The following is a 109,740-nucleotide window of genomic DNA, read 5'->3' on the forward strand; positions in this document are numbered from 1 at the left end:
ATACAGACGAACGGATCCGGGAATTTAATGTACCGCTAAATGGCGCTAATGCGAGGCATAGCTCCCTGGGATTGAAGAGTTTTTATTGCGAATAATGAGCGCGACCACACGTAACAGGAACTTGATTCACCCTAGCAATTATTGTTCAAATAATTTCCTGAAAATATGCTATGTAGGCCTACCTTAAATTGCCAGAATTTTGTAGGGGGGCTGAAGAAATTATTGAAAGTTCCAGGGGGGGCTGAATTTGCTTTAGGGGGGGGATGCAGCCCCTTGAGCACCCCTACTTCCCGCGCCCCTGTTGATAACCATTTTTTGCAGTGGTAAAGCAAGTGGTTTTTGAAGACAACGCATAGGCTACAAATTATAAACCTGTAGCTTAATCTTTTAAGCAGTGTTTATTTTTTCTCTTCAATCCAATCAGTGTAAATAAATTTTGTTTCTAGTTTTCTGATCTGTGAAGTGTTCAACCTTGCAGCAGATATTGCTACATTTGGATCTAGCACTGCCGTTTGTGAGTGTGGATTCTTAGTGTTAACAAGAGTTGACGCTCCCACTAGACGGAGCATGTTACAACCAAGACAGGCAAACTTGGTGCTTATATGGCCTTTGAACATTCTGTATCGAAATCTATCGATTTAGACTTGTTCGTGAGACGGTTTGCATCCAAACATCCGCGACTACAATTGCAATAGACTAGCTCACGGGTGTAGGCGGAATGTAATCATATATATCAAAATCCTCGGCACTGGCTTCTTCGAGCCAGTTAAAGATTTTGCTTGTAACAAGTACCGCTATTTATACAACAAGTCAACAATTGCTGTGTTATGTTGGTCATTGTCAGGGTTGGAAGTCGTTAGTCAAAAAGCAATGACTATTTCATTATTCGATAGTGCTAAAAAAAGCAATGACTTTCCGCTAGCGATACTTAAAAAAGCAATGAATAGTAATTACTAGAAATATTGTATTTTATTGTATTTGCGTATTTAACGAGTTAACGACTCTCAGTCTCACTGGCATGGTTTTTTTGAACTGTATTGCCGCAAAATTTTCCTTAATCCTTTAAAGTTCAAAAACCGGAGGGGACTAGGTCGGATAGTAATCCGAAAACTAAATCTCGTAAATTCGTTTTGACGACAAAGTAAGTGAACAACAAAAAATGATTCAGCAGTTCTTCTAAATAGGTCGATTAGTGAAAAACGAATAACGATTTCGTTGCTTGCATAAAAAAGCAGTGAATAACGCGCATTCGATATTTATTTTTAAAAGGAATGAGTATAAGCATATTTAAGAGGTTAAAATGCCAAAATTATTTAAATTTTTTCGGCCCCTCCTAACAAAAAGTTGGCCCCCCCTTGCTCTGCGGTCTGACTACGGCCCTGATTTTGCGGTTGCAACCCTTTAAGTTAATGCGGTGGTTTGAAGATTTGTTTCTACAATAAATACATTAGGCTACATCATGTAATCAAGAAGTCCAGATAATATTCGCTGGTCATTCCAGCCGCACTACCGCGCTCGGAATGTTGCTGTAGGCTAAATAATAGGCTACTCACAGCTAGGTTTGAGTGGATAGTCTGCACTATAGGCTACGACATCCGCTACAGACAAAACTATATGGGACTTTTTTGATTTTTGACTACAGTAACATGCAAAGTTATATTACTTGTATATTAATTACAAACAGGCCCGGATATAGGGGGGGGGGCAGAGGGGGCAGTTGCCCCGAGCCCCCCGACTTTTGAAGGGCCCCCCTATGCGGAAAAAAATGTGATTTTGTGTTATTTTTTCCCTTTTGGCCTTTAAAGTTTCTGCAAAATGGTGTGCAGTACTGGACTGATGCTACTGTAGACGTAGAGATGGTTTTTCGCGCCGTAGGCGCAAAAATTTTTTTTGCACGGGGGCCCCCCGATCTAAAAGTGCCCCAGGCCCCCATCAGCTAAATCCGGCCCTGATTAAAAAGCATACGGTATTACTTGCATATTTCCAACATGTTGGCTACTATGTTCCTGTTGCTGACAAATAAACCATTGATTGATTAAAAGTTGTTTAAGGTTTAACTAAACTCTGAATCCACTCCACTCCGAAACTTTTGTGAAAAATGAAACTCCGAATCCACTCTATTTTCTGAAAATCTTACAAACTCCGACCCATTTCACGTAATGTTGCCTTCACAGTCCACACTAGCCACAAGACTTTTCCAAAAACACGTGTTTCTTGGCAGTTGTGTGTGTGTAGCTAGAATTGACAGCGATAGACACGTGTTTCGCCAATTGGTGTAAGCTTGGGTTGTTAAAAAAAAAACTTTTAACAAATTCCAGTTTAGAATATCTTTGCTATGATATCTTTCATGCAAAATTCATGCGAAAGGTTCGATCTCTTATAAAGTAGGCTACAGCCTGAAGAACAGCAACAGTTGGCTGGAAATCAGAGATTTTTTATAAACGCTATTTTGCACCCAACTGGTACAAGATTGATTGATTGATTGAATCTTTATCCTCGGACTGGGAAAGCTTCTTGCAGAGCTTAATCCTGGCAGTTTCGCATACTTGTAGAGGCTTTGAATCACTGACGCAGGCCCGGTCACCGAGATTGACAGAGTGAAGTTTCCGATTGTTGAAGTCTTGTTGCCGGGGAGCTATTCCATTCATTAGATGCCGCTGAATGGAGAGCAGTCCTTAACGTGCGTTGCTCAAGCGCACACCCCGAGAGTCGAACCAGCGCCGCTTGATCTTGAAGCTTCTTCGTTCCAGAAGTGACGCGCTAACCAATTGAGCTATATTATTTTTATCCTATCTTGAGCTTAAAATCCACGTTAAAATAATTTATGAATTTGTTTTCTGTAGCTCATTACATTTTTAGTGAAATGATCGTGGTATTGTTTTTGTTTTGTTTTGTTTTATTATCTTTATCCTGCATTGCGGGAAAGCGGACTTGAGCGCTATGCATCGGTGTACGCCTTTCGACGTACACCTGACCCACGCTGCAGCCGACTGCAAGGTCTGTTTCCGGTTGTCTACTCTACTTATGCTAATGTCGATGCACTGCCAGTTTCTTCAGTGACGCTGTTAGATTCGTTCCTTGCATTAACCTACTAGTTTCCTAAATTAAATTTTCTTGCAGTGTCTCTCGTAAACTTACACTTTCATCTTGTTCTGAAATTATTCTATGTGACATTGCTACACGAGATGCGTTTCTCTGCGTTTGTGAATTGTATGTTATTGTGATGTAAACCTGGTCTGATCGGTCAGCAAAGTTACTTCTCTCAAACATTTCCCTTTTCAAGTATTTTCTTCCTTTTCAAGGTAAATAGATTTGCACGATTCGTTATGAAAAATGAAAACCCAAAGTTATAAACAAAAACAACTGAGAGCATACGGTAGCTTATGCCAAGCAATCAAACATGCCTCATAGCAATCAAGCATGCCTCATAGCAATCAAGCATGCCTCATAGGCTAAAAGAGGCAAAGATCAAAGAGCAGGGAATGGGATAGAAGATGTCAAGGATGAAAATGAAAGGAAAATTTGCATGATGGGATGGAAGACAGTCTTCCAATTCCATGAACGGGAAGCAGCTGACTCGATGACTATTATAGTCTTTCGCTGCTTCCTGTCTGTTGTAGATTCTAGTTATGGTGCTATTTTATTTGCATTGTCTATATTTTGTACCGTATACTTTTCTCGCAACAGACAAAATAAAAGGTTTCTCTCTCTCTCTCTCATGAACTTTTTAACACTGTTTCACAATATTAAAAAATTGTAGGATACCGGTATTTTTTTTATAATGTTGGCGTTTTGAAGCTTGCTTGTGTGTGCGGACGGAATTCAATTGACCGAATTGTTTTGTTTTCAGTAGCTCAAAGTAAGGTGGCTTTCTCTGATGTTGATAGTGATTGATAGATTGTAATTTTTTTTGTAGCCTACTTGAAATAACTTAACAAAACATTGTGTCGTGAATTCCTGAACCAGAACTTGTAAAGTTGCTGTAATGCGGCAGTTGTTTGGTATGGTCTCAAGAGAGGTTGATTAAAAGTGCCTGATAAAAAAAATCTTTCAGCAGAGTGAGAAACCATTTATTTTGTCTGTTGCGAGAATAGTACCGGTATACGGTACAAACATAAACAATGCAAATAAAAAAGTAACAGTCCATACCGGTAACCATCTAGATTCCACTCCAACATGCACAAGTGAGGTCTGGCTCCCTCATCGGCCTGTGAATGCGGCGCGGAGGAACAAACTGCTGACCATGTCGTTCTCGAATGTCCCATCTACAAGGCACCAAATGGAACGCATGGTATACGTAGCAACGCTGGATGAAGCTACACTCCCTTGGCTCTCCACCACCTGCCCTAAAATTTGATCTAGTCTCAAATGAAAGAAGAAGAACCATCTAGATTCCACTACAAATATGAAGTGCTCAGCAAAAGACTATATTAGTCATTGAGTCAGCTGCTTTCCGTGTTTTTAATGTGACAAATGTTAAGCATCAGCATTAGATAGTTATTAGGGAGCAAGTTTTTTAGGCGCTGACAAATAGGCGCTGGTCTAATAGGCGCACACTGTGGCGTCTGGATATTTAGGTGCGGAGCACTGTGGCGTCTGGATATTTAGGTGCGGAGCACTGTGGCGCCCGGTCATTTAGGTGCTATTCCTAGTAAAGTATGTAGATTGTAGGCAGTGGCTATTTGACCGGCTCCGGTCTTTGAATCTGAAACACTATTTGACCGGTCATGACGTCACTTCATAAGCACTTTTTTCTTTTTCTCTTTCAAAGCAAAAGACGATAAGCGGCTTAAGTTTTAAATTCAACACGTTTTTTACAACTGAATCCGTGGCGCATACGTAACGTCTCGGGGTGCCATTCTAGAGGGAATGAGTTCGATTCTATTCGGAAGCGTTTTTTTTTTTTTTAACTAAATTTTTAAAAGTGGAAAGTTGTCTTGAAGGGTTGGTTGAGATGATGATTTGAAACTTGACTGATTGTTGTGCGACAATGAGACTGGATTTAATTTTTAACTTCGGACTTCAGCGAAACGTAATCTTACAGCCTATTAGAAGGTGTGATTTTTTCAGAGAATTTGTGCTAAGAAATGAAAGGAATTTGTTAAAAATAAAAACTAGAAAAAACTTTTTTAATTTGTTTTGAAGCTTTTTTATTCACTTGTTGATTCATTCATATCAGTTTGTATTTTTTTGTAGTTAAAAAAAAAGAAAAGAAAAAAGAACGCTTCCGGATAGTATCGAACTCATTCCCTCTAAAATGGCAGCCCGAGACGTTACGTGTGCGCCACGGACTCAGTTGAAGAAAACGTGTTGAATTTAAAACTTAACGCGCTTATCGTCTTTTGCTTTCAAAGACAAAAGTACTTATGTAGTGACGTCATGACCGGTCAAATAGTGTTTCAGATTCAAAGACCGGAGCCGGTCAAATAGCCACTGCCTAGATTGTAACAGCTTGGCAGCTTGCCAGAAAATTATATCATGGCTTCCGTGAGTGAAGCTGCTTAAACCGGCAATGCTTTTCACATAAAATGTTATATTGAACAGAAAAATATATTGTTGTTTTATTGATTTATTATTGTTTTATTTGTTGTTAGTCCAGGTTTGCGTTGGTGAAAGCTTGATCAATAAATTATTCAAGCTTCCGAACATTATTGGAAGTAATCCTACGGAAGTATCCCTACGTCGTAAATCATGGCAGATCCATAGTCTTTGCTTGTCCTTTTTTGGCTACGGTAATAATATAATATTTTGTGTGAAAATCATTGCCGGTTCAAGCAGCTTCACCCATATATTTTTCTGTTTAATATAATATTTTGTGTGAAAAAGCATTGCCGGTTTAAGCAGCTTCACTCACGGAAGCCATGACATATTTTTCTATTCAATTTAACATTTTGTGTGAAAAAGCATTGCCGGTTTAAGCAACTTCACTCACTGAAGCCATGACCAACAACGCACACGCATTAACAAAACAACATATTTTTCTGTTCAATATAATATTTTGTGTGAAAAGCATTGCCCTACGCCCCTACCTGCCAAGCTGATACAATCTGCAGACTTTACTGGGAATAGCACCTAAATGACCGGGCGCCACAGTGCTCCGCACCTAAATATCCAGACGCCACAGTGTGCGCGCCTATTAGACCAGTGCCTAACTATCAGCGCCTAATAGACGTGGACCCAGTTATTATGCTCAATCAATCAATCATTTTATTTTTCATCATTAACACGTCCGGGACTAAAAAGATACTAACTAACAGAAATCGATATAGACCTACCAGCACGTTAATAAACCCGAAAAGGTGGCAAAACCTTGAAAGGTTTAAAACATGCCTTAACGGAAAATCATATAGTACGGTAGGCTATATATCAGTAATCAGTATGGTAGTTAGCACGGCCACAAAACCCAACAACAAATAGCAAAAAAATAAAACAAAAACAGAGAGAAGCACACATGTAGTAATGAATGACAGCCTAATGAAAAGGGTTGTGGATTGAATTTACCAGTTCCAATATTGATGTGGATGAGCAGTCATAATAATAATAATAGGATGGAGAAAGAAAACTGGACATATTAAAAGAAACCCATCCTCAAGCAAAAGCCCGTTTCAATGTGGCCCAGGAGACCAGGTGTTGAGCTCTTTCTATGGTCAGACTGCACATCACACAATAGCCTGAATCTTTCTCTTACAAGCGACCAACTTGAGGAGACACTGAAAACATTAATTGTTTCTTCATCATTTCAAACTCTGAGCCAAATTATATGACTGCTTATTTGTTGGATCGCACCTTGTCAACCAGACCTTCAACAATAAGGATACCAACACCACCAAACCCATCATCACCCCTTCAAAAGCACTTATACTTGCTGTTCTTCCCCCTTACCATTCTCTCACATTCATCTTTCCATGAGGTTTCTTGTGCGCAGCATATGTCAATGTTAACATTTCCACAACTTCACCAGCTCTTCCCTCAAAGTGCCCACATTAACCAGTCTGAGTCAGTTATTGTGCTATCTGCATTGTGACGTACCAACGGCTATTTTTGGAAATTTTTTTGTCAGCTTTTTGGCCTTGCTATGGGCTTGTAAACCCACATGAAACTACTTCAAATAGCAGATCTTTTACAACAGTAAATCAGCCTCATTTACATGGATTCAACATATTCAGGCCTTCAATCAATGTGAAAAGACTCATCGAATAGCCAGTTTGAACAGACTTTTCTCAAAACTGCTTGTAAACATGTGGACTTACTGGAACAACTTTTTTTAAAACTAGTTGTATGGTAAAAAACAAGTTTTTGCTCTCTTTTAAGTTTTAAGACTCCTTCAAGGCATGTGAACTGATGTGAAATGAATTCAGCTCGGCAATTCATCCGGCATCAGTAACCAGCTTAACTTTTACATGGATTCAACGTGTCCAAGCCTTGAATCAATGTGAAAAGACTCATCGAATAGCCAGTTTGAGCAGACTTCTCAAAACTGCTTGTAAACAGACCTATTTTTCGCTAAGAAAGCAGCACCATAAGGATGATTTATTGAAGCCAAACTATTTCTGATAGATAACAGAAGCTTAAGGGAAATCACCCAAGCAATACAAGCTGAATGCGATCATAAATGCTGTTCCGACATCAAGCAACAAAAAGTTGCGTCTATTCACGCTGGGCACGCAAACACGCAGCGTCCATCAAACTCTTGCCGTAGCAAATTGGTTAATAGTGGCAAGTTTGGTTGTCTTCCTATCCACTGTTTTTCCTCTGATCACTCTTCGCATTCCAGTCTGAGACTGCTGGGATGAACCCCTGATCGTCCCTGTCATGTCAGTCCGGGACTTCTGATATGCCCCCTTAATCATCAGGCAAGGGTCCAGAAGTAGCCCCCTCTGATTTTTTATTTCCATATTTGTCATTCACTATCGTAGATTTGAAGTGGTTTTTCACAGCTGGATGTCTTTCCTAACGCCAACTCTAACCTTTTACAGCTGTAAGATAGTTGCTGGATTTTATGAGTTTTCCTTCATCATTTCATGATCTTAAGCCTTCCACTACCGATAAGCTTTAACTAATGTGGACCAACAGATGTGTTCAGATGGCATTTCCTTCATCGGGGCAGTAAGCCTGTACTCGGGACTTATGCTCTCGAAGTCGGTTGCACTTTATGAGATATTGGTTATACCCAGAGATGGGCAAGATCACCAGTATTGGTGATCTTGAAGAATTAAGCCCCCCTCAGTCATTGTTTATATTTAAAAGTATCGTACCATAGTATTACAGGGTCATCAATAATTAACATTACAAGAGATCCAATTCAAAAACTGGAAAAGGAGGCGAACATGGCCTATGGAACCATGTTCACAGTTCTCAAGAAGGATTTGAAGATGAGCCCATTCAAACATATGAATAAACAGTTGCTAAGTGCGAATACCATTGAGAAACATCTCTCCAGAGCCAGAATTCTGCTCTCACGCATTGAAGGAGGAGGCACGCAGCCAAACCTTGTGTTCAGTGATGAGAAGAAATTTGATGTCCAGCATCAGTTTAACCGGAATGGCCCGATTCGGTGAGTCTGATTCGGTGAGTCCGATTCGGTGAGAGCCTTTTTCGGTGAGAGCCCTATTTGGTGATTTTTTTTTTTAAATTATTGCGCGCCGTAGCCTAATTATCATTGCCGTTATAAAGTTAAGGGATAGTGGTTAGAGGGTTGGGGGTTTTTGGGGTTAGGGGGTAATGCGGTTTTTGGGGTTTGGGGGTTTTTGGGGTTGGGGGTTTATTTGGGTTTTTTGGGGGTTTGGGGTTTTTTTGGGGGTTGGGTTTTTTTGGGGGTTTGGGGTTTTTTGGGGGTTTGGGGCTTTTTGGGGGGTTGGGGTTTTGGGGGGTTTGGGGTTTTTTGGGGGTTTGGGGTTAAGGGTTTTAATTAGTCTACGGTATCCGATAATTTAAAAAAAAAAATTCAAAAAAATCACCGAATAGGGCTCTCACCGAAAAAGGCTCTCACCGAATCGGACTCACCGAATAGTAGCAGACCCCAGTTTAACAATCAGAATGATTGTGTTTGTTCAAGAGATAGTGACGTGAAACCCCGGGTAGTCACTCGGAGACAAGGGGCGGCATCAGTGATGGTGCGGGCCGCAGTTAATGAATCAGGAAGGAGTTCATTGAATTTTGTAGATCAAGGAGTGAAATTGAACCAAGAAAACTACTGAAATGATATTCTTGAGGGTTCATTGTTTTGGGAACAATGAACATTTTCAAAAATTGTAAGAAACATTTCAAAAAATGTAAAGAAACATTTCAAAAATTGTAATTGGTCATTCCAAGAAGATTGTACCCCTTCACATGGAGCTAAGAGAACACAAAACTGGCCTTCAGTCAATGTGCCGTTCTTCATTTCCAAGGAAGAATGGCGTCCTTCATTCCCAGATCTGAACCCCCTAGACTTTGGCATCTGGTCTTACCTGGAAAGCAAGGTTTCGACTAAATATCACCAAAGTTTGGAAGTGCTGATGGCTAATCTGAAAAAAGAATGGACCAAAATACCTCAAAAGTTTCAAAGCTTCTCCGACTTGTTATCGACGTAAATGGCGGACACATTGAGTAAAACTTGTTTTTCTTAAATATTTATGTATTTGACTATAATATTTTATGTATGTTTTTAATATTTATTATATACTCAAAAATTGTCTACCATTTGTTAAATACAGTTGTTTTCAACCTTGTGTTCAGCGATGAGAAGAAATTTGATGTCCAGCATCATTGTAACAGTCAGAATGATGTTTGTTCAAGAGATGGTAATGTGAAACCCCGGGTAGTCACTTGGAGACAAGGGGCGGTATCAGAGATGGTGTGGGTCGCTATCAATGAATCAGGAAGGAGTCCATTGATTTTTGTAGATCAAGCTTAGTTGTTTTGATGACCCTGTATTTAAGTTTTCGATATTAATACATCGCTATTGGATAGAAATTTACCAATCATTACAATTAATGTCTGTCCACAACTAATTATACAATTAATACTAATCATTAGTTCTAACCCTAACTTTCTCTTAGTTTCTGATGCTGGTGTGTCAAATTATTCAGTATAGTTTAATTTCGTCATTTTATATTTTTCAGTTTGAAATAGCTTAACAATAACACGATGGTGTATACAGTTCATAATTTAACATTTAACCAAGACAAATCTTGTTTTGCTTGTGCAATGGATGAAGGTGCTCGTTTGTACAATGCAGAACCATTGGCAGAAAAATGTCGTCTGGAAGCGGATAGTGTCGGAACTGTTACTAAAGTCTTTATGCACAACAGGACAAATTTGGTGGCAATGGTTGGGGGTGGCTTACGCTCTACATTTCCTGCCAATGTAGTGAAAATTTGGGATAATGTATTAAAGCAATTTCATATGCAATATAGATTTGGTGATGATGTTCTCAATGTATTGACAACAAATAATAAGATCATATTTGTTTTGAAAACACAAACGTATGTTTTCAGTTTTCCAAGTGATTCAAAAAAGTTACTTGAAGTTGAAACAAAGTGCAATCCTTTTGGTTTGGCACAAGTCAGCCAATCGCTGGATCGTCAGTTGCTTGCAACGCTCGGTCACAATACTGGAAGTCTTCAACTTATTGATTTAACCAGAGCTGGTCAAAAAGACTCTTACAGTCCTATAACTATTAACGCTCACCAGTCAGATATTGCTTGCTTAGCAATGAATCACCAAGGTACTATAGTTGCAACTGCTTCAGAAAAAGGAACATTAATTCGCCTTTTTGACACACAAAGCCGTCAAAAGTTAGTTGAGCTTCGTAGAGGAAGTGACCATGCTGTGCTGCACTGTATCAATTTTAGCAGAGATTCCTCATATCTTTGTGCTGCCAGCGATAAAGGCACAGTGCATATATTTGCTTTAAAAGACACAGATCTAAATCGACGTTCTGCATTTGCAAAAGCTGGCAAGGTCAGTCCTTTTCAAGACTACACCAGCTCACAATGGAGTTTTTGCTGCTTCACAGTGCCACCAGAATGCCCATGTGCATGTGTGTTTGGATCCGGAAACTCTGTAATAGCGGTGTGTGTTGATGGAACTTACCATAAATATTCTTTCAACATTGAAGGCAATTGTAATCGAGAAGCGTACAATGTCTACCTAGATTTAGAAGATGAAACAGATTTTTAAACAATTTTAGTCTAGTACATTCAACATACAAAGCATTTATATGCGTGGGTTATGCAATTACTCGTGTTTTAACTTGCCACATTATTTGCATTTGGTTTGGTTGGTTGTACTGTACAATGTACATTGTACAATGTTCAATTGTTCATGCTGAACCAGTGGTTCCCAACTGCCGGTGTCGGTCCTCCAAATTTACTGTCAGTCCGCAAAGTCTCTTTTTTTCTGCCAAACTTATTTTAATGCATGTGCACATTGCAAAGTTTTTATTCCCCAGCTGTGAAGCTCCTTTTCGACTCAATTCACAAACTGACATATCTCCTTTGTTAATGCTGTTTGACGATAAAGGTGTACCTTCTAATGATATAGGTTTTGTGCATCATTAATTGCATTTAGCTTTCAAAAAGTTTTGTAATACAATGTTGCCAGATGGGGAGTATTGTTCTCAAATCAGGAAAATTTTAAATTTGTTACGAAACCTAGAAAACTGGAAACCTGCTAGAATCGGGATTTGAGAGAGTGAAAATCTTTCCTTTATTTGACCTTTTTTTTAAAAATATTTTTACCAATCTTCCTATGTTTAAAGGGGTTGGGAACCCCTGTGCTGAACAACTGACAATGTAATTATCAATTATTATCAAGTATAAAAATTGCTGAATTTAATTTTTTTTTATTAAGTTATTGATACTCTCTTGTGTATACTGTATTTGTTTTTCTGTCTAATAATTCGCTTTATGATAGCACCCTTAAACACAATTTCAAGTTCAATAAGGAATATATGGGTGCATAACATCATTACACAGCTAACTTGACATGTAACTATTGGTTGCGTGTCTGATGTACCAAAGACTTTTTGGTGCAAAATTTACTTTGAGCACATCTTGTCTTAGTTTTATCAAAATTTATTTTCCTTGTACTATGATTATTGCAGTTTACAAAACATTTGCTTCAACACAGTCTTCTTTCGTATGAGAGTTTGGTTTTTTTTTGGACTACATTTCATTGGGGTCAAATGTCCGGGCATTCTTCGAGCAGCCACTTGATTGTAGAGTCCTCCAGTGTTGACAGGCCAACTGCCCTTGGAGGAGTAAACGTCGGCAGTGATAGAGGATGTGATCTGCTGTCTGTTCCTCTGCACCACAGTTGAATGCCGCAGATGTTGATAGGCCCCATTTGTGCATCAAGGAAGCAAAGCGCCCAACACCTGTGCGGAGGCGATTCAACCGTACCCAGGCAGGTCGTCTAAGCTCATTTCCATGGGTCCAGCGGTGGAGACAAAGGTGTGGAGTCTGGAGGTGTTGTCTGTCCACTCCTCTTGCCAGGTATTGGCAATCCAGGATGAGGCACTGGTGTTGTGCTCCAGCAAGGATTGTGCTTGAGCGACAAAGGGGCTTCTCGATTTGAGGCGTTTCTTTATTACCGATCTGGTGATGTAGCTGTGGAGCGCGTGGTGTGGCTCCAGTGAGCCAGGGAGAGTGTGGCAGCTTTGCGGCAAAGCTCAGCAGGGGCGATGCCTGAAAGAACTGGTAAAAACTCAGTAGGTGTAGGTTTCAGGTATCCCGATACAATACGCAAGGCGTCGTTGAGCAGGAAGAGAGGAAACCGTGCAGCCAAGATTTTAGTGCTTTGCTGGCGTGGATGATGAACTCTGGGCATATATGGTCTGGGCCCGGTGCTTTACCTGGCTTTAGGAGGTTTAAAGCATGCTGGAATTCTTCGAGGGTGAAGTCTCAAGATCAACACAGTTATAGGGTAGAACCCGCTAGACACACAATGCTGAAGTAACATAATATTAATAACAAAAAACTATACAAAATTCAAGTTATTCCACAAATACAATTGACGGTAATTGATTTTTCTGCAATGTTGTATTGCAACAACCTGTGCAAAACATTACTTAAAGATTGCCTGAAAGTAATCTATTGAAGTACTGTACAGAACAAAAAGGTATGATATCGATTAGATTAATTTTGTTTCAACTATAATTTACATTTGTTTGATTTTGTTTTCTACATTTAAGCAATTTTGTACTGTGGGTTAAAAATGCACAAGAATCTAAGAACTTAGAAATTGCATTAAAATTCAAACTGCATTGCCAGCCGCACATTCTTCAAAAGTTTTCAAAATACATGTCTTCAAAAAAAATGATTTCAATTAGGAAGAATAAAATAAGATATTGCTTGATAATCTTACTTTGGCCAATCATATCAGGTTGTCTCTTAATGACCTAAGGCTATGGTCGAGTTCATGACCTTGGGTAAATGTAATCTTTTGTATCATTGTGGTTTGATAGTAATGCAAGAGTGCACACGTTGCCTCTAACATTGGTCTTAAATGTATATGTGAGGTTGAAAATGAGGGATAAAATTAGTTACTGCTTGGTAAGAGTGGTGTACCAACATCTGTTTGGTTGCAACCTTGATTTTATGAAGTAGATATTACCAAGGGCCGGAAGCTTCATCCTCCAGTTGGAATTGCAATTCACCAGCTGAAACATTCTGCTTCCAGTCAAGATGTTGCTTTCAATGCAGCGTTAAAGATGACATTGTTGCTTGTCGCATGTAATAAAGAACTAAGACAAATGAAAGAGAAATTGAAAGCAAGAAGTAGAACCAAACATACGATCTAAAATACAAACTTTTTATTAAACCAGTCTTTTACCACCAAAATCGACAGACAGGCTGGCCACACCCTTATCATGAGAAGTAACTTGTGACCTGGATAACCAAATTTGGTTGACGATGATGATGAAAATCATCTCAGCTGTCGCTGAAATCACTCAAAAACTTAGCTTCTTGATAACATCATAGTCGTCACGTCAATGTTGTTAAACAAACAATATCTCCTCAAGACTAATGTGCTCATTCTTCTTCATCGTGTGTCACACGACCGTAGCCCAGAGCATCACGCAGGCTCTTGCTCTGTCGTTGAACTCGGCCAAATCCTGTGCAGAGCACCTTGCTTTTAGGTCAGGGCATTCGAGTAGATGTTGCATCGTTTGCTCCTGTCCGCATTTGCAACTTGTGCTCCCCATGGAATACCCCCAGTGTCTCATCAAGGATTTACACCTAATGCATATCTTGCTCATCATAGATGTACCCTGCGTCGAGTTGTCCTTCAGGCAAATCAGTCGTGGACTCGTGATCAATATTTTTTTTCCAAGTTTGTCATATCAAATTATCTTAATTGCAGTGCATGATGATCTTTTTTTATTGCTGGTGAGCAGAGAAAATAGTGTTATGTTTCTTGTTAGTTTTTACCATTGTTTTGGTGATTTTCCTGTCTTTGTTTATTAATAAGCAAGGGCTTATAGTGAATGCATTCTAGTAGGAATGCAGTTTACAGATTTTTTTGTTGTGTGATATGGTGGTATAATACTTTTTTATTTGTTTTTGTGATTAATAATTAGGTAGCCATTGTAAATGGAAAGTATATATATCCATGAAACTGAAGAGACTTTAGACATATGCTAGTATGCTACTATTGTTACTTTTTTGCTGTTTACAATATAAGTGCTCTGTACACATTATTCAAACTGCAAGCATTCCTGCATTTAAAGAAAATTGCTGTTTTGAAATAAGCTGTATCTTCCGAACAAATGCTCCATGTAATTTTCAGCATTGCTATGTTTGCACCACACGTTTTATTGCTATGCAGAGTTGGGTTGAATTTGTTTTGCCATCAGTGGTCTCAAAGAAATGAAAGTTTGTTTTTGGTTTAAATACAACAACCCTTGATGTTCGTTTTGCAGTTTTCCTCCATGTTCAACTTTTTGCATTGCATTGACCATTTCATGAGTTTGTTTATTCCAGCTAATGTAAGTTTTTTTTACTCTGTAGTATGATAATTTTTGAAATCTCAAAAAATGTCAAGATCATAAAGCTTTGTTAGAGAGTTCGCTTTGTTTTACCACAGATATACAAAACAAGGTAACTTCAATAGGTTTAACATATTTTATTACATGAAGAAATATAACTAGGCTACTCATATTAAAATAAACTCAAACGTTTTCGACACATGCTTTGTGTCCTCATCAGGAATTACTTTATATCTGCAATTTACATTAATGAGAATTATAAGAAAGAAGATAAATCTGACTATAACTATAAACGGCACTCTGAACTGTGGCTTGTCCTTGCTTTTGTGTGTGTTCTAATTGGTGTTACATTATTACATGATTGTAATGATTTGTTTATTGCTAGTAATCATTCTTGTATCACTTGTTCAGTTTGGAGTGTCGTTTGTTATAGTGCATAGTCAGATTTATCTTTAATCTTATAGTTTTCATTTTTATGTATATTGCAGATGTAAAGTAATTCCTGATGAGGACACAAGTATGTATGTGTCAAAAATGTTTGAGTTTATTGTATTTTAATTATGTTGCATTTCGTTTTGTAATAAAATATGTTAAACCCCTTGAAATAACTTTGTTTTGTATGTCTGTTGTAAATCAGTGCAGTTTCAGTTTGTTTATATTTCTGACCATCACAACGAAAAAACAATATATGCCAAACAAAGCAGAGGTCTAAAAAATTAAGATTGAAAGTACTTTGTTTTGCATGTCTGATTGTAAATCAAGATAAGAACTGCACAAAATTAAACACGTATCGCAGTGCTCTTCAACCTTTTTTGGTTTGGTGAACCCTTAAAGTTGTTGTGACGAACTCATGCACCCTGTTTACTTAAAAGGTAAACTGAGGTAAAAGCGATATAAAAAATCATTATTTAATGACTGTTTTGTTGTTGCACATTATTAACTAACAACTCAAACCGAGGTATGATATCTTTTTCAATTGCTCCCCTCATCAATGGATCGATGTGTGTGATTGAATTTCTCTTTCGAGATTTGGTTTCACACAAACAAGAAAAGCCGCTTTTGCATAAATACGTTGTTGGCATTTGAATAAGTACGGAAAGTGCCCTTTTTGCTATGCTTCTGTATTCTGGCACATTTAACAGGTGCACCCAAACGTCAGTGTATGGTGTCTCTTTAAATAATATTTTCATACCAAAATCCGATTGGAGATCAATCAAATCTTCAATTTCTGTAGTAGGCCCGTCATAAATGAAAGGTTGTAATATCCAAGAACTGGCATTAAGTGTGGCATTCTGTTCAGCATTGAAATATTTCTCAAAGTTTTCTTGCAACAAATTAAGATGGGCATGAATAAGTGGCAACAGTTGCTCTTGACAATTGCTTCCATGTTCTTCCATGAAGTCGTGGAAAAGCGGAAAATCAGAGAAATTGTATGATGCAACTCGGTTCTGCCACAGTGGTAGTTTCTTCTTTATAGCATTGACTTTGGACATGCTTTTAAAAATATCCCCTTTCTTCCCCTGCAAATTCAGATTAAGTTTATTGAGGTGTTCAAAAATGGAAGCCATATACGCAACTTTTGCCAACCAAAAATTGTCACGAAATTTGCTAGCTTGTTGGTTATGTTCCTCTGTTAAAAAAAACTCCCAATTCTTCTCTAAGCAGAAAGATACGGCTAAGAACTTTGCCTCTGGAGAGTCACCGTACCTCCGTATGCAAGAGCAATTCTGTGAATGACGCGTCCATTTGTGCACACAACTTAGTGAACATCCTGCGTTTTTTTGCGCGGCTTCGAATATAGTTAACAATACCAACAACTTCCTGAATTACCTCTGCAAAAGTGGTATCGGCATCATTTTCGCCAATATTCTTTTCTTTACCTCCTCTTTTCATTTTCTTTGCGACAAGAGCTTCACGATGTAAGATGCAATGAACACCGACGCATTCAGGAGAAAGTTCTTTTATTTTTGCTACGACACCGTTGATGGATCCTGTCATTGCAGCTGCACCATCAGTGGTAACTGATTTACATTTTTCCCAACTGAGTCCTTTCTCCTTCATATAATCATCCAATTTCTCAAAAATAAAATTGGCGGTTGCATTCACTCCCAACGGTTTACAGAATAAGTAATGCTTTGTAATTGTTTTATGTAAAATATCAGCAAATCTACAAAACACAATGAGTTGAGCTTCTGAAGATATATCAGTTGTTTCGTCTACCTGGATGGCAAACGAAGGCGGTTCCTTCAACTTTTGTATCAACTGATCCTCCAAGTCTGTTGATATACTTTGACATCGGCGATAAACTGTGGTATCAGACAGAGAAATTTTTGAAACTCTATCAACTGCTTCTTTACCACCATGAATCAAATCTGCTGCTACTTTAAGACATGGTAATACCACTGATTCTAGCTCTGTATAAGGACGTTTGCTTTTAAGAACAACATGAGCCATCTTGAACGAAGCTAACACAATGTCTTCACTCTGTTTGCCTATCATTTACAATTCAAAGGATCTTTGTTGCTTACGAATTGATGATAACTGTGACTCAAAAAACTCCTTGTACTGGTGTTCAGGATGTTGTTTTTGAAGATGCAGCTCGAGTTTGGAAGGAACAAGATTGCATTTGGCATACTTGACTGCACAAAACAGACAACTAGTCGATGGATACTGATTGTGTTTATCATCTGTTGAAAGATGGAAACCGTACTTCACATAATCCTCATTCCATCTTCTTCGTTTTGGCGTGGACACTGTTTGACTTTTGCGTTTCACATTTCTCCCGCCTTTGCAAGCAATAGACGTCAGAGGAATTTCAGTTTCCGTTGCACAGCTTTGGCTATCTTCATGCCTTGCACTGTCTTCGTTTTGCTGAAAGACACTACCCTCGCTCGTTGATACAGAAGTTGAAGTTTTCGTAAAATATTTGAATAGAGACATCACAGACAAAATAGTTAACTAAATAATAATATTATACCTAAAAAACAAAAATCAAATTAGACATCAACATTTAAAAAAATACAGAGGATTGTAGTAGCATTGCGGTCTATAATACACAGTCAATACTCAATATAGTCCTTCAGTTGCTGCAAAATGACTTGAAACCTACATCTTTTTTCTAATATCCTGAAAGTCAAATATTAATGGTTCATTTTTGCTCACAGAAAGTTTTTGTAAAAAGTATCTGTTTAATGTGACAAGTTTGTGATGCACCCGTGTATACCTTTTCGTACTGGTGCACCCCATGCATATTTTGGTACACCCTAGGGTGCACCGTGCACACCGGTTGAAGAGCACTGACGTATCGTATTTACCGTATTTCACGAACCATAAGGCGCACTTTAAATTCTTTTTTTCCTCATAAATTGATCGTGCGCCTTATGTATGGATCAAGTGCGGTAGTGCTTTATTGCCTACACTCAAAACCAGTACCGATATACTATTATATATGGTCCGGTGCGCCTTATGGTCCGGTGCGCCTTATAGTCCGGTGCGCCTTATGTATGAACAAAAAACTAATCAAAGCAATTTATTGACAGTGCGCCTTATAGTCCGGTGCGCCTTATGGTCCGTAAAATACGGTAGATCATTCTTTTAACAGTGATTTGCAATTGCATTGTAATATGGTGGCTTGGCGTGGTCATTCACTGGCTACCAAAGTGATTGGTTTTTTACTCATACAATGCATGTTATTTCAGACTGTATCATGTCTAGTTTCTAAAGTATGTTTTACATTAATGACTTGTAATTGTGTAAAGTGTGTATTGACATATTACACTTTCATTAAACAACTAAGACAACATTGTTTAATTGTTTCCGGCCATGTCAGATTTAGCAGAGTGTTTGCAAATTCTCCACCACAACTTAAAGCTTCAAGATGAGTCAGCAGTATTCAAGTGCGAACACCAGATAAAGTCCATCGAACAGCTATGCTCAAGGAGTCTTTTTAAAAAGGAATTAGGTCAATAAATTTAACTTACATAATTACTATTTCACTAAATAGCTCAGTTGGTTAGCATGTGGCTTTATGAACGAAGAAGCTTCAAGATCAAGCGTCGCTGGTTCGACTCTTGGGGTGTGCGCTTGAGCAACATATTCTTAGGACTGCTCTCCATTCAGCAGCATGTAATGGATGGAATAATTTTCTGACAACAACACTTCAACGATCGCAAACTTCACTCTGTCAATCTTGCTAACTGGCCCTGCGTCGAAAGCTTCTACAAATTTTCTTTTTTACATGTGCTAGCTGAAGATGCTATTACTATAGCGAAATCGATTCTTAACTTAATAAATTACACTAAGAGGTTAGATTGTTGTGCAAATGCCAGCATTTGATGAATGCAAAATAGCAGTATGCAAAGCTACCAGGAATAACCTAGCAAGGCTTTGTCAGTTCTAGGATGAAAGATTCTAAACCAAACCAACCAGTTGCATCGCTAACTCTGACTTTTGAATGCACCACACCATGCCTTTTTATTGATTTTCTTACATCTACTGTGCAGTACTAAATATTGTATGAACACTGTTCTAATTCTAAGACAATCTGGACTAAGCTGGATGCACCAGTGGCAGATTTTTTTAGCGATCTATTACACTGGTCAACACAATTTTTTTGGCAGACAAAGTTAGAGTGTTTTTGGGGGTTTTGAAGGGCGCTAATTGTGAATATGGCCTTAGTTTTCCCGAATTGGCTCTAGTTTTGGAGATATTGCATAGGGTCATTTTGGCCAAAATCCTATATTTGAGCCTTATGTGCTAGATCAACAAAGCAGTTTAACCATATTAGATATTTCTGAAATGCAATTTAATGGTCAATTGTGAACAATAAAGACAGTTTTAAGTTCTAATACAGCAACATCATGAAATTTTTAGAGTTATTAGATTTGTCATACGTACCTCAAAACTTGATGTTACCGATGTCATATACACAAAATAGGCTACACAATCATATACAGTAGTGTAAGTACATAAAACACTAAAAAATGTTGCATTAAATCAGTCAATCAACCTTGTATTATAAAATTCAGATAAAAGGAATCACATTATCTTTTTCATTGTAAATTGAAAACAATGGTATAAAATAGAATAAGATTAAAACTATTAACTAATTTGCGCCGAAAAAATGTCTCTTGTAAAATTTCGGAACTTTTGGGCAGGTTCCAGCAATAGTCTGCCATCATGTGCTCATTCCATCTGTCCTGATATCTTCCATTGTCTTGGTGGAACTTTCCCCCTTGCTCCTCACTGTAATCACCAAGATTGTGAGGAAATCTGTCAAGGTGGCTGAATAGGAAGTGAACTTTAATGCTCATGTTAACTCCAAGTTTTCCAAATGCAGATGACATCTTCCGAACTAATTCTCTGTAATTAAGTGCTTTGTGATTTCCCAAGAAGTTTTGTACTACCGTACATCCTTGAAGGAGTTCCACTCAGTGAGTTCATTGCTGTTCATGTGACTAGTGAAATCCGAATCTTTCATCAACGTTCTAATCTGAGGTCCATCAAAGACACCAGCTTTAAGCTTTTCATCGGAGAGTCCTGGAAATTGACTGCAAATGTACTTGAAGCAATTCCCCTCTTTGTTTAATGCTTTGACAAACTGCTTCATTAACCCTAATTTGATATGCAGAGGAGGAAATACAATTCTATCCCTGGGAACTAAAGGTTCATGGATTACATTGGCTGTCCCAACCTGAAGACTGGTGCGTTCTCTAGCCAGTTTTTCTTGCACCAGTGCTGGGCTCTCGCCCTGCTGTCCCACAAACACAGAAAGCAAGGATACTTGGCAATTGGCATATCCACTTTGTTGACCAATTAGAAAATTGACCATTTTTATGTCAACACAGATGAGCCGCTTATGGGTATTGTAGTCAAGCTTTTCAAGGACAAGTTTGATGGCATCATACTCCTCTTTCATCTTGGGAAAATGTCCAATTGGTACTGCAGCAAAATGTAGGACGGAATGTAGGACTTTACAATAATTTTTAAAATAGCTTTCGTTACTAATTATTATGTTATATCAAACAAAATTGATAAGATTTACGTCCTTCTTAGTGAGATGTTTAGGGGGTAACTACACTAATTTGGGCTAATCTAGGAGTATAAGTATCTTCTAAACTAGAGCCAATCTGGCAAAACCAATGTCATATTCGTAATCAGCGACCTTGAAAACCCCAGAAAACACTCTTACATGTCCTGCTAAAACAATTTTTTCTCATTTTGTTGACCAGTGTTATATAATATTATAAAGTAACCTAGTAACAAATTCAATTTGTTTAATCAAATAACTAATGTTCCAAATACAATAGTTTTCAGTTATATAACTCCTATTGCCACAATTTAAACACCACAGCTTGATATTAATTCAGCATATGTAAAGCATTTCAATAACGCCGTAACAAGAACACTACACAAGCAGCTACAGAATAAATTTACTCGCAAAGGAACATTCAGTTATTGTCTGTTTGATATTTTTGGGCATCTTTCCAACAAAAATGTTTGCTTGGCAGTGTGATGTTGTTACACAAAAGTACAGTAGAGATATATTATACAAACTATACTATATAGTTCTGTTAATGGATTGCATGACAAAATTTAATAAATGAATAGATTAATCTTATGCTATTAACTGATTAATTTGATTAATTGTTCTGTGATTAAGTTGTGTTTTTGTTTACTTTTAAATGCTTTAAGTTTGCGATTTAAGAAGTTTTATAAATTAGTTGGTTTAATTTTTGAATCTTTATTTTCAAACTGACAAAGCCTTTGACAAGTTATTTCTGGCAGTTTTGCATACTTGTAGAGGCTTTGAACGACTGACGCATGGCTGGTTGCTGAGCTTGACAGAGTAAAGGCTTCATTGTTGAAGTGTTGTTGCCGGGAAATTTTATCATCCAGTAAGTGCGCTGAATGAAGAGCCGTCCTGAAATGTGTTGCTCAAGCACACACCCCGACCGGAATGGCCCGTTTCGGCTAGTCCGATTCGGCTAGTCCAATTCGGCTAGTCCGATTCGGCTAGTTCCCTATTCGGCTACAGTCCGATTCGGCTAGTTCCTTATTCAGCTACAGTTTTGAATTGTATTTTATTCCACAATATCGTTTCTTTTGCATTTCGTCATAGAAAAACAAATTGAAATGAAATTTAGCGCAAAATGTTTGAACTATTAAATTGAAATGTTTGCTCACATAAAATCGACATGTATCCTACGTCACCGTCTGTATGCAAACCAAAACTAAAATCGGAAATTTCAACAGCACAGTTTGAATTTTTACATTAAAAATGATAACAGAGAGATGTATGTCCGATTCTTCTGTTTATAGAAAATTTTGTATTTTATTCCACAATATCGTTTCTTTTGCCTTCTTGCATTTTATTCAGTGTTTACCTTTGAATGCCTTCCCAGACGACAAAATCAGTCATTTTTACATTGATTCAACGTCTGCAGACGTTGAATCAATGTAAAAATGACGAATTTTGTTGTCTGGGTTCGTTCGAAATAAGTGTTTTACATCAAAATAACATTTTTCATGATTAACAATAGGGTTTAATGCGATAAAGTCTCAGCGAAAACGTGTCAACGAAAAAAAGACAGTTGCCAAATAGCGTTTGACATAAAAGATGAAGTTAAAACCTAAGTGGCAGAATAAACCTGGGTTTCGGAGTTACATGACCTGGAATTTTAGTTTTGGTCTCAATCACATCATCATGATTCAGAGTACGATCTTAGTTAGATGATTCACAAGGCTGATTGTTCTGTGGAGTGAACATTCTGTTGCTACGGATTTATTTGGTAAAGTTATGAATATGGAACGTACCATATCACTAGGGATGTTTTCGGTGTCATAAATATGATTTAAGATTTCAGTGGTTAGGTCTAAACCCCACTCATCTAAAGCTTCGATAATTTCACCTATAAAAGAAACGATATTGTGGAATAAAATACAAAATACAATTCAAAACTGTAGCCGAATGGGGTACTAACCGAATCGGACTGGCCGAATCGGACTGTAGCCGAATAGGGAACTAGCCGAATTGGACTAGCCGAATTGGACTTGCCGAATTGGACTAGCCGAATAGTAGCAGACCCCACCCCGACAGCCAAACCAGCACTGCTTGATCTTGAGACAACCACTGAGCTAACCGAGTGGACAAATTAAACTGGTTCATGTATGCCACTGCTGCTATGCCATCAGTTCATATCATTTATAATCATAAAAACTTATTCGTATTAAAAATCAAAGTATTTTAAAACCGAACTGTTTTGTCTTGTTAATTTTTAATAAAGTTTGTTCAGGGATATCTTGACACTACATCTTGACAGCAGGCCTCGAAATTCACGGCGGACATGTTCGCCGTCACAGCATGTGATGTCCGCGGGAAGCACCATCTAGATCGGTCATATTTGTCCGCCGAGAAATAACGCAGGAACTAGCAATACAAATCGTCATTGCATAGTACTAACAATTGTTGCAAGAATATAATTTGCGCTGGGAATGCGAAATTATCGCATTTCCATAGCGCGCATCATTTCCATTTCCATCATTTCCATAGCTACCAAGCTTGTGTGGCTGAGTGGACTGTTACATGACATAGTTGAGTTTCCAAAAGTGAATTTAGGCAAGTATCCCCCCAGTAAAAATACCCCCGAAAAATAAGGAATAAAATTAAAAAGCATGTTTGAATCCTGTTTATAACAAACAGTAACTTCTATGTGAAAAATTTGGTGGCAAATAATTCTGTGTAACGAGTGTTCAAAACTGTAGAAATCTTGTTGAATAAAGTTCAATACAATAAAAGTAATTTGCGTTCTTCTGGTGACTATTTACTAGGTTACCTCCTGATGTTAAAGATGATAACTAGCTTTTTTATTTCCGACGTTTCGTCAGTCAGCACGACTGACTTTATCAAGGTGGCTAAAACAGGTTAACACAACCTGTTCAGCAACGATGGCACAACACAAAAACGTACTGATAAAATGAATAAAGTAAGCAGCAAGAATCAGAATTAAAACACGCAACAAGATACCTAGAGGTTAAACTGAATGCAGTGAATGCCTAAAACCAGTAGGCTGCTTTCCAACAGCGTAAATTTATCTATCTATTGGGCCACCGTCAAGAAACATTGAAAAGTCATCAGACAGGCAGAAACCAAGGGAATTGGCAATAACAATGATAGAGAAGACGCACTGAGAATGGAAAAGGTGAAGTTAAAGTTAAAGTAATTTTTTGTACACAGAGGGAAAGTTCTGACCATCTTTCTGGTTGAGAGCATGTTGTGCTTTCTGGTTTATGTACCACTTTTCTGTAAATAATCTTTTTGTGTAATCCTTTTCAGTTTTAAGAATGGTAGCGTTGGTCCAAGTAATTTTATGGTCTGAATTTATAGAATGTTTGCAAAGAGCGGAATGCTCCGGACGTTGAAATTTAATAGCTCTTTGGTGCTCGTTGATTCTAGATTTAAGGTCACGTTTTGTCTGTCCAATGTAGATTAAATCACAGTCATGACACGGAACTTGGTAGATCAATCCAGAAACTTCACCTTCTTTCATGGGGTCTTTAGCCGAGGGAAGGTATTTACCTATTGTCAGATAGGGTTTCATCGCAACTTTGATTCCTATGCCATAAAGGATACGCTGAATTTTGTCGGTTACCCCCCTTATGTAAGGAAGACAAGTAAAAGATTTATAAGGAGGAAGCGAAGGTTTCGGTTTGGGTCGCTGTATGCAAGCAAGTTTTCGTGGAAATCCGTTGAGCATTAAAGTATTGTGAATGTTTTTCTTGTGGTGTGAACGTTCAGAATCATCCGTTATGTGAGTGTCCAGTCTGTTGTACAATGTTTTGGCCACTGTGAGTTTTTGATGCTTGGGGCGATGTGAGTTGAACTGCAGGTATCTGTCTGTATGTGTTGGTAAAGTTCAATACGTTACATTACCAACCAACTTTTCTTTTCATTGCAAACACATGAAGTTTGTGTGAATAATCATGGACATTACTGTGACGAAACAGCTCATGCTCTTAAGAAAAACTTTCTTTTTAGGTCTCTATTGCTCATTACTATTGCAAGGCAGTGAGGGAATACTTCCAGTGTTGACAAAATCAAATTTTTTTACTCAGGTAAGCTGTAATCACTGAAATTTAATCGTTGTGGTATTGCAATTTTTACCTTTTCGTTTTGTTGTACTTACTACTGTACACCAAACGATGATTTATGCTTTCTTGGTTTAAGCTAAATTTCCTCACCAGCATGTAGGACTGTTCGCAAAAATTTCACAAGAGAATATCAAAACCTTTCATGAAAAATATCTTTTATAATACACAATTACACATGGTATTTTTGTCTGATAATATGTGTGTTTTATGTAATGCTGTATCCATCATAGATGATGATGGTTCATGTGCTTGATCTGATGCAGACATTGGTGATGATGGTCTTCCAAACTTGTCTGTGATTTGACATACGTATAAAATCGGTAGTTTTGATGTGCGTTTGTGGCCCAGTGGTTCAAGCTGTTTAAATAAGTCAATCCTTGTCGACCTCTGCTTCTTTTTCCTTGTATCATGCCCACTAATGCTAATTTAGATATGTGTTTCAATCAATGCTTTGCAAAACGGGTGATTTGAGCACAATCATAAAATAAAGATGCAGCTAAGTGTATTGCTACCTTAAATAAATTCCCTTAATTCTGAGTGCTAACCAAGATTGAGATTCAATGTCATGTTTATAAGATCTTCAGTATGACCAAACACAAGAAAATTCAGTGCTTTGAAGTGATGTGGTTTTGGTGTACGGTACATCGTACTAACGACTTGTTCTTTTTATTTTAGCACAAGTCGTTACGTGATCAATGCTTAACATTTCTTTCAAATTTCATTTCACGATTTGAAAATTATGTTCATCCTTACACAAAAGAAATTAGGAAGGCCTGTCTTGATGTGTTTCGCCGTGATAAATATTCAAAGAATCGAGAAAAAGCATTGCAAGTTGTTATTCAGGTTAGTTTTGCTTTAATTTATTTATTGATCAATTTTCATATTCGCACAATGTAAGTGTCATGGAATTATATAGTCTATTTATTGTTTGTTTCCATTACCGTACCTAACAATAAAATATGAGTCGCTTTGCTTGTTACAAGAAACTATTTGCCTTGTGAAGGCCGATAAAAACGTAATAGCTTTTAGAATATACCTTGTAAGTATAGATGCAACGTTATCAAAATCACAATATGTTTTCAACATTTTTTTTTTCAATAGTTTTGCCTCTGCTATTTGACTGTTCAGCATGTAACGCGCATTGTAGATAGCAGGGATGGAAAATGAAGAAGACGATTTTCACTGGGTTGATCAGTCTGTGAAATTCTTGTTTGAAGAATTGGGAAAGGCTCCGTCGAAAACTACTTCAACAGGTAAAAGATTAAAAGCAGAAAAGGCACTGTCCCACATTTTGGTGTTTTCAGAATAAAACATTGTAAATATTGTGCCAAGATTCTCATTGTTGTTGCCACTTGCTATCTCAGTGAATTGGTCCTGCGAGGTATGGAAGACTTTCAACTGCCTTTATGGACGCACTTTCGCACCTTGTTTGGACAAACACCATAGTGACACATTAACACAACTGCTCTGTAATGGACGATACAAACAACTCGTTGTAATGTTTTTGATACGTCTTGTTCTTTCAAGGTCATGAAGTGGCGTAATGCAAGGAAACTCATGAAAAGCAGGAAGTCTTAAAAACGTGATGTCTTCTGAGTTCACCTCCACAAACGTCGCGGAATGGCGAGCCATGCTATATGCAGCCTGCTGTCAGCAACAAAATTACACAAGTAGGCTACGGTATCACGGAAAGCTTTAGTGGTGGTTGTTACTTTTGAAGATACTTTTGAACATCGAGAAAAAGCTGGCTTATTACTGGTTGATCTAACTACAGCCTACATTGCTTTAGAAACGGCATTGTAGACTGACTTTCAAGCTTTTTCGGTTAATTCTTAGTCGCCACACAGATCTTGGAACTGATCTCTATTAGGTGTTTCACACTTTACACCAATGATGGACAGAGTTGTCAACATCCGGAATGGCCCGTTTCGGTGAGTCCGATTCGGTGAGTCCGATCCCTTAACAGGGGATTTTTTCAATTTTTTTTTTAATGGGTACCGTAGCCTAATTATCATTGCCGTTTTAGGGTTAAAGGTTTGGGGTTAGGGTTAGGGGTTAGAGGTTAGGAACTCACCGAATCGGACTCACCGAATCGGGCTCACCGAATCGAACTCACCGAATCGGACTCACCGAATAGTAGCAGACCCGTCAACATCGCCCCTTGAAAAATTGAGTCCCTCAAGGATCAACCCTGGCATCGCTACCGTTCAATCAAGATCTACTGTTTCGCCAAGTCAGAGCAATATGGTCATGTCGACGATTTTGCCTTACTAGCGACTAACAGAATCTGATCCATGCGGATCACTCTCTGGGGTACATGAAAACAATCTCGAGAGGCTCAATAATTTAGAGACTCACCGCTACAAAGGTCACTTTAGTGCCTTTCACCTCAACAAAGTCTTCCATACCTCAGCACCTCAACAATCCGAAGAGAAGAGAGAAATCGCTAGAAAAAAGAACAAATAAAACAGATATTCGAGCAACGCCACCCTCGCTGTGAATGCAAACCTACTAAGACGAGGCTCAGTCACGCAAGAGCTTTGTCAAAGTTAGCCCATTGGAACACACAAACGCGGTAACTGTTCGATTAAAACAATGATCATCCGAGTTTGATGACACACAACATCCTGTTATCCTAGGTCTTTCGAAAGCCTCCAACAAGTTCCCACCCTTGAAAGAAGAAAGTGGCGTTGCTTGAATAGAGTCCGCTGCAGAGTCGGGAGAAATAAAATCAATCTTTTTCGATTGAGGATGACTCCCGACCCAATGTGGCTTTGACAATCAGACGATGAAACACATCCTCACCAATTGCACTATAGACAATGATCTAAAAAACATTACAGACAATGCTCTTATCTGGCTTCGACACTGGCGTGACAAGCTATGAATGAGTGAACCTCAACCATCACCAAGTAGACAGGCAATTGCAGGTCAAGTCAGTTGCCTTGACTTGACAATTAAGAGTCAACCAACTTACCTATAAGTGAAGCTGGATAGATGTCTGACGTAAAAGCAGCACATCCGCCTGTCAAAGTAAAAGCGCCACATCCGCCATTCAAAACTATCTGCACAGCATAGACTTTTGCAGCTCCTTTGGCGGAACTATCTAGGAGGCAAAACCATCTTCCCTTCTGTGGCCTGGTACTCCCATACAGTGCCGCGGAATACGTAGCTCTGACGCAGTGTCGCAGTAAACATACAAAGACATTTGTATTTTAAAGCAGAAAGCTTATGTGTAACATAGATAGCTTTTTCAATAGTTTTCATTTCAACAAAAAAGCAAATTGCTCACCAGAAATATTTTAATAACTGAGAAAATTTTTTCTATATAGATGGTCTTCTATTGATTGACTGCACTCTCTACTAGTTTTGTTTAAAACTTATGATGAAGATGATGTGATTTTTAAAGGTTTTTGTATGTTACAGTTCGAGGCCGTTGTTTACATGCATTGGGTGCACTGGCTCGATATCATTCCGACATGATGGCGCAGTATTCAAACCGTCTGTATGACATATATCTCCGGGGATTGAAGAAGGAGGTATGAAGTGGATGGTTAATGACTCTTTCTATTCATTATTCAACTTTTTGTGCTGATATTTTGCAGTTAAATTAACACAAAAATCTCCATAAGAATTACCGTTGTTTATAAACGATTGTCAGTATATATATGTGTTTTGTCAATACGAGTTATTACCCAAACAATGTTAACAAGCGGCTTTGACTACAACTTACTTAAGTCTGAAATTATATTTTTGTGTTTTTATTTCTTTCACTTATGATCATAACGTGTAAGAATCACTGGAAGAGTTCATACCACTGGTCAAAACTGAGAAACAAAAGAAATGGATGACATCTGAAATTGTTGACCTCATGGAAGAAATGGCAAATGTCAAAACCATAGGTAGTAAATATATACACAAGCAGATGAAAGAGGTAACAGGGAAGAAGAGGTATTGCTCACAAGCATGCTGCATCATGGCAAATGATGAAACAATTTTGTTTGACCAAAAAGACAGTTTACAACATTGGTGTGAATACATTGAAGAACTGTTTTTCGAGGACAGCAGAAACAAACCAGGCATCTCCAAGCCCATGGAAGACCCGGCTAGTCAATCATCAATAAAGGAGACAGAATCGCTATAAACAAAACATGGGGGGCAGTTGGACTAGAACTAGACAATATTTCAGTCGAAATTATCTAAGCATTTGATGAATGGGGTTTAGACCTAACCATTTAGATCTTAAATCATATCTTGAGCCGGAAACATTCCTGGTGATATGGTACGTTCCATATTCATAGCCATACCAAAGAAAATTGGAGCCACAAAATGCTCACTCCACAGAACAATTAGCCTAATGAGTTATCTAACAGAGATCTTACTCTAAATAGTAATGATGTTAATTAAAACCAGAAATATCAACAGCACAGTTTCGATTTGTTGCAGACAAAGGGACCGGAAATGGAATTTTCACATCAAAACTGATAAAAGAGAGATGTGTAGAAAAGAACAAGGATCTGTACGTGTTTTATAGACTTTTCTAAAGCTTTTGACAAGGTTCAACATGCTAAATTATTCCAAATATTGCATTCTTTTGGTAATGATGGAAAAGACCTCAGAATATTATTATACAAAACCTCTACTGGGAACAAGCAGCTGCAATGCGTATAAATAGCGATCTTAGGGAATTCAAACCGATACGACGGAGCATCAACATCTACAGTGAGACAATTTTGAGAGACATCAAGGATATGAATGGAATAAATAAATGAATGGATATAAAGATTGAGGGACAAAACATAACAAAGTTAAGATACGCTGCTGATACAGTTTTGATAGCAGAATCTGCAAGCGATCTACAGAACTTACTAAATTCTGTCATCAATCAAAGTAAAGCAATGGGCTTAGAGTTGAATTTAAGAAAAACAGAATGCATGACATCGACTGTATCAAAAAAGAAAAATTATCCAAAATGCAACCTGACACTCAAGTCAATGCTGTTACACTGAAACTAGTTGACAAATTTAACTATCTTGGGCACATTATAACTTCTGATGGCAAAAGTGACTCTGAAATTAAATAGAGAACCGCTATAGCAAAAGATGCTTTTAGTAAAATGAGCACAGTTTTTAAAAACCGCAACATAACGATAAAAATTCAAATTAATTAAAGTTTTAAAATCATATTTAGAATCAAGTTTAACCTACGGATGCGAATGCGACGACGATAAGTAATGAAATGAAGAAAAGATTAGAGGCTGCTGAGATGTGGTTTCTCAGAAGAATGTTCAATTCAAGATCTCTTAGACTGAAAAGAAAAGTAATTACAAAGTTCTGGAATTGGCAAAAATAGAATGCAGATTAATAACAACAGTTAGAAGGCGCCAGATGCAATTTGTAGGTCATATTCACAGACATGGAGATGTGGAAAAATTAGCACTATTGAACATGATACAAGGAAAGAGAAGCAGAGGTCGATAAGGATTACGTAACTTATTTAAACAGCTTGAACCACTGGGCCACAAACGCACATTAAAACTACCGATTTTATATGGATGTCAAATGACAGAGAAGTTTGGAAGACCCTCATCACTAACGTCTGCATCAGATCAAGCACATAATCATCATCTTTCTGATTACAGTATTATGCACTACGCCTGAAAAATGCTTCAGAAGCATCGATAACTTAAAATACTAGTTGAATAGTGTTGTGTATTTTGTTTTGTTGAAACAATGTACCTTGCTTTCGTTCCCCTTAGGTCTTCTCTTTTGTGTTTTTGTTGATCATCGCTTCTCGTTTTGTTTCACATTATATTTTGGTTTCACGCCTTTTTGAAAGTATAGTTTCATTCTTACGATTTTGAATGCAAGTAGAAAACTTTTGTATGACTCTTGTTGAATGAGTTAAACACAACAAACAGCAATTTAAAATAGTCCTCTTATTTTTTATTGTTTTGTTTTGTTTGTAGGGTTGTGGCTAGTTCTCCTCCACTGTTCACGATCCTCTGGACCTCTCCACCACTCCATCACACACATTTCTCTTACTGCATTTCACCAACTCAATCTCAGTTTTCCTCTATCACTGTTTACTTCATATCACATGGCGATTGTGACGTCATGATTTGGTTACCTCATTCTTCTCGACGCATTCGAAACGTACTCGACATCAAGTGGCAGTTGATATCTTCTCTAGTGATGCATTCATTTGAATCCTCTTCCTCTTCTTCCATATCTTAATCCGAATTACATTGTTATTGTTTTAATATTAAATATTTGGTCACAGTCGCAGAAACATTTAATGAAATATATGTCAGATGATCACCTCGACTGGCAACGGTGACATGAAAATCATAGAAGGATCACTGGACGGTCTCAGGGCGCTCATGTTCACCTTCACTGCACTGCTGGACCAAAGCCCTGAGCGTTGTCGGGAAATTTATAAGTTTTCAAGGATGGCCATTGCCCCACAAGAAGAACTGAGCAGATTTGGAGTTCCTTTGGGTAAACTTTATCTTCAGTCGTTGTTTGTGATTTTCCAGAAACTTTTAAGTTTGGACTGGAAACTTAGATCTGTAATTAAGTGTTGGTGGTACGTAGCTTCTGTTAACGTTTCCTCTCAATAATGTTTTGTAGCTGCCATGAAACTGATGAGCGACCACTCTGAGCAATTCGGTGATTTATTACTCGAAGATTACAAGGGACACTACAATGCTTTAGAGGCGTGGTTTTATCATAAGAATCCAAATACAAAGCACGCGGCACATATCGCTATCCAAGCCTTTCTAAGACAGGTGACTAATAGTAAGATGAAGCAAAGGTGATAGGTCACTTAAATTGTATTTCCCATGTTCATTGCTATTTTCAGACGTAACATGCTTCCACTTGGGTTTGCGGTACAACCTAGAATGGTAGAAATTCCTGGCGCACCAAATCAAAAACAAACGGTTTTTCTGACCTGGTTCTGGCAGAAAGTAAATTTCCATATGAAAAAGTGCCTGTGTTGCAAGATGGTAAATTTGAGGGGCTCAAATACAGATTTAAAAATTCACAGAAGGGACAGGGGCTGAACAAATCACACCAAAATATGATTTGTACAACATTTAGTTGTTTGACCAAGTGCCGATGTATAGTATGGTTTGGTTTTGAATCTTTATCCTTGGACTGACAAAGCCTTTGATGACTTATTCCTGGTAGTTTCGCAGCTTCATTCTATCATTTCAATGGCAGCCTACATACTTGTACTCCTTGTACGCCCCAATATCTATTGTGGTTAAGCGCCCGACTTTATGAAAAAATAAACGACAAGCTCAAGCGGCCCTGGTTCGGTTCTCGTGGTTTGCACTTGAGCAATGCATTTCAAAGAATAGCTCTTCATTCAGCAGCACCTAATGGATAAGTTAATTTACAGATATCAACCACGATTGGAAACTTCACTCTGTCAAACTCGGTAATCGAGTGGCAGCCGAACTCTATTGGTGGTGGATAAGTTTGAACGTATTTGTATGTCGAGATTATGCAGCTATAATGATCAACCAATTCAATTATTTGCGAGCTCGAATAGCGATTTATTGAGCAAACTAATTCCAAAGAGAAACGTCTCTGCCTGTGTAGAACCGATTTTGAGGGGAAAAATTCTTGGTCTCTTTACACATTTGTTATTATACGTCATTTGTGACGATTTTTTTGTTCCAGGTCGTGAAGAACATATCAGGAAATAGTTCTGTGCAAAAGTCAAGGGATCTCTTCTTGGTAAAGTTAATAAACAGCAATTTTTGTTGGTTTGTAGTAAAGTTTCTTACCAAATGTGACTAAGCTTCTCATGAAACCCACTTTCGAACGAACATGATTTCTTTTCATTCACTCACTTCAAAATAGATTGACCTCTTAACCCTTGCTATCTTTTTGTAGCACATCCCGTATACTCTCAACCGACCTTTCCTCAGCGCTTTTGTAATACGCTGAATATCAATCGGCTTCTTTCTCTTCGTTGCTTGCATGTTGCATCATATCCATGATCATACCTATTGTAGCTCTATAGTAATTAGTGTGTGTTGCCATGGCAATCACTCTTGACTTGATATTTCATGTAGCTCCCAGCCAGGAGCTATTTTTTATTGTAAACATCCTGCAACTCGAACTTGAAGCTTTTCTTAGAGCTTCAACATTCTCTTGGGAAGTGCGCTGCCTTGATCTCTAATAGGAGAAAATTGATTGCATCCTAGTTCTTGCTTTGTTTAGCTGAGTGATGTTCGAAGAGAATAAGTTATTTGGATTTACTGCAGCAGCAATATCATCATTAAAAAAACTCCGAAAAATGACCCGAAAAAACTTTTTATTCGTTGAGCACGACCTTGCAATCGAAGAAAAATGACCGAGTTTGAACTTGCAAATGCTTTTACAATTTGAATATATACAGTATGTTTGTAGTTCTGATTGAAAGCTTTGAACTTTTGAAATTGTATTAGGCCGCCTGTCGTGTTATCGTGCATGTTACTTGCAAAGCATTAATTTTCCTTTAATCTTTGAAAGTTTGTTTAGTTTTTCATCAAGAAATTTGAATCAATGATAAAATCAGATGATACGAACAGTAAAGCGATGTCGCTTGCGGTGCAAGGATATGGAATGCTGGCTGCACCATGCAGACGATACCTTTCTCACAAGGACGTGTCTTACATGTTTTCTCAAATGCTTGTCCGTTGTGAGCAAATGTACTTAAGGTGAGTTTCAATGCCACGATTCCAAAGCCTCAGTTGTGTCACCTTGAAGGGTTGACCGGTTGTCATCAGAATTTCTTGTGCGATTTGTTCTTCAATTTAATCTGGTATTGGATTGAGGTCAATTCAGGTGCTTGAGAATTGAGATCTTTCCTGTTACTGTTGAAATTATAACAAAACGAATTTCAGTGCTACTTTGTACTTTTTGCTTCCCGTGGTAACAATATATCTTTGCATGCGAATGAATAGTGTCAAGACTGAAGCTGAATCATGTACTATTGTGGGTTGTTGTGTAAGGTATTTCTCTTTTCCTTAACGAAGATTCTTTTGAATTCGGACAGTTCCGATGACCACAGCGACAACAAGATCCATCAACTCCCCACCTTCGTATCCTCCCTCTCAAACATAGCAAGCCAACTTCTTGTGGACGGATCGTCTGACGCGGATCAAGGTGCGGCTCACTTCATGTTGTTTATTTAATGTAAATTGAAGGCCACAGTGCTGAGATACAAAGTAAGTTTGTTGATATTTTGTTTCATTTTTATCCACATCATTAAAAGTTGGAAATATCTGAACGAAACCAGCAAAATGTTGCGAACTCTCAACAGGCAGGGTCATCAATATAATTAATGTTACAACTTCGGAAATTAAACTTGTTAGTTAAAAACATGGTACGGGTACATGTTACATACTTACAGTTTGGAAAAAAAATTTGCGTGAAAATTGCAATTTAGTAAAAGTGGAAAAGTTTCAAATAAAATGTGTTTTTGTCTCGTGTCGTTTGGTTGTTTTTTGCATCGCACCTGTATGTTCTTGCATATCACTTTCGTGTGTATTTATAAATGTTGTCTACAAAAACAAACCTTTGTTTTGAGGTCTGTGAAGTTATGCGTCGTTGCTATCGTTAGGTTTTCTTGATTCATCAGTTATATTTTGTACTTGATGATATTTTATTGTTACTGCTTAATTGCTCTTGTGAGCTTTCATTACGGTATTTTAGTCATTTGTTTAAATTCGTTATCTTGCAATAGACACACCAACCAATCCTACCACGACTGTCAACATGATATTTAAGATTTTTTAAATTCACTCTTGCATTGACAAATGGATGACAAACCGTCTTTCTCTTCTCCAGGATCAAGCAGTGGAGTTCCGGAGGTGTTTGTGAGGTCACTGGAGCGATTGTGCGTTCTTCTAATAGAGAATTATCCGAGGTTACACCGGAAGTTTTCAGTTTACTGTCACAAGGCTTTGGTGTCCTGTGTGGAAGCATTCAGTGGAAGGCCAGAAATGATGAAGAAATTTGTAGATTGCATTGGTTTGTCTTTTTTTGTTCTATCGTGCCGTCGACTGTATGAAAAAGCACATATTTCGGGTTTCAATAACAATACACTGTGCCAGGCCTTCGCAATAGAGGCTGCTATGTCTAACTATGCATGGGCTCCATGAGCGAATTTCGAGATACTTTTTGTAGTGAACACTTGACTGAAAAATCATATGTTTTTTCTTGTTAAATTGCAACTTGGTCAGATATTTAGTCTTTCTTTTTCACTCAGTTGTTCTAAAGCTTAGTCTTGAGGTAGATTTAGGAAAGTTATCTTCCATTTGACCAGCATATCTCCTCATGATACTTGTATTATCCTTGTCACAGTCTTCCAAGGGCTAATTCGTTCTTGTTCCTTGGATGTTGTACTCGGAGACGCAAGAGAAGAGCGGGATGACACTGACCACCAGATGATGGCTTCAAACAGTGACGACATCAACCTCGACGTGATGAGAGATAGTCGTACGGTGTCGTACAAGAACTACATCCCACTATGGGTGGCACTGATAAGCGGGAAAGCCAAGGTAGCATTGCTTGTTGTGACTAGTAGACTATTGGCATCGATTCTTGTTGTAAGTTTGATAATAATGGTGTTTAGATTTCAATCCAGTTGGTTAATTTAAGCGATGACAGTTAGGTGTGAAGGTTCGACAGCAAGTTGCAGGAACCAATTTGACAAATATTTGAACTGATTTGCGATAATATGAATTAAACGCTTTGTGGGGTCCATGACTGAAAGTCTGAGCACAACATGGCCTCCGCATCCAGTGCTGTCGAACACATGATCTCCCGAGCGGAATGGCCGGATTCGGAGACACTCTTTTTCGGAGAAAACCGGTTCGAAAAATTTTCGAAAATTTGTAGGGATTATTTAGGTGGCGGTTTTTGTGTTTACCTACTCACCTAACAGATGCCGCTGTGGAATTTTAAAATTCTCTGATAAAGGCTTTCTCCGAACTGGGATTTCTCCGAATCGGATTCTCCGAATAGTAGCAGACCGTCTCCCGAGCAGCTACTTCGATGCAATGCGAACATACAATTAGCTGTTGCAATCATTCTCAGATGTTAGCCTCAGTCACAGTACAATGTGACCGCATACAAATTTTAATTTCAGTGAATTGATATATTGTGCACACAGTTTGAGAATAACTACACAAATACTGGCTGATATATCTCATGTCTTGAATTTATGTCTAATTGGGCGACCAAGCTTCTAAATAAACATGAACTAAATGGATATCCCGAGCAATCGAAAGCTTCAATACATGACTGATCTTGTGTTGGTGATTAGGTACCCTCTGCATCAAGCAATCCTAGTCTTCTATCTCACTCTTTCCTCGCATCATTCATCCGCGCGATCACGGAGGTTACTGGAAGACTCAACCTTGAAGCTTCCTCCAGCCAGAACACAAACGTGACTACAATATATTCTCCTACGTTTCGATTTGCGGCTTAATTGTTTCGTTTTACGTCATGAGTCTTTTAAGATTTCATTCCGTCAAATACTTTGAAGCTTGACATCATCGAGCAGCGCAAGTGTGATGTAACCTCGGAAAAGAATTTCTTTGTTGTCCATTGTCAAGCCGACAGAATCTTTTGTATTGGTCCCTCGATAGCTCAGTAGATAAACACCAAACTATGTAAACCACGAATTCGCCAAGATTAACCGATAATAGTTTAACTTTGTGCTGATCCAGCTGAGTTTTACAAGACACTTTTCCAATCCGTAAATATTCTCACATCATCATCCCATATAATATTTTATGGGTGATTTTTTTTAAGTTTGCTCTTCAAAACCGATCGCATTGATGACTTTGTAATTCTTGAGGTTTTGTCCATTAGTTTGATTCGGATGGTTATTTGTCTGAATTCTACATAGGAGAACGAACTGGAGAGACCGGGTTCAGCTCCAATCCACGTCGACACTCTACAAGCCAACAACCCGGCCGACTTCAAGATATTCGTCAACCTCTGTGATTTGTGTGCTGATGTGTTTCCTCTCATAGCAATGAGCACCCCGATGGAGATGCACATTCACCGGCTTGTCCTGAATTTTGTAGCTCTCTCCACGCGGTGAGCCATGCAACCACCTAATGCTTTTCGTGTCGATTCTGCAACAATGGTAGTAAATATTTTTACAACTTCATTTTATAAATGTGTGGTGGGATGCTGTGAAGTTGGAACCGAAACAACATAGATTCAGTGTCTTGATGACTTTGTGTAAACACTTTAAATTTCCGGCTTCCCGAATGATACAACACTGGGTTTAGTTTGTTATGTTTTCTAATCTACAGTAACTACTCAACAAAATGTTTGGTTTGAAGCCTCAAATCGTTCCATAGTTTCTTGGAAACTGGTCTAAAGATTATTTTCATTTCGTTGCCTAGAGATGACGATATCTGATGACGTAACTTGCTTTGCTGTTTCTGTTCGTGCAGTTTTCCCTTGGCAAGTGGCTTTTACAAGCTCCTGTCATCTACCATGAGAACATCGGTCATAATCGGGTACTTCTCCTCTAAAAGTGATCCTTATCATATGGATGTTGATGGAAATGCTCCCCCCAGTCAAAGCAACGAGAATACACAGTGCTGCATCTTCCTGCAGAGATTTGCTGTTGAGGTGCTGCTAGATTGTTGTTTCAGGACTACTTTATTTTTTATTAGAAGACTTTAGAAACATGGTTCCAGACAGCAGGTCATACTTCCTTCGCTAACTTTGTGCCGAGGAAAAAAATGTTTCGGTTTCAATTTCGTGTTTCCTTTGCAACCACCGATCAATTTGCTGAATGTTACATTGTTTGTTGACGTATCTTACTATTCTGCTGAAAGAAAGGGACCATTCATGCATTATTGGAGCACCTTTTCCAGCGTCGGTTTATCTTTTAGCCTCAGGACTACGTATCTGGGCACGGTACGCAGTGGCCTAATGAAGTATTTTTTCATTTAAATCTTGTAATTTGTTCAAACCATTTGTTGTTAAATGATCAGGTTGCTGGTCGTTCCAAGCAATACAAAGACGAACTTCAAGCTGCGTGCTTGTTCTTCATTTTAAACCTTCCGTTGGAAGTCGCTCATGATATCTTACCTGAGCTGCTGCCTCCATTGCAGGTGATTGGCACTGTGTATGTTTTCGTTGTTGGTCAGCGCCTTGTTTCAATGATCTTCTTGTAACTTGATTACTTGTTTGCGTTTGACAAAATTAACAGATTTTGTTTTGTCTCATTGTTTTCACCGTCAAATGATCAGTCTCTTTGCTGAGAATACTGTGTAGTTTATTGTCAAAGCATCTACTGTGTTCCCCAGTAGTGACACCACCCTAGTAGCGACACCACCCCAGTAGCGACATCATCCCAGTAGCGACATCATCCCAGTAGCGACATCATCCCAGTAGCGACATCATCCCAGTAGCGGCGCCCTCCAGTAGCGACACCACCCAAGTAGCGACACCACCCCAGCAGCGACACCACCCCAGTAGCAAACCTACAATTAAAAAAATATATATAGGAGGGTCACGTGACTAAGCTGGATCCGCTACTACACCACCCGTGATTGTTTATCGCGTGATTTACTCCACGCTTGTCGCTTATTTTCCAAACTTGTCTGCGGCATAGCTGTAAAGTTCAAGCCTATAATCTGTAGTTGGACATGAGTGACATTGTATATGAGACACTTTGCGAAATAATGGCACGCATAGACAGCAAGTTTATCATGTTTTTATCGAATGTAATTCAATATTAGACTTCACATTAAAAATCTTCCTTGTGCACTGACAGAGAGCTTGTTTGATCGGTTTGGGGTATTTCCCTCTAGCCGAGGCAGTACTGGGGGCTATCGAGAGATGGAAGCTTTCCACGTCTGGGAATGAGAAAGTTTTATCTGAGGTTGTTCCATGTCTAGAACCTTTCCTGCATTCTAACAAAGGTGAGGTTTGGTATAGTCAAGTAATTCTGCCGAAAAAATACTGAAAAGATGCCACCACTTCACATGTTGCTATTGCTACAACCAACCTTGCGTTGTTTATAATTGACAATAAGATAATATTCTAATATTCTCCTTTTGTAAATGTGATTGTGTTGGTATTACAGAGGTTGTGGTTCAAAGGACCATGACACCTCAAAGGACCATCGTCAAGAAACGATCTATTTTGAAACGAGGGATATTACCAAAAGAATCTGATGATCCATCCAGAAAGAAGGTAGTGCATTGGTGGTGTCAAGCGCTGGAACATTGCAGTGACCACTTTGAATTGGTTGATTGATTGTAGGAATCTTTTGTATGCACCACAAAGTCTCTGGAAGCTTCATCTTGGGTGTATTGCATACTTGTAGAGGCTTTGAACCATTGAGGCATGCCCACTTGCCGAGATCACAGAGTGAAGTTCCAACTTGTTATTGAAGTGCTGTATCGGATTTTACTGCTTCAAACCGATTATAGTTTCCATTTGGCTTGATATCGCATGGTTGTCTTTCAACTTTTGCACATTTATTTATTTTATTATTACGTTGTAGTTTTTATTATTTTGATAACAATATCCGATGTTCAACTCACTGTGGAATTATATGATTAAAGTGTAGAATGATGTGTTGAGGTTCCTTCGTCGCATTGCTACATCAACAATGTGTTCACAAAGCATTGTTTCAGGTTCGATCTCAAGTGATAAAGTTCTTCGGGGATTTAGGAGGGAATGTTTTTGATTGGCTGAAACAGAGCAAAGAGTCAAAAGATGATTGGTGCGTTGCGCCATGGAGTCCTGACGTATGCCTGAAATATCCAATTACGTTTCGGGACATGAAACCTGATATAAGGCTTGGTGAGTGCAAGGCGAGAGAATATGGCGCTTATGTAAAATCGAGCTTAAGACAGCAACATATTCAGTGAAGTCTGTCCGCAAATTCATTGCCAGGGCTTCCCCATGCTATTTCAAACTTCAACCACCGTCCAAGCGATTGATTCTTTCTTCAGACATCCTCCTGCACAGAGTGATGCAGATATGTGAGCAATCCAGCGACCGCAAAGCTAAGATCTCCTCTTGCGAACTCCTCCACTCCATCACCATCTTCATCATAGGAGAGGAGGCGCAGTTGGGAGCCAAGCATGAAGTGACCTCCTTATACAAGCACCTTCTGCCGCTCCTCTTCAGACTGGCTTGTGACCCAGACCAGGTGAGAAGATCTTGCATCTTAAACATCATCATCTTTCCAATTTGGTTTGCGGACTCCATCATAAGTTGGAAAGAAACTTTACTTACAATTCAACTCGGCTCATGAGACAGATGACCAACTATACGCAGCATTGTAGGATCGCCTTTAGAGTATTATTTCAGTTCTACAGGGAAAACACCCAACTGCTGTTATTAGGTTTCATGACCCAGCTATATTTTCACCCACTCCTTTCGAGGGTTTTTCTGGGGGCTGAACTTTCTATAGATCGTTTTTGCTCTAATCACTTTCCACCACCATTTTGTCTGGTAGGTGGGCTGCTAGGTACGAATCAGGATTTGTTGGTTTACGTTGTTTTCAGGTATGCAAGCAGTTGTTTGGTCCGCTGGTTGATCAGATCATTCATTGGTTTACGAACAACAGGAAGTACGAGAGCCCGAACACCACCGCTCTCCTGAACACTATAATGGCAAGTATTCACCGTGTTTTGCCTTCCTACTGTGTTCACTTTACGTCAAGTTGATGTGAAAAGTATCTTACAGTTGGTCCAAACCGATCAGCTTTTGTGCATCCTCAAGTGCAGTGGTTTCATCAGTTGTCGGGCTTCAAATTCAAAAGTGCAACGTTCGATTATCCACCGGACCGCTTGATCGAGCTATTGCTTACAAGTGTGGGCTCTGAGCTGTTGTCAAACAAACAGGACTAACAGACCGATATGAAAGCAATTCAACACCGAGTAGGCCATACCGAGTTTAGTTCTACCCGTTCTATCGAATTACGAGTCTAATAAATTCTTAGGATGGACTCATTGATGACGACAACTCATCGTTACGTCATTTATGCGCCACGTCATTGCATGAGTTCATGTCGTGGTCAATCAAGCAGAATACTGCACTGTCGAAAGCCCAGCACAATAGCAAGTCGATATTTAAGCGAATATACAGCCTTGCGCTCCATCCTGCCCCCATGCGGAGGTTTGGAGCGACCTTGGCGTTCAATTCGATTTATAGAATATTTCGGTAAGTTTTGTTTATTTTACACAGAAGCATGTGCGATTTGTATTGACGGTTCTGATTTGTAAACTCGAAGTGGTATAAAAAGTATTTGCGGTAGAATATGCTTGTAAAATTTGTAGCATGTGCGGCCTAGGGTGTTTCAAAATTTCACCACTTTTAAATTTCAAAACGAGTACCTTTTTTTCTGATGGAGTTTTGGCCGCTGATTACGAATCTGGCATTATTTTTTCATTATGACGTCATCTTGAGGGTGCCCCACGCGATTTTTCGCGTTTTTTCAATATCTCGAAAACTACTTGGGCTATACGTATGGAATTTGTATCAAATGATGCAGAATATACAATTTCCTATCTCTACTTAAGAGTGTTTAAAGTCGTATCTGCTTCAGAAAAAAAGTTATTTGAGAAAAACACTTTTTTATTGTTTTTACATCCATTCCATATCTATAATCTTCGAGCTATATGACAATACATTGTGACGTCAATTCGGTAATTGGTAATAACAATGGTAATTGTTTGTAAATCAACGATGATAATTGTTTGTTGACAATACGGGTCTTAAGGGATAAAAACAATTTCCAATTTGAATTTAGTTGGTCAGTTTTAAATGCAGTATAAGCAGGGATATGGCATGGTTGAGATCTGTTGAGGTTAAGTCTCTGATAGTCTCGAAAAAGTTACTTGGAAATACATTACCAACGTGTGGAGAAGTTATAGAGCACTATCATTATATTCAGCAGCTTTTAATGGATACAGACACTAAATTTTTGAAGAAAACTCCAGGATTCAATGATATCAAAGATGTAGTTATGAATGACAGTTCAACTGTGGGGAAGAGCCAGCTTGCCTGCTATCGAGTTGAGAAGTATCCATACAAAACTGAAGCAACTTATTCACAAGCTTGCTGTGGCAAGAAAACGTGCCAAGAAATTGAAACTTATTTCAATCAGCGATGGCTGGCTCGACCAGCTCTTTGATATAACCAAGTGCCGGTGTGAAATACCAGATATATTTCAAACGTATGAAGGTAAGCTGATTTGTAGTTGCAGTTTTGACCACAGAGTTCCAGAAAAAGAAATTATGTTTCTGAAAGATCAAAGATCCGTTAGAAGAATGATTTTATCTTCATCCAAAGATGCACTGTTTAATATACACAAGCTGCAGAGTGTAATCAAGCTCAAGCGACGCACCACGGCGGAAGATGATATTGAGAACCCCACATCCAGTAAATTAAGAGCTACAATAAACGGAGGCCTATCCAATTCTAAAGTTTTGTTCAATTCGTTGAGACCGCGCCAGTTCGATTTAAATATAAATTCTAATGAGAGCAATGATGATGTTTTGGAAGCAGAGACGAGTGATAATGTTAGGGACACGTCAACCTATTTCGACCTGGATTACCAACCTGCTCCCAAGCATCTTGCAGGAGGAAAAGCTTACCTTAAAAAACGTTCATTTTCGATCAGTACCAGTGACTGTGTTAAAGCAGACCGTCGTTTAGTGTCGATTCGCCAACAATCCGATCTGCAGCGATCAACTGTTGGAGAAAAAAATATTTCTGCTTCGCCAACAACTGTACTTCGAAAGCGCGAGCAGTGTCGACTTGAAGCTTTAAATCAATGTGAGTAAGAGCTGAAACATGCTAAAGCAATTCAATTATGCTATGATGGAATAATCATAAACAAAATGGACAGGTACATCTTTTTGGGACAATTTGTGGATACAGGAGTCAAGTGTGAAAAAGTTATAGCTGTGAAAACTTTTTTGGAAGGAATTTCGGTAACTTTTCAGACCATTTTTAACTGTGTTACCGAGCAAATTTGTGAGGATACTTTAAGTAAAATATATTCAGTTATGTCAGATACTACTGCATTAAACACAGGGAAAAAATCTGGTATAAATAAGTGCCTGGCCGATTTCTTCATGGAACGGCATGGTCGAGGCATCCACACATTGGAATGCTTATTTCATGTTAATGAAATATATTTCACTCATGTCGTCTAAAAAATCGAAAATCAAAATTGTAATTGTCATATAGCTCGAAGATTATCGATATGGATATAAAAACAATAAAAAGGTGTTTTTCTCAAATTACTTTTTTTCTGAAGCAGATACGACTTTAAACTCTCGTAAGTATAGATAGGAAATCGTATATTCTGCATCATTTGATACAAATTCCATACGTCTAGCCCAAGTAGTTTTCGAGATATTGAAAAAACGCGAAAAATCGTGAAAAATCGCGTGGGGCACCCTCAAGATGACGTCATAATGAAAAAATAATGCCAGATTCGTAATCAGCGGCCAAAACTCCATCAGAAAAAAAGGTACTCGTTTTGAAATTTAAAAGTGGTGAAATTTTGAAACACCCTATTGTGCGCTCTCTTATGATTCCAGCAAACTAGTCAAAGAGCTAATAGAGTTAAAAGTCAAAACTTGCTGAAGTGTAAGTTTTGACTTTTAGAACGATTTAAACATCGCCGGCAACCGATATAAGTTTGCCATCTGTCTTCCAGCGAACAAGAGCAGCTGGTCGATGAGTTCGTTCTAGAAATCCTCGTCACATTCGTCAATTGTTTGGCTTTGTCTCACAACGATGATGCTTCCTTTGGCACAGTCGACTCATCAGTCCAGGTATCTCGTCGCCATAGCTTTCCATATGCTCCATCCTTTCCATTATCCTGTGCCCTGAGAATTTCAAACTATCATACTGCTACAAACAATGAATGAATAGTTTATTTTATCAAAATCAATACAATTATGAAGCAAAACAGATTTGCTTTTCATAAGAAAATGTGAATTGTGAAGCAAAGCAAAGCCGTTGAGAGGATAATTTGGACCCGGTAGCAATGAGATCCTCGGGCCCAAAATCAAGACACGTGTAAGAAAAAGTGCTAAATCCAAAGTATACGCGGTGTGGCGTCTTTAGGTTCTTCACTTTGTGCCTACAAATTCTGATCTATCCCAGGCTTTGGATCATTTGGAACGAATCATAAAAGCGAAGGCGTCATCGTTGTGCAAGGAATCCAATACGAGGAGAGTACCGAAAGGGATCAGTCCCGATTGTCCCGTAACATTGGCCACTATTGTGACTTGGCTGTTTGAACAAACTGGCAGACCTCAAACAGGTTCGTGATGTCTACCGACGTCATCAGTTCAACTCTTGAGCATACGATGAAGTTGTATTCGCATTGTATGCGGATTACGGAAGTGGTGTTTGAACAGTGATTTGTTTAACATTTCAGTAGTTCTACGATTATTTCATGTGGTCAATTTGACAAATGTACATTGTGCAATTTTCTAAGCCAAGCAAGTTCACAGCATGCTCTGGTTATATTTGGCCGGTCATGAACCAACGCAACTAAACCTTCAAAAGAATTTTGATCGTTTCAGATTTTTTAGAAACTACCGGTGTTCAATGTTTTTAATAATAATCTCCTCCATTGTTAGCTCTTGCAATCATGACCTCCAGTGTTGCGCTGACGTATCACTTAATTCTAGAATGTCGTCATCAGTGCATGCGTCTCTTCATCGCTTTCATCAAGTTGCTTCCGAATCAAAATAAATCGCCATCCTATTGGATCCACTATCAGATAAAGGGTGGAGGAGAGCACGGTGCTATTTCAAGGTGGATGTTTTCATCAAAATATTTGCTTTCATCTGTTTTGTAATAGATTCTTAAAATCAGCTAATTTCGTGTTCTGCATCAATTTCAACAGATTTGAAGGCGGTTGCGATGGCGTTGGCATAGCAACATGTTCGGTTATGACGTCAATGGGTGACAAGTTCAATATAAAGAATGCGATTAACTGGTTTGAACTGGTTCTAGCCGCCTTAGAAGCTTATATGCGAGCGTTTCAAGAGAAAATGTTGGCACCAGCGGTTCTTTGCAGCGGTGAGCTTCATCTCTTACGTGTAGATTTGTTAACTTCTTTTGAAAGCCTCCATGCCTTGGCAGGTTATTAAGTTCCTTTGAGGAAATTGATAACCTGCATCGCTGGTTTGGTATCCCTCCGCCGCACACATCGCTGTGTTTTAGAACAAACTGTCTATTAGTCTGATAAAACAGAGTGATCAACTCGGTCTTTGCAAAGTTCTGGCAGTACACGACCTTAATGTATGACAATGGACATTGTCGATGGTTAGGGACATACATATGTAATATGTCCATTGTCATGAATGAAACCGAACAAACGTTGTGATTGCTTCGATGTATTGCAAAGGAACGATGGCGACAAATCTCTCTTGGAATGAGGAAGGCAAGCGGCCTAGATCATATCACGAAATTAGACCCTCTCTGTGGGATGCGCTTAATTCGTTCCCCGTGCCAGTTGAGGCCAGGCACCAATAGACACAGTAGCATTGTGCCAGTATATGTCGGGAACCATGCATCGGTACAAGTCGGCATCGGCAAATATCTAGTCGAAAGTAGTTTCTTTTCATATGCAGCATTATTTACAATTAGATAATTTTTTTTATCAAACGACGTTTCTTTCAACAGTGTAGTCATGGAATCCAATATCTTCTATGTTTTGCAGATAAATCGAATTTGTACAAAAGCGTGGACTACTTCATCCGCAACATTTCTCAAAAATCTCTTGATGACATAGCTGTGTCACCACTAGGAGGCGACAAATCAGGCACGTGCTGGCTGCGTGGGTAGGCACGTTATCATAGGGCAATTTCTATTGCAAATCAGCTGATTGCAGTCATGTTACTCAGCACGTGATATTGTGAGCGTTCTTTTCGAAACATTTTTGATAAAAAGTGACTTAAGTGAACGATTCGCCGTCGGCAGCGTGGCTTAGCGGTTTGATGGTTAAGGCTCGAGAAGTAATCACTTCTTCGACGTGGGTTAGATTCCTACCCCTGTCGTTACTCTTTTTTCTTCTGTAATTACCAAAGTTTAAATCAAGGATCAACTGAACTGAGCGCAAGAAAGATCTCAATGACTGCAATCAGATGGGTTCATAAGGAAAAGTTCAATTTTCCTACCTTTTTTAACTGGTGCGCCAGCTGGATCGCGCGGAAAACTATCGTATGTTAAAGTGTCTTCCGGCTGCGTGGATCACCGAAGACCAACCGACGGCACCAAGCCCGAGTCCCACTCAGCAGGGAAGGAAGGTTTTGTAGTTGAACCATTTTGTGATTGCCCGAAATTTTTGGTCGCTTCTTCCCCACAACATTTTCATTCCCTGGACTTGAGGAGATGTTGGTTCAACACTCATTCAGAGCACTCGGCATATCTTTGATGAGACAACATCATGGCATGCTTGAAAATGGGCACGAACATCGACTTCCTTGCCTGCCCGTTCGCACGAGTCAAATCCACAGCCACCGATAAACCTGGCCAAGTTTGATATCCGATCTCACCCGACCAGACTGGGTGAAATTGCCATTCGTTATTGTTGCAATAAACGTTCAAACAACTGTAATACGCTGATATTAGTCTTAACCCACTTGATTGCACATTTCTTCTATACATTATTGGTGAAAATTCTCCCTACTAGTCTGGATAGTACACCGATATGGTTGGCGAAACACAAATACTACAAAGTACTAGTGGATGTTCAATTGTGCAGCCTTCCTATGTCATTGATATCGCTGGTTTACTTGTTCTTTTGAATGAAGGTGTTTGCTTCCACGGAAGATGTCATGGCTGCCATGAGCACGTCACTGACGTCATCACATCGTCATATGCACGACATTTCACAGTGTATCTTGCATTGTAGCTTTCACCTGCACACCTCAAGAAAGGTACCGATACAACACAGCAAAGTGCACTCTCATCAGTAGGATATTGCAATACTTCGTCTTGTTGTTCAAGTTGGAAGGCGACAACGTGACTAAGAGAACGGTGAGATGTGAACTACACTTTTCGTGTGTAATCGTTTACGTCACGAGATTCTGACATATCGTAGCTTCACTAATCTCGAGATGGAAATGTTGATGTCATGGCAACACAGTCATGTAGCTGCAGTGCCTGGATGGGATATCGTGACTGGCTTGAATGGAATAATCACTCTCTATGCAAGGAGTGCATCCTATGATGTCCATCAACATCTCGACATTTTGTTTATCAGTTGATTCCATCTGGACTTGAGCAATCGTTGCTTGGTCTCGTCTCCTCCGTTCTTGTCCATCCATCGGCACTGGGATTTGATACTTTCAATGATCCGGTGGTTGCGGAGGAACTCTCCAAGTTGTCATCCGAGATCCTTCAGCTCCTCTTCAAGTATCTTCCCAACACATCACTGGACGATGACATGAAGGGAAATCTGCAATCGATGGTGAAACAAAAGATTTTGGAACATGGGTATGCAAGCATGCAGTTGCTTCAATATAAGCCTCCGTTTGAAAATATTTGTTTAATAACCAATTGGACCGCAAAAAATCCACAGCGGCAGAAGGTTGTTTTTTAGTTTCTGTTAGAACAAAGGGTGGCACTTGTCATCCACATTGCTTAAAGGCTTGCAGATTGGTAAGCTGATGAAAAGAATTTGTTTTCAAAAAAGAAACAGACTATTTTCAAAAACTTACTTCAGGCGCCTGCTTGACTTACTACCGCCTCCTTTCGGCTCACGATGCTTCGATTCCACCTTGAACGTACAAGACTTACTCGAAGCTTACAGAGTTTTGTTCAATTGTGGCCTTCTTGGAAGCATCCTCTCCGAAGCATATGCGGTAGGTTCTATGGGTTGTGTGCAGGTTTGTCAGTTTCATCAGTCATTAGTTTGGAAAGATATTTTTTAAACTAGATCACTCACCATCAAGATTAGCTTACTCATATTATCCCGAATCACAATTTGATGTTTTGAAAATGAAAACCGTAAGAAAATTGTAGTGAACATGAAGATGAACGTGATCAAGTTGAAACACTTGAAATTTGGTCTTCATGGTCCACGAAGTTGTCAACGTGAACGATCGGTTGATAAATTTAGATTCCCGTGGTTGAGAGAATTAAATTCTCTCTTCAATTGTTATTGTATTAAAGCATGGCATACTGTGTTGTAGCGTGGCAACGCAGACTTGAACGAATTTTCTCAAAGTCTCTTTCAAGTCGTATATTCTTCATGTGTTCGTGCCGATGGGGGAGATTGCACTGCACCCTCACCACTCTCTCCCGAGTCCTTGCATTTTGGAGGAAAGTTGTTGGATCTGGTCTTCGTCATCGGTGGGTATTAAGAACTGGAAAAAATCTTTAAATTTTTAGTTTAGAAATTTACAAAGTGGTACACCGTTTCGGTCTTACAGTCTCATTTGAACTTTTATTTGCATAAGTAGCGATAAAACGCGTAAGTAACCACTGACGCAAAATAAAATGACGCGATCGTGAAGACCTTGAATAACCGGCCTACCGCGCCAAGCATATGTGGGGCGCGGCGTAAGGGGACGGGCGGCTTTGCGCCTGGGAGCGTTTGGTCCACCAGCTAAGGGACGGACCAGAGAGACGGGTACGAACCGCCCTTTTTTAATGGGGGCTCATCTTCCGGCAGGCTTGAGTCTGCCGAGGAGAATGGCTTACACCCGCGGGGAAGATAGCCCACGGAGCGCGTTTTCTCGCGTCTCTCGCTCTCATCCTACAGACACTCACCTGAGTTTTGATTCCTGGGAGCTAAAACCTGGTCTCCTGCAAAACGGACGATTGATTTGATTGAAAATATCAGGCGTTCTTTCAGTGCAATAGGTACACTGGGTATGGCTACGGAGCAATATACCACGCATGGCGAGTTACCAATTTGTGGTCCCTAGAGGCCACAAAATTGGTACTTTTGCCAACGTTGCAAAAGTGCTTAACCTGCAAGCAGTGAGATATGCGCAATGCACCGTTTCGACCTTACAGCCTCATCAGTGCAGTGTACTTCTGCTTTGTATCATGCCTGCAGAGCAATCCGACGAACCAGCTAGAATAATTCTATTATGCCTGCAAGCATATTAACTAACACATTTTCACATATGAAAAGTACATAATACTTGCTAAAGTGTGAAGCGTTATGACGTTTGTAAACTCTTTATGTCCAAACATTTGATTCAACTAAACTTATACTAAATGTTATGTTTACTTGTACAGTTTGGGCAATCACTTCTATGGAAATCTTTATTTTCCGTGTAATAAATTGTGAAAATGAATTCCGATCAGCAACGTTTGGTTGTATTGAGCAAGAAAATTGCTCAAACTCTTATATATCTTTTGTGAAAGCGACCGCAAATAAAGTGTTGCTGTATAAGTTTGTAGTTTTTCATTGCTTTCTTTAACTTCGACCATTCACTGAAACTTAGGTCGTGTCGCTGAGCGTGTGTGATATCTTTAAGGTAATTGTGCCACTTCTGTCGGTTATGTTCATTTCGTTATTTTTGCTTTTTGTGTAGGGATTTCCCCGGAATACTTGATTGACAGTTTAATGAAGAGCAGCACGATGGCGTCATCAGAAGGATTGGTACCATCTTCTGCCCATGGTTGCTTGTTCCTCTCTCAACACTCAGAACAGGTCAAGCTTGTTTCTTTAAATAATAATCTTTCCAATAACTAACTGACACAAATTGTTATCTGATGAGGCAAAGGTGTGGTTGTTTGTAATTCGTAATGTATGGTTCGCATTGGGATGCCACTTCGGAGGTTAACCCTGGTAGGTTGGTATGCTTGTAGAGGCTTTGAACCACTGACGCAGGACCGGTCACCGAGGCTGACAGAGTGAAGTTTCCGATAGCTGTTGAAGTGTTGTTTCATCAACGTATTTTATTCAGATATACAAAGAACTGTCATCGAAGCCAGCCACATACATACCCACCATATGCCAACATGCCTCATGTAATCCACACACCTGCGCATTCATATTGAGCGGGGTATTAGAGCATATCGCTTCAAACAGGTTTGCTTTTGCTGCATTTGCCGGTATTAATTAGTTCAAGATCATGCTTATGACGTTATCAAATAATTTGTTGTCACACAAACTTGATTACCTTGGAAGTTCACAGACGCTGAGGAAGCATGACGTTTCTGGAGCGTTAACATGCTGCATTACGTCACTTATCATTTTAGGAAATTATTTTTCTCACCAGTTTCAAGAAAATGTTTTATATTGCTTATGTGTACACTTTTAGAATTCGCTTTCCAAGCTTATCTTCTTCAGATCAGTAAGGAAGAATTTTTCCAAGAGCATGTGTTCTGCCATTCTCGACCAATGGGAGACTAGCTTGAAACCTTGGTGGCATTATGACGCAAGTAACAAACCGAGCGATGACGTCATCAACAATGCAATCGTTGTGTTGAAGAAAGTGATCAGCCTGGATGCCACTGTGAGATACTGTGACATATACCCCTTGTATGTTAAACGTTGTGTTCATATCGTGTGGCAAAGAACTTGCTTGTAAAACAGAATGCTTCTTATAAAGCAACAAAACTTTTAGTATCTTGTAAAACATTTTCAGTATTTGTTGAACATTTCAAGCAACACACTCAACTCACTAAGTTCTTCGATATGCAAAGTTCTTGCCTGCAAAGCAACAACAGGGCTGCCATACTTTTTCTGCAAACAATCGTAATTCTCATATGCATTTCCTTGTACAGGCTTGTCGTGACCCCAAGAGCAAGTACCACTCGATGCTTGTAGGAATGTATACGAGTTTTCTGGAAGAGAGCCAGCTATCTCTTACCTTTAAATCCAAGGTATGCACGATATGGTATTGAATAGGGTGTGGAGCTGGATGGGTTCCAGCTTCCCGAAGTTGGTAAAAACTTCCAGTTTGACCACTGTAGGTTATGAGGTTGATTTAGTGTGGATTCGTTATCTTCGGACTGAGAAAGCTTAATCCTAGCATAGCTTTGCTTCATGTTAAACTTTTCTCTGTGATGCGAAAACTAATTAGTTGAAAATCACTGTCATGAACGTTTTGAAACGCTCTGGCAAGACTTTACTGGGAAATTTCAAGTGTCAATGCTCTGTTGTAATGCAGCTGCTCGACTTGCTCGGTTTTTTCTCACTATCAACACATGACGACTCTGCACTGAAGCAAGCACTCGGTGGCATGGTGGCTCGGCACTTCCCGTTGTCATCCAGAGAGTTCAACCCAGGATCTACTTCGTATAACGAGTATACGCAAGCCATAGAGAAGCTGCTGGTGTGTCTGCAGGATACCGGGAACATCACGGTAGGCTTCATGTTGGGTTGCTCAGTGAAGTGTGGTATAATCAGTCATGCGCATCACAAGGTTTTAGTCGTTTTGCTTATTGAAGTCGTTGCGTTTTAAGACAATTCAGCATTTGAGGCTCCAAAATATTTGAAAAGTTTGAACTTAGTTAACTAATGATTGCATGCTTTCAAATCTATTATTGAAACTAAGATATAAGATTTCAAGATTATCAGTTTCATCCAGCGACAGGCTTGTCGATGATGCGAGATGTTGAAGCGATTTGGTTATGATGTCATCAATCGTGGAGGTTGTTATCCTCAAAACGCTCAGCTCAAACCAGTGTCTCTACAACTCTTCTCATTTCCATCTTATGTGCAACTCTTATATCTGTAATGTATGCTTCGATGACGCCGTTCACTTGATAATAATTATTCATTCATCCAACTGAATTTTGAATATGTTTGGGCGTTTTTAAAAGGTACATAATTTCTAATATACTAAGGCTCTTTTTTCATTATTGTTACTCTAAATAGGTCTTGGAAGTGGTAATTAACATCTTTTGCCGTGAAGAAGATCATGTGATGTCAGAGCGTATCCAATCAGCTTTTGAGAACACAGTAAAAAGGTTATTATATATTTACTTTAGTCAGTTATATCTTTATTCAAATTTCTTTGTATATCTCCATCACTCCAGAAGCAGGAATCTCATTCCTCCTGGCGGCACGACTGCGTTGCATTGTTGACGATGTTAAAGAAGTGGTCCGGTTGCGTCTGGTATGAACGCCCGATGCCGATAACGCTTTTCTGTCATGTGTTTTCTCAGATACTCATGACGTATGTTTTCACATGTAGCTCAGTCTAAAACCTTCTCAATTGTTTATGATGATTCCAGCATCCCAGCGGCCAACCAACACCAAGCATTGTCCCTCCCCTACTGCTTGTACGTCGGTGCGTCATCTCATAACGCCACGTTTCGACGTCACTGCGTCAACGATGTGCTGGCGCCGATCATGAGGCACTGTGACGTCACCGCCGTGATCGAGTTCTACAGCCGCCACATTGTTGAGATAATGAACGTCATCAAGGAAGACGACATTCAGGTCAGGTTGTCGTGGAACATTGCTACTTGTGACAATGACAATCTTTTTGTGATATTCACGATCTTTGTACCGAACCGAGCTTGGTTATCAGCAGACGTGTGGTGCGCGCGTGCAGAGGCGCAACATATTGCAGCGTGTTCCCGATATCTAATTAGTTCTCAGCTGGATTCTCATCACGAGTTATTCCACTAAACTTTTAGGATAATTTGATTAAGTATTAAAACCATATTTGTTGAACTTGAGATGTTTCAATATTTTTGCACTTTTCTTTCGGACAAACTGAGAAGTTGAACTAAATTATCCAACTCTGAATGTCAAGTCGGACTTGGGAAACACCAAAATCCTCCAACTCCCGACCCCCACAGCCTTGATTTGTAGCCATTGGGATCAAGCAGCTGTAGTACAACTGTTAATTTTAGTCATACTGCTCTTGAAATGCGTGTCAGCAATTCTGCATCACCAATAACCTCGACCAAGCCTCGAAATCTGTCTTGATTCCTTGCTGGATGTGTGGATTTCTAATCTGTTTGTCTCCTACAGAGTTCTGGAAGGCAGGCGATGGAGAGGCTTTGCATGAAGACTTTGGCCTATCGCATCATGGAGCTGATGTTCACTTCGCTATCAGAGGAACATGTAAGTACCTTTGATAACTGTATCGAACGGTTTCAGTAACTTCAATGCTGGGATGTGAAAGGGACTCGGGGGCAAAGCTGCATGGCTGTGTTTTTGATTCACCTCGTCCAGGACCTCACGTTCTCACACCTACCTGCTGCAAGTGGTGGCTCAATGTAGTCACGTGCCAGTGCACGTGCGATACCGGCAACCATGTGGAAGTGATCGTTGGCGGTAAACAGATAAGCAATTTGCGGAGGGTTAGAATCTATTGGATTTCTGTTGGTTCTGGTGGATTCTATCCGCTTATTGCTTATTGCAGTAAACAGAGAAGCAATTTGGCGGTAAACGTATTTTAGCTCGTCCTTGAAGTTTAGATGCATGAAGTTGGATGGCTAAACTTTTATTTTGTTCATGCTTTTATCAATTCATTTGTGAAAAGATAAATACGAACAGAAATGATGCTTGAATTACGGAATTTATTTTTGTGTTTTTGTAAAGATTTGGACTGGGTTGGACCGGCTTTTGTGGTAGTCGAATGTCATGTTTATATATGTACGTCACAATAAGAAGCACATTGCAGATTGCCCGGTCATCGCCAGTCGGTCATGCACTTGCGCATGCTACATCACCACCCAGCAAGGACACGTTGTTGAAAACCTTCATGAAATGTGCCAACAGGTACAGTGGTACACGTATTCAATTTGTGGCATGGAAAATTTGCATCGAGGCTGATGGTGTGGGTACATTCAGTTGGTTGAAGAAAACTAGCAATATCTTCTGATTGGTCCCAAGCGACCTAAGATGAATGCAGACAACTTCATGACAATGTCAGTTGCACTTTAATATGAATAGTTTGAAAACCAAAAGCTCAGAAATAATGGCGTCTTTTGTCAAGTGACAGCCAGAAAGTTAGCGAGGCATAGTGTTATCTCTGTAGCCTTGTTTCTCGCTGGAACAGCAGCTGCCTGGTCGAGTGATGCAAGCGAATGATTGACAAAAGTTACCTTATCTTCAAAGATTCCAAGTGATTGGATATACTGTAAAGATTTACACACTTTTTAAATTTCTTTCTACATGTTCGTAGGTTGTAGTGTGGAGCTCATTTACTAACTCACAGTTTTCTCCTCTTCAGAGACCGGACCAGGAGAGTTCCCGACAATGAAGACTCGCGGGAGGATTGGAGGAGATTCCATTGCTCCCTTTACAACGCCATGATGGCGGCGGTAGTTTCCACCAAGCCCAACGTTGCGTGGTAGCGTTTGTACTGCGCTGTTTTAGATGTTGCTTTGTCTATAACAGTTCATCTCAGGGGGTTGAACAGTGATGCGGTATATCTGTTTCACTCAAGTAAACTCACCATTCACCAAGTTACGTTAAAGTTTCAAAATGGTCCAAGTAAACATCAACTTCTTTTCGATTTTATGTTCGTGCTTGATTGGAAATCTGATCAATTGCCGGTCAGTTGTTCAATAATATCTTATGCTTCACAAGTCCTGTGTGTAACTATATAACAAAGTTTGGATTCATTCTTAACGTTGCAGGTACAAAGCGTTCTTGTTTAATGACAACCCGAGCAAAAGCGAATACTTTCTCGATAATGTGGTTGACTTAAAACGAGAGTACAAATTTGAAATGGAAACCCAGGAGCCTCTCAAGAAGCGAAAGAGATTTGTGGCCATCAGAAAGCAACGACAAAGTGAAGAGGTAGGACCTTTTGAATTGTTGGTCTGGATTAATGATTTTTGGGCAGCTGTGTTTGGTTGTTTTTGTTGCAGTACAAACTGCACGTGGTTGACCAAGGGAAATCTATCTCACAGCTGAACCTTTTTTACGTGAACTAAGTGAATATGAAATCGACTACCAAACGTGGATATTGTAATTCTCATATACACAGACCTAGCCTTTCACTTGGATATTTACGAGTGGCATTGCAGGCTCACTTGATGACGGGATGGGTCCCAGGGTGGCAACCATCGTGCATTGAAAGTGCGAATTCAATATATACGCAGAAATACCAAGAGACCATGATTAACGTCTTAACTCGTTACCAACAGGGAATGAGTAAAATAATCATCAGCGCCATTGTTTCAGTCTCAACCTCTTACGCCAATACAACACGATCCTTTTGCATTAATACAACGTAGGCTGACATTGGATCAATGTAATCTCAGCATTGTGAGAACCTCAGCTCATCTTGAGGCAGGTGGACCGTAAAACCTTCAACAAAATATTTGTTAACCTCTAAATGTGTTTGAGATCAAGTTTCATCTTTCAGGGAGCGGTAGAGAATGACGTCACATACATGTCATCGATCCACGTCAGCAGCCTGAGCGAGGATGTCAGTATCTTTGATGCCAATTCATCCAGAACGTTATCACGTCATTTGGCAGCTCTAGGTAACGATGCGTAGCATTCCTACCACCACGGTAATGAGGTTTAATTCGTAACTATCGTGGTTGTGACGACACAGACCTTGACACAGGAACATCCTCATATGATGCACAATGTACGAAGAATGAGCTCACATCACGTCATCTTTATTAGAACTGTGACAGAAGTGTTCTGAGGTTGAGGGAGGTCTTTCTCTCATCGCCTTTTTTCTTCTACCATGGTGTCTCACGGTGGCTGCTTAAGTTCGTGAAACCCAAACCAACATGCTCCAATCTATCTTATATCTTGCCATGCATCGAGAAAGTTTGAAAGTTTGCTAACTGTAATGTCGATGTGATTACCAGATGTGTCAACGTCCGACGTCAGCTCCAAGACCGGCGATAGTTCAAAGATCAAGAATGATAATTTTGTTGAACTGGACTCTGATGAACTGAACGGCCACGAATGCATGGCGAACATGGTAGCATTGATAGAACACATGCATGACAATGCAATCGGTAGGTTGGGTTTGCGTATGTTGTCGTTTATATCTTTTTAATTACGAATTTAAACAAGATTGTCTAACAAGAAAACAGTCCCTGAGCCTCCTCGTTGGCCGTGGCGAACCTGTTGTGGCTAGTCTGAGCGGATCTAGAGGCGCGAAAGTCGATAAAAACACGTAGGCGTTCCAAGCAGTCTTTACCCCGAGGAGTGTCTCCCATTTCTATTTGCATGCTTGGTTGGCGCCAGGAAGAGCATCCGGCCCTAAAACCTATATACAGTAGCTGGTCGACCCTGATGTTTCGGGATGAATTCATCGAAGCAAAATGTAGAGGGAGAGAAACTTGAACAAAACGTCAAGCGCGCATCAATCAGTGACGCTTTGAGTTTTCAATACTTGCCGCGTTGTTGGTTGGATTGCTTTCAACATGGTTTGACAATGGATCGAATCTTTTTCAGATACTTTTTATTTACCTCATTTTTTTACATTTATTTCACCAGCTTTGACTAAAAGAACAAGAGAATAATTTATTTTGATTTAAACATGAAGAAATTCTTACAAGTTTTAAGGAAATATGTAATGATGTGTTGAATAGAAGAAGCGACCACTTCAGGAGTTGTAGCTTTGTTTCGTTGCACAGAGAACTATACAAACGCGTAGAATAGATGCGTAATACAAGGCGCTGTATGGAATAATACTCACAATCACGTGGTAGATTAAATGAAGGTAGATTCTGTGCACATAATTTTTTTCATAAAGAAAGTTGGCCTCATAAATATCCCAATTTGCAGTACCTATCTACAGTAGTATCTACTAATACTTGCGTATGCCTGTTGCAGTGCCTATCAAGTAAATACTTCTTATTGACTCTGCTGTTTCCAGAAAAATTGCAACTTCTTATTTGCAGGTTTTCCTCCTGAAGATGCTGATGACACTTCCCCACCATCTTGGATGTTGACTATTATCCGCAAGCTTTCCTCTTCATCATCCGTCTTGAAAAACGTCCGAATCTTTATCGCAAGACTCATCATCAACTGCGAGTCACACTTTAGGTTCATTTGTAACAAACTGTTGCTCAACGTTTTGTAATCATTGATCTACTCATAAGTTGCTAACCTTTGTTCTGGTTATAATTCATGGTCTTCCAACCTCGGGCTGTGGCGGTGTGCAATTACAGTAGTAGATGACGACCGTGATGGAGTGCTATTTTCAGGCTTGGTTTAATTTAGTGTCGTCTTATCCTTTACAATGCAAACATGCTTCAGACGATTTGCCGCCCATTTGATAACTCCACTTCTGCAATGCTTCCTCCGCGGTGAGTTCGGATCGAACGGGATCACTTCTATGGTGTGTGACGTATTGGCCACCACTCTCTCGTGGAACTCCGTCGCTCTGCCTCAGGTGATCTTAAGCAACTAAGTTTGTATTTAATTGAAGCATGGTCGTCGTATACAATTGTGAACGTGTCGGACAGCTCGTCTGCTTGCACGTTTACAGGTGCGACCAATTTGGTTGCATCGTTGAAGTGTTACTTTATATTACGCAATTTAGGGCTGAGTGGAACCAGTGCCTTAATCTGGTCTTTAGTAAGCCATGCCGCCGCCGACGCGGATGGAGGTTACTTTAACGAAACCCGATGAGCTTTGTCGTAAAACTAAAAATTATGTTTTTCTCTGCAGGACTCTGCTGAAGGGCGCCATCTGGTACGAGCTGTGGTTGAAAAACTTTGTGAAAATGTCAAATCAGAGAATTTGTCTGTAACTCGTCATAACTTGGATCTTGTGAAGACGACCTTGGAATGCTGGGGAGGGCGGGTTAGGGATGGTATCGACCCTTCGGTTGTCTACAAGTTGTGCGGAGGGTGAGTGGGTGGGTGTGGAAGTTCACCTTTATTGGGAAAGTTGTGATCGCTTTTAATTGGTCATTGATTATTATCATCTCTTTGTCACACACTGCACGTGGTTGGCATCCTCAATTGATTGGGCAGATCGACAACATGAAACTGTTTTGCTGTAGGTACCCAAAACTTTGTTTTATGTACAGCACTGATGTGGAATCCAAGGACAACTTTGCTGGCCTTCAAGTTCTTGGTGCTCTACTGGCCAACGGGGTGGCTCCGTATGTGTCGTCGTACACTGTGGACAGGATGAACTTCTTTCAAAGGTCAGTGGCTGAGCCAAGGGTCAAGACATAACTTATTTCTCACACTTACCCAATTACCCATATTCATACGATCGTTCAATGCGCTTGATCAGACTGAGCAGCAACATCCTCTACAAGCGGAAGGACATATATCAGAGTGCATCAGAGGTGATGGGGATGTCACTGGAATACCTCTCGGAAGTTGAAAAGGAAGATGATGGGGAAGTCCACCAGCTGGTGAGTACCACGCGGTGGTGCTGTTAGGATGCGTGTCAGCAACACATTTCACCGTTATGTAAAGTAATCACCATTCTACTTTGCAATCTAATTAATGATATCATCATCATCATGATAATTAGATTGCAAAGTATAATAAAGTTACCAAAAAGCAACCGTTCTTCATGAAAAATTAGAGTGTCGCTCGATCAACGTCATTAATCACTTAGCAGCTTCACCATTCGTAACCAACGTTACAGATTCGTTATTACTAGGAGATTAAGAGTTCAAGGTTTCCTAAGGTTTTCAGTTATTACTTTTTATACCAATGTTTCCAGGAGAACAAAAGTACAATAATTGTGATTGAAAGACAAATTCACGTCTCACCTGAACATAGAAAGAATAAGAGAGCGACTGAGCACCATGTTTTGTCAATGCAAACGTTGCTTTTTGTGTTGTTGTATTTTTGCTTTTTTGAAAATCAGTTTAAATACTAAAAACACTTCCACTCCGCCTGATGTAGGATATAGGCCGCGTTGGCTGCTGTCGTTTTATTGCTGTATCCCGAGCAAACTGTTGCAACATTCCATGCAGGTTGCTAAGAAGTTGACGACAATGTACAGCAGCAACATCCATGACAAGTTCATCGTTTGTTTGCACAAGGTGGCGCTACATCACCCTGCCATCGTCGACCAATTTGCAACAAATGTTTTCTTTGTCCTACCAAAGGTATGTGCACCCCGAGCGGGGATCGACACCCAGCAAGGACAATAATCTTTATTCTCTGTGTTACGTAGATAATCTTTCGCGAATACCATTCTAAGTTGAACTTGCTTACTGCGACGGTAACGTAAAAGTTATGTTTGTTTTTGATTATTTAACGTAGTATGCATTTTCTTGATCGAAAATAAGACTTATCTAACGTTTCACCATCATCATCAGCTATTCGGGCATACCCGGGACGCGAAGTTTTTTTCCCACGAACTTTTTGTCTCATTTACATATTTCTGTAAGTGTAGCCATTACTGTTTACCGATTCATTTTATTTCCTGCGGTTTTCAAAGTCAGCAGTCAATTTTCGCCCTCCAGGTCCAAATCTAAACATTGAACTTGAAAAATAACGTAGCCTGGAGAGTGGAGACACGCCTAGTCTGGTCAAGTTTAAAAAAGTTGAGAAAAGAAATTGATTCTGGTCACTCTAAAAGTAAGATTTTCCAAATTGATTAAGAATTAACCCTACCTTTTTTTAAAAGCTTTTGTGCAACTCGAAAATTAATTTAAAGAAAAAAAAATTGACTTTGATGGGCGTCGAACCGTTGCCCTCACGAACTTAAGGCAAAAGATGAAACCACTGAACCAAACACGCCAACGAACAATGTTTGCATTCACAGTGCTGTATTAATCCAAACTCTATGCAAAGTAACAAAAAGTTTGTGGAAAAAAATTTCGCACCCGGGACAACGTAGTTCTTCTAAGCAATTCTGTTCCTCTTCAAATTCGACAGTTCGTGCCTGTGCACTCCAGTGTCCTGCTCTAATTGATAGAGAAAGGTTTTGCTTGCCGACTCCTTTTTCAAATGTCATAGTTATGTTCCCAAAGAAAGATATTACAGAATTTCAGCGACACAATAATGAAGACTAAGTTAATGGTCCATTGTGCGATATCACCTATTGTGATCCAGGACATGATGACGTCACCATTGTTCCAGGATTGGCCTCGGGCTAAATCGAACCGAGACAGCGACCTCAGCTTACCGCGTGCTGAAGAGTTTTTGTTTGTTTTTCATTAGTAATGAAAACAATCATTGAAATCTAGATATTCTGACATTGTTCAAAGCTGCTTTGTATTGTTTTCAAGTGCGAATTGCACATGGAATGGCGCCGCACTCTTTCTCTAGGTGGATGTATCTTAAACTTCCGTTTAGTAGATCGTACTTGTGAGGGTTAACTGGCTCTAATCCACTCGTATATCAGTGTCTTCAGCATGAACATCTGTCGTTAGAGCACTTGAATAATGCAGTTGAGTTAAAGCAGCAACAGTTTAAGTGATGCTTCCTGTTAGTATCCACACGTTGCGCTTGTGATAAAAGGTAAAGTTGAATCCCATACTTGATTCAAGTGTCGGAGATGAAAAGGTAAGATAGATTCTCATTGTACTAAACCTTCGCCACTAACGAGAGTAGGATGGCCAGTTTCTTTCTTTCGGCTGCCTTTCCATCAACCATTATGCCCACCCAATTTATTACACCCTGGGTAGAGGTGAGCGGTGTTTTCAACAACCAGGTTAAGCCGGAAGTCGAACCAAGTTCGCACAATTGAAAAGCCAACGCCTTTTTCGCTGCGCCATCTCACCGCTTGTAATTGTAACAGCACACGATTATTTTTTAGCTACATGGTGATCTAAGAAGCAAATCATTTGAAATAATCCTCCAGCGAGCAGACAAGTTGCCTGATCTTCATCGTCAGTTGAAAGCGAAGAGCTTGGTGACCATGCTTGCTATCAGGTGAGTGCTTCCACTTCCACTTATTTCATTATTCTTGGTATGTTGAAGCATCTTCTAGTAACTAGCAACATCTCTCCTCCTCATCACAGTTTGAACCGATCAGATGAAGTATGATGCATCTGCACCACACTCATTCGCAAATGTGCATTGCGCTACTATGAGTTGCTATCGTTCCAGGGATCAAAGCCTGCAATTGACTTGCGTCCGTTTATGCCACCGCTTGCTGTACAAGGCGATCGATCGCACCGATGACTTACATGTTAATGAGGTTCTTCAGTATTTTCTTCGGGACACATCCAAACACTTCCTCAACCATTCAAGTCCTTTGTGCCGGCAGGAAGCCCTGGATGTGATGACTGACGCATATGATGCTTTGATGAAGTAAGTTTAAATCTGTATACTTCTGGGTTTTTTTTTATTTGTTTTTTGTTTCTCGGTAAAGTTCCTTAATCACGATAACCATCCAGTCGTAAGTGTGACACAGGCAGCATAGCTGGTGTTGGGGTTGTGTTTTCATCAAGTGTCTTCTTTATTCTTTTATTTATTCATTCTAAAAGCAAGTCAGTGCAAATAATATCAACTTCAAATTTGCATTTGCAACAAAATGAAGAATGGGGTTAGGAATATTGTGACAAGGAAACTTGATTTGTTGACATTTTAAATTGACGATTACATTTCATCGATCATGTTGGTTGAGGTAGTTTCTTTCAGGCTTCCAGATAAAGAGCGAGATGAGGAGATGTTGTCGGTTGCAAAGTTGCATCTTCTCAAATCACTCAATGACAGTGAAGAACCAATACGGTGAGAGTAGAAATCTATATCATCGTTCTTCAGATTTATTTATAGTGAATAAACTGTCTAGTTGTGTGGACCGTGCTACTCTTAATGATTTTGTGTAGAAGACAGTTTGTAAACTGACATTTTTTTCAAATTTTAAAATTCCTCCAGGAACCAAGCGGTCAACTTTTGGAATTCGAAAAGCAGATTGCCAATCAATCCTTCCGCGAAGTTGTCATCCATCCTCCATGATCTTTACCATCCAACTCTTGAAGAAGAGGACTTCCTATCCAACGCTGTTGGCTTGATATTGCAGAGCGCATCCCTCAGTCCCGACTTTGAACGACCCCTGTTCGACCACCCCCTATCAGATTGCGTGTTTCGTGTGAGTCTGTCAAGCACTTCTTTGTCGTAGCAGTTTTCACTTCACAAATTAAGTTGTTGATGCCCAGAGCGTTGTGCAAGCGCTTGCTTAGTTTTTACAATCTGCTTTGCCACTCGTGTTTAGTCTTGGTCATTTTAAAAGCTGTCCCGTAATTTTCTAGGAGTGTTAGCAGTCGCAAGTGGTTGTGTTACACCCCTAACCTTCATCGACTAGTGCGGTTGAGTCAGTTCCACTTTTGCACGATGCGTCTGTACTTGGTGGTTTGAGGTTTTTTCTATGGCCGGATTAAAATGACGATTCTCATTCAACCATTTATGACTTATACTCTGGTACAAGCCATAGAACCTACAGACATTCACAGAGTGATGTCTAGGCATGTTGGATATCGGCCACAATACTCCATTGAAGTGTGGATCCTTCAGCTATCAGCCTCGGTGACCGAGCTTGCGTCGGTAGTTCAATTCCCTGTCCCAGTGCACAGTGATTTAAAGTTAAAGTTTTAAAAACGTTTCTCCTTTGAAAATAAGATGAAACTGTTTGACGTCATTCGTCAGAAGTATTTTTCAAATTTGAAACTTTTCAGGAGTACGCTGTAGATTCTGGGTGGAGGAACAAGCATGCCGGGATGACCCCCATGTTTGTCGACACCCTCCATTCGTCTGCATCCCCCACAAACGATGGCTTGGCAACTCCTAAGCTCAACGTCGTCTTAGCTACCCAGGACAATCTGCAATTCTCTGCAACACTTGCCGGTAACAACGCTTAGACACAGTGTGGTTGATGATGTCTTGTTATAACCTTCAATGCAAGGGAGTTCTGTTATGCATGGTTCAGTATCCAAAGTAGGTTTTGATTTTGTTGCTTGACTTGCGAATGAAATTTAGAAAGAAGATGAATTTGTTTAATTAATTCATTGCGCAGACTATAGGAAAGCTTTCAGATGCAACAATAGATTGAAAAAAGCAACAACTAAATATTTGCTTCGATATATTGACGTGATTTCCTTGTTTCTACTTGAGCACTGTCGGATGCAGCGATGTGAGCCGTAAAGACCCCCTGATAGTTACCTTCATCATGATAGTTTGAGCTACACTGAACAACCTGCACCGGCGCTCTTTGTGATCATGCTCCCTGCGCGAGTGACTGGATGTTGGTTCATTGATGAACCATGGCTTCCTAGAGGTACGGCCTGATTTGTCACATTCTGCAGAATTCCCCAGATTTTTCCAACTTTTGGTGACTTTACTGTCTTACCCAGGTAACAGAGTGGGTTTAACACCATCAAACGTTGAATATCATTACGAGTCACTTAAAAGTAAAAAAAAAAAAACTTTAGATAACTTCAGTCAGACAGTAGCAGTAGCGCTAATCAAAATCTGCAAAATGTGACAAATCAGGCCGCATCTCCCGGTGGCCATTGCTGAACCTACATCTCAATATTTGGTTCCCCACAAGATGGGAGTGCCTGCGGAGTGCTCTTCATTGCAGTTGGTTATTATCATCCCACAAAAAGTGACTAATTAAACTTTTCTGTTTTTGTGAACCAACCCAGCAAACTGTCCACTTGAAGCGGTTGACTGTCTCGTATCATCACTATAAGCCTTTTTACTCAATGCAACAAACAGTTTACCAGCCTCATTGTATAATCATAAATCGATTTCGCTATCACCACAGCATCAGTATGATCATGTCAAGAGAAAAAATAAAAATAAAATTCTTCAAAGGTTTCAAGTTTAGGTATTGTGGCGTAACAAATGCATGTTGCGCCATCATGGAAACAATTAAACAAATTATATAATCGATTACTACGCAATGAAGAAAAGATAATTAATAAGTTTCTTCACTGTAGATTCGACATTCAAGAAATTGTTGTGCCTTTTGTTGTGTCCACAAAAAGTGTTGTGCCTTCCCATTCTGTCCATCTGAGAAACATTGGTCGAAGAAAAAATTCGAGTATCAATGCACCCAGTTTCGCCTTTATTCGGCTGCATTGACACCGTTTGCTTTGTAATGCACTGAGGAACAATGTAGATCTGCGATGGATACAGCGTTATACAAAAACACAGATTATTATTAGTGTAAGCGTCTATCGTCATCAGTGACGCGCGCAGAAAATTTTCATAGAAGGTTCAAAACAAAATTGCATGAGGCTACGTCACAGAATTATAATAATCCGCTGATACTCCACGGCAAAAACGAAAGTAGGCCTATGTTAGGTCACAACATGCAGGCATGTGATTGTGCTTTTGGTCAGAACTGAATGAACCAACTTAACGAAACTAGATCTCATTACAACTAAGCCAGGTTGGTTATGTTGAAATTAAAGCAAATGGCTCCGATGAAAGGCGGAAACTAGATCTTCCAAAATGAGACTAGTCGTCAGTGAAAAACAGACGCGTTACTCAAGCGGTGAGGTCGCCTGGATCGAGGGTAGCCCAGTTTTGCTTCAAGCAACCCAACAAGGTTGATAACAACAAACGTTTAGCTTGAAGCAGGCAAAACATTTAGAAATTTTAAAACCAGCTACTTCTTTATTGTTTTGTTTCGTCACGCACAAGATGTAGGTTTAGACAAAATGCATTAAGAAGTTGCGCTGATGAAGAAAAGTAGACCATAAACTTAAGCAAGAAAGCCACAATAAGCAATAAAAAAAATCAAACGTCGTAAAGTTTAATTGGGCGAGGGTTGATACCCAACCCTCCTTGCGTACGTTATTGGTCGTCATGGTGAGGCGCGTCAACTTTGTATCGCTCCGAGGAAGTTTGTGTTTGAACAAGTGTCTGAGAAAGGTTTCAGGAATATACCTTGATATGTGGTCATGTGAGTTGTTTTCAAATAGACGTCTCGTTATAACACTCCAAATTTGTTCTAGGTGGTCCTAAGAACACTTACAACTGGATGACCGGCAGCAGCTTGGACACATTCGCAAGTATATCATCAGACGAGGTGGCTCTACGGAAGACGTCACTGCTGGCAATGCCTGTTCTTCCAAGAACAAAGCGATTGTTTTCGGAACTAAAACCTGGCCCTAATTTTGGGAAAGAAATGCTTTCGACTGGTCAGACGTCAGCATCCAAAACAAGTGCGTTGTACTTTGCCTCTTTGCTTTCATACTGACATTGTTGCAGGTCTAAGTTTGTAAACATGATGTTGCATTACATTTCTCCAATGTCAGAAATGAGTCTATAAAAGAGCTGAAGCCACAGGTAAAAGCCCAACTTCATTCTTCATAAATAATTATCCTTAAACTGAGGAAGCCTTCTTTTCGGTAACAATCTTTGTAGTTTTCCGCCCTTGCAAAGAGTTTGAGCTACTGATGAAGGCTACCGAGTGTGGCGGTCGAAGTTCCCATATGTTGTTTATTCCATCCATAAGGTGGCACTGAAGAGATATGTGATGTGCTGGTCCTCTTGACCCATTCGGAACCATCGCCGTTTGATTTTATCGCGTTCCAAGTGCAGTGGGTTATGACGTAATAGAGATCGGAAAGCTTGCTCAGGTGACGATGTTTACGTTGTAGATCGTGGAGTGGATGTGGATGTTGCACGATTGAAACGAAGATATTATAAAGAGAAGGAAGGATCCAGTTATAAGTATGCGAAGATTCAGGAAATGAAGCGCAAGAAGTCTGAGGTGACAATTATTTTCAGTGCGTATTATCGCGGCGATGTTTGATAGTGCATGTCATGGGTGATATTTCATTCTCGCTGACTGAATGTTTGACGTGGACGCAGCCGCGTGGTTTCGGTTGGCGTCAAACTAATGTTCTTAGAGTGTCCAGCAAGCACTCTTGAAAAACAACCAAAGATAACCTCGATTAAAGTTTGCAAGCAGCTTTGTAATTGATAAACAATGTTAACTACAAACCGGTATGTTTGTATTTGTTCGGCATCATTGCTGTACCGATGACTGAAGAATGAATTCGCTGAATTAATTTTGCAATTGTTTAGCAATTCTATCGAGATCGCAAGAAAGAAGTGGAGGATGCCGTTCAACTGCACAGAGGTTATAGGACAGGGGAACTCCCTGATATCCAGATCACCAATCGCTGTCTAATCGTTCCTCTTGCCGCCGCCTGCCAACATGACCCCCTTCTCTCTCAACTTCTCATGGTCCTCATCATATCTGGCATCAATGAAAAAGAAACAAAAAGCAACCGAAAAAATTCCGAGGTAGGTTTGATGTTATGACGCATAGAGTAGAATGTTATTTGCCACGGGAAAACGTTTCGTGAGTTTCGATTACACAGCAGTGCTTTACGTATTCAGCTCGGTTACCACGGTTACCATGTGCTTACGTATCCATAAGAATGTTTTAGACAGCCGCTGTTCTGAGAGTCAACTTGTGCTCATTAAACGTTCCATCCTCAACTACAGTATTTTGAAGGTTATGGACATTCATAACTGTGATCCTTTTTGAGGGAGTAAGGTTTCCCGACTGAATTATGTCGGGTTTGGTTTCATCATGTCAACATCTTCCTTGTTTAACCAGACCGACTCCTCAAGGCCACACGTTGGTCTGTTTTATTTACAATTTTGCATCATGTCCGTTCTTAGCTCCACATCTCTCCTCCATAGGTCAGACTGAATCTCATCCATGAAGAGCTTGGCAGCATCCTGCGAAAGTCACAGGAAAAGTGTCCGGCTCTAGTCGGATGCATTCTGGAAATATTCTTCCGGGATAACTTGGAGAGGAAGATCAACCCATCAGATATCGCAACCGCATCTCTTGCTGCAAACAAGCAGGAATTGGGTAACCACGGCTTCATTACAAACTCTTAGATAAAAAAGTTGTAACCTATTTTTAAAACCGGACCGATGGAATAAATTTCTAGAAAATGATATAAGAAAAGTTGGCTTTCATCAGTTGCTAAGTAATCTGACGGCTGGTCAGGCAGTCTATGGGCTTCCAGCTGGAAGACATCCGATGACAAGGACGGTTGTACTTTCGGGCAAGATCAGCAGGATGCATTCCTGTAGAAGCACAAAGATAGTTGCGTGGTAAATGAAATATGTCCTCGGCTAGCAGGTTTGGACTCCTCCCTGAAAGAGAGAAGTCTTGTTGGCATCCGGTTGCAAGGAATCAACTTGAGATGATCTGGTGTTGATTTCGTGTCTAGGTATCGCTGTACTGGAGCAACACATCATATCAAGATCAGAAGCAACATCTGAACCTCCCTCGAAGAGGAGGAAGCAGTCGGAGAAGGATAATAATAACGATGACATCGATGTTTGGGTGGAGCTATCAAGGTAACTGTGCTTAGTCATTAGTGTCAACTAGAGTTGTAAATGCAAAAAAAACGAACCGTTTTTTTTTTTAAAAAAACGTGTTTTTTTTCAAAAAAAACTTGGGCCAAAAAAAACACTCGTTTTTTTTTTTTTTTTTGTTTTATTTGTTTTTTTCATTGCAATTTTTTTACCATTTGCAGCTTAGTTTCATTATAGTGCTCTTGAAAAACATTAAACTAGTAAAATTGGTTTTATTGGTGTGCTGAAATTCCTAAGTGTGTGTGGTTGGCAGCAGCATATGTTTTTTGCATAGTCCTACGTTGTTTCACTTTCTTCTTCATTCTCAGGCATGTTTGTGACAGTAGACCTGACAAACATTGAATTAATGCAATTTGATACATGACATAATGTAGATGAGTTAATTTATTTTTCCTTTTATGGAAGTGCCCTTTATGGAAGGTAGCCTACGATGTTAGTATACCGGTAGGCCTACTGGTTATTCTTGTACACACTCAAAATGGGTTGACGAAATTTTGGCAAAAACAAGAGGGCAGTATTCAGAACACACATTACCTTGTTTGTGGTAAGTGGAGTTTTTCAGCACTGCTCAGTGTTCACATAGTGAATAAATGCTTCATAATACTTTTCCTGACAAGAATAAAGTTTTACCCATATTCCCGCTATGCAGGATTTAAAGATACAAAACAAACATCAAAGATGAAAACTTATTTTATTTGGGAACTACGCTGAAGTAAAAAGGAGTGAGAATTGACCTCTTGTCGTTACGCACCAATAAAACCATGATGCGTAACTTTAATTTTTTTTTTTTTATTGAGTAGAGGAAAGATTGATGAAAAGTTTGGCAAAAACAGAAAAGTGCTAAAGTCTCAAAGTCCTGAAAACTACAGTATTGTAGTTCAATTTGGATGGATAAGTGCAACCATACTTCTTTTAAAAATGTCTATGACAGCACAATGGTGTGATTAAGGGAAAACAAACATGACTATGACATCACAAAGGAGTATTGAATCTCTTCAGGGAAAATAAAAAACATCAAAATGTTTCCATCTTTCACTACATTTACATGTGATTTGGGCTAAAAGTTGGGACTTTAGCACTACACTGCTTTTGCCAAACTTTTCATCAATCTTTCCTCTACCCGTTTAAAAAAAAATTTTTTTTAAACTTACGCATCATGGTTTTATTGGTGCGTAACGACAAGAGGTTAATTTCTTTTTATCTGAAAAAGTAGTTGCCAAAACTTGTTTTAATGTTCATAAACAGATAGCCCACCCCAGAAAACATGGGGTAGAGCTAAAAATTATCCAAATATGTTGAGCGGTTCTTGAGATATTGCCATTTTTCTATTGCTCCTTATCTATGAAGCCACCTAGTGGCTAAGGTTACTTCACTTATAACTCGAGAACCGCTTGTGTGATTTTCATCAAGTTTGCACCAAATGCACATCAACTGGAACAACCTCTTGACGTTGTACTGGAAAAGGTGTGGAGTGCTGGTCAAAAGTGCCTTTGTTAAGTACAAAAACTGGACACTGACCACCTGGTCCTAACATGCCCATTAACCAAAATCCCAGGTGGCTTCGAAACTGTACACGAGTGTGGTACTGCATTTAACAACTGGCTCGACCAAATTACAGACAATACTTGAGATGTGCCAACCATAGGACACTGTTACTACTATTTGAGACAGTGAGAAATCTTTATGGCTCCTGTGTTGAGACTTGAGATCTACAAAATTGCAATGAAAAAATAGGCCTATACCAGACATATAGTCTGATTTAAAGTAAGTTATACGAGTTATGAGACTGTTTCTTTGTTGAAAGAGACGCTATTGCAATGAGTTTACCCTAATTGCTGCATATTGTGACATTTAATGTCAAAATAGGTAAAAAAAACAAAAAAAACGAATAAAAAACAAAAAAAAACGATAAAAAACAAAAAAAACGAGCTCGTTTTTTTTAAAAACAAAAAAAACCGTTTTTTTACATCTCTAGACTGTCAACCCAAGGACTGATGGTCTCAGTGAGTAGTTTACACATTGGGCCACCAATCGAATAGCCTTGTTCCCCATTCTCTTGTCCAGGTTGGCAGTCATATTGTCCAGTCATGGTCAGAGATGTACGTAGGCTGTAAGCAGTGCATATTTTTGCGTGTTGGTGCCACATAGTGCCATTAACCTGCATTATACTGTATATTAATTGAAATTTATTTGAGGATCGAATCTGCCTGAATTTGTTCAAAGGTCAGCTTGAACTTCCTCTGATGCTTCATTCGACTTACAGCTTGTTGTAATGGTGAGCCTTGTATTCCTGCAGGCTCTACAAATCCTTGGCTAACTATGACGTATTGTACGGAATATTCTCGAATCATTCTGGCTCTGGGGGGAGCACAACTGAGGGTTTGCGATTGGAAGGCGAAGCAAACTACAAGGCAGCCTGTAAAGTTTACCAAGAGGTGAGCGCTACCAGCCATTTGACTTTGTTGGATGATTATTGCTTTCAGTGCCGCTGCAACTGGCAAGAAAATACATCAGGTAGAAATGATTGACTGTGATTTTTGCATAACATTCGTTTCCCATCCTCAGAGTAGTTCATTGTAGAAGTGATGACAGCGACATTTGTGCCGACACCTTTCAGGCACTGAGAGCTGATAGCGAGGCCAGGGAGGTGGAGAAGGACTTGTGGGAGGAGGGACTGATGCACTCTCTGCAGAACTTATCAAGGTCAGTGACACATTGTTGGCAGGCTTTGATGACTGGATGACGTGCATGTTAATGAAGTGGGGCATTATTACCTCAAGTTGTTTCCTCTTGCTCCGTGCGAAAGTCAGTAAAAATTGTCTAACTATGTTGGTGTACCACGGGATGGGATGGTTGAACTGTTTACATGGGAGCCATTAGTTAAAACGTGTAACATCATTTTATATTTAATTTCGAAGATGGAATCAAGTAGACGAGATGTGTATAAGCCACCTATCGTCATACGAGCATTCTGCATGTGCATTGAAGTTACAAGATGTGTGGAAGTACCCGGACTATGTGGTGAGTCATCTTGTTAGTTGCCATTAACATAACCACCGATGTTCACTGCCCTGTCGTTACATTGAACCCTCCATATTGTCCATCTGCCTTGGGTTTTTATTTTGTAGATTGCCCAAGGTAAAAAAGATGTATACACCACACACAAGCACAAGCTGAGGCTACCTCAGCCCGGTACAGAACTGTGCCTTGGTTATATTGGTTATATGCGTGATGGGCGATCGTATTCATTTTATGGGAACTATAAGATATGGAGATCAGGGTTTACGAGTTTTAGTCTCTTTCAGGTTTGGTTTATAATGAGGACTTTTTATTTTAGGAGAGATATTTAGAGTCAGCTCTCCATGCCAAGCTCCTGCTCCTCCTGCAAGGGAATGTGGGTGTTGGAAATGAGCTAGCAAACTTCATGGACGATGCAATGAAGGAAAGAGGAGAAAAACGTAGCAAGGTTGAAAAGAAGTTTGCAGAATACCTCACTATGCTTTACATTTACCAGGTAGGACTGTTGAAAGAGACTTCATTGTTTTCACATAAATTGTTGCTATTTTTTTATTTTTAACGTTGAACTTTTAGTCGTGTGGCAACTTGCCTCTGTAGTCGGTGTCAATAAAGTGTGGCCATCAAAAAGATGTTAAGCAGTGTTACCTTGTCATAATCAATAAAGTGATGATTAACCATCAACCTTGCAACCTAGCCGGTTTGTTTGAACTAAAGAGTTTGTCTTCATTTGGTTTCATTATCTTCCGTGTATTGTTCATTTGATCAACAGGAGGATTACGATAGAGCAAGGTACTACCTCCAGCTCACTGGTGATGGCTTTTCATCCACGTGGACTTCCGTTAGCGCTCTGATGAGAGCAAAACAAGGAGATCTTCTCAGAAGCATCACTCGGATCTCTGATATCGAGGACTTCCTCAATTTAATGAAGATGGGTAAGTTTGGTTGGAGTCTAACCGTAATTTTCTACTTAATGAATCCAGTTATATCTTTTGAAAACATCCTGGTAATGGGCTCGGTTCTTAGTATGGCTACTAGGATGGCTGAACACAACAAAACTATTTCAAGACATTTCATAAATTCTTGTTTAAATGTCATGAACACTGATTGAACAGTCTTTGTGTGTTCGGTTGCATTGCGCACGAACCTGTCTGGAACAATGTTATCTTTTGTGGCTTTCTGGCAACGTTATCTGGCTATGTTGGAATCAATATTTTTTGTTGGTTGTCAATCACTCTGCTTCATTCCCAGGTGCCGGGTTCAGTTTATCTTCAATAACAGACCTGGTTGCGAAGTGGACAGAACATGATGTGTACTCCGTCCACGATCCCATCACTGCATGGCAGGATCTGGTCGCCTACAGGTCAGTGCCAGGGTAATGTGTTGAATGACGCTGATGACCTGGAATGCTGATGGCAATAAAACTACATTTATTAGCAATTTAGAGCTTCGGTAGAGAGTTTGTCTTCGTATGCCTATTAGCAATTTGTTTGAAACAAGTTATCCAGTGCCACGTTATGGAAGTATGGAATTAACTTATGTGCGCTATTGATTACCAACACTTCACTTCCATATGTTAGAATGTTTGTGGTCATACAATTATCGACATGGAGTTTAAATCATTGACTTTTCGGTATTGCTGTATAAACTTTGTAGCATTTTGATATAAACTATAAAACAGCATTAATTTATTTTAATAACTTTAACTTTAATTAAGTGTAAATACTTTTTGTTGAAACAAACCATGAAAGTTATTACACAAAAATAGAGTAGTTGAGAACAAGCAACTTCCAATTAAAGTTTATACCAAATAGTCAAGAGCCGCTCACACTGCCTAGAAGGTTCCAACTTCATGATGTTGTCCCGTCGTTTATCAGCCTCGTCAAAGTCTAAGTTCAGACAACATCGCTTTTGCGTCAGAGAATGAAACTTCAATGCCAAGTTCTTGTTGTTCACTGCGAGTCAACTCTCGTGTCATTAATTGATAGATGTTTCTTCCTTGACAAACTGAAAAGGAGGTTCGATAGCTTGAACCCATCCGGAACTGACGGTGATGCTTTACTCTCCTGCGTGGAAAACGGTAAGATGGAAATGCAGCTGAAATTATTGGACAACTCCTGCTCCAGAAGGAACTTCGCTCTAGCGAGAAGAATACTGGACAACTTGGAGAAGGTGATTGTTGGTGTCGCCAAGATTTCAATAAATATCAAATAATTGAGTGTTATTGGCTTGATAGTTGGAGTCCTTGTTGTTAAATCGGTAGACGCGTGTTCAATGCCAACCTGGTTATATCAAGACTTTATGATTAGTGAGGCTGGATCTTATCCCTGCCAAGTACAACATAGGCCTCGTGGGGTCTGGTAGTAATGTAGTATTTGTACTCAACAAATCAGCTAAAAGTGACTTTATACTGGGGGATAGATAGTTATATACGTCTTACCTCAATAACGATCCATGGTGAAACCTTGCTCTCCAGCTTACTATGCTGTAACTTTATGTCTCAAGGTGAGGTAAAGGTAAAAACATTTCTAAAAAATGGCATTGTGTTGTTGAGCTGTTGATTGTCAGTTAATATTGTGTAAATATTTACATTTCTTGTGAATCGCTAGGTCACTAAAGTTCTGTCGGTTTCAGGATTATGACAACTTTCAACACAATGAGACCGTGTGCGTCAAGCTATCCCATCAAACCGCTCGCTACTATCATGCTCAAGCACGCCATCTCGCGGTTGCATCAAATGATCCTCAACGCAACTCGTCATTTAATTTCCTGCTAGCCGCGTATGGAAGCTTGAACGAACAGAACAGCGTTGTTGAGCATATAAGCAGGTAAGATCAAGGATTTAGCCACAAATTGGTTACATCTCCCCCAATGTCAAACTTTCTACCATGTCACAATAACACATTCGCACGGTGCACATTGTTTTCGTTCGCGCGCAGTGCACGGCCATGGTCTCATACGAGTATCCGCCAAATCAGTGGCTTTGTTGGATTGTTGTATGAAATGTTTTCTAACAATGTCGTCTGAGCGGCAAGTTTGTGGTGCCTTGCAAATATTTAATAGAACAGTTCACACTGGCGCTCACATTTTCACTGGAAAAGCGAAGATCTCAGAAATGTGTTATGAGATCACTTTATGTGGTTAGGTTTGACCTGTGTACAATTATGCCAAACAGAGACTCAGCCCTGCATGTGGAGCATCTTCTACTTCTGGCAACCACGTACGACATTGCGTCTGATGCCGTAGCCGCCTCCAGTGATGACGTGACGTCATTTGTTGATGACATGCTTCCTTCACGGTCTGCTGATTCTTCGGGTATAGTTTTGGATTGTTTGACAGTTTGAAGTTAAAAGTGAGAGATGTGTAGCAGAGGTGTTTTAATACCTTGCATATTGGAAAAGCAATAATGGGATCAAATATTGATCCGTGAAGAAGTTGAAGCAAATGCACCTGTAGGGAATGCACCTGTAGGGAACTACGTTGATATCGACTGAGTTTTGAGGAGGAAACTGTCGTGTTTGAAGAAAATATTACAAATTAAGTTTTTCTTATTGTAATAATAATGTCGATAGTGAAAGTGGTTTAAGGAGAGCAGGTATTATGAAGGTATTGTCTGGTTTCTGGGAAAGTTATTGCGATAATTTCAAAAGTGTTGAATCCACCACCAACCTGTGGTTGCAATAGTTTCTATTGAGCATTGTCGTGGCAACGGCTGTCGTGTTTCAGCGTGTGATCAATTTCATGCGCTCATTTGTAACCAAGGTTTGTTTTACGTTGGCTTAAAGTCTGCCGACGTTGAAGCAATGTAATGTGATAGCATTTGTTAAATTTTCTTTGAATGAATTTTATCACATTAAGGTTCATCTGATGTGACGAGCGACCTCCAGCGGGAAGCATTTACCACCTTTGACAAAGCGGCCAGGGCAACGGCCAAGCTCCCAACATCGGCCCATACGCGACTTCATCTCAAATCCTACATGGCGATGGCGGACTTCTGCGACAAGCAGATCAGGATGAAGGATGGTAAGTCCAGAAGGAAGTTTTGATCCTGAAGATCATCTGCTCTTCCAGGAAGTGGAAGAGATGACGTCATCAAGGAGTCCGCTATCCAAATGAGTTTGCGATGACTTCCTGGTGTTTAAGTGACGTCATGTGTTTGGTTGAGAAGTCGACAAGTTTGATCTTTGTTTGTTGAACGCCTGTAAAGTTATGAACTCGCTTGGTAAGCTTAACTCAAAATGGCCTCCTGGTGCCAGTGAATCAGTGTTTAATCTGTGCAATTTCCTACGGAGTCTTACGTTCTCTTTGAAGTAATTGCTTTGGCGGTGGCAAGGAGCTGAGGCCTGTTATAATTTTGATATTGTTTTTCGTATTACGCCGGGTAGTTGGTTAAGTGAACGTGAAGATAAGGACGCTTATCTTCGTGTCCACCTACACTCCTTCAGGCATGCCTTAAGTGTCTTCTCAAAGACACAGCCACATCCTCATCAGCGGTGTCGAACTAGAATTTAGATAATGTTTTTGTTTCATAGAGACTGAGTCATCGGAAGAGGAGGAAGTGACCAAGTTCGCCGTTTTATTGACTCAGTTTGTTGCCAAGTCAATGCGGCTGAGTGGAGTCATACAACCGATGGTGTCTTTGAAGATACCGCGCTTGCTTCAGCTCATTGAAAGAACTAGATATATTAAAACTGTCTTCATGCGAGAGGTGAGATTGTATCACGTTATAAAGAAATGAAAACCACCCGTTTGGTAGATCGACTGAATTATTGTCCATGGTCGTTTGCAATGCAATACCACCACCCAATGTTATTGGATTGATATTGGTGGAAGCGCATTGTTAATGAAATCATTCAATTTTATTTACAAAAACGTATTTCTCTTCTATAACATCTTCAGCTTCAAACTTCAAGTATGATAATTTCATGCAACAAGCATTTACTCCTAGCTTACTTCACAGTGTAGATTCAAACGATCTGTTATAGCCTGATGCTGCGGGTTCTCCCTAGTCATGTGCTATGACGATTCGTCACGATTCGTCATAGCACATGACTAGGGAACTGTGTTCCGAAAGCTAGTGTAATTTGATATTGCCAAAAAGAACCCGCAGCATCAGGCTATAACAGATCGTTTGAATCTACACTGTGAAGTAAGCAACGATCATGCTGCTAAAAGCGAAACTCATTCAACTATATTTATTCCTAGATTTTGACTCAAGATAGGTCAAAAGCGTATTGCATTTCTAATAACAGAAGTGAGATTGCTATGATTTCTGTTCTTGTTGTCAGCCTCCCACGAGGCAAGGAAGTGGTTGCATCTTTCATACTTTCCACTCCCAAATCCATTTCAGACCCAAAACCTCCCTTCTTGGATGTTCCTTGCATGGGTGGGACACATGGTGGCGTTGTTAGATGGGGATTCTGGGCCTGCCCTTCACCCCTTAATAAACGCCATAGCCGAGGAGTACCCCCAGGCCTTGGTCTATCCTGTCATGACGGCGATGAAAGGATACAAGTACGCGTCATCCAACTCAACGAGGGAAAACAAAATCTTCATCAAGAGGTCAGCGGATAACCTTGTCGATAACGTAACGCCATTATGACGTCATGGCCTATTTGATCTGTTCTCTGCCAAAATAATTTATCGAAACATGGTTCAAAAGTGGCGTCACTTTAAGTCATTTTCTTGTTTAAGTTGTGGTAAAACTTGCTGCATTTGCTTTTGATCATGCTTGTGATAGCTTTTTATAATTTCTTAGTTACCTGATCCCCAGTTTCAAAACACTTTGCTTTTCAAGCCACGAACATTTTCGAACCCACAGTTGAATACTTCGCTACAAGCTCTCTGCATCACATGTGGAAATAATGTTTCCATAAAAAATGGGTGGAATCATAATCCATAACAATCATCACAAGAACATAATTTCTAAACCACCCTTAGATCTTTATCATGATGACCGATGATGTCGTGTCGTGAGAAACTCATGTCGTGAAAAAGTCATGATGTTTTCTCTCAGGCTGAAGCAGAAACTGGAGGAAAATGTTCCTCTCGCCAACGACTTCATCGAGCAATTGCAGTTCGTCTCCAACCCTGCCGTGGCCTTCAAGGTAATGTCTGACAATGATGTGGTGGTATGGTGTGCATCAAAGCGAACAAAAATATCCATGTTATAAGATAGGTGAAAATATTTTGACTTATTGTCGACTTGATTGACAGAAGTTCAAATCCCGCCACAAGTAAGCATTAAGTTGCCATCAAATGTCAACACGAAATTCAATAATTTTATATTGCTTCCATCCAATTGTCCAAAGTGCAAGGCGGAAGGAAGTTGTTACGTCATCACTTCAATTGACAGTTAATATGAAACCTGCAATGTACTGTTCTCATAGCACTGTGCGAGACAAATCGTTAGCTATTGATTTTGGTTTTGAATCTTTATCCTTGGACTGACAAAGCCTTGATACGATAGGTTATTCCTGGTAGTTTCGCATACTTGTAGAGGCTCTTGACGCAGGGTCGGTTACCGAGATTGACGGATTTAAGTTTCCAATTGTTGAAGTCTTGTGGCCGGAGAATTATTCCATTCACTAGGTGCCGCTGAATGGAGAGCAGTCCTTGTAATGCGTTACTCAAGCGCACACCTCGAGAGCCGAACCATCGCCACTTGATCTTGGGTCGGGCGCGCAACCACTGAGCTAACGACTTGTGAGATCCATATCGGGATATATCTTTCCTGGGTATCTTTGTTAACTTCACGTGCAGTTGTCGCCAGTGGACCCGCTTTCTGAATCGCTATGAAGAAGATCTCTGGGTAGTTCATTGAAAAACTCTGCGTCTGGGATGTCGTTGGTTTTGGTAGATGTTGTCAAAAGATTGAAATAAAACGTTATTTTGCATAGGATTGTAGTGAAGAATTTTGCAAGTTGTTGGAAAAGAAAGAAAAAAACACAAATGAAGTCATGGAAAATTACCAGAACATGTACAACAACTTTTTTAATTGTGCTGAGTCAGCAGGAGGGGATGACTCGTCACTTTATGGAACTCCAGTGTCTTCTGCAGTTCGTACAGGACTTCTCAGATTCAAGTTTGCTAAAGTAGGTGTTCTTATCTATCTGCTCATGTTTTATGCTTTATCTCTATCCTTCGTCTTTTATGACCGATTTATTTTGCACTAGATCATTAATTAGACACTCAGTCTAATTATTCATCCGAGGCCATCGATGGCTTAGGCAAGGCAATTGAAGAAGAAGGTCATCAATAGCTGCAGCCATTTTGTTACTAACAATGGAACTGAAGCAAGTTCAGTGAAAAAATGTACAAATTTTTCCCCATTTGACTTTCGCCTGAATCCCTGATTTTCGCTCAAGAAGTTATGTTCTAATTTTTTAGGTCAATTGTAATTAATCTGCTCCCATGTGGTCTGTGTTGTTTTCATAACGATTAGGTGAGAAGTCGTGGTGGGTAGGCTATAGCTGCAACTTAGTGATAGTTTTTTGCACATTAATTCAAATCATAGTAGGTTTTCATGCAATTTATGACCAAAAATGTTGTTTCAGGAATACAAGAAGGAGTTTGACCAGTATTTTGGCGGCTCCACAGGAACCAAATTGCCGGGGATGAATTGCAGACAAGTCCGAAAGTGGATCGATAACTTCAAACAAAAAGTGAATAAGTTCGTTACGAAAGCAACTTCACTGAGGGATTACAGTCAATGGTTGGCAAACTACCAACCTCTGCAGCATGGCAGGGGGCATCTGGAGATCCCTGGTGTGTTTTGTGTTGGTATATGCATACTTTAATTCAATGCTTTAGTTTAGTTCTGCTTCATCTAATTGTTGTACAATAAACTTTGTCTTTATAGTCTCCATTTCAACAATAACAACTTTATTGCTACAAAAAGTGCTCAATGACAAGCAAAAAAGCCAAGCAGAGCAAATTACATCAAATTCAGTTGCTATTTTCCAATAACCTCTACGGTCTGTTTTGAAAAGGGGGATCACCATAAGGTCCTCATTCAAATAGAATTCAAAATAATAAATAAAATATTTCAGCTCTGCTTTAAGGTGAATGTTTGTTTGGGGAAGTATAAGACGACATGCAAGCGCAACAATATTCTCTCTTGTCCGGATATATTTTTTAAATCTTAAGTGATGCTTCACTTTAGAATAATGCTTAGGCTCCAGAAGAACGGGGCATCACGATCTGCTCCGGGTTCTCTTTTATTCCTTGGTCTGAAGTCTAATTGTCCATTAGGCTCCTTTTGGAAGGATGAGAGTTAATCGTCTCGAAAAGAATTATTTAGTTATTTTTTGTAACTTATATATTTAGTTATTTTGTTTTTGCGCAACGTTAAATCGTATGGTTGTTGTCGTCTGATTAATCGAGGAGCTTGTGGCGTGGTGTGAGCCATCTTCTTAACGATCGTCTACACTGCATGGCCCCATTCGACTTTTAATGTTTTTGCTTGCTAAACTTTGTAGGCCAGTACCACGGCAGATCACGTCCCCTAGTGGAGTATCACACCACCATAACCGGGTTCGACGAGAGAGTGAGGGAGATGAGGTCACTACGTAAGCCATGCCGCATCATCATTCGCGGTTCGGATGAAAGCGATCACTACTTCCTTGTCAAAGGTGGGCGCCATTCTATCACTTCATCTCATGATGATATATCATTGGTTGGCACTAACTTCATACGCATGTGAACTGAGATACAAACCACTTTTTCGTTGGTTTCAACTCATAGTTCCTTTGTTGGTCTCGTAATCCCAAAGATGCCCACTCTCTGTGACGTGGAAGCAGGCGTTGAGTAGATTCAAGAGAAAGGTGAAGCTGTTTGCAGTGTTTGGTCGACAGCGGTTATTGAAGTACCATCCTTCTTAACCTGTGACCTTGCAAATGATCTGTTAATCATATACGTTGCTCCAAAGTAGGAGCATTGTTCCGACTTGAATCTGATGGGTCAATCATGATTGCCACTCTCTTAAGGTTTGATGAACTTTTAGGCGACCGATTAAGCCAACTGACTTAGATAATCCAGACTCTGTTTGAGCAAAGTATATCTGAGAATCAGTAATCGGCGATTTTAGTCAACTGATTACTGTTGTCGTCGTGTGAGACTCTGAGGCTGAGGGTCTATCCTTTTACTACCCCATGTTCCCAGACTATACTGGAAGGCTGCTAGTTGTTGTTACTGTTGTTACATACTAAAAGCATTAATCCGCGAAATTAGTTGCCTAATCAGAAGATTTGGTTAATCGGTAGAAAATCCAAGTGCAGGTAATTCGATCCAAACTCATAATATATGTGTAGATATCTTTTTGAAATCTTGATTCTAAAGTATTAGGGCACGTCCTTATACTTCATATTGAAGAAATCACGTTATGAAGTTACGCATCACAGTTTTCTCCTTGGAATTCACTGAAGCTTCATTTGTTGGTACAGGTGGGGAGGATCTCAGACAGGATCAGCGCATCCAGTCCATGTTCACATCCATCAACAACATCCTTGCTGAGAATGTGGAGTGCAAGAGGAAAGACCTTTCTCTCATCACTTATCAGGTGATGACGTCGCGTCAACGTCATCTTTCCGTGACGTCATGGCACCAGTGGCATGACGAAAGGCTGCGTCTGACGACAGTTAGTTGAGTGCTTGAAAGTGATTGCATGTTCCACGGTACGTGGTTCATTCCTTACCTGTGGTGATGAAACAATAGATTCCTGACATGGAGGAGAATACTGATGGGTTCTTACTTAATGGGTTGGAAAGTAAAATACTTTATGAGGAAAAATTCCAATTGTCCTTCATCGTTGATCGGCCGTTTGTAGCGCCATGTTTGTAGATGGCCAACAATCGTTGCAGGTTTTGCCTTACCAGTGTTAGTTTCAATGATGTAGAATCAACCTCCAATAAATTGATATTCTATAAAGCTAAAATCAACTCTATTTCTTCAGGTTATCCCAGTAAGTTCAAAGGTCGGATTGATAGAATGGGTGAAGAATGTTATTCCTTTTTGGGATTTTATTGAAGATCACTCTCGTAAGATGGGCTGGTGAGGAGATGGACTTGCTGACTTGTCTGTGCATAACTTGGTTACTTGTGAGATACCACGTTAGCTGCTACACTAGGCTAATGCAGTGCATTAAGTCACAGTCGCATAAGTTCCCACCGATCTGACAGTGTGTAATAATCCTGTTAATACCCGAAGTGTCACATCTAGTTTCTTTCATCGTCGGCTACAATAAAAATGTTATTTGGTAACAATTTTGGTAAAATGGTGATTTTTTAACCATAGATAAATAAAACCTAACAACCAGACGGGATTTAACATAATAACATGATAATAAACTAAAAATTACAAACGTTTTCGGCCATACTCATGTTAACCCTTTTCAAGTAACCAACTGACTGATGTTTTTCATAAATTGAAATTTCAAAACTGATCTACATAAACAAAAATTGAAACGTTTGTAATTTTTAGTTTATTTTTATGTTATTGTGTTAAATGCCGTCTGGTTGTTAAGTTTTATTTGTTTATTTGGCAACCAATTCTAAATATGCATATTTTATTTAAAATATGAAAAGAAAAGGTCCAGCGAACAGACTTGCAGTGTTAACTACCTGGTTTGATGTCCTGTCGTCTGATTCTGCTTTTGATTATTATGTTTTCAAGTCATGTAATGCACAGTGCAGTCAATGATTCAATCCAAGTGCCTCTGTTCAGCTATGGCAAGCTGGATGAACTTCATCGCTGCGTGGACTGGGTTCCTCGGAAGCTTGCATCGTCGTGCAAGTCTTATAGCGAGCAGTATGGACGGATGTTCAAGGAGTGCCTGGAGACGGATGTTGTTGCAAGATTCAATGAGATCACATCCTCTCTATCCAAATACATCTTCAGGTTTGTTGATTGGAGGATGCTAGGATGAGGGTGGTGCTCTTTGTGGATGTTGCATGGCGTGACTTAGTTATCGACTGTTTGAAGTATTGTGACGACTGGATTCATAAAAACTCTAACATCGCTTCTTTGACGAATACCATTTCTCACTTTGTGCTTACTGTAGCTTCGTGGAAAAACTGCACTTCTGTGGTGGTTTGTGCCGTGTACAACTATTGGGGAAGTTATTGTTGAGGAATATGCAGCCCCAGAATCATCATCATCATAATCCATCGTCGGTTTGTTCCCCACTAGTGGGGGTGGCCGATTGTTTCCGCGCAGCAATTGTTTTAATCCCTTTTCTCCATTTCACCCTGTCCCTTTGCATGTCCCTGTCCCTTGCCTTTGCAAAATCTGAATATCATCTTTATTGCGCGCTCTAGAATGTATGCTTGCTTACATCTTGTTGATAAAGCACAAGTATTAGCAAAAGGGAAGCACAAATAATAATTTATTACAAATTTGTCAAATGTACAACGTGCAGTTAAAAGTGCCGAGCTCAGCATAAACCGAAAACATGAGTTGACCAATTCTGGCGTCAGCATAGTTCGCGTCTGGTGCTCTAGGTTCAACGGTCAACAGCAATGAGTCATGCAAGTGAAGTTGCAACGTCTTTTTCAACAGGAATGCCTACCTGCATCTCGCTGCCAGCCCCCAAGCCTTTGTGACGCTGCGTCAGCGCTTTGTCGTTTCCTATGGAGTGATGTGCGTCACTCACTGGTTGCTAGGCATCGGTGATCGTCATACAGGCAACTTCCTTATCTGTACGTCATCAGGAAAAAGCGTGGGAATAGATTTCGGTCACGCGTTCGGCTCTGGGACAGAGGTGAGACATGATGACGATACGGAGGACTTGTCGTCAATAAGACGTTGAGTTAAAAGAAATCAGTTCTTTTAATGTCTTATCAATTACCATCTATGCTTTATCGACTGACAGCTTGCGTTCCACTTCATTCGTGCAAAGTTAATAATCAATCTTTGTTGAAATTTGAAGAGATTTTAACAATTTGCATAATTATCAATTAAGACGTTTAGTTTTATCAGAAGCCACACCACTCCTGTCATGCAATCGACTAATATATTATAACTCCATGCCTGACAAAGTCATCTGGACTGGAGAGCCAATCGACTTCTTGTCACTCCCTGTATTGCCATCAGATTCTGCCTGTGCCGGAGCTTGTCCCCTTTCGGATGACTAATCAGATTGTTCATCTGCTGGCTCCTCACTCGGAGAAGAGCGGAGAGATCCGACAAGTTATGGTCCGATGTCTCTCAGCTCTTCGTATGCAATGCGACATCCTCCTCTCAATCCTGGATGTCTTCATCAAGGATCCATCGGTGGATTGGACGGTAGGTCGTGCAGGAAGATGTTGATTGTGGTTATACTTTTACATTCGTGAATGATATCTTAGTGGGATAGGAGCGATATTAAGTAACATATTGCTATTAATAAATAGATAGATACGCAATGTCCGGCATGCTCTGAAGTCGTTGAAGTCAGTCTCTGCGTGAAAATTCCTTGAAATCTCTGAAATTCCAGACTATTGGCAAGAGAAGTCGTAATCTTGAATCACGCTACGGCATCCAAGATGAAGAAACAAAGAGTCTCTCGGATCTCGCATGGTACGCGAAGAGAAAGATGGAAATTGTGAAGAGGAAGTTAGAAGGAGAAAAGCCTGCCAACATCACCCGGTGAGTCGTTTCTTGCAGTGTCATCTATGGTGTCTCTCAACAAGCCTTCCAGAGCAACACTGCGGGCAATTTTCGTTACTCTTTGGTTTTGAGATGAAAGATGGGGCCTTTTTTGGAATTGTGTGGATAAAGCTCAAATCATTTTCATATTGTTTGTGTGGCTCAAATAAAAAGCATCGACGTTGGGTCCCAAAACCGCTTGGGCCACCAGGTTATTGTCTCCATGGTTTCTGGAACTATTTATGCTAAACCTGACGTCATCATTGTTTGCAGTGAGGAGCTTCAACATAACCCCTTGGTGGGGTCATACCGGAAGAGTTACTGCTTAGTGGCCAGTGGAGGCCCTGGGAGCCGGAGGAAGGGGGAGCCTGATAGTGGGCTCAGTGTGCCCGTTCAAGTGGACTGCTTGATTGACCAGGCCACCGACCCTAACGTCCTCGGCCGGGCGTGGAAGGGGTGGAAGTCGTGGCTTTAGACCAGCGGTGCACAACATCCGCCCATTGGGACTATAATTGAATCTTTTGACATCTAGTTGAGAAATGTGATTGTGCGTCATCTAACTTTCGTACCACCTTTGTTCGATGTATCTTGCGCAACCAAAAAGTGAAGTACATTCCATTAACGAACATGCTATTTGCTCAAAGATGTAGGCTATTTCATAAATTTTGTACAAACTTGAATTTTAATTGTAAACCTTCTTATTGCGTTTTGTAGCTTTTCGGCCACGAACTGTAGATTTCTTTTCCAAGATTTTTGTGACTATAATGACATTGAACAGAAAATCAGTTTTGCATCCAATAAACCGTCCAGGTCTCTCCTCCTTTGTTTGGTGTGTTTGTTGTTAAAGGCCGGAAGATTGTTACTTCTGGACAGCGACGAGAGCGCGCAACCTGCGCCGCAAAGTTGATTGTTTAGTAGCCTGAGGTTTAGTCACGGGTCGAGACATTCTGATCAAGGTTACCCTTCATCAAGGAGATTACTAACCCCACAGTATCAGGAATTAACTAACATCTGTTCTTAATGAGGATTATCCAATATCCATGTCTGAATAGCTGATTGGCTCATCGCATGTACCCGATTTGAATCATATGTTCATTGTTCATCCACGTGTCTCCATCATTTTTATTGTTTATACAGTAGTTTGTTTTAAGATAAGCTGAAAGGCATTTCCAGGGATTCATAAAAGTTTTGAATATTCTTCAATGTATTTCTGATATTTACCTCCACCTTGCGATTAAGTGTGACCGCATTGGTCACCAAACTATTCGCTCCTCACTGATTGCACAGCGCCGGGTTTTACTTGAAACATGGCGATGATACGTTTTTGTTGAGCGTGACGAACAAGTTCGAATATAGGGATGTTACTAGGGGCGTAGCCAGGAAAAAAATTGGGGGGAGCAAATAAGTATTACTGCACATGTCAGTCAGCCCGGTAACGAGAAGGCGAGGCAATCAGACGGAGGGTCTCGCTCAGAAATTTTTGAAAGTATTATCTTAAAATTACGTATTCTGAGAGTACTTTCAACCTAATGCAATAGTAAAACTCTGTCAAATGATGCTGTAGTATATTTAAAATATTTCCGGGGGGAGGGGGATTTCCCCGTGACCACGCCTGTGGTTGTTAGCGACAGTAAATTGCCAGAATGGAAAGTCCGTGTAAGATCCGATGGGTCAGGCTCATGTAGAATTGTTAATGTTCAAAAGGTTTGGCTCTAGGCATGGAGTCAACATGTTGTTGTATAGAAAGCAGGCTACATTGCAAGCAGCTACTTTATAGCCTACACATTTTTTTATTTGACTTTTTATGCAATGGTTGACGGAGGCCAACCAAAAAGTATTTTTATACAATGCATCTTAAAAAGAATATTGTGCTGAAATTAGAATTGTTACAATCTGTAGGCGATATGACAGCATGAACATGGGACAAGTCAAGTGTTGCCAACTATTGAAAATGAATTGTCTTGATATCATTTCACTGATGTTGGAGTTGCGATACCTACAATCACTTTATTTTATCGTAGCTTACCGGTAATAAAAGTTCAAATAGTAACAGTTTTTTTAACTTGGCGTTTTGTCTTGTTAAAAATACATTTTTAAAAGTTAAGCGCAGTCGGGTTGAAATTTTTATTGAAGGGTTGTTAGAGACAAAGTCATCAGCAGCTACAGAAACTTTGCAGCCTCCAGTTCGGGGGTTCAATCGACTTTAGTTTCATCCTTCCTGGTTTCATTTTATGCTAAGTATTAGGGTGCTTATTTTTTTGCCAAAAAATGTATTTTTTCTTCTGCCTGTGTTTAAAGTGTTTCTTTTGGACAAGAAAACACTGTCTGCAAAAAAATTTTTGAAAAAAAAAAGATCCCCAGGGGGTCCTCCGGAGCAATTGCATGAACCAGTGTGAAAATAAGCATTTTTGCTTATAATTTCCTTTTTTTGATGATAGCATAAAGATTTTGGTGTCTAACCCCAGTCCCCACTAATTTAACTACTAGAATGTCGTTTCATCATCATCAGCCGGTCATGCCACTGCTGGCAGATGGCCTCCACATATGTTTCCACACCATTCTGTCTTTTGCTGTTCTCATCCAGGTGATGCCAATCTTTTCTTCTATGTCATCTCGCCATCTTCTTTTTGGTCTCCCTCTAGTTCTTCTTGCATATCTTGGTGTCCATTCTGTGGTTTATGCTAACAAAAAGATTCTTGAACCAACCTGAGTAGACAATTTGCACACATTTTGTAATTTAAAAAAAAATTGAGTTTAAACATGAGAACGAATAAACTTCACAAAACTAACATGAAAATGATACAAGAATAGCAATGAATGTACTAGCAGTTACTCAAATAGTAGGAGCAAGAATTATGTGGAGATTTTTCAAATGTCTGGAATCTGTCTACGGTCGTTCTCCACCACTTGCAGAACATTTTGAAAATGATCCTCAGAATGTGCACAAGGTAAAAAGTCTGCACACTGTTTCACCCATCGTGCAGCACAGTCATTCACAACATTTAAAGCATTAACATTTTGAAGACCTTTCTGGTATAAATTTGCACTTGGCCAATTAGCAGCATTTTCAAGTAAAAACGTAGTATCAATTTTCATGATCTCATGGAAGAACCATGAATCCTCTGTAATAAGTTCACTCAAGGAGGTGGTAGATGTAAGCCAAGTTGGAAAACCTGGCTTTCCGAATCCAGTACCATAGCGACTTGATGGGCACATCAGCGGTTTAAGAGGTTTATGCAATAAGAGTTGTGCAATTTCTTCCTTTTCAGTATTGGAAAGCTCTGAACTGACAAGGGAAAGAGGAATCATCTCTGGCGTGAGGTACCACAGATGTCTCTGCAATGCGTTTATTGCACTACTAGACACCAACTCATCGACATCAGCATAAAGCAAGATTGATTTGAACAATTTCAAATCATTGCATGGAGCATCCACAGCAGAACTACTTAAAAACCACCAAGGACAATATACTAGAGCTGAAAAATTTATAAACTGTCTCAACTTTCTCAGCTGTGTTGTTGTTGCAATTGTACTAGGTGGTAATCGATTAACGGCTGATTCAAGAAGGCAGATCTTGAAAGAATACAACAACTTTGCCATCCAGCGTGCTTTGTGCAAAGCTCCAGGTCTTCTAAAATTCAAAGTGATATTTCCTCCTAGAAATTTAGTGCACAGCTGTATCAGTTCATGGTAGTCATCTCTTGCTGGTATAAAATCGCTTTGTAGCACTGACAAAGAATATTCTTTCAGTTGTTCAATTGCATGTGCTGTTTTGCTACCCAAATCTGAGCTTGAAATATCCATTAGCTGTATGGATGTATCCAATGACCTAAATTGCTTCCTAAATCTCAGAAACACAGATACAGCAGGCGATTTTGATGCCTCAATCTCAGGATCTTTAAAAATTTGACTGAGAATTACCTCTACGATGTGGTGTCGACATCCAGACCATGAAAGCGCATGACCAAGCTGCTGCTGCATACAAACACATGCTGCTGTAAGGTGACCAGTGTTGCTTGCTGTTGTGTCAAACACCATGTTGACAACGGGATGGCCTGTTTCGGTGAGTCCGATCCCTTAACGGGGATTTTTTCAATTTTTTTTTTAAATTATCGGGTACCGTAGCCTAATTATCATTGCCGTTTTAGGGTTAGAGGTTAGGGTTAAGGGTTAGAGGTTAGGAACTCACCGAATCGGACTCACCAAATAGTAGCAGACCCTGTTGACAATGCTTGAGGCACAATTCCATGATTGAAGCAACTGCATGATCAAATCAGCTACCTTACTCCCAACTTGCCTGTTACCGACTGACTGTGGTGGGTATGCAGGAGTACCAAGAAGCTTTGTTTCGTGCTGGGTTCCAACTAAAACTGTAAGTCTTTCTTCTGAAACATTTGGGTTGTTCAACATTGGCAGAAGTTTGGAATCCCAGTGCAAGGACAATATTCTTGGAGGCTTCCAAACTTCTTTGGTTGAAATAGCAATATTTTGGGCCACTTTGCGACGAGACTTGTCCACATAACTGTATGACATTTTTAGCTTTGTCGGGTCACCTCCACTTTCTTCGATTAGCGATCTGGTGTAAATTCGTTGTTGTGCCGGGTCATTTTGATTCTTGCTGCTACAGATATGAGCTTTTGCGGCTGAATTAGATCTGGTGTAAGAATTCCCGAAGTGCCAGTTTTTTTTCGTTGTGTTTTGAATGGTGGTTGATCAGAAACTTCATCAGCAATCTCTGATTCACTGAAAGTATCGTCATCATCAACTAAACTTAGCAATCTCTGATTCACTGAAAGTATCGTCATCATCAACTAAACTTTCCTCGCTACTGCTAGCAAATGCGAGCGTTTCTTCTGTTTCTTTTTGTTGTTGCATTGATCTTTCTTTTCGCCGCTGCTTCGCTTCTTCTCTTTCATTTTTTTTTTTGTATTTTCTGTTTGTAAATTCTGTCAAAGCCTCCAAAGGTTGCAATTCTGTTTGCTTTCATGGATTGCAAAAATTTCAAATCTTCTTGATTTGTTATAAGAGTTTCTGCATTTTTAGGCCACAGTGGAAATGTTTTCTGAAGAAGCTTGGTTTCTTTTTCAAGCTTTTCAAGGGTAAATTTTTTAGTTCTTTTTTTGTTTGGAAATTGTCCTCAATTTTGCATTATTTTGAACTGCTTGGATTATCTTTTTGCACGCTTTTTCTTCTCGAATCATGGGAATATTGCCCTTCTTATAGAACGGAATTAACTTGTTTAAAACTTCTTTTGCCATTATGTACTTGGTTTGTCCTGGCTTATACTGCTGCAAATACATGTAGCCTAACAACGGATGACTTGGCTATAGGTTGGCAATCTTGCCCCAGTAATTTCAGCATCAACAATTGAAATGCTTTCACCCTTTCACCCTAGTGAGTTGGTTTTGACATTGATGCCTCAACAGCAGAAGAATTTTTTTCAGAACTCGATCCAGATGCTGAACCACACTCATCAAACAGAACACTCATTTGATCATGATATAAAAAAAAAAATATTATTAGGTTTTCCAGTACTCATTGAGCTATAAGCTTCAGTTAACCTACAGCAATCTGAAAAATATTAATTATTAATATATATTAAACATTAATAGAAATAATAGAAAAATATTAAATATTAATATAATAAATATAGTAAAAAAATGCTCATTTTGTCATCCCAATGCAGTGCAAGAACTTATTTATCAGCTAAAATGACATCCTTCTAGTTGAATTAGTGGGGATAGACGCTAAAATCTTTGTGCTAACATCAAAAACAAGGAAATTATAAGCAAAAATGCTTATTTTCACGCTGGTTCATGCAATTGCTCCGGAGGACCCCCTAGGGATCATTTTTTTCAAAAAATTTTTTGCAGACAGTGCTTTTTTCCCAAAAGGAACACTTTAAACACAAGCAGATAAAAAAATATATTTTTTGGCAAAAAAATAAGCACCCTACTAAGTATAGACCAACCATGGATCCTCGTGAAATTTTCTGATCTTCGCCCGATAGCTCCTATTGTTAATCTGCATAAGCGCTCGACCATGCAAACAAAGAAACAGCCAGATCAATCAATATTGGTTCAACTGTGGGTGATAGCCATTGAGCAAGGTACTTCAAGGACTAGCCTAACTTAGCAGACGGAATAATAATTTACAGACAACAAGTGGATACGCACTCTAACAACTTCAGTGAATCAAAGCCTCCACGAGTATGTACAACTGCCACCATTAATCTTCCAAAGATTTTCTAGGTCTGAGAATAAACGTCCAACCAAACAACATGATCTCCATCAAACCGAAAGGCAAGCACAGATGGCCTAATAGGCGACATCAGTTTCAAGTTTGTTATTTTATTTGTAAACTTATCTTATTATAAAGCTTTGGTAGAGAGTTTGCTTTGTTGAACCCGGGGACATAGTGAGTATCGGGACGCGAAGGCGATTTCAGGCGTTGTTGGGAGAAGGGCGATTGTAGCAAACAACTATTTTTGCACAAATAGGTTGCTCGCAACCGTTCCACTGCATTTTGATGCGCAAAAAGCATACATGACTATTGTAGTTGAAAATATAAATTTATTGCAGGTTTGTAAACTTATATTATACGGTATTCATTAGCCTATTATACGGTGTTAATATATACGTGCACTAGTCCAGCACAACATTGAATGCACTAAAGCGCGTACATACTGTCATTGACACATTATAGTTATGCATGTTACCTAACACTATTAACAGCTACACAGTAATGGAAACGATAACATCTATTTTCGTACGTTTCGTCAATCAATACAACTGACTTCTTCAAGAAGATACATCAGATGGTGTAACATGACAGAGCACAATACCATGCAATAGTGACAATCAAGAAAGCAAGTAAATGATAAGATTGATGATACAAGCAATTTGAACAACGTAATTAATGCTGCCAACACCTTGATCAAATTTACCCAAGTCAAATATTCTACATTGTAATTGTCTACTTTATATCGCCATTTAGATTACACTATGTTTCGTAATATATATAGACAAGTAGACGTAAATATACAACAGCAACTTCACCAATACTCACTTCATACGATTGGTTGTAAATAAATGTGAATTAGCATATAATAAACATTACAGTACAATACCAAGCAAGCTTGAAAAAACTGTTCAGGTGTTTATGAGAGTAGCAACTCTATTGGCTGTGAGGTATAACAAATAAGAATAAAGTAGCAATAAAAACGTGTAAACAAAACATAACTAACTTTTGTGTGTGCCTTTTTAAAGTAAGTTTTCGAACCTTTCGATTAGTCACCATTGTGGAAGGTGCAATCTCCGGGGCATTAAATCGTTTCAGTTCATTTTTAGCGAAACAGTTAAATGCAGTGCACACAATTAAGTTAAAGTCGGAATGTCCATTACCATTGCTGAACTAAATCGCCAATACCACGAGACTCTTTGACATTCAAGATTGAAGAAGTAAAAATAAAACGCTAATTCAACAAACTAAACAGTTTAGACTTAGCCAAGTCACCACACAATGTAGCAGTGTAATATTGAACAGCCAGCGCTGTCACTGCAAAGCAGTATTCTGTGGGAGCGGATAAACCACCACGGTCAGTTATTTCAAAAAGATGTGCACAATAATGTGGTACCGACTCAAGGAGACTCGGCCCATTAACACTTTTTACCAATAACATCTTACAAGCACTCGAGAGATACTGTGGCCAATGTATCCGCTCACAAAGTACGTCACATCAGCATCGGAGAGGTCATTCACAATAACCGCAGAAAAAAAAATTAAAAACCATCAAACATCTGTAAACGGAACAGTTGACATCGAAACGTCAAAGCCGAGTGGAAAAGCATCAAGGGTTGTGAGGTTACCTGCTGCAAGAAGATTATGTTGCTGCAACAAACTAAGAGTGCGAATTTTTTTCAGCTTACAGAACTTGTTTTATAAACATGAAAAAATTACAACCATTGGCTTGCTGATACTACCCAAACCGTCCTTCTATTGAATTGGACAATAATTTTCCAGTGAGAACACAGGTGAAATGATGGTTGGTTATCAATGTTGCGCCAACTCTGGAACCGCACCCATGGTCTAAATGCATGCAGTAAATGTCTGTGAAGTGAGCCCAGAAAGGTTTCTTTTTTCCAAAGTATAAATAGATCTCTAGCTTTTCCCAAGAAGGTCAAACTCGGTTGTTGTTTGATTCAATCAGCTTCAATTGGAGAACACTGAACACATCTCATCTCTTTTTCGAAAAGCTGAAAAAATGCAGTGCACATTAGTAATTTCTAAGTAGTGTACTACTGTACACCCAACCCATTGATACACAACATACAATTTAGATCTACTATCCTCGCCAGAAAGAACCTTTTTTGCTTCGAATCAATGTCAGAAGACAATGGTACTCACTATATCCCCGGTTGAACCATAGAGAAATAAAACATAGTAACTTTAGCGGGTTTAGCATACTTTATTTCACACAAAATAGAACATAATTAAATAAAATAAACTCAAACGTTTTCGACACGTACGTGTGTCCTCATCAGGAATTAAATCTGCAATACATAAAATGAAAATCGTAAGATAAATTTGACTATGCACTGTAACTGTAACGACACTCTGGACTGAAAGCACAAACTGAACAAATGATACGAGAATGATTGCGAGTAAATTATGCGGTGGGAAACAGATCACGTGAGGTGTAGACTACAGGCATTGGACAAAACAATTAGAACGCACACGAAAGGAATGATGAGCCACAGGCGAATAACTGCCGATTGAGAGATGGATTGTTACGTTTGATTCTTAAGGCTTCCATGATCTTAGTCTGAAAATCAGATCTGCCTCGAGAGATGATTTTAAATTGGTCGATCGAGACATTGTCAGTGCACGTTTTACAAGAGGCGATGTGCTCTTTAATTGCACTTTTAGTTGTTAGGTTTGGGTTTAAGTGCTCTCCGGCCCTTGTCAACAAATGTCTGGTTGACATACCAATGTATGTCTGGTTTGCGTCACGCAAACAACTAAATTTATACACAACATTTGAAGAAAGAGCAAAGGGGGTAGGCGACTTCAATTGAAAATATTGGTGCACTTTAAATGTTTTATACACAGAATGAATGTCACATGAAAATTTCTTTGTTATAAGTTTAGCTAGGTTTTTCGCAAAAATTGTTGAATCTTTTCCTAGGTAGGGTATATTAATGAAATAACTAAAATCTACTTCTTCAGGCGTGTCTTTTGGTTCATCAGCCATGAAAGTGTTTAAGACTTTATTGAAAAAGTGAAAAGGATATCCATTTAAATAAAACATGTTTTTCAATTTCTTGATTTCCTTCTGAAACAACTGATCATCAGAACACACCAAACGAGAGCATTGAACCTTTTAAATTTGAAAATTTCTGAACCTTTTAAATTTGCAACATAAAAATATCGAATTTACACTTGAAAAATCCGATGATACCATCGCTTTTTTAGATGTTGAAATTGAAATTCTAGGCAATTCTTTTGACACCTGGATTTGGCGAAAACCTACCAACACTGGCTTGCTTTTAAATTATAACGCTTTATGCCCTAGGAAATGGAAATTTGGTTTAATCTTGTGTCTGTTATCTCTTGCTCGTTTGGTGTGTTCTGATGATCGTTACAGTTACAGTGCATAGTCAAATTTATCTTACGATTTTCATTTTATGTATTGCAGATTTAATTCCTGATGAGGACACACGTACGTGTCGAAAACGTTTGAGTTAATTTTATTTAATTATGTTCTATTTTGTGTGAAATAAAGTATGCTAAACCCGCTAAAGTTACTATGTTTTATTTCTTTATCTTATTATTTATTAGGCTAGGTCACAAAATTTATCTCCTGGTTAATTCTCAATTGATTAGTTTACAAAATCTTTATCCTTACATCAGGGGCGTAACCAAAGGGGAGGGGTTCTGGGGGTTACAACTCCCCCTTTGGCACGCGTGTGACGTCACGATATTGAGAATGATGCTTTCAATCTCTTTATGCTTGGGAATGATGCTTTCAGTCTAAATAAAACTTGCCTAATTTTAAACAAAACTGCATTAAAAGAGCGAGTTTTGCCAATACCAAACATTTCAACCAGGAATTAGCAACAAGACAACATAGAGACTTAGATTTATTTCCGAAAAATGCCGAAGAAAACATGATCTTATGCTTTTGCTATGCCACCGGACAGCATCATTTTACAGGAATATTCATACCCACATTTTTGTTGATAATGCTCTCAGAATGCACCAAATTCAAAGTAATTTATCAAAATTTTCTGGAGGAGGCCCCCAGACCCCCGCCGCTGGGTCTTCAACCCCCCCCCCCCCCCCTTTCAAAATTCCTGGCTACGCTACTGCCTTACACAGAGAGAGAGCGTTTTCAGAAACGCAATCTTAACAACTTTCAGCCAATCAATGGTTTATTCATCAGAAACAAGAACATAGTAGCCTACTGGTAGAGTGGTAGGCTACATATTTGAAATAAGCACAATGCAAATTTTGTACTTACAAGCAGTAGCATAGCCAGGAATATTGAAAGGGGGGATTTTGACAACCCAGCGGCGGGGGGTGTGGGGGGCCTCCCCCAAAAAATTTTGAAAAATTACATTGAATTTGGTGCATTCTGAGAGCATTTTCAACAAAAATGTGGGTATGAATATTCCTGTAAAATGGTACAAGGGCAGCCGTCACATTGAGTATAACTGATGGAGCTTGTTACTTTCGTTATTTAATAAATGAGTATATATAGGCTACCGTATTATACCATTTTATCTATTGGGGGTAAATCTGATATTCATCTTTGTTAAAAGGGTAAAACATACAAAAAAGATTAAGAACCACTGATCTAAAGCTTCAATCATTCCACCAATTAATTTTTGCTGAAGAATGTTCAATACAAATGAACGACTTCCCTTCGAGACTGCAGCACTGCTCTGTTGTAGGCTACAGTATTTCAAAGAATTGATTCAACTTTTATGGTTTAAATGGCTCCATACTTCAATTCACAGAAAGTTTATTACTTTTGGTCTATTGCAGGGCTACTCAACTAATGTTAGTAAAGGTCCATTTTGACAAGTTGAATATTTTTGCGGTCCGGTGAATATTTCACATGCAACCACGAAAATTAAACAACCAGTAGCCTACGAGCACCGAAACACTTTTCAGGTAGTATGTAATACGACTTGGATTTTTGTCTGACATAAACAAAGAAATAAAAAAGGAAAAAATGTATTGTGTTTCTTTGTAGTGTAGCTGTGTGGATCGCACATCAGAGAAGACCGCAAAGCGTTGGGGGTCTGGGGGCAAAGCCCCCAGCTCCTTGCATAATCACAAAAAAATGCTTTTCCTTAATAGAAATCTGTTTAAAGAGGCCCTAAAATGTGGCAATGAGGTTATTCTTCCAGAAGCCCGGGCAAAGCCCCAAGCTCCTTGCATAATCACAAAAAAATGCTTTCTTAATAGAAATCTGTAAAGAGGCCCTAAAATGTGGCAATGAGGTTATTCTTCCAGAAGCCCGAGGTCCACCTTCAACACCCAGAAGGTCCAGATGCGGACCGCGGTCCGCCAGTTCAGTAGCCCTAGTCTATTGTTAGTAGGCTAATATTTACAAATTGTGTGTTTTGGAAGACGATATTTGAATTTAAGTGCATTTTTGTTTGTTTGTTTGTTTTATTATCTTTATCCTGCATTGCGGAAAGCGGACTTGAGCGCTATGCATCGGTGTACGCCTTCCGACGTACACCTGACCCACGCTGCAGCCGACGGCAATGTCTGTTTCCGGTTGTCTACTCTACTTATGACTGAAATTTGGTACTACCCATTACTCGAAATCGATCACTGGGTAGAGGCAATTATCGTAAAGTTTCTTGCCAAGAGAAACAACAGCAAGTGCTGGTGGCTGGAGTCGAACATGCAGGCTTTCGACTGCGAGCCCAACGCGCTAACCACTCGGCCACTGCTGCCGACTCATGATGTTTCATGACATTTCATGATGTTTCAGGTGGAAGAGAGGAAAAATATAAAACAAGAGTTGAAACAAGACGTTTTTCACTGGACAAGGCCATAATGTAGTAGACCTACAGCTATAAAATCAGAGATCGAGCTCAATCGGAGATCGCATAGCTTTGTATAGATGTAGCAGGCTATAACATCGTCAATGTCTACAAGCCCCCACCTTCGCGAATAACATCAACAGCCATCCCAGTGTTCCCCCACCTCAGCCTCTACGCTGGCGATTTTAACTGTCACCACACTGACTGGGGCTACAACTCCATCAACAACGACGTAGAAAGTCTGGCCGCTTGGGCAACCAACAACAACCTCGCCCTCTTATACGATCCTAAGGGCGCAGCGAGCTTCCTCTCCGGTCGTTGGAACACTGGCACAAACCCAGATCTGGCTTTCGCAAGTGATGACCCCGATGATCGCCAGCCGGACAGACGTGTGCTAGAGAAGTTCCCAAGGTCTCAACATCGACCCTCGCTTATCACGTCCCCCCTGCTCGCCACACTTATTCCGAGCAAGCCTGTCAAGCGATGGAACTTCAGAAAGGCCGATTGGGAATACTACAGCTTCCTCACAAACGAAGCTCCCATCCCCACACACCATCAAAGTGAACGAAGCCTACCAGGACTTCTGTGATGCAATCATATCTGCGGCAAAAGACTCCATCCTGCGAGGTCGACGAAAAAGCTACATACCTTGCTGGGATGTGGAGTGCGACAGGCTCTACCGCGACTTCCTCCGTTCCCCCCAGGGCACCGTCACCTCCAACTCAGCAACAGCCCTGCTGGCAAGATTGGATTCAAAGAGGAAGGAGCGCTGGACAGAAGCCATCGACTCAATCGACTTCATGCACTCCAGCCGCACAGCATGGAGTACACTCAACAACCTCACTGGCAGATCACGTGCCTCTCGTCGCCAATGCCCAATCTCAGCAAATGCCATCGCCTCACAACTTGTGAAAAATGGAGTGCACATAACGAGAGACCGTGAATCAGACAAGTCCGTCCTCAAGGAAATAACGGACCTCTGGAAGGTCCCAACACCTGTCGAGGGCAACATCTCTGGTGAGTTTACCCCAGAGGAAATTGTCTCCACCTCCAGCACCTAAAGCCAGGCAAATCCCCGGGCCTTGACCACCTATGCCCGGAACTAATACTCCAAGCTGCCCCCACTGTGAGGTCCAGGTTAAAAGACTTCTTTTCCTGCTGCTTGCGTCACCTGCGCATCTCAAGAATCTGGAGAAGAGCCCTAGTGGTTGCAGTCCTAAAGTCAAAGAAGCCCCCAGGGGATCCGAAGAGCTACCGTCCCATCTCTCTGCTCTGTATCCCCTTCAAGATACTCGAAAGGCAATCTCGAAAGGCATCCAACCTGCTGAGCTTCGCCGTAAAGGAGCCATGATTTCCCTTGCTCGTCGCGCACTGGACCTCGACCACCTCTTCCAGAGTACATTCCAGCGCCTACATGGAGAACAGCAGCGACTGAAATCAAGACGCCCATTGCGCCCGCCGCACGACAGCTTCTGAACAACGTTGAAGATATTGCAATAAGTGCGGCACACTGGACGAACTACACATGGAACACGGAGTGGCAAAACAACACCTCCCGACTCCGTGATTTCCGTGATTTCCTTCAAGATACGCCCGTGTCAAACCGATAATAGACCCTCAGCTCCCTCGGGAACAAGCCGGCTTTGGCCACGGAAGAGCAACCGTAGACCAGGTCACTCTGATGGCCCATGACATCGAGGATAGCTTCTCGGCAAAAAAGAAGGCTGGTGCCGTGTTTGTCAATCTCACGGCTGCCTACGACACTGTATGGTACAGCGGCCTTACCTACAAACTACTCCGTCTCCTTCCTGACAGGCACATGGTCCATATTATTATGGAACTTGTGCAAAACCGCAGCTTTACCTTTTCCACCGGTAGCGACCGACGAAGTAGACTACGTCGACTCAGGAACGGCGTCCTACAGGACTCTGTCCTGGCCCCCCTCCTCTTTAACACTTACATCTATGACCTGCCTGACACCATCTCCAGGAAGTATGCTTACGCAGACGACCTGGCTCTCCTACATCCAGCCGGAGATTGGTGGTCAATGGAGAGGAACCTAAGCCAGGACATGTCAACTATATTAACATATCTCCAGAAATGGAAGCTACAGCTCAGCAAGGCAAAGACATTGTCGGCGCCTTTCATCTAAACAACAAGGAAGCAAAACATGAGATCAACATTACCACCGATGACGAACGCCTGCCATACTGCGCCGAACCCACCTACCTCGGCGTAACCCTGGACAGGTCACTCACGTACCGACGACACCTGGAGTCACTGCGCAAAAAACTATCTGCGCGCGTTGCACTTTTGAGGTGGCTGCAGTGCCGGATTAACCAAATGCGGGGCCTGTAGCAGATTGATTTGATGTAGCCTACAGATAATAATGACCGGGAAGTAATTGAATATTTTATAGATCTGATCTACATTCTACAACAACAAAAATAACAAAAATCTAATGTCGCCTAATGCTTTATTTGCAAGGAGAAATATAGCCTAAAACTTCAACAATATCATTCAAAGGTCTTTTCGACGCATCTTGATCTCTGCAAATTTGGCAATTATTTCAGATGAGTTCAGTAAATTCAGAACGTCATTTTCAATATTCAAAAGAGTTAAATTGTGCATCCGCTTTTGCCCCATTGTGTTTCGCAGATAGTTTTTAGTCAACTTTAACTTTGAAAATGATCTCTCCAGTACAATTAGTTACCATCATACATAGATAAATAAGTAACAAATTGTCAATGTTAGGAAACGTGGTGTCAATATTGTTTTCTTTAATTAAAGTGAAATAGTTGAGTTCTGGAGAGGAGCAATCAATAGCAATGTGCTTTACGAATTTTAAAAACTGAGGTAGTTCATCTTTCAATCCGTCTTCCAAATCCTGGGAATATGCTTCTAAACGTCTGTCAGCACTTTCTTGGATCTGCGCAGGTGTTGGTCATGCAGATTTTGCAAAAAAAAAATAAACCGTATGTTCAATTGTATGTGTATGCTTTGCGACGTTGCTCCAGCACAGATTGTAGGCTGTCCAATGCTGCAAAGAAAACTTCCATCTGGAATCTATCTTTAGGTCATTGATTTTAATTATCCATTGCATCTGGAACTGAACGGCCACTGCCTACATCCTCATCGCGCCTTTGATTTCGAATTCGGACAATTCTTCTTGTGCTTGTTGGTCGGTAATCCGGTACTTGAGTCTGCTTCTGCGCCTCTGACTCAAGTACCGGATTACCGACCAACAAGTAGGCTACGAAGAAAGGCAGAAGAAGCACGAAGAAAGCACGAAGCAAGACATTGAAGAAAGCACGAAGCAATAAACACGAGGAAAGGCTTGAGTTGCCTGGAAGCGATCGAGTAGGCTATTCCAAAAAACCACTAAGATTCCAGTTTCTAAGCTTAGCAACTCCATTTTCGCGAGGAGTCTATTTGCCTGCTGTGGACATTCTGCCTTTTGCTCTTGGTCATTCGCAAGTTTATCCAGTGCTTGTTTTATGAAAGGAAAACGTTCTTTAATATCCTTAATGGCATCAGCTTTTGCGGACCATCGTGCTGCAGAGTTGCATCTCAAAATATCTAGGATTAGCATCGTGGGCTCATGGCACTCGATCAGGCAGTTGCCTCCAGCGGAAATTACCGGTTTTTAAAGTTTGCAATAATTAGGAAGGGACAAGAGGTTGGGACTAGTAATTTCATCCTACAACTATAATATTCTCCCATGCCATTCCAGTTTGCAAGCCAAAAATTGCATACCAATTATGTTTTGCTCACTATAAGCGCGGGGCCATGTGAATCGCGGGGCCCGTAGCAGCTGCTACATCTGCTACTATAGTTAATCCGGCGCTGGGCGGCTGGCGGGTTCCGGCTGGGGAGCTGACGCGAAAACCCTTCGCACAGCTACCTTGGCCCTCGTCCATTCTACCGCTGAGTACTGCGCACCAGTGTGGTGCCGCAGCTCTCACACCCGCCACATTGACACCACCATCAACGACGCACTACGCACTGTGACTGGATGCCTGCGTCCCACTCCAACAGAATGCCTTCCCATCCTTGCAGGCATCCAACCTGCTGAGCTTCGCCGTAAAGGAGCCATGATTTCCCTTGCTCGTCGCGCACTGGACCCCGACCACCTCCTCTAGAGTACATTCCAGCGCCTACATGGAGAACAGCAGCGACTGAAATCAAGACGCCCATTGCGCCCGCCGCACGACAGCTTCTGAACAACGTTGAAGATATTGCAATAAGTGCGGCACACTGGACGAACTACACATGGAACACGGAGTGGCAAAACAACACCTCCCGACTCCGTGATTTCCTATCCGACGTCGATCCCCACCCTCCGAGAATGTCCCTCGCAAGACTTGCGTGGGTCCGGCTTAACCGCCTACGAACCGGCGTCGGTCGCTTTCGCTCAGACATGTGCAGATGGGGCCTGGCTCCCTCACCGGGATGCGAGTGTGGTGCCACAGACCAGACAGTAGACCATGTCGTCCATGACTGCCCAATCCATCAACCACCACATGGAACGCTTGGACTGAAGGCCCTGGATGATGAGACTGTCGAGTGGCTGATGACCTCATGCTCAAACATATAGCCCGGAAGAAAACAGCTCATATGACGAAGAAACTATAAAATCTGGCAACGTCGTTCGATGTGCCACCAAGTGTACACCAGGCACATACCTGGCCATCTCTGGCCACTGAAATAATTCTAGCAATCATACAAAGTGATGTTCATCGATTAAGCGCGAAAATCGATTCGGCACTGCCGCGTAGGCCTAATTAGTGAAATAAAGCAGAAGTCCATTTACTCCTCGCTTGCACAAATGCCGCAAAGATGAGGTGCCCACTCATCTAACAACAATATTACATCTGTGCAATACTGTTCGTCAGACCAAGCTGTTTATCAGAGATCTAAATCATCCTGACAGTGAAGCTATAGTCGTGTTTGAGCTACTCTATAACATGCCTCCCAAGTAGAATACTGCCATATTTTTACCTTTGCGTGTTACGTATTGTATAATGTTTGTATGACGATGTTGTCCTAATGTTACAAAACTACTTTTGTTTCTTGGCCAGATCAATTTCTTAACGAAAGAAGGAAAAGTTTACATATTTTGTCATCATTAATGTGCCTAACTGTTCAAGGACTATAAAGATAGCACCTAGGCCTACTACTAGTTACAATGCGCGATATGCCAGGCAGGCCAATGAATGGGAAAACAAGGCATTACATCAGTGTTGAGTTGAAAGTGAGTTATGTCATAACAACATACGTTGATGCAAAGTAATTCGTAAGGTGAATGCTATTCGTCAACTCAAGATGTCAAAGAGCCCTGGTCTAAAGCGACAGAAAGTAAACATTTGCTAACAATGAAAGTTCCGTGAAAATGCGTTTAGTTTACAAAAGCGTTCCCGCATGAATCATCAGCGTTATGAACGAAAATCGAAATGTCTGGAAAACATTTTGAAGAAAAACAAAATCTTAATCCTGCTCGTAAAACTAGTCTATGATGGAATTGTTGTAGAATAACAGTGTATTGTTGCGAAATAAATTAATCTTATACCTGGGTTACTGGCCACTTAAATCAACACAAAGCATAGAAAAGAAAAAACAGCACGTAAACCCGCGTAATCACGGTCTATTTCACGCTCTGTCAGGTGCTTTGTCCATTTCAATCGCAAGTCACGCGAGCGATTTATTGCAGCACCGACTGAGTCATTCGAAGTCGCGAAAGATCACTTCTTTAACCATTCACCTTTTTTAGGTAGAAGAGTGGCAGGCTTTTCACAGATTCCCAGCAGCAAACAAAAGTTGTGTTTTTGCATCGTCCAAGCGTTATTGCACTGTATAGCGATGTAAAGCACTCAGCAACTTTTGTTGGCCAGGTTGTTCTTTTTGCGTTTTTCAAGAGGGTTTGTTTTCAATCCAAACAAGATATATTCCACGCCTGCCATTGTGGCACAACGATCGCTACTTGAGAATGTTCTGCTCGGACGCAGGTTTCAATGAGCTGCTTGTAAACAAATCGTTTCATAACGTCGATGAAAAATAACGAAGCAAGGTTATAGTCGTCAGTGTAGAAGTTGCATAGATTTATGTTGATTTAACGTTTAGTGTAGTGTGAAAGCAAGGTGCCTCGAGAAGTTTTGAACTATTTTTTCCATAACTTGAGTTGTTTTTGCTGATGCGTTTTCGCGTTATGTTAACTCAGCATGATTGAGGACACACAGAAGCAAGTTTACAAAAATATACTTTTTACATTGATTTTACATTGCAAGATATTCAAAAGGAAACACAAGGCCAGATGGAATCGGTGATAGCGCTGTGCTACATTTAGCTGTATCTTTATGTTGTGCCGTCACAACGTAGTAAATATTACGTCACAAGAATTGTTTAATTGGGCGGCGATGTTATCCGCAGTAGTATCAACAGAAGATGCAAAGACGCACAAGGTGTTGCGGCCATCTTTAGTGACTTATCAGCTAGGTTGAGCTTGCACAGTGATCGTTTGCTATCAAGACCTACAGTTTTATTTAAATAAAGGCAAACAAGTTGAGCAACATCATATTTTAATCATAAAATAACCTCTGGCATACTTCCGACGATTTACTTTCGCACTTAGCTTTCGCACCCGTACACAGTAGCGCTGACCGGGGGGGTCCAGTAAGTAATTTTGGATTCGGGCCCGGGATGATTTTAGGGGCCCTTGACCATTCTAAGGGGCTCGGGAACTTGAAGAAAACTACCCCATACTCTTTGGATGTAGTGAGTTTATCGTATAATGTCTTGATGTAGGGCCCGAGGACCTCATTGGTATCGTGCCCAAATTATCTTCACGATGGCCCGCCCGTGCAGGTGACTTTGTCAGAAATACTATTCAAATAGAATCCAAATTAATATAGAATTTTAATTGATCAGTGTTATTTAAATTTGAGTTTTTCTGAGTAAGTTTTCATAATTTGCTATTGATATTTTACGAAAAAATAGTTTTTGAGGAAATGATTTGATTTGAAGTTATATGATTTGTCGTTTTTCCCACGGTTTTATTCCAACTACACCAAAATGTTGAAGAACTTTTGGTAATAGTCAGGAAACTTAGGCTAGGCATTATTTTGCAAAAGACTTTTTATTTTATTTAACATGAGCAAGATCTTCATCTTTTTCATCATACCAACGTTGTGTGCAGGCGACAACTACGTTGCAGGGGTCGTCAATAATTCATGAAAGTTTCAGTTTATTTACGAATATTGACATGGACAAACGTACAGGTGAGAGTGTCTGAGATCGAGTCAATCCAAAACCATTGAATGTGTATCTCGGTTTCTTTGATTGAAAGATGATTTGCCTTACACTTGTACAGATTCATACACCAGGTCGTTAACGCAACGACCATCAAGTAACAGTCTAAAAAAAATGTTCCACTTTTGTCTTTTGGAATTTACTTGTTCAATCTTTTTTATCTTATCCTTGAGCACATTATTCCAGGCACGAAAGAATACAACCGGTGACAATGCTGCAGCTTTGTGGTTGATTTGACCTGGAACTGAACCACGCCTACCTGGGCGGGAGCGAATACACTTAGACTCCTAGAAACCGGTCCATTAATTGTCATTGAGACAAAAAACTATTGTTAAAATGTTACTTTGTTTTGGCAAGTGACAACCCTATTTTCAAGAATTGCGACTTTTTACAGTGAGCAAAGTGATTTAAAATTGAGATTTTATTCTTTAAGCTTTTTCATGATCATAATCAGTCTCATTAGTTTTTAGATAAAGACATAACTTTACATGCCGTTGTCTTGCATTGGTTTCAATACGATACTGTACACGTTGTGCCCTTGCAAATTACAAACAATTAAGATACAACTTTGCTTATGTTGGTTCATAGTGATCTAAGTGTTTTTTAATGGTATTGGCAATAAAAAGTGTTCTGAAACTAGGAAGACACTCAACAGTGTCAAACTGGCCGCTTTTTTAATCAGTTACCACATTTCAACTGCCAATGCTATTGAATGTGAACTGCGTTAAAATAGTTTTGGAACTTGCCCCAGCCGGGCAATCTTTCTGTCCACTTCAACATTAACTAATGTTATGCTGCCAATTTTATTCTCCATTTGACGTAACAATCCAATGTGAAGTCATTCTCGGGTTGTTATTGTTGTATCTTTTTGTTTCTCTGTCATGGTTGAATGAGTTTCAAGCCTCTTCCGTACGACGTCACATCACGGTGCACATCAAGGCGCAGATCCCGGCCCAAAAGCAGGAATCGCAGTTGGGTTGCCGAATCGTTCATTGAATCATTCGTTGAAATTATCCTGCGCCATCACAGACACCTTGAGCTGATCGATAAGCTCATCTGTGCGTTTTAGAACTGAATGAATGCTGCGAGTTTGAAGAATCAATATTGTGACATCACTGAGAGTGTCTTTTTGAAGTGATAACTGGATTATAACTTGAAGCTTTTTTAAGAAACGAAATTGGTTTTGCAAAAAGTTCCATGTTTTCAGAAGTAAAATGTTATCTTGATGTTGTTTCAATGCTGTTAGATGTGAAATGGACATAAATATAAAAAAATGATTTGTCGGGCACTTATTCAGTGAACGAGATAAGAGGCCACGTTGACGTGGCGGAAAGTAAACATAACAAGGATTGAAGGAAAGGTCACTACAAGGCAAACTCGGTTTCAATGGCAAAATCAACAGACTTTTTTGCTGGAAGATTTCAAGCCTTATTTTACAACGCAGCTGTCTAGTCCAGAGTCTCCACAAACTGAGAAGACTTAAAACAGCTTAATTGACGTCAAATCACGCTCAAATAACGTTAAATTTATATAAAAAAAGCTTTGTATGCTGAAATTTTGCGTTCAATGTTAAGATTGTCTAAGTTGTCTAAGAGCTATAGATCCGGAAATACTTAATTCCTAGCTCCACTCATCCAGTTCCAGTTGTAAAAACTTATATGTAAGGTCATTTCGACCTGATAATAAGGAGGGGGGGGGGGTAATCGTTTTTTTTTTCAAATCTAACTTTAGCCTTGGTTTTAGAATATAACAGGACATTATAAGACCTCCGGAAGAAAATTTGAAATTTCCGTCAAGAAATCTCCCCTACCCCGAGAGCTTGATTCTTTAGCTCAGCCAGTCATGGATATTGACTACCTTGACCCTTTATCCATAGACGCACATTTGACTTGTTTCATAATGACAAATAAGCGATTGCCATCACCATCTGTTCCAGCAATAGTAGCATCCATCACAAATTTACATACATTAGGTCTATTCCTGAACATGATCTACAACGGATCTTGTCATTTAACTTTTCACTGCATCTGAACAGCAATTTTATGATCCAACATATAACATGATTAAACGGCTGTATAAAAAAGCATTCCATCTAAATATTTCTATGAAAAATCCAATGTTGTGGTACGAAAAATTATTTACTGCCCGAAAGTAGGATATTTCTATCGTGGGAGAAAAGGCTGCATGGGCTAGGCCCAGGCCCGGATTAAGGTCAAATGGGGCTCCTGTGCTAATGAATTTTATGGGGGCCCTTACCAGCTTACGTGGAACGTAATGGAAGTAAGCTGGTTTCGCTTGCAGAGGAAACCGAGCCTTGCTTAGGTAAGTTAGATAGCTTTGAAATAGCACGTGATCGATGATTAAAAAAGCATGTGCAAATTAAGTCAACAATGTTAACGTTATAATGGATGCAAAATCGCACACATTAAATCAACGAAGCCGTGCAAGGGAAAACATTGTAGCAAGGGATCACTGTTAGGACTGCTCACTACACTGCAAATCGCAATGAAAGGTTATTCTGAATTTCTATTCTAAACTGCTCTTTCATTCACTATTAACTACGTAAATAGGATTTAGAAAACTAACATGAAATTCAGTCAAACGACTTTTTTTCTGGCTATTGATAAATGTGTTACTTTTTTTAGACAGAGGGGCCCCACTTTTCTTAATTTTTTTTCTTGAAAATTTTTTTTTAGGAAAAATTTGTTATTTTATTTATTTAATTTTTAGGAAACGTGGGGCCCTCTGTCTGCGGGGCCCTTGTGCTTTAGCACACCCTAGCACAATGGTTAATCCAGGCCTGGCTAGGCCTAGTATGAATATGATATTGTGGGGGACTTTGATCTGGAGTAGATTTTTACATGTAGCCTATTCGCACAAAAATATTATAAGCCTACAGAAATATTCATGCACTATACGAAAGAGCAAAAGACTACGATAGTTTTAAAATAGATTTTAAGTAGATATGGTTATATAGTACATATGTTTTATTTATTAATAGTATTCAATATTCTACAAAATTCGAAAATAAAACTTTGTAAATGAACTTTTCTATCTTCTTTTAAATTTACAGATGATCCAAATGGCTGGGTATTGCGATCAATACTAATCAAAGAAGTAGAGCGTAGGCTACCGTACTAAATCGATAAATTCAAGTGTATTGTGAAGCTTTCGCCACACAATTGTGGCTTCGTTTGTAACTAGCCTACATATCTATCTTTTCTAAGAAGGTTTAAAGTTCTACTTTTTAAGAATGATAGGTGTACGTAAGAGCCCATAGTTGTGAGGTAAAAGCTGAACAATATCCTTGAATCAATTTGATGTGGTAGCCCATTCTCTATTTCTTCAATACATAATATCTGTATTTTTGGTACGCATGCGCGTAGTCATGCGCACAAAATCGAAATGAGCACTCCCGTGTTTTGCGAAAAACCAAGACCAGAAAAACTGTTTACGGCAGCCTTGCAACATTATTAACGTGTTTTAGTACAGTAGCAATGGTAGTAGTTGTTTATGGCAAATAATATTTGAACTTTAAATGTCATAAACAAAAAGTGACATTAATGCAATAAGTAATTTTTGGAATAAGGGGGGGCAGAGGTTTTGGACGGAACTTTAAAAAAAAGACCAGATGTCTTAGAATAACTTGTTGTATTCTAAAACCAGGGCTAAGGTCGAAATTAAATTACCCCCCCCCCCCCCAGCCCCCTACTGATAAGACAGTGACTGTTGAAGTAAACACAAGGATGGCTTCTTTTCTCACGGCTTCAACAACTTAGTGTTTTCATCAGCAACAGCAACACTGCTGATGAAACAACAAGAGTTCTCTTTTCCCGATTTTGCGACACTGGGCTGCTAAGCAGAGCTGACAATTGACACCAAGATTCGCATGTTCACCACAACACATCAATGCTGTTGTATTTGAGATGATTGTGAAAAACAGTTTTGTAAACACTTTGCATCACCAAGCATAAAAAAGACGATATCCTGGCTGTATTAACAACACCTGCTTTTGTTCTTGAGAAAACAAATATCAGCGACTTGGCAATATAATTGATATGAAAAGATCACTGTAGCCTGCTATTTAATAGGTTCAAATGTTAAGCCAAATATAATGTTTGTTCGGGCGAACGTGAATGAACTGACAAATCTACAGGATCAAGAGCAGCCAAAATCTCGTAAACTGTTCTCAGTAAATCAAGAAACCAAGCAATTCACTTTGTTGACAGTGGCGGAAATTTACAAATGGACTAAACTGGATTGCAACTGACATATGATATGTCTTCACTCCTCAACCATGATGAAGATGATTGGTTATGTCAATATGTGTGATGAAACGAAGTAAGTGGACAAAGCTGCGACACAAAGATTATATTCGCTCTTGATGATACGTGAACCCGCCAAGAGGGCTCATGCATTGTTTTCCGGATGGTCGTTGTTGGAATTGCACAACATTTCAAACAAATCAGACGTAATACACTTGTTTGTACTTGTACCTGGTAATGGGTGAAGTTGTTCCCAAAATGTTTGTTTAACAAGTTTGCTATACAGACAACGTAAAATAACATGGTGTTTGCGTAAACTAAATGTCTTCAGCTGTCAAAGCGATGTACGAATAGCAGGGTTTAAATATTACTTGGTATGTTTGTTTTTATAATTTGTGAAGACAAAATGATATGACTTTAAAACGAGAATCTGTTTGAGGACGAATAGACAACGTCGCTGGGTGACGTTCGCACTCAGTTGCATCAATGGAACATCTTGGGATAACAAACTGATGTGAACAAATTATTGGTTTTACGCAGATAACTTTGAGCTGCTTTGGCTGCAAAATGTTTCACACAACGACTGCCTTCCCTACCATGCTCTGACTCACTTAATAGCGGCCATTATTTGATCACTATCAGTTTTAACACCGCCGAGTATTTTAGTTTTTTGTTTGGAAATCAGCTTCTTAGCGGGGAAACGACCTTTGCCAACATTAAATCGATGATAGATGAACTAATTTTCTTCACGAATAGCATTCTATAAGATGCCTGGACCTGGTGTATTTTTGCCAAAACGAAAAGTTTACTTTTGACACTGAATCTTCGTGAGAAATCAAAGCGTGCTTGCAGCTCTGCCTAGCAAACCGAGAAACGCACTTGGTCGGTACAAGGTTGAAGTTACGTTCATTGATGTTTAAACAGCATTATAAAGGCAAGACATTCCTGCTTTTATCTTGTCAAATATAGCATTTCTTTTCAAACGAAGATGGCAAACGATTGCGATTTAATAATTCACTTCAGCAAACAGTTGTGGAGTATTGAAGGAAGCTTCTGCTTGGATTGGACAAAACAAACTTATATCATCGTACAAGTCGTAAATAGGATTGTCATTCTTGTTTTGTGGTTGACATTTACAAGAATCAGCGGCACTGTGTCTGGGTTATGCATTGACTGAGAAAAGTGATAAAGCCGTATCTGACATTTTGTGATCTCTAGAAAAATGTAATTGCTTCTTTAGTTTCGTTGTAATCGGCATCTTCTTAACCTTGTGGAATAAAAAGAAAACGAAAAAGAAAAAATCCATTTAATTGTAGTTTTTCCCAGGCTACACCTACACCTTGTCAGTTCTCGTCTCACCAGCGATGTCGATGCAATGTCAATACATACCTCCCTGTCAGTAAATCGTGCTTATTGTTGCATTGATATTGCGTTTTCAAGCGTTGAATCAATGCAAAAAGGATTACTTTTCTAACTGGAAGGATCTTTGCAATATCTTCATCAATTTGTGGATCTCTTCGGTTGTGAAGAAGCATAAAGGGATAATGATCAACCACTGCAGTTGCTTCATGTTTGCTTCATTCCAACCTCCAGAAAAGAAGACAATGGACAGTTATGACGCCATGACCAGAATCAGGTTGTTTTATTTTTTCAGCACAGCAGTACATAGATTGCCAATATAGAGAAGGTTTTGTTGGGGTACTGAGGCTGCTGGTGCTAAGAAAGGCCACAGGACCAATGGAGTCAGCCGCTTTGTTGATGCAACCACAAGCATGCAGTAGAGTAGAACATGACAGGGCAGCAAAGCCCATCGAGTACCTAAAACAAATATAATCGAAAAATAAATCAACAACAAAAAATATTGAAATGAAACCATATCATACGATGTGGTGGAGAGAATTATTTTGTTCGGTTAACTTGTAATGGCGAAAATGCATGTGCTTGATCGCAAGGTGTCGATAGAGTGCTGTATAGTCATATAAACTTACCCTGGGAAAGTTTGTGATTAATGAAACTTGATGTGGTTCCGCGTAATAATTGTAGGGTTTGGGGAAAAGTGGTTTTTGTTATTACAAACCATAAGGTACCAAAAGCAACCAATGTATGTGTGAGACCGGACCGCGGCTTCGCACTGGAAGGGTTCTTCTGTATTCTTTCACAGACTTAATTTCTATTTCTTGTATTTCTGACTTGTGGGCTTAGATCCAAAAGTACACCTTAGCCCTTCCCGTCAACGCTACAGCATTTACAACTATTCAATGTTCATAGACATCAAACAAAGCAAATAAATGAGCCTTCCAACTGAAGAAAAGCCAACACAACTTGCAGCGACCGTAGACTTTACATGCGTTCATGTGGAATCGTAAAGCTTTGGTTGGTTTGAATCTTTATCCTCGGACTCTGATTGGTTATTCCTGGTAGTTTCGCATAATTGTAGAGGATTTCAACCACTGACGCAGGGCAGGTTACCGAGATTTACAGAGTGAAGTTTCCGTTTGTTGTTGAAGTGTTGTTGCCGGGAAATTATTCCATTCACTCGGTGCTGCTGAATGGAGAGCAGTCCAGAAATGCGCTGTTCAAATGCACACCCCGAGAGTCCAACCAGCACCGCTTGATCTTGAGGTTTCTTTGTGTACAAACTCGGGCGCTTAACCACTGAGCTAATGAAAAGCTAAATTATTTGCAGATCAGACGAACCTTGCAGCCAATGTTTAAACTGTAGACTGTAGTGTCCCTGCAGCATAGCCGTACGAGCCAGGGGGGCAGCCGCCCCCCCTGTTGTTTCAAAACGTCGCGTATTCGGGCAAAATTTTGCAATTATTAGGGCAAAAATTGCTATATGAGAAGCTACAAAATTGCATAAATTAAGAAAAACTATAAATTAATATCTTTTTATACATATTAAACTAAGTACAGCCTCTTATTTGCACAAGAAATGTGCCGAAAAAAATTTTCATTTAACACACCCATATTTTGTATTGTATTGCATGGTGATCAAACGGTAGTACGAAATGCATTTAACCAACTGCATCATGCCAATTTGGGCAGCCACCAAAATATGTCTCTAATACTTTTGTGAAACTGCCCAAATCAAAACGCAAAATTTGCTATATAGCTAATTTTATTAA

At 39.8% G+C, this 109,740-nt stretch overlaps 2 protein-coding genes across 2 annotated transcripts; both read left to right on the forward strand.

The window, feature by feature from the left end:
• The first annotated feature begins 10,120 nt into the window (after positions 1–10,120).
• Positions 10,121–11,212, forward strand: LOC145786931 (WD repeat domain phosphoinositide-interacting protein 4-like). The gene has a single exon (XM_082598674.1). The coding sequence runs from the start codon at positions 10,129–10,131 to the stop codon at positions 11,161–11,163; it is 1,035 nt and encodes a 344-aa protein (XP_082454800.1). The 5' UTR covers positions 10,121–10,128; the 3' UTR covers positions 11,164–11,212.
• Positions 11,213–18,796: 7,584 nt separating this feature from the next.
• On the forward strand, positions 18,797–83,796 carry LOC145786856 (DNA-dependent protein kinase catalytic subunit-like). Its single transcript, XM_082598597.1, has 84 exons — positions 18,797–18,935; positions 25,011–25,087; positions 25,799–25,966; positions 26,271–26,376; positions 28,550–28,662; positions 31,437–31,623; positions 31,756–31,913; positions 32,815–32,871; positions 33,661–33,839; positions 34,178–34,287; positions 34,972–35,154; positions 35,488–35,684; positions 36,452–36,574; positions 37,040–37,233; positions 37,599–37,779; positions 38,148–38,267; positions 38,933–39,080; positions 39,245–39,354; positions 39,801–39,969; positions 40,122–40,321; positions 40,680–40,787; positions 41,117–41,337; positions 43,847–43,964; positions 44,299–44,458; positions 44,832–44,958; positions 45,050–45,225; positions 45,869–45,970; positions 46,347–46,541; positions 47,063–47,187; positions 47,414–47,646; positions 47,876–48,038; positions 48,345–48,504; positions 49,701–49,819; positions 50,076–50,200; positions 50,462–50,627; positions 50,899–50,997; positions 51,285–51,479; positions 51,995–52,086; positions 52,354–52,572; positions 53,113–53,194; positions 53,757–53,854; positions 54,309–54,428; positions 54,718–54,880; positions 55,452–55,572; positions 55,912–56,064; positions 56,956–57,100; positions 57,314–57,449; positions 57,728–57,909; positions 58,092–58,211; positions 58,304–58,427; positions 59,001–59,135; positions 60,794–60,909; positions 61,087–61,290; positions 61,621–61,710; positions 61,858–62,071; positions 62,655–62,823; positions 64,944–65,153; positions 65,592–65,704; positions 66,022–66,243; positions 66,649–66,823; positions 67,191–67,320; positions 69,635–69,773; positions 69,956–70,041; positions 70,257–70,359; positions 70,676–70,852; positions 71,126–71,288; positions 71,605–71,716; positions 72,342–72,525; positions 72,988–73,181; positions 73,529–73,668; positions 74,212–74,376; positions 74,886–75,061; positions 75,704–75,915; positions 76,370–76,460; positions 77,253–77,447; positions 77,910–78,120; positions 78,834–78,986; positions 79,797–79,912; positions 80,306–80,403; positions 81,076–81,249; positions 81,910–82,111; positions 82,444–82,635; positions 82,826–82,977; positions 83,251–83,796. Exons 1-84 carry the CDS (start codon positions 18,797–18,799, stop codon positions 83,450–83,452), a joined length of 12,681 nt encoding a protein of 4,226 aa, XP_082454723.1. The 3' UTR covers positions 83,453–83,796.
• The last annotated feature ends 25,944 nt before the right edge of the window (positions 83,797–109,740 follow it).

Source organism: Aplidium turbinatum, chromosome 17 (assembly GCF_918807975.1).
Source record: "Aplidium turbinatum chromosome 17, kaAplTurb1.1, whole genome shotgun sequence".
Lineage (NCBI taxonomy): Eukaryota > Metazoa > Chordata > Ascidiacea > Aplousobranchia > Polyclinidae > Aplidium > Aplidium turbinatum.

What these genes read in the sequence shown, in the direction of transcription:
- LOC145786931 (XM_082598674.1), top strand. Translation starts at nt 10,129, where the DNA reads ATGGTGTATACAGTTCATAATTTAACATTTAACCAAGACAAATCTTGT.
- LOC145786856 (XM_082598597.1), top strand. Translation starts at nt 18,797, where the DNA reads ATGTCAGATTTAGCAGAGTGTTTGCAAATTCTCCACCACAACTTAAAG. An exon ending in GAAACCTGATATAAGGCTTG is followed by an intron (nt 39,970 to 40,121) that starts GTGAGTGCAAGG and finishes TTCTTTCTTCAG; the next exon opens with ACATCCTCCTGCACAGAGTG. An exon ending in TACTGGACAACTTGGAGAAG is followed by an intron (nt 72,526 to 72,987) that starts GTGATTGTTGGT and finishes TGTCGGTTTCAG; the next exon opens with GATTATGACAACTTTCAACA.